Source organism: Saccopteryx leptura, chromosome 5 (genome assembly GCF_036850995.1).
Source record: "Saccopteryx leptura isolate mSacLep1 chromosome 5, mSacLep1_pri_phased_curated, whole genome shotgun sequence".
NCBI lineage: Eukaryota > Metazoa > Chordata > Mammalia > Chiroptera > Emballonuridae > Saccopteryx > Saccopteryx leptura.
This window is the reverse complement of record NC_089507.1, coordinates 145,367,669-145,501,596: the sequence shown is the minus strand read 5'-3', so window position 1 is coordinate 145,501,596 and position 133,928 is coordinate 145,367,669. Positions and strand designations below refer to the sequence as shown.

The following is a 133,928-nucleotide window of genomic DNA, read 5'->3' as shown; positions in this document are numbered from 1 at the left end:
AACAAGGGGAAGGTGTAGGAGGGTATGGGGCGGGGGGGGGGGGGGGGGGGAATACATGTTGATGGACAGACACTTGACTAGAGGGAGGTGAACACACAGTACAGTGTGCAGATGACGTGCTGTAGAATTGTGCATCTGAAACCTGGATAATTTTGTGCACCAGTGACACCCCAGTAAACTAAACTAAAAAAAAAAAGGCTAACAGAGCCCTGGCTGGGTAGCTCGGTTGGTTAGACTGTCCTCCCAATACGCCAAGGTTGCGGGTACCATCATGGTCAGGCGCATACAAGAAACAAAGAATGAATGCATGAATAAACCCCATAACAAATTGATGTCTCCCTCTCTCTCTTTCTCCCCTTTCCTTCCTTTCTAAAATCAATCAATAATATATTTTTACATATAAAAGTGACACTATTTTTCCATTACTATTCATGGAACATGTCCAGGATGAAAAGGATGAGTGTGAGAGTGAGGGCACACTTGTGTATCAGACCACAGGAAGTCCATCTTCATAGCCACCAGGCAGAGCACCATCAGCTCTATTATTCAAAGGACGTAAGAGACTTGAAGCAACTCACCGTATTTACACAGGTAGGAAGCCGTAGCTGGAACTTGAAGCCAGCATATGTGCACTTCACAGCTCAGGGACAGGAGAGTAGTAGAGCATTGTGGGACATGGAGGATTCGTACACACATGTCTGCACGTGTGTTCACAAGGAGCTCTCCTTAGACCTCCTTGATAATCCGGATGTCACACCAGTGAGTTCATCCCCATTTGCCAGTGAGGAAACGGAGGTCCAGAAAGTATCACATTTTGCTAGCATTGTTCTTGTTAACAGGTCACCTTAGGTGGACCTGTAGGGCTGTTACTTAAATCTGTTACACAAATAACTGAAAGATTGCAGTTAAAATGCTTGTAGCTCAGTAATTTACCTATGTTCCTTACAGTACCAAAGGGCATTTTCTACTGCTATTAAGGCTGGGGACAGACTAGTAAGACCACCCACAACTAGCAGAAATTTAGGAGTGCACGTGGAAGGAGAGGGGCAGGAACGTCCATGTGTATATGTCCACCTGTACTTGATACCCAGAGTAGATTATTTGGTTAACACCCTTCTCCTTTCAAGGCGTCTTCTCATTTATAACTATGTAATAATCCGTTGTAATCATTTTCTCAATTCATTCTTTTAAAGCTAATAATTTTAATTTTGAAGACATTATTCAAATTCAGTCAAACATTTCATGCACAAACTAAAGCCCATACTTTAACAAAACTATTTCCCTGATAGTTCTCCCTGCCCTGTTTCACTGTTTTACATTTTAAACACAGTGATCCCTGAGATAAAAAAAACCATAGCTAGCCAATTTACATGGAAAGACAAGTCCTAAGTAGGTCTGGCCCCAAGATCACTCTGGGGGGCGGGGAAAGGGCAGCTGTCAGGCAGCACTTCCCCCTGAGCCGGGTGGTAGGTACACCCTCTTTTCCAAGTACCAACCCCACGGTTCTTCGGGCCCACTAGAGCGCTAGGCCCCGCCCAGAACCTCAGGCCCCGCCCACGCAGGGGCGGTCCACCTCCGCTCCAACCAGCCTCCGGCTCCGCCCACAGCGCCCTAGGCCCCGCCCCGCCCCCGGGTCGCTTCAGGCCCACTGCGCCCTCGCCCGCCTTAAACCCTGCCCTTCTCAGGCCACGCCCCTCCCGGGGACCTCCACTCAAGTCGCACTTTCTCACTGACATCCCGGAAATGGACGAGTCCGCGGCGCTCCCAGCTCTAAATTCCGCCCTCTAGTCATGCGTCATCTCCCTGCACCACCGCCGGAAGTTTGGTCCCTGTGATGGCGGCGTCGACACCGGGAGTCAGGATGCTGGTTGGTGGCGAACAGTGAGCGATGACCAGGCTTCTGGACGTGGTGCACAGAGTCGCTGTGTCCGCCGTGCGCTGCAGGAGCAGCGGGCTCGGCATGTTCTACGCCGTGAGGAGGGGCCGCAAGGCCGGCGTCTTTCTGACCTGGTGAGGGGGCCGCCCCCCTCCAAACGACTACTGGGATTGCTGTCCTGAAGTCGCCCAGGTTCTAGACTGCTCACAAAAATTAGGGGATGTTTCAGAATGAATATGAAGCAACAAAAGAAAAGGAACATTTGATTTATTTTTATTAAATAAGGACATCAGTAAAGCAAACAAGTCAAAGAAAGTTCAGTTATGCAAATGAGATACAAAACCAACTTTTATTTCATTGCTGAAAATGCACTAGACATAATGCTGAAAGTCCTGGACTATATTAGCACGTTTTCTGATCCTCTAATTTTTGTGAGCTCGGTCGGAGTCTGCGGGGCGCCTTGCGGGGCCGGCCTTGTAAAGCATGTAGACCGTGACTCAGCCTCGAGGAGCGGGCGGTCCCACCTAAAAACGGAGGAACGTGGAAGCCGCAGGGAGGAGGTAGTAACAGAGCCCCGTCTGTTCCAGGGACGACTGCAGGGCGCAGGTGGACCGGTTCCCCGCCGCCAGGTTCAAGAAGTTTGCCACCGAGGAGGAAGCCTGGGCCTTCGTCCGGAACCCTGGGAGCCCCCGTGGCCCGGAAGGTAGTCACCGCGTGGCGCTGTGCCCTTGCCACCTGCTCAAGAGAGAGCCCTTCCCATTCGTCCCAGGTGTCACTTTACTTAGAGAGCTCTCGGATGGGCAGGTAGAGGAGACGTGACGAATGCTGTCATTCTTTTGTTTCACAGACTAGCAAACAGCCCGAATGCAGGCTGGCTGTGGTTCCTGGCCAGTAACAGGGTCACAGACAAGCCAGGACTCTACTCTCTTGTCCCACTCTGCGCCCTCACTGTCGTTCCCCTTCACCAAATGCTTGCCCTTGGCGTTGGGTTGAATGGGCTGCATTGCGGGAGTGTAGAACATTGGTTGGTGCTTTTCACAGCCTGCACCTGGATGGGGGTCCTTTTAGACCAGGGGTCCCCAAACTTTTTACACAGGGGCCAGTTCACTGTCCCTCAGACCATTGGAGGGCCAGACTATAAAAAAAACTATGAACAAATCCCTATGCACACTGTGCATATCTTATTTTAAAGTAAAAAAACAAAATGGGAACAAATACAATATTTAAAATAAAGAACAAGTAAATTTAAATCAACAAACTGACCAGTATTTCAATGGGAACTATGCTCCTCTCACTGACCACCAATGAAAGAGGTGCCCCTACAGGAAGTGCGGCAGGGCCAGATAAATGGCCTCAGGGGGCCACATGCGGCAGTGGGCCGTAGTTTGGGGACCCGTGGTTTAGACAGTTTCCCAATTGAATTGCCTCCAGCTTCACGTGTTACAGAAAGTATAGTTGGTTGAAATTAAAACCTCCCTTGTGGATAAAGCGTCGACCTGGAAATGCTGAGGTCGCCGGTTCGAAACCCTGGGCTTGCCTGGTCAAGGCACATATGGGAGTTGATGCTTCCAGCTCCTCCCCCTTCTCTCTCTGTCTCTCTCTCCTCTCTCTCCCTCTTTGTCTCTCTCTCTCCTCTCTAAAAAAAATGAATAAATAAAAAAAAAATTAAAAAAAAAAAACCTCCCTTAAGGGACATCAGGTTTGCAGGACAAAGGGTGACTGCTTTGGAACACAGAGGCTTCATTGTTGTTTTGTTTTTGAGAGAGTAGGGAGGGGAGGTGGAGACAGAAGCATCAGTTTGTTTCTCCACTTTACTTAGAGCACAGAGTTTTTAAAAACAGATCGTAGCCTACCTAGAAGAAGTGATTTTTTCATGAACTTTACTTGCAAAGTTGTTTTTTACTCCAGTAGATTAAGACTGAGCAAAGGGTCGTTTGAGTCCTTTGTTTTGAAGATTCGCTAGCGCCCACTAGGTGCTCAAGCATGGAAGTGCTGCTCCTTTTAGATGACAATTTCGATGAAGCAGAATTCAGAGAGGCAGGTCGTGCTAGGTATTGGCCTCAAAAGGCTGCTTTCCCAGGCAGGGGAGAATGTGACTTGTACAATTGCTCCATCTCCATCTCCCCGGCACCTTATTTATTTATTGATTGATTTACAATTTTACTTACTTTTTAGAGAGAGGGAGAGAGAAACTGGGCGGGGGGTGGGGTTAAAGCTGGAAACATCAACTCGTAGTTGCTTCTCATATGTGCCTTGACTAGGCAAGCCCGGAGTTTCAAATTGGTGACCTCCGCATTCCAGGTTAACATTTTATCCACTGCGCCACCGTAAATCAGGCACTAGTTCTCTAATTTCTTGTATACAAAATGTTGTTCTTTGTGTGCTCTGCGGAAAGAGCCCCTCGGATTTTCAAACTCTGCACTCCGGAAGGGTTCATAACCCTTGGTGTCTTTGCGGTCTCTGTCAAGACAGATTTATTTTTTAAGAGAAGCTTTGGTCTTGTCTATACATTATCAAGGGGATGATGAGTCCTTATGAAGCTCATCCTGGAGAATTTAGAATTAATTTCCCAGGGCATCTGAGATGGTGTGGACTGTCTCACGGCATGCCCTCCTTATAGGGCCCATACAGAGAGTATTTCCTAAGTCTGATTTAGTGCCATAAATAACTCACTGAATTTCTGGATTCTTAGTGGTTTCACGTTGGGTTCATTGTTTCTGGCCACTGAGCAGACCCTGCCTTTCAGGGAAAGAAGATACACATGTACAAAAATCACAAGTGAAAGCCAGCAAGCGACTCCGTGAGCCCTGGGCTGGAGGTGAGGAGGAGAGCTCAGAGCCGTGTGCGAAGCATGTAAAACAGAACTTGGAGGCTGCCTCTCAGGTTGGCAAGGACACATTTTCTTATATGGGTATGTCTGACTTAGGTTGTTTTATTATTTTATTATTACTTTTTAAAGTATTTTGTTTATTTTTTAAATTTTACTTACTGATTTTAGAGAGAAAGGAAGGGAGAAAGAGAAACATTGATCTGTTCCGGTATATATTCTGACCATGAATTGCACCTGCAAGGTTTGCTTATCAGGATAACACTTTAGCCAACCGAGCTATCTGGCTAGGGTTTTTTTTCTCCATTGATTACAGAGAGAGAGAGAGGAAGGGGGAGAGAGGAGGCGGGGGTGGTAGAGAGAGAGAGAAGCATCACCTCAGTGCTCCACTCACTGGCTCCATTTAGTCATAAACTCATTGATTGTTTCTCATATGTATCTTGGCTGGGGATTGAACCCTCAACCTTGGTGCGTTGGGAGGGCGCCTATTCACTGAGCAACGTGGCCAGGGCAATTTTAAAGATATAATGAAGCCCTGGCTGGTTGGCTCAGTGGTAGAGTGTCGTCCCGGCTTGTGGATGTCCCAGGTTTGATTCCTGGCCAGGGTACACAGGAGAAGTGCTCATCTGCTTCTCCACCCTTCCCCCTCTCTATCTCTCTCTTCCCCTCCCACAGCCAAGGCTCCATGGAAGCAAAGTTGGCCCAGGCACTGTGGATGGGTCCGTGGCCTCTGCCTCAGGCGCTAGAATGGCTCTGGTTGCAACAGAGCAACGCCCCAGATGGGCAGAGCATCGCCCCCTGGTGGGCATGCCGGGTGGATCCCAGTTGGGTGCATGTGGGAGTCTGTCTCTCTGCTTCCCTGCTTCTCACTTGGGGGGGGGGGGGAGATATAATGAAATGACGTGTAAAGACTTTTCTTGCTTTTGTAGCGGGGAAGTTTGAGCTAATGTTTAGCATCCTCGTTCTTATCTGGAAAGGCATTTAATTTAAAAACCTCTAAGGCTACTATGTTGTCAGTCATATGGTACAGAATGATTATAATTTTGGACATTCATAGGAAAACTGTTATTCAGGCTTTGAGCAGAAAACACTACTGTTCTGAAACGCCAGTGTTCGCTGTGAACACAGCATTTCAGGTCACTATGAGAGAGTGCAGAACCTTGAGCTTCTTCACGTAAGAAAGGCCTTGGACAGAGCTCCTTTCTACAGTTGGTCTGCATCAGTGTCTCAACCTTGCAGAGTCTGTCTTTGCTAAGCATACTGGTTTTTTAGACAGGAAGCTCCTACAGGATTGTAACATATCCTCTCAGTTTAAAATGCCAGTTCAGCCATTGTACGTTTTTAGGTGAATTTTACTTTGTAGTGATGTTGGACCAGAAGTGCTCACTGAGCTTCCTTCTTACAGGAGAACATGTCGTTGTCTACACTGACGGCTGCTGCTCCAGCAACGGGCGGAGGAGGGCACGAGCGGGAATCGGTGTTTACTGGGGGCCGGCCCATCCTTTGTAAGTAAACTGAGAAGGCTTCAGGTTTTACTGGGTCCTGTTCCAAAGCTTAAGAAAGAATGAAGTTAAGATCTGCTCGCCATGTGACCATGTGATAAATGGCTCTGTGCCCGGGAGAGTAGAGCAGCTTTGGTCCGTGTCAGCACTGACAACTTTGTTCTTCAGGACAGGAAACACCTTAGTGTAGCCCTCTCAGCCAAAATCCTAACGAGTCTCTGTGTCTCGCTGATAATATGTTGGCCCCAAATGACCTAAAGGCCCCAAATGACCTAAAGGCCGCCCCAAATGACCTAAAGGCCCCAAATGACCTAAAGGCCGCCCTAAAGGTCTTCCTGGGAGATGGTTTGGACAAAGATGCAAAGGGACAGGTCACATGACTTGGCTCCCATCATATCACTGACGCTTCTGAAGATGTGAGCGACACAGAGTCAGTGTGTGAGTTGTGAATGGGAGGGAACTAGAGTAGTAATGAACAGCTTTAAAATTTCACGTAAAAGAGGGATTTGACTGTTTAAAGCACCCACAGGCTCAGAGCATTGTTCTAGGTGCCCACAGGTGCCCGCAGCTGTGTTGGGCATGTCTGATGTAGTCTGTTAAGAATTCCACTTCCCACGTCTCTTGAGCTGTGCAGTCTGTTAAATCTCTGGCTTTTCTGTGAGCCCTGTCCATGCTGTGAGCTGGGTGGCAGATTGGGTGCCTGCCCAGGGACACATGTTGTGCTCAGGGCCAGAAATTAAGACTTCCCTTGGACTTGGATCCCGTGTCCTTTCCACAATACCATACACGGCGCTTTTCAGCAAAATGCTGATGTTGGTTTGATTTCTAAATAGGCTGTTTTTATATGCTGCTTTCGTATCTGAAATAAAACATAAATTAACCTGTTATAATTTTATTTTCTTCTGTCCCATATTGAAACCAGAAATGTAGGCATTAGACTTCCTGGGCGACAAACCAACCAAAGAGCAGAAATTCATGTAAGTTATCAGAAATACTTTTCACTATCTTTAGCATTGACTGTGAACATGTTAATGAACTTTTTACTGTCTGCTCATCAGATACTCAGAGTCCAGAAGGAATTCAGTGTGGGGTTAGTAGCAATTATGAAGAATAGTTATTTTCCAGGAAAATTATGAAACATTTAAAATAAACATATGAATAGGATCATGTATGTAGCATGATTTCACACAGAGACTGTGACTATTCCAGTCAGTACAGAGAGAGGCGTGCTTACATTTTGAAGTAACTGGTGAGTGGACAGTGCTGCAAGTTGCCCGGGTTCTGTAGCGTGACGGCTGCCTTCTATCTTCAAGGCGGCCTGTGCAGCCATCCGACAAGCCAAGGCTCAGAACATTCGTAAGCTGGCTCTGTATACAGATAGCATGTTTACCATAAACGGTAAGCTCTGTGGGTTCTGGTCAATTGTCGGTGGGTGGGTATCTCCTTCCCCTGCAGGAGGTGCTGTGTGAGGGTGGGACTCGTGGATCAGTGAGGCCACAACTGGCCTGTCAGGTGTGAAGGAAATGGTGTGGACCTTGGAGTTCCAGGTTTGCTTCCCCAATTTTGCACAGAGGGATTTCTTTTCCAGGGACCAGAGACATGGCAGGAGGGTAGATGTGGCCCTGCTCTGGTGGCACTGTGTGTCTCGGTGTGTGTGAGTAATGAGGGTGGCGTGCTGAGGCTGGGAAAGGCTTCCTGGAGGAGGTGACATCTTAGATTGAAAGCTGGAGGTCTAGTACAATTAGAGTAAAGGGAGGAGAAAGGGAGAGTGGGAAGCCTGCCTGAGGCCCTAGCTTGGCCCAGGCAAGAGAGGAAAGTCCAGAGTGCTGCTCAGGATACAGGTGGGAGCGAGCAGAGGGAAGACTGGGGGAGAAGGCCGGAACTTCCAGGGTTGCAGTCTGGGCGTGCGTTCCTTCCAGGCATCACCAGCTGGGTGCAGGGCTGGAAGGAGAACGGGTGGAGGACGAGCACCGGGAAAGAGGTGATCAACAAGGAGGACTTCCTGGAGCTCGACAGGCTGGTCCAGGGCATGGACATTCAGTGGGTGAGTGTCTTCTCAGGGGTTCCATCTGTGGTGGTCAGGACCACACCGTCACAGCTAACGGAGAGGTGGACAGTGCTCTGCACGTGACCCAGTGACACAGAGTGACAGCTTCCGTGACACCAGTGTCACACAGTCACATTGTTATCGTGTAGGTAGCGCTGCTTTAACAGGAGGACATTGTGACAGCACACTGTTCTGTGTCCTTTATGTTGTCCCCGCTGGCTGCACCTCAGAGTGACTTGGACAGTCAGCCTATGGGTTTCTTTGGGGGCAGCCGTCACATTCAAGCCAACTTACAGTGTGTTTTGTTAAAGGTAACGTTGGGTGATAGGACCCTAGTAACATGACTATTTTTCCAAAATGGAAGTATTTTTCTTATAACAGGCAGTTTTTGCTAAAACTGATTTTTCAAACAATCTGGAGTTAAATGGCGCCTGTTTTCCTGTCTCTGCTGTGCAGGCCGGGACTGCAGACAGGGCTGGGTGCACTGCCGTGGGAGCTAGCCGTTCAGCCCCGGGAACGGTGGGCCAGGCGGGCTGGGGCGGCCCTGTGTCACAGCAGTTCAGTCATGTGCTGTGTGCACACGCACCCGCTGGACACGCATGTGCTGTGCCGGGAAGGCTGGCTCCAGCTGTCCTAAGCGGGATAAAAGCAATAGGAGCAGTAAGGTCTGACCTGTGGAGGATAGACTGGGCTGTCCATCAGTGTGTGCGTGGCGCCATGCATCAGGAACAGTCACTGCATGGGGGGTGGGAGGTGTCACTGGGGGGTGCTGTGCGTGGGAGCTTCCTCTTCAGCCCACCAAGATGGAATTCTTCACCACGAGGATGCAAGAATAAATGGAAAACATCTGTCTAACAGATGCATGTTCCCGGCCACTCGGGCATTCTGGGCAACGAGGCAGCGGACAGGTTAGCGAGGGAAGGAGCAAGCAGTCAGACAGTGGACGAAGCTGGGGACGGTCCCAGGAAACCCTGAGCCAGTGGCTGTTTTGCTACTCACTGCTGTGAAAAATGAGGGCACAGGAGCCGGAGAAACACTTGCACCACAACTCAGGATGGCAGGATGGCGGTCTGTGGTTCTGTGTGACACGTGGTTCTGTGCAGAATAAACTGGACATCCTTTGAGTTGTGTTTGAGCCTTCAGCATGATGCTCCATTGGGCTTGATACAGTTCTCATTAATTTTACGCAGTCTGGACAAAAAATTTAGGACTTTAATTTCATAAGAATGTGTTAGCAAAACACTGGTTAATGAGTGCGGATAGGAAGTCTAGATGTCTCCTGAAAGTGTTCGTCTACCTTCCAGTGGGTGGGATTGCATCTTGGGATCATCGGGGCGGCTTGTTCCCCTGTGCTGATCAGAGAGGCAGTGATGCCGCGCTGAAGGTGGGGCCAGGCCCGCAGAGACAGAGAGGGCTGGTCTTCCTGGCGAGCCCCTGTGCACCCAGCACACCTACACGTAGGGAGCCCTGGCAGCTCACCGTTATAACCTATTTTTTACTTATTTAAGTAATTTTAGAGAGAGAGGAAGGGTGACAGAGAGACAGGGACATCTCTCTGTTCCTGTATGTGCCCTGACCGGGGATTGAACCGACAACCTCTGCACTTCAGGACAGAGCTCTAACCAATGGAACCATCCGGGCAGGTTGGAATAGTTACAGATTTTAAAGACCAAGATGCAGAATTAAATTTTTAAAATTTTTCTTTGGCGGCCCTGGCCGGTTGGCTCAGTGGTAGAGCGTCGGCCTGGTGTGCAGGAGTCCCGGGTTCGATTCCCGGCCAGGGCACACAGGAGAAGCGCCTATCTGCTTCTCCACCCCTCCCCCTCTCCTTCCTCTCTCTCTCTCTCTCTTCCCCGCCCGCAGCCAAGGCTCCATTGGAGCAAAGATGGCCCGGGCACTGGGGATGGCTCCTTGGCCTCTGCCCCAGGCGCTAGAGTGGCTCTGGTCGCGACATAGCGACGCCCTGGATGGGCAGAGCATCGCCCCCTGGTGGGCAGAGCGTCGGCCCCTGGTGGGCGTGCTGGGTGGATCCCTGTAGGGCACATGCGGGAGTCTGTCTGACTGTCTCTCCCCGTTTCCAGCTTCAGAAAAATGCAAAAAAAAAAAAAAAAATTTCTTTGGCTATTTTTGTTAAACACACTACGAGAGCTTAAAAACGTTATGCCATGATCATGTATTTATATCTTTATTACCCTTTTACCATAGAAACATACAGAACACACAAAACATATGTATGGCTTATTGAACTCTCATTATAAGGTGGATACCCCCGTAACCACCCAGGTCAAGAAGAACTCTGCTGGACCCCCCGAACTCCCAGGTGCCCCTCCCTCCCTGCAGACTGAACCCTGACTTTTACAGAAATGACTTCCTTGTGATTCTTTATGGCCGTTTCCTCGCCTCCTTTCTTAAAACTGTATCTGTTAAGTCTCTGATTAACAAGCCCCTCCATCCTGTTCCTGTACAGTTTTTCTAGTGAGGCACCCGGTCCATCTGTCCTTTCACATCCTCCCTTCCAGATCTTGTGTGTGTGCTCACAGTGTGTGTAGCGCTTTCTTCTGTCCTCGTATCCCCTGCAGATCGGCAGGGGGACCCAGAGGCCTGAGCAGCCAGGTCCGTCCTCTGGCGGGAGGATGGGCACAGAGTCCAGCTCTTCATTCTTATATGCATTTTGATTTGTTTATATTTTATTTTTTGGATGAGAGAGATGAGAAGCATCAAATCACAGTTGCTTCACTTTAGTAGTTTGTTCACTGCTTTTCATATGGGCCTTGACCAGCGGACTTAAAGCCGAGCCAGTGACCCCTTGCTCAAGCCAGTGACCTTGAGATCATGTGAAGCATCCCATGCCTGTCAGTGAGTCTGCACTTTAGCCAGAGACCTTGGGTTCCGAGCCTGGGATCTCGGGAGCCCGGGCCAAGGCTCCGTCCACTGTGCTACCGCCAGTCGGACAGATGCCCTGCTCCTTAGATGCCGGCAGCGCCTGCTGCTGCCTCGATCTGGTCATCACTGGGGTTGCAGAAGGGCCACACGCTGGCATTTTGCCTGCCTGGGCTGGCTGGGAATGCTTTAAGAGGGTGCTTTCCCACACTACTCTGGTTTCCCAGTGGGAGAGGTCACACAGAGGAAAGGCAGGGTCACTGTGAAGATAATGAACTGGCTGTCATCCCTAGAAGGTGACTGGTGAAGATTTTTTTCATAACGTGTGTTGTTGGCCTTCGTGCAAAATGTGCCCACAATCTATGTTCCCACCACGACCACACGAGGCTCTGCTCCCTGGGGCCATGGCCTGTCTCCCACGGGGTTTCCTGCCCTCACCTACCTCCACAGGCTGTCCTCAGTGCAGAAGCCCTACTGCCATCACAGCGTGTGGGGTCCAGTGCCCCTGCCCTGGGCGACAGGACCCCACTGCCTCAGGCCCTGCACTGGGCACTTGCCTACAGATGTGTTAGAGGTCCCTCCTTCCCATGTCTCCCCACATGTCACTCAGCATCCAGCTTTCCCGGCCACACCTGCAGGTGCCATTCTGCTATCCCGCCTCCTCTTATGTCTCCGTCCCTCCTTCCCCTCCCCCCCCCACACTCCCACACATTCACATGGCTGCCACTTACTCCACTTGCACCATCATTCCTATGTCTGTTACTTGTGTCTGTCTCCCCATAAGAATTTGAACTCTGAGGGCAGGGAGATTTTTCTCCCCTATCCGCTCACTGTTGTGTACGAGGGCCCGGCACAGAGCAGGTGCCCTGTCACTGCTGAATGAAGTGATGACTGGCATTAACCTGAAGGGTCTGAGATGGCGGAAACCAGGGGGTAGGGCTTGGCTGGCTGAGACCGGGTCCCCTCCCCCTTCAGGAGTGACTTTAAATAGTTGGAGCCCACGGTGCAATATTCATGGATGCAGAGGGCTCCAGTCATTGGACACTTCCGGCTGGTACCTGACTGGAGGGACTATCACGTTGGTGGAAATTAGCTTTTCATCAGAGTGATATTTGCTTCCTGAGAAACTATAGTTCAGATTATGCTGGCGGTGAGTCTGACATCACGGCTTCTGAACACACAGCTTCACAGACGCCTGTCCTCCCCAGCTACGAGAACGGCTGGGCTCTCATGCATGTGGCCCACACTGGCCTGCCCAGCGGGGGGTGGCGGGGAGCCACACACAGCAGTGCTCACTCTTGCTGCCGCATTGGGAGGTGCTCACAGACTGGGTGCCGGCCGTGTAGGAGTGCAGAGAAATGGAGTGAGGGCAGCACCCACGCAGCGTCCTGGAGCCCCCAGCCCGAGCCAACACTAGCCCGAAGGTCCCCCTTGGAGGGATGGTCTAGACCATGTCCATTCTCCTAATTCTTTTAAGATTGAATTGACCCATCCTTAGCCCTTCCCTCTGAACTTGGCTGTTCCCAGCCTCCGTCACCTGCAAAGGATGAGACCAGACTCCCAGGCACAGCCAGGATGTCCTAGTGGCCCTGGCACAGATCGTTGACCATAGTACCTAAGAGCAGTGTGGGTCCTAGAAGGCCCGGCTACCATGAGCACAGGTGGACATCCTAGTTCCTGTCTTGTGCGTTCTCTTATTTTATCCAGTTCACCAACTGTTCTGAGGTCTGCTTGGGGGTTGCTGTGTTGGTGTGTTCACTGTTACAAAGACGCTGTAACTGCTTTGCTTTGCTTTATACAACACACGTTTATGTCACAGTCTTTATGTATTTATGTGTTTATTTTGAGAGAGGCAGGGGAAGAGACAGAACATCGAGCTGCTCCTGTAGGTGCCCTGACTAGGGACTGAACCGAAAACCTATGCACTGGGACAGCGCTCCAACCAACCGAGCCATCTGGCCGTGGTTTTATTTCCTGATAGATTTTTAGAGACAGAGAGGGGAGAGGAAGGGAGGCATCCATTTGTTGTCCCGCTCAGTCATGCACTCTCTGGCTCTGATGGGGGATCAATCCTCAACCTTGTCGTTTCGGGATGATGCTTTTAACTCAGCACACTGGCCAGGGCTTTACCATAATCGTTAAAAATGCACTACGGCCTGACCAGGTGGTGGCGCAGCGGATAGAGCGTTGGACTGGGATGCCAAGGACTCGGGTTCGAGACCCCGAGGTCGCCAGCTTGAGTGCGGGCTCACCTGGTTTGAGCAAAAGCTCACCAGCTTGGACCCAAGGTCACTGGCTTGAGCAAGGGGTTACTCGGTCTGCTGTAGCCCCTTGGTCAAGACACACATGAGAAAGCAATCAATGTACAACTAAGGTGTTGTAGCGAGGAACTGATGATTGATGCTTCTCATCTCTCTGTTCCTGTCTGTCCCTGTCTATCCCTCTCTCTGACTCTGTCTCTGTAAAAAAAAAAAAAAAAAAAAAAAAAAGCACTATGAACGACAGCTCCTGAAAGGACCCTGGCCAGGGTTTTAGGAAAGCAGTTTTCGGGAACCAGGGGTCTGCAAGAACAGGCGTGTGGTGCTGATGCGCAGCCCGCCACCGGCCGGAGCACGTGGTTACACGCATGCGGGCTCCCTGCTTACCGGAGCCCTAAACACAGCCCCCGGCCCTGCCCTGTGACATGCAGAACACAGGAACAAAAGGCTCTGCCGGTCATCACCTGCACGTCCAGTGTCAGCACTGCGAGAGGAGTCGGAGTACACAGTGCGTTCAGTCTGGGCTATGGCAGGATGCAGAGGAGGCGACGTTCACAATCGCCGTCTAGCTCCTGTATTAATAAATGCTCCAGACGCTCAGGCAGAGTGAGAATAGTCCATGCTGCGTTCACAGCTTTTCTCTGACAGTCGGTAACAAACAAAAGGGCCCCAGTACTTCCTACAGATTTTCTGTCAGCACCGCCCTATGGGCACATTTGCCCCGTATTCACAGACCGTGCATAGCTGCAGGGTTGGGTGGCCTTGGCTCTGGCCTTGGAGACATGCTCCCAGGCTCCAGGGAACAGGTTGCCAGACCTGCCGGCACAGCAGCAAACTGGCTCCCTGCAGTTCCCAGGGGCAGTGCTTCTGGACCTGGGGGCCTAGGCCAGCTTGAGGCACTGTGTGTTGAAGCTGTCCCCTTCCCTGCTGGCGACGGCCTCTAGCAGGGCCTGCTTCTTCTGCATGCTGCGGGAGGACTCCAGCTCGTACATGGTGGTCAGGTTGAAGAGCACGCTCTCGTGCAGGGCGCGCCCAGGCTCCTGCTGCACCATGGCCTCCAGCTGCCGCAGGGAGTCCTTGAGTCGGCCCAGGTAGAGCAGGCACACGGCCGCATTGTTGTTGGCCTGAGGGGTGGGGGCGCAGGTCAGGACGGGCGCAGGCACTACTGTGGCTCTGCACAGGGGCCAGCGGGGCTGGAAACCTCCCCCAGCCCAGGCGCCGCCCAGGACATGGCTCAAGGCCGCAGGGGTGAGCTGACGTGTGCTGCAGCCTCTTACCACCGCGTTGGTCGGGTCGATCCTCAGAATCTCTGTGAAGAACCTGTGAGCTTCCGCGAAGTTGTTCTGACCGAGGTGAAGGAAGGCTCTGGAAGGTAAGGGGCAAGGAAACGGTGCTGGTGCGTGCCAGCAGGACTGGGAGGTGCTCCCAACCGCAGAGAGGACAGGATGTGTGCCCGATGTGACCCTAAGCGGCTGGGCAGTGCAGTTGGCTCACCACTGCTGGCGTCCTGGTTAGGAATTCCAGCATGCCTGACCTGGTCAATTCAGGTGTCAGAACTGCACCTGTCAGTTTCCTGCTGTACAACGGGCCCTGTCTCAGCCGCACTTTCTGTTCCTCAGTGCGCGTCACCAGGGTGCGGGCCTCCTCTCAGCAAATATGCTCTAAGTTCACGTCACTACCAAGCGTTTCAGCCATAAAAGCCCCTCCACACCCCCAGCACAGCTGGCTGGGGCACTAGTCCCGGTACATGCAGATGCCAATGTTGATGAGGGGGCAGTGTTAGTGCTTTGAAAACTGGGGGGACCTTAAAGTCAGTTTTGTGGCTAAAAAGAACAAGGCTGTGAGTCCAGAAAACACCGTGCCCTCCCTGGGTCTGATCTGCTGTTTCGGTTCTGAGACCCAGGACAGGAGGAGCCTGAGGCTGCACGCCATCTACAAGGCACACCTGTTCATCAGCACCACAGTCCTCCCCTGCGGTCCGTCCAGTCTCTGCACCACTGCCTCCACGTCCTGGAAGTACTTCTCAGCCGTTTTTATGTCTCCAATCTGCTTTGACAAAATTATTCAGTCAGTTCAGGGGACAAATCTATACCTGCACACAGTTCCCTAACCTCACATTATGAAGACATGTATGTATCAGGCAGGGGACGTGTTGTAACCACTTACTAATTACTACTTTTGTAAAATATGGGACACATTTAGGCTGTGGGAAGTGGACATCCCTGCCTCAAAAACTAACTCACATCATGTTATAAAGTCACACGTGTTACAGTCTGCCTACCGAGAGAAATCCTGGCACAGTATTAAATAGAATAAAAATAAAGGACTCAGAGCTGACAGAGGGCTGGCAGGGACACTGTGTTAGTGGGAAAGATAGAGAAATCTTGGAATAATACTCTTTGCTACTTACTGATTTTCCTGGTAATTAGAAACTTACATCCTCATAATTATTAAAACACTAGATTTAAAATCTGACTCTCTTAATTTTAAAGAGAAAGAGAAAGGGGGGCGAGGGGGAGATAAGAGAACATCTATTTGTTCTACTTATTTATGCATTCATTGGTTGATTCTTTTTTTCCCCCTCCTTACTGTTTATGTTATGATTTTAGAGGGGAAGAGAGAGAGAGAGAGAGAGACAGGAGCATCAATCTGTTCCTGTATATGCCCTGATGGGGGATCAAACCTGAAACCTTGGCGTATCGGGACGACAGTCTAACCAACTGAGCTACCCGGCCAGGGGCCCTGACTGATTGGCTAAGAGTTGGAGGCAGCTTAAAAACGGAAGCAATATAAAAAGGCAATTAAGCCCTGGTCGGGTAGCTCAGTTAGACTGCTCTCCCAATAGCCAAGGGTGTGGGTTTGATCCCCGATCAGGGCACATACGAGAATCAACCAATGAACATATAAATAAGTGGAGTAACAAGTGTTTCTCCCTCTCTCTCTAAAATCAATAAAAAGGGGGGGGGCAATTATAAGTAGTATATCTAATAGCGAATAAAACTAGTTAAAACAGAGAAGTGGATAAATACACAAAAAAAGTAAGCAAAATAAACCAAATCATAAATGTCAAAAGAGAGGCAGAAAGGAAATTGAAGTAATTATGAAGAGGACTATTTAACCGAACTCTGCAAATATATGTGAAAAATGGAGCAAAGAGGTCATTTTCTAGGCCACTCTGAAGTACCAAAGTCAATCCCAGAAGGGGATGGAGCTCCCTGTGGGAGAGAGCCCAGCAGGAAGTAATGACAAATGACCACTGCTGCTGCTGCTCGCAGACCCGGGAGCTCGGCCTGAGCATGTCTCAGGTTCCTGCCAGTAATGGCTCCTTCCAAACTTCCGGACATGGTGCAGAGCACAGAGACCCCTACCTCCTTCTGTGAGGACAGACAGAAAGCCAGCACCTGACCCTGCACACACACACACAAGCCCAGAGACCACCCCTTCAGTTCTACTTCAGAGAGGAGGGACACAGCCTACAGCTCTGCCTACTGGCTCTGCCCTGCAGGGACCAGGCACTCGGGACACTCATAGCTGCCAAGGCCCCTCCTTCCCAGAAGGACAGATTGGGCCCAGGGGAGCTGGTGAGCAGGGCACGCCCCTCCCTGGAGGGCACAGATCACAAGCTCCATCCACCATGTTCCCACATTCCCACACCGGGACCTTGACCATTTGCTCCTACCCAGTTCCTTGTCACAGCAGCTAAACTGAGTTCCACTGACTGTTGCTCCCGCCCCGTGTGGTAGTTCCTCCCCAACTGGGCTGCGCTGAGGTTGGCACAGACTGTCAGTGACCCAGTCCCTGTGCCCCATGGCTCCCAGGCAGGGCAGTGCTCACCTGGAGGAAAATGCGGCCAATGCCACTGAGCAGCTGCGGCTCCTGCTCAGGGTGGAACTGGATGACCGAGAGGTACGTGTCCACGGCCAGCACGTAGTCCTGCGGAGGGAAGCTGGAGATGTCAGCAGTGGGATGGTCGCTCTGCGCAGGTGCCCGCAGACACCTGTGCGAACAGAGGCCATGGCGACATGTGATTGGCAGGAAGCAGGAGACCCAGCAAGTGGCCCTGGCCCACCCTGGGAGCACATGCTGCCCACCTGCATGGCCAGAGGGGCCCGTCTGCCCCCTGTGGGGTCGCAGGCCATGCTCCCATCGCGGAGGCTCTGAGAGCCACTGGTGGTCACTAGGCCCGAGTCTCTGCTACCTTCTAGGGAGCTATGAGCAGTCCCCCTGGACTAACACTTCCGTTCCAAGAGAACGACTGGGCACCCTGGTGAGTCCATCCTGTCTCCACCGGCCACTTACAGACACCATTCTCACAGCTTCTCTAAAACATTTTCTATGCTAGAAAGGGAGTTACTGCCTCTAAACGTAAACACAATGCTCAGAAAGCAGCTGAGATCGTGAGGTTCTGCTCAGACCTACACGTCAGGTCTCTTGAATATCACATGGAATGCTCTTCCGTGAACGAGATGTTTATACAGGAGCAGTCAAAAAGGCCATGCAGACCACCATGCGTGGTGCCTGTCCGTGTGCACTCCCCTGTGCCCTCATGGACACCCTGGGTTCCCACTACGCCAGCCAACCTGGCTGCCCGCTGTGGGCACAGGGCTGATGCTGAGCAGGGACAGCAGTGCTCGCGCCCACAGGGAAAGGGCCCATGCTGGAGCCCTCCAGGGTGAGGAGGCAAGTCTCAGAGGAGGGGTCTCAGCAGTCCAGGTGCCTGGACCCACTGTTTCCCCTCACTTCACAAAACCCTCATCCTTCTGTTTCAACCTTGTCCAAACTGGGGCTGCAGGTATAGTCTGTTAACTGGGATGCTGTAACGACAGGTGGCAAGTGACATTCCCACTTGCAAAGGAAAATAAGAGCCTCTCCGGTCTGACACCTTCAAGTGTGGCTCGTTAAAGTGAGTTTTATTCCACACGCCATGCTCATGGGGGCTGGGAGCACCTGCCCTGTCCCCCATGGACTCCTGGCTGTCCATCCCACTGGCCGCCACGCTGCGCTGTGGTGGAAGCGTGGGCACGCATGGGTGCGGGCCTGTATGTATGTGTGCTGAGGGGTGCCTCTTGTGGAGTAGGCAGTTCCTTGCTGCCTGGCAGCCGGCGGGCCCCGGGGGAAACTGAGACCCATCTAGCCTCCCGGAGACGGTGGGACAGCTCAGCGCATGTCCACAGCAGAATCACTGCATAGTTTACATCCAGTGTCCTCTGATCCAGGTGGACAGAGGCAGCCCTGAGGCCCTGGGAGGGAGGGAGTGCTCAGGCGACAGGGGTCTTGCCAGAGGCTGTGCCCCAAGTCACGTTAGAACACGCCTCTCCCAGGGGACTACTTTGGGGCACCTCTACAGGTGTGGGGACCACCCATGAGGGCTGGACACTTAGGGACCCACGGTGATACAGGAAAATGAGAGGGGGACGCCCAGCCTGTGACAGGCAGCGTGGCCTGGGGGCGTACTGCCCGGACATTCAGGGCTGGAGCATACGGATAGGTTTCTCATCATTAGAAAGTTAATATTCATTTCACTCTAATAGAAATGTTACTCAGCATAATCAAATGGCTGACTAAAGAACTCACTGTTGCCTGGTACAAAGGATTCAGGCCACATGTGCCTGCAACGCTGAGCACGGCCACTAGATGGCAACAGAAAGCACAAGCTTGCATGGCCTGAAATACAAAATTTTCTTTTTTTTACCTCGTGGAAATGAAAGATTAATCTAAAATTTCAAATTCAAGTGCATTCATCGTGAAAGTATTTTTAAACACAGTGATGTGTTCTGTACTGACATTCTCTACATTCTACCAACAATGAAGGCACAAGACTTAGGTTAGGTGCCTGGTGGTATTATTACTGTGACATTACAACAAAAAAAAGCATTCTCATACCATAATTTTCTGTTGGTGTGTCTTAAAAATGCAGAAAACAAAATAAAGAACAACCAAACCAACACACAGTGGGACAGCTGAATGCCCCCGAGGAGTTTCAGCGCTGTGACCAATGGCACGCCAGCCCCGTGAGTTCACATCTGGCTCCTGTCCTGTGAGGCTGTGACTTCTGGGGAAGCTGACAGGCTGCAGGGCTGGAGGGGTCAGGACCCCAGCCTCGGGGAGCAGCAGGGTCACTGCGGAAGCTGCGGGCTCGGGCACAGCTGCCCTCCTGCCCACACGTGCCCAAGGGCAGGCTGAGGGGGCCAGAGGACCAGGAACAGGGTCGCCGGCGAGCAGCTGGCCTTGTATGAAACGCCAGACATGCAGACTGAAGGAAACCACTTGGAGCCAATGGGAGCTCTTACCCGCCTGCCCTTCCTGCTGAGCTGAGGGGCTGCTGGGACTGCAGACCGGAGGGCCCCGGGGCAAAGGGTGCTGCGCAGTCACTGCACCTGGGTCACATACCACAGGGCACAGTGCCAGCATGGGAACTGCTCAGCTCTGGCCCCTGGACAGCAGGTCCTGGCCACACATCACATGTCTTTGTGACTGAACAGATGAGCTGCTGGGGCTCTGAACTGACCGCTGCGCCCAGCTTCCCGCACCCTGCACAGCCTGTAGAGCGGCGAGGAGGCCACAGCAGGGCTGGATGGAGCTCTGCAGGCAGGTCTCCCGCTGGTAAATGGCTGTCCTGCTCAGCTCTGTGGAAAATCAGGCTTGGGAATGACCTTGGGGGACATGGGGGAGCTCCTGCCTCCTCTCACAACAGTCCCGAAGGCGCTGATGGCGCTGCTCCCGGCCTTGGTGCTGATTGATTGCTGTGGCAGCTTCACTCTCAGCACCTGCAACTGTGCAGCTCTGGTGCCGTCACAGCCAGGCCAGGAGTGGGCTGGGTGTGGGCTGGGTGCTGCCGGTTCCCAGCAAAGAATGAGCCACATGACAGGCTGCCGTGGTCTAGAGATGAGCCAGTCCGAGGGAGGGAGGAAAGGAGGGAGAGAGAGGACTGGGGAAGACAAAGGACCCGCCAGCCATCCAGCCTCTGCCATCTGGCTGGTAAGCTGTCCCTCCGGCTGCACGCTTGCTAGCTTGGGGCTGCGTCCTGTCTGAGGACGCAAGTCTCCTGGGGAAGCCCAGCTCCAGATGCCACAAGCATCTGTCACCCAGTCAAATCCAGACAAGAATACCCTCCCCTGATGCAGGGAGAACAAAAGCCACCTTTCTGGGGTGGAATTCAGAGGAAACGAGAGACAGAGAGGGTGTGGAGAATGAATGTAAATGCGATTGTAATGTCATCTTTGAGACTCCCGTTCAAAAACTTCAACTTGACAGTGAAAATACTCCATTCTGTGGACGTTTCTGTAGCAGTCACAGCGCTCAGCCCCAGAGAGCGCCCTTGAGCCCCATGGGGGAGCCTGCCCACATCCCCGCGCATGCACGCACCTTCATCAGGAGCAGGCAGTTGGCCATGGAGCATGTCACCCGGCCCAGGCGGGACTTCCACAGCTGCAAGGAGGCTGGAAGAGAGGAGCAGCGGTGAGCAAGTGGTCTGGAGAGGACTGAGGTCTCTGTCACCACCTGGGTGCTGGTGGGGGGCCAGCACACGTTACTGGCAGCGCTCTGGGCAGCAGTCAGCCGTGCAAGAGACGCAGCAACAACAGCACGGCAGAGCTCAGCCTCGGGAGAGATCACAGAGCCGGGGCCCACAGCACCCTGAGAACACCTGACCCTGTGGAAGTGAGTGGGTGGAGGTGCTCCCTGGGGCGTCCTCATGCAGGGCTCTGCCTCCTCCAGGCCTCTACTTCCCAACGATTCAAATGGAAACAAGGCTGCCCCTCCTGTCCTGACCAGGTAGCTCGGTCGGTTACAGCATCGTCCCAATACACCAAGGTGCAGAATCGATCCCCAGTCAGGGACACACAGGAATCAAGCACTGAGTGCATGAATGGGTGGAACAACAAACTGCTCTTTCTCTCTCTCAAATCAGTTTAAAGAAAAGTCCTTCCTGCCTGCTTCATGGAACTCTGTCACGATCAACATGACAAGGGCACAGACGGGCTGCCCGAAAGGTCATGAGCACTTGCTAATGTGAGGCAGAGCTGAAGCGGACCCCTGGGGCGTCTGCATGGGCTGTCACGCTGCCCCGCCCCAACCGGCTTTCTGCCCTCAGTAGTTGAGCCACTGGTCTACTGGCCCACATGGGCGTGAGCTTGGCCTGTGCTCTTGTCCCCTCCTCTGTCCTCAGCCATCTCTCCACTGATTCCAGCCCAAATGTCCCTGGAGTTGCCTGGGATGTGGAGCAGTGGCTCCCTGCCCGTCCCTGGCTGACCTTTATCTTTTTTTTTTTTTTGTATTTTTTTTCTTCTGAAGTTGGAAACGGGGAGGCAGTCAGACAGACTCCCGCATGCGCCCGACCAGGATCCACCCGGCATGCCCACCAGGGGGCGATGCCCTGCCCATCTGGGTCATTGCTTTGCTGAACCAGAGCCATTCTAGCACCTGAGGCAAAGGCCATGGAGCCATCCTCAGCGCCTGGGCCAACTTTGCTCCAATAGAACCTTGGCTGCGGGAGGGGAAGAGAGACAGAGAGGAAGGAGAGGGGGAGGGGTGGAGAAGCAGATGGGTGCTTCCCCTGTGTGCCCTGGCCGGGAATCAAACCTGGGACTCCTGCACACCAGGCCGATGCTCTACCACTGAGCCAACCGGCCAGGGCCATGGCTGACCTTTATCTGTGTGTATGTTAGGACTGTCAGGAATAAAGTCTGCTGTGAAGACCAAGCTGTGTTTTGTTGGCTAATAAGCGGAGGCCCAGCCAGGCCAGAGGGGAATGTCCATGCTGATCACAGTCCAGCACGCTCAGTCCTAGGTTCTGATCGTGACTCAGAATCCTGAGGACACGGGAGCCCCGAGAAATGGTGCAGAGACAGGGAGCGCTTGCACAGGCAGGGAGGCAGAGCGTGCCGCTTAGTACTGAGCATGTCCTGGATGCGTCTGAACAACCTGGGCGAGCCCAACCTCACCCGCCTGCTGCTCACTGATGCGACCTCCCGTCGCTGCCAGGACCCACGGTCCACTCTGGGATGCTCTCACCCAGAAATCACATTGATCCTTGGAGTGTGTGAGAACCCAAACGCCCTATCTGCCAGGATGGGGGATGTCATGGACCCGGCTGTCAGAAGTGACCTGTGAGGAGCCACTCACAGACCTGAGGGTGGACTGTCCCCGGAGACATGGACAATGGGCTCAGCCTCCCCCTGGATGGCCGGCCCCTCCTACCCTGACAGACCTGGTATCAGCTGGGACACCCTGAGACCTGGCGGCTCTCTGCTCATCTGCACTCACCCCGGCACCGCGGTGGGAGCACAGTGACTGGGGTGGGGCCAGACCACTCCCCTGGGAGTGACACTGCTGAAAAGATGTGCCCACAGTCCTGGCATCGCAGGGCTTCTCCAGCCAAGGAGCAAAAACACAGCCTGCTGCTGCTGGCCCCTGAGGACACACATCTCTGGCCACAGCACTCACTGTCACGCCCTTCCCAGGGCCACAGGCATGCGGTGCTCGCCTCTCTGGGCCATTTTGCTCACCCTGGCATATCACAGTGACCATCAAAAGCCCATGCCCAGCCAGTTCCCTGAACCAAGAAGGTGACACAGAGCAGGACAGATGCTGTGGGAAAAGGACACATCGGGCAGCCCAGGCCCACAAGCAGAGGTGCTGCCCTGGGGACTGAATGGTGGGCAAGGAGGAGCTTCTCAGGGAGGACATTTGAGGTGGAGTTTTGAAGCATGGCTAGAAGTTCATTTCTCTCAAGTTCTCAAGAAATCGCAGCCAGACTGATGGTATCAGAATGCTGATCCTCCTGCTGCCCAGCACCCAGGTCAGAGATCACTCATCAGCCTCTCGAGAAGCTGCCCACAGGGCCCACCTCCCTCTCCTGCTCCTCACAGCCATACACTCCCCCCACCACAGAGGCCGGCCCCTCCTCTGTGGCTCCTGGATTCCATGAGGCAGCGGGTCTGCTCCCACGGCTGCCCTGAGCTGGAGCGCACTGGGCTTCTACTCCAGTGTCAACAGCTCGGCGTGGCTTAGCTGCCCACAGGAAGAGGGTGGAGGGCGGGACAGGACCGGAGAGCAGCAGGCGACAAGGAGAGAGGGAACGAGACCACAGCCAGCCCGTGGGGTAGACATGCTGATGGCTGGATGGTGCCCACGGAGGGTGCAGGGCACTGACCTTGTCTGTTCTCTGGCGTGATGCTGCTTGTGCTGCCGTCCTCAGCCAGGCCTTGCTCCAGGTGCGCCAGGATCTGCAGGGGGCCAAGGAGGACAGGTCATCAGGAAAGGCTCTGCTGCCAGACGTCATCACTGCATGTTCTCTGTGTGAGAGCCCATCTGCCAGGAATGTCCCTCACGGACACGTTTCCTCCCTGGCGGCTGGAGGCAGCTGTGTGCAGACCGCAGGGCTGGGGGGTGGGGAGCTGGCCCTGATTCAAGAACCTGAGCATTTACTATATACTGCTTGAGGCCCGAGTGGGTGGCAGCAGGCCCGCCATGTGTCTGGATTTCTCTGCAAAGTCCTCGGAGCTCAGCGTCCCCAACAGTCCCCCGGGGGCTTTGGGAAAGAGGCTTCCTAAAGGGCAAGCGGGTCTCCTGGAGCCGTTTGAGCGGCTGGGAATATCAAACGGTCCCACCATGTCAGGCCTGGGCCGAGTTGTGTGACCGAATCCCCGACCTGCTCTGGAGGCTGGAGGGCGCTGGCCGTGCTCCTCGTCTAGAGTGGGGAGCTCAAGGCCGATCCAGGCCAGTCATTCCGCCAGGTCACCGGGGGTGGCCGGGCTGAGGAAAGGAGGTTGTCAGTAGGACACAGCCATGCGGGGGATGGCCATGCCAGCCATGACGTCAAGCTCACTTGACATCATCGTTCAAGGACAACACTGACTTAGGCAAACGGCTCTTAGAAATGTGCTCGCTCTTCCCCGGTGGTCTGCAGAGCCATCCTGGGACCCGGAGGTGGAGGAAGCCTCGGTACCCCCGGACCCTGGAGCTTGCATGAAGCCCCTCAGACGGCAATCCAGGCCAGGGACCAATCCGCAGCCACCAAGGACAGCCCCAGCGCGGGCCTGCTGTCTGTCCCAGTGCCCCCTGGACACTGAATACCCACAACTGAACGTCACCAAAGTTTCTAACAAAACTCCTCCCCATGAACTGACGGAAATACAAGAAAGCAAATATTTCCCTAAGTTACGACATAAAACAAGGGAAGCAGACAGAAAGCTCGGAAGGGAGGAGCCAGGACCGTCTATGCTACCGAGTGAGGTCCCCTCTGCACAGGGAGGGCTGCCCCTCCTGCGGGCTGCTGAAGGCACTATCCCAGAACACACAGAAGTGCCACCCAGAGCAGCTGGGACTGAGAGGAGGAACCTGACCAAGAGAAACCCATTGTTCAAAACTTGCAAGGAGCTGCCGCTCCCGCCTACCTGACATTCAGGCTGAGAGCACCTCACCCATGCCATTCCGCCTGTGCTGGGGGGTGGGGGACAGCACCGACACGACGGGGGTCTCCCTGCCGGGAAGTGGAGGCGCTCAGCCCACGTCTTCCTAATGCTACTGATGGAACGTCACCTCCTGTTGATGCAACCGTGTGGTCCCTTCCACAATATTGCTACTTCCCAACCAAGTTCAACTCAGGGAGTGCTCTGACCCTTATCTGTGTTCCTAGTCAGCGTGACGAGGGATGGCCATCATGATGCAGGTGCGCGCAGCACTTACAGGACACGTAGCCTGAGGGGCCTGGCATGGGTAGCTACTGCTCCGGCGAGTGGGGCAGGGTCACACATATGATTCCTACATACAAGGAAGCTCTCCTGCCTCATCAAAATCACACCACTAACAAAGGACTCCAGGGCCCAAGCTTCGCCAAAATCCATCCACAGCTCCCAAACTGATTTCAGCGAAAACAGTGAACCCCACGGTCACAGCAGACAGAGCGCTTTCTGAGCAGACGGCAGTTTGAAGGTGGCCACGAGCACGCCTCCTGTGCGGCAGGCCCCATGGCATGAGCCTTACCTTGCTGCAGATGGCTTTCACTCTATGCAGCCGGTCCAGCGACTCCTGGGGGTTCCCCAGGTACTGCTGTAGCTCCGCGTGCAGGATCCGCATGGAGAAGGGCACCATGGAGCCTGCAATCAAGGTCACTGCCGTCAGTGCTGCTGCCACCAGCACGCTCCCTGCTCTGGGGCGGGCGTGCAGCCCTCCCAGCAGCAGGGACGACAGGACCGCTCTATCTTGGTCACGTTCGTCATGGTGCCAGTTGTCAAGTGCATGTGGGGTTCCCCGTGAAGCCAAGTCATGGAAGGGAACAGGTGGGTGTCTGCTACCCCACAGCAGTGCTTCTGTCACACTGAATGCGACAGCAGGACCACCCTCCTCAACACAAGGCAACACACAACTCCCGTGGGTGGGTTCTTTAGGATGTTCAGACGCAAGGTCGCCTGAAAGGCTGCTCAGTGTTTGTCCCCAGGAGGTCCTGAAGGGAGGGTGTGTCAGTAGTAAGGACGTGGGGGGCGCAGAGCAAGGAGAGGGGCTGGGCAAGAACACGCCTGAGGCCCAGGTCCTGGTTCTGTGCTGTGTGTGAGTGTACACCCGTGTATACAGGTGCACGTGTGTGCCTGTGCCTCTGGAGCCAAAACTCCGCTTGAGGGCTGTCCAGCAGGAGGCACAGGAGCTGGACCTGAGAGCTCCAGCACGCAGGCTGCCCCGCAGAGGGTCGCAGGCACATCCAGCTCCATCTGTGTGCCGACGGGGTGTCTGAGCTGTCGCTCAGACACCGGAACCTTCTGTTCACATCAGGCTCCCTCCAACAGACTTGAAATCGGAGCTGCCTCCCCTGGCCCCACGGAAGAGGTCTTGTACAACGTAAAGATTGTTTATGGAAAACATCAAGAGGAAAGCAAGCATACACAGCATTAGGCAAAAGGAAATGTGGAACAAATTAAATCAGATGGAAAACGTCCCTTCCTGGAAAAGACACGTTGACCAGAGTCACACAGAAAAAGAGACAGCTGGAGAAACTGCGTGTGTCCATCCAGGCTGGACCTTGTCAGCTGAACAGCCCTCTCCACAGTAGGTTCCAGATGCCAACACCTGGTGAGACACTGAGGTGCAGACCGAAGAGGACATAACCACTGTCCCCAGTAAACTGCCAGTCTCTCCTGTAAGACACAGACAGTAACTGCTTCAGCGAAATTCAGGCTTCCCCTAACAGTACTACACATCATTACTTTTGTTTACTTGAAAGATACGCAGATAAAAGAACCGTTACATTGCCTGACCGGTGGTGGCGAGTGGATGAGTGTTGGCCCGGGGTGCCGAGGGCCCAGTTTGAAACCCAGGGTCTCCAGCTAGAGCGTGGGCTCGTCAGCTAGGACTCTGGCTTGCTGGTTTGATCGCAGGGTAGGCTCATCAACATGGTCCCCAAGGCTTGAGGAAGGGGTCACTGCTCAGTCTGATCCAACCCCCAGTAAAGTATGAGAAGCAATCAATAAACAACAAAAGTGAAGCAACTACGAATTGATGCTTCTGTCTCTCGCTAAAATAAACAAGTTAACAACTGTTAAATTGTTTCTTTCAGTCTGGCCAAACCCAGCCTGTGTCCCAGCCACCTCAGAGTCAGTGACGTACTTCCTGCCAGGCATCCCAGCAACAAGGAACATGTGCGGTTTTCTCAGCGCCCCGGGCCTCGCACTCCCCTCTCCAACAGGGACAGCGCCTTGACCGCAAGGGCTAGTCAGACTCTAAGAAAATAACTCGTGAACCTGTCTCTCCGGAAGACCCTGTGTATATTCAGGACCTGCCGAAATCCAGGCTGGTATAAATACTGCAGGGGTGTCCTCATCCATCAGTTAGGAAGCACTACATGAAAATACTCCTACAGAATTTATGTCCTACAGTCCCCTGCAGCACTGAGAACCCCCGCCACACCGTCACCTGTCAGAGAGGAGCCAGCCAGACTCAAGTCCAGGCTCCCCATGGCAACGAGAGAAGGGGCCTGTGCCACCTCCTCGCTGTATGTGCTGGGCAGGCGGCGTCCCCTTTGGGTCTCTGGGTCGCCAGGGGCGGGCGGCATCCAGCAACGAGCACAGGACAGCACTGCACGGACCCCTGCCCCACATCACTGGTCTGCTCCCCCACAGCCCACGTTCCAGGGCAGCTTGCTAGGCGTTTCCATTTCACTTTGTCTGCCGGGGGCCGGGCTTGCTCTTGTCCCCAACACCACCCTCTGCTGCGTCATCCATGTCCCTCCTTTCATGGCTGTCACTGGGACACAGGCTGGGGAAGTCTGCCCGACGAAGAGCACAGTCTCTTTTGTACAGCAGCCTACTCAGCTGCCCCTCCCCCCAGAGCCAAAACGGTAGCTCCATGGTGTTCCCAGAGCCATGGAGCGAGGAGGAATCTGAGAGCTGACAGAGGCCACCCCGCACCAGTGTGAGGCATGAGGGTGGGGCACAGGCGGGTGGCAGAGGCCATGCGGCTGCAGGGGTCTGTGTCAGATAGGCGGGGAGAGGCCTGCAGCCAGGGCTCCGAGGGCGGAAGAGGAACAGGCAGCTCCTCACCCTGAGGAGGATGTGCTTCCAACAACAAACGCTCCCTAGTTCCTGGCATACGACCCTAAGCCCCACACGTTCACTCTAAGAGGTAAACTAATTTGACTTGGAAAAAAAACAACTGAAATTGGAACACTTAGTTCTGAGCTATGTGTATTGTCACGTGTTGATACAATGTTTCCACAAACAGAAGCATGAACATCAGGACTTTTGAGGGAGGACAGGAAAGGACAGAAGGCCCTTTTCTCAACTGAAAAGGAGTGGAGCGCGTGGGAGGGCAGAGACCAAGCATGCGATGAACGTGCTTGTCTTGTCAATTTTGGTTTGACTTGTTAATCTGTGAGGATTAATTCTGAAATAAGATCCCAGATGAAATCATGACAGCTCTAATAACTTGAACTAAACACACAGAGACCTGAACCTAGCATTAGGAGGGCCCCTGCATTCCTTAAAAAACACTCTGAAGGCAATTAAACATGTTTACTCCCAGCAGGAAGAGCTCCAGCTCCCCGACTTCCCTCAGGTGGCAGAGGACGCTGACTGTCACCGTGCAGCAGCTCTGAGTCACACACTCTCTCATTGTCGCTTTGCTTCTGAACAATACACAGAGCTCCTAGGAAGACGGGACAAGAGCTGTGCAGGAGGTAGGACTCTGCCCTCCTCCCTACAGGAGGTGGAAATGGGGCATTCAAGTATGGACACATTGTATCTAGAAGGAGCATTTCATTTTTCTTGTTTTGTTTTGTTTTGAAGATAAAAATACAATGAATGTGAACAACAGAAAGAATGAATCCAAAAGTAAACTAGGAACATTTGTTAGCAATAATGTATCCACACTAGTCCCTCCACTGTAACAAAGGTGCCACACTAAGCAAATGCTAATGACTTCAGGGAAGCCTAGCTCTCCTGGAGGGAAACCACGTGGGGTTTGGGAAGGTATGTTAAAACCTTAAAACAGTGATTTTGAAGCTGTCAATAATAAAGATAAACAAAAACACTCCTAATTGTAGACCAGGCTGGTGCACGACTGCCTTGCGGTTCCCACCCCACCTGGGAGGCGGGTGGCAGGTGCTTCCAGAGAGCTGGACATTCCCTGGGCTAGACAACTGAGGTTTGGTCATCTTCACTTTGACCTCTTCTATCTGTGTGACCAGCACTGATCCCCTGAGATCCTGAACCATGTGACATTCAGAGGTGGGCACCTCAGCGGCCATGTGAATTAATGTGTCCGCAGGGAGGGCTTCAAGTTAATGAGGGAAGACTCAGGCATCTGCACACAAACCCTCCACCCACTCTTGGCTGGTTTCTAAACACAGAATCTGAGCCTCAAATGACCTCTCAATCCACTGAAGTCTAAGCACGAGCTGGATGGAGCAGCTGCTCACCCACCTCGGGGCCTCCGTTATAGGGATGCACACACAGCAGAGGGTGGACGAGGGCAGAGGCAGAGGAAGAAGAGGGGACAGACACACAGGGCTCTGCTGGCGACCTGACCTGCCCACCCCACACAGAGCTTAACAGCTGGCCTTCTCCCTGCACACCCCAGGGGACGTCCACACTGACCAGAAGACAGGGCTGCCTGCAGAAGCAAACACACTTGACCTGACCTCCAAGAGGCTGAGAGCAACTGTATCAAACTGCTAGAAATACCAGAGAAATACAGGAGACCACACACGGCTCCCTTCTGGATGACCAAACACAAAAACAAACATGATTTTCATTCACTACATGTCTCGCTATGAATATTCTGAATGGGTAAAATTATGCCCAATATTTAATAAAATATATTAAAGCTCATTTGTAACTTGTTTGCATCTTTATAACCTCCTTTTTAAAGAGCACGTTAAATGACTTGTTTGCTTGGATACACCAAAGAGCAAAGGACATGAATGAATCCAAATGTTACATTTTTGAGGAGCCATTAGTGATCATCCAGCATACCACTGTGGATGAATGTAAGCCCATGTAGATAAAATATATGGATGATTTATATCTATTTCATAATATAAATCAGCTGCTTAATGACACGTGGCCACTGTGCTCCCCTTAGCCAAATGCCGGTGCAATTTAATTTCGGGTAACACCAGAGGTGCGCTTTCTAGTATGCTCACCTCAGGGAAAGCGTCTCAGAGCCGAGCGGAGGGGGAGGGAAGGGTGCACTGGAACCCAGGACTTTATTCCTGTGTTACAGGAAGCTCAGCGTCACCCCCACCTGACCGCTGTCCTCATGGACGGGGGAACAGTGTGGCTCAGGTTACTGGACAGGACCCACCAGGTGGTGGGCAGTGCTCAGAACAGCGGGATCAGACACCACAAGCAGGTTGCCCCCCACCTCCACCATGGGGTGTCTGCAGGTGAGTCTCTTACTTAACCAGCTGTGTGGGATGAGTTTTTCTGAGCGTACACTTGTGGATGCGACAGGATAGGAACCCAGAACAGCTTCAGTGTCTCTCTGGTCCTTCAGAGACGGCCTGTGTGGTCAGAGCTCCGTGTTTCCCTCAGCAACAGACTAAACACCTGCCAAGGCCAGCTCCAGCCCCACCTGCCCGAGCAAGCACCATAGGGTGTGCGGCCAGGGCCGGCCGGGACACTCTGCGCTCAGCAGAGTGGGAGAAAGACACGGGAAGGTGGGAAAGGCCAGCTCTCAGCACGAGCTGCCCCGCTCCCAGTCTCCCACTTCACACCCACACCGGACGGGCTCTCCGCCAGAGACCCTCACTGCACCTCAGGACCACCGCTGCCCAAAGCCTCTTCATAACACGACCCCTCACTCTCATTTCTAACACTCCCCAACAACTACCCCACACTGTCCCCTGACCTGTTAGAGGACTGTACTGATTTGTTTTACTGATGGCTTTATAGAAAGACAGAGAGAGGAAAGGAGAGACAGAGAGGAAGGGAGACACAGAGAGGGGAGCATTTACTTGTTGTCCACTCAGTCCTGCACTCATTGGTCACTTCCCTGTGTGCCTGACCAGGGTTCAAACCCACAGCCTTGGTGTTTCAGGGTGACACCAACCAACCAAGCTTCCCAGCAGGGCCTAGATGTTTTATTAACATAAATCAGAAGAGTGGCTGGCAGGAGACGGCGCAGAATCAATACTGTCACACAAGTGCGTGTGCTCGTTCCTGTGCATACATGTTTGTACCTGGTTATGGTATCAGATCACCTTTCACTCGGGAGCAGAGCGCCTGGAAGGCACCCAGCCAGTCCCTATGCCGCTTCAGAGCAGCTGCCCGAGAGAGGTCAGTGCATTAACACCAGCGCCATCAGTCCGGGTGAGTGCGCAAGGGAGTGGGTGGGGAGGTCTGGCCCTCCAGGCTTGCTGCCAGGCTTCGCATTTGGTTCTTCAGGAAACCTGTGCAAAGCAAAGGAACCGCACCCCCTCCCCCCAGAGGCACGGGCACGGCAAGCGCCACCTTACCCCTGCGCCCCGGGTACACGTGTGGGTAGTACTCATAGTAGAGGTCTGGCTGGTCCAGGTTTCCAAAGGGCTCAAACTCCATCTCGGCGTTCTGGAAGAGGCCCAGCTTCACCAGCAGTGCCAGTCGCACAAACCAGAGCTAAAAACACAACCGAAACAACAGGTGAGCCCCGTACCTCACTGGGACAATCCTATTCTTTTGGTATCAGAGCTTGATTTCAAATTTATTAAAACAAAAGCTAAACCTTCTTTCTTTCTTCGCATGTTTGCATAATTACATGTTTATAACAATGTGAACAATTTTATTTGATTCAGTTTAGTTAGACAATACTTACGGAGCAGGGATGTGTGCAAAGAAGGAGGCTAGGTATTAGGAAGATAAAAAGAGCTGCCCCTCCCCAAAGGGGAACACAGCTCGAGGGGGTGGGGGAGGAGGAAGGACCGTGAGAGGGCAGGGGAGCCAGGCAGCGCAGGAGGCTGTGGCCCAGCTGTGTGTGGGGAGGGGTGGGACATGGGTTCAGTGGCCAGAGTGCTGCAAGCGGGACCTTCAATAACATGCTGGGACATCGAATGAAAGAGCTACAGAACCAGAGATGAGGACAGTCAGAATCCACCTTGGAAATGAGCCAACTCAACCTCATGTACCAATGACAGCGTGCAGCTCACAGACAAGCCACTGCTCCGGGTCACCCAGCAAGTGCCGGCATCTCACCAGGTGGGCCGTGGGAGCTGTGCATGGTGTTTGAGCGGGAAAGGAGAGGATGGAGACTGTCATTTAACAAGGTCACTTGGAGGGAGTTTATTAAAAGCACTGGAGGCTGGGTGGCATTGCAGTGAGGTGGGGGCTGGGCAGTGACGGGCTGAGGGACCCAGAAGAAAAGTCACTGCCGATGTGGACAGCTGAGGGCTGGAGGGTGAGGGACAGTCTGTGTACCACTCCCACCCCCTGGCCATCGTGGGGGCAGACTCACACCACCTGGTGCCCGTCACTCCCCTCAGACACTCTTTCTGCCGGAACACACATGAACAACTCCCAGGGAGGGGTGCAGATCTAGGACTCCTGCCGCTGCTACCTCACATTGGGCAGTTACTTCCTCACAATGCTCCTTTCTGCATTCTCTTTATTTGAGAACCAGTACTAGACTGGGAGCACAGCCCTGGGTAAGCACGCGTCCCTCCCTGTGGGTCACACCTGTCCCGTTTTCTTCTGGGCCCAGGCCCACCCAGAACCCTTCAGCCCAGTGTCCTCGTGGCCACAGGGCAGCCACGTGCCTGCTCTGGGAGACTGAGGGTGAGCCTCTGTGCTCGTGGCCTCGGGGCACAGTGCCCAGTCCTGCTGGCACTAGTGCAGGCACACAGGGGAAGACTACAGCAGTCTCACACCAAGACTGAATTCAGGACATGAAAAGTCCACTTCTGGTTTTCCAATTGTCCTTACTGGTACAAGAGGTCATAGTCCCTTCCATGCCCCCCTCTCTAGGATGATAAACCAGAGAACAGTCCAGGGGACTGTACGGGGCTGTACCTGCAGTGAGTCAGCCGTGTGGCTTGTGGGCAACCCGCTCTTGCCGTAGCCTTGGCCGTGGGCTGTGAGGAGGCGCCCGCACAGGTCCACTGCCGCCCTCCAGTTTTTGCAGCTCTGTAAGACACAGCAGGACCCATGACCAACACAGGCCGCTCCAACACGCACGACATCCACCCATAGCCCGCAATGTCAGAGGCCGCCGAGCAGAGGCCGACTGGCCGAGCCGCGTGTGCCATCAGGCAGGATGGGCACTGAGCACAAGCCATAGCTCAGGAGAAACCATAGGACGTTAGACTGAACAGCTGACCGAACACAGGGAGGAAGACGCTTTTTGGAAAGCTGCCCACTGCCCCAAAGCCGTCGGACTGCTGGCTCCTTCTTACTGGTGGCTATCTTGTGACTTCTCCCTAAAATCAGTGACTTAAGCGGGGGCTTGTGTTGGCTACATCTACATGTCTCTATATGGTCTGCAAGTGACTGTTCTACATGTTCAACGTGATTCTATTGTATCAACATAAAAACCTTGACCAACTACGCTTATGCAGCACGTCGCAGGCCAGTCTACGAACGCGGCAAACGTTCCCATCACTGCGTTCTAATGTGAACCAGAGAGACGCATTGGCTGAGGTGGCGCCCTGGCAGCCCTCGGACCTCCTGCTGTCTCTCTGCCCTGGCGCACTACACAGGGGACAGCTGCAGGCACAGGAACGGGATGTCATCAGAGAGATGCTCAAACCCTCCGGGGAGCTGAGCGCGGGTGATAAACGCGGATTTCTCAGGACGCTCTCCTCTGGCCACTGCACAGGTACTGTTCATGATGTCGGTCAGCAGGCGGGCTTGAAGTCACTCTTGCTTCGAGACCACGCCAGGTTCTGGGGCAGAGTGGTGACTAAGCACACAGCCCTGCGCCTACTTCATTAGAGTTAGGCAAGAAAGGCAGACATTCAAGTTTTTTTAAAGGATTTATTAGATAATTTTGCATGTACCATGCACTTCTGCAACAAAAACAAGTATAAGGGGCTGTGGGAATGTGTCAGCAGGTATCCTGACCTAACATGAGATCTGGGAATGGGGAATAGCTGGTCAGCAGAGGGGAAGGACTCCCAGGCCTGGGGGCGGCTGAGTGACCCCGGACAGGCCTCCAAGGACGAAGGTGAAATCCATCCAGCCCAGTTGGTAGGCGGGGCCCAGCACGAGAGGCCAGCCTCAGCCTCAGGGCATGGGAACTAGGTGGTCCTGACTTGGTCCTGTGGGAATGTCAGCCGTGTATGTCAGGCGTATTTCTGTGCGTCACACATTCATTAGCGTAGCTGTGCACCTTTCACAGCCTCACTCCCTCAGGCTGCGAGGACAGAAGGCCATGGGGCTTGTCAGCGACGGGGTCACGTGTGGTTACCACGGCGGTCCTGCAAGCCCTTCCTCCAGGGTGATAAGATATGGCCGGCGTAGGTGCTTTCAGTGCAGCAGACTGGGATCTGGACCACAGGCGAATCCTGGCTGCAAATGGGGCTTCCCAGTGACAAAGGGAGGGGCTTTCTGCAAAGCTGTGGCATGGCCAGGAGACAGCGACAGAGCCTGGCCTCCCAGGAGGCCTCTGCGCGGCCAGGCCGGAGGAGGCCAGCCTGCAGGAGGGCTATGGCCTCAGGGCTGCCGGGCCAGGGGCTGCTCGCACCACCCTCTGTCCCCACCAGCTCTGCTGCCCCTGCAGCGCTGGGTGCTGTGGCCCAGCATCCCTTCCTCCTAACAGGGTGCCACACACCTGTGCACAGGAGTGCATGACCGACCCCTGCCAGCATCTGAAGTGGCAGTCATGCTTCTCCAGGGTTTCTTGCTATTTTTATCTCATTGCTTCCTACCCACTCGTTTCCTTTCCTGGGGGTCCTCCCCATTTTCAAGACCAGATGTCATAAATGCTGGGGGGTAAACTCTTTTGTTTGTTTTTTTAAGAATTAAAATCTAAAGTGTATCATGTAAAACTTGAAGCTCTGTGGAGAAAATCTCATAATTACTGTATACAACATAAAGGACTCTGATAATGAAGTTATTAGTTTAATATGAGAAAAAGATCTAAATTTAAATAAATGTTACTTTTTAATACTAGGAAATTTTAAGATACAGATTCTATCTGAACAAATGAACATAGGCACTCAACAACCTTCGAAAGATGAGAAAAACAGTTCAATAAAACCACTCAAGAAATTAAAGGTATGCATGCCACTCTTCCCACCTACAAATCAAAGGGAATCGCTAACTCTACCACTGAAGTGATTAAAACGTCCTTCTCCACAGTCTAGACACTCACATCCCTGCAAATTACAATCGCAGAGCACTCTGACATTACCTCAGGAAATACATTCAGAACTCTTCCTAGTCTTAAGGACGGCAGGAATTATTTTAGGACAAAATTAAAATACCAGGGCAAGGTAACGATCTTTTTATAAATACATTTCCCACCTTAAACAGGCTTCCTGGTGAGGACTGTTGATAAAATCCCTACTGGCCTTAAGGACTTTCAATATGTGGGGGAAAAAAAAGAAAATCGAACCACCGTATATATTTAGTAACCCTAGGAACAGCCCAGGCAGAGAGGCAGCCTGGGAACATGTGGATGTGACTGTGTGCAGCCCTGTGTGCACTTTGTAAACCCCTCATTACAAAGCCACACTTCCACCACAGCCCACTGCTCATAACGGTGCTTCTCAGTGTTCCTCCAAGGCCAGAAGGAAAAGCTCCACGGCCCCCCACACAATGGAGGGAATTCATTTTAGCACTTTCTGCAGGGCCACAGAAATAGTTACCTTTTTTTTTTTTTTTTTTTGTATTTTTCCAAAGCTGGAAACAGGGAGGCAGTCAGGATCCACCCGGCATGCCCACCAGGGGGAGATGCTCTGCCCATCTGGGGTGCCGCTCTGCTGCAACCAGAGCCATTCTAGCGCCTGAGGCAAAGGCCATGGAGCCATCCTCAGCGCCCGGGCCAACTTTGCTCCAATGGAGCCTTGGTTGCGGGAGGGGAAGAGAGAGACAGAGAGGAAGGAGAGGGGGAGGGGTGAAGAAGCAGATGGACACCTCTCCTGTGTGCCCTGGCAGGGAATTGAACCCGGGACCCCCGCACGCCAGGCCAACACTCTACCACTGAGCCAACCGGCCAGGGCCAATAGTTACCTTTTTAAAATCTTTTTTTTAGATTTTTATTTATTCATTTTAGAGGAGAGAGAGAGAAAGAGAGAGACAGAGAGAAGGGAGGAAGGAGCAGGAAGCATCAACTCCCATATGTGCCTTGAGCAGGCAAGCCCAGGGTTTTGAAATGGCAACCACAGTGTTCCAGGCTTTATCCACTATGCCACCACAGGTCAGGCAATGGTTACCTTTTAAGACTGGTGGCTTCAGTGATAAATGATGAAGTATACAGATATTTTAAAATCAGTTGTTTTCCCTCCTTTTGAAAAACTGAAGATCTCCACCTTTCCTTTCGAAAGCCTCTTAATCACAGGTAATTCAAGACTCATTTCACTAAAAGAAACTCAACGATTTGCATTTATGAAAAATTAAACTTGAACCGGTTTACATGTAAAGTGTCCACTAAACACCAGAACAAGGGGTTCCTACTTACCTTCCTGAGGACATTTCTGGTAGATGATAAAAGATGCTGAGGGCCCTGGCCGGTTGGCTCAGTGGTAGAGTGTCGGCCTGGCGTGTGGAAGTCCCGGGTTCAATTCCCAGTCAGGGCACACAGAAGCTTCTGCACCCTTCCTTCTCTCCTTCCTCTCTATCTCTCTCTTCCCCTCCCACAGCCAAGGCTCCATCAGAGCAAGCTGGTCCCAGGCACTGAGGATGGCTCCATGGCCTCTGCCTCAGGCACTAAGAAGAGTTAAGTTGCTGAGCATCAGAGCATGCCCATCATGAAATGGGCAGAGCATTGCCCCTGGTGGGCATGCTGGGTGGATCCCGGTTGGGTGCATGCAGGAGTCTGTCTCTGCCTCCCCTCCTCTCACTGAATAAAAAAAAAATTAAGAAAAGATGCTGAGAACAAAGGCCATCGAGGGGCGCACAACCCGCATGGCCAAGAGACCAGCAGCAGCAGCTGCCCGCCAGCCCATGTTCCATGCTTCAGTCAGAGGGTGCGTGCGCGTGCTCCAAACACCCTCTGCCTAGGTGTCAGCAACTCCTCTGTTCATGAATAGAGAGCGTCATGTGCATTTCTGGTAAATCTACCCATAATGACAAGCCTTCTATACCAAGTGGAGAAAACAGTATTTAAAAAAAAAATCAACATAGAACTATTTATTTTTAGTTATTGTATTTACTGGAGCATATTTACCCGAAATATATGCTACCTCCAGTAATTTGATCATTTAAAATAGTGACTTTTAAACCAACTGGACCTAAAATTAAAAGTATGTTAATATGACGCTTTTTGCTACACAGGAATGGTACTTACTCTAACAAAACTCTGTGTGTGTGCAAAGGCATTGGATAATATATTCAAAGTAATCAGCTCTAGGGGAAATATTATGAAGGAAGGCAGGAACTGTAGAAGAACACCATCAGAAATCAAACATACGGTCACTTACAATCAGCTGCTTCAGTCCAACAAAAGACTGCTCTACTGAGCTGGCGGTGAGGACCTGCCTCTTGGCTGCGGCCTTCTCGCCCAGGAAGCGAAGCATCAAGTCTTTAACTGCATCCCCCTGGGCAGAAGATGCAAAAAATATGTCAGGACAACAAAATGCTACTTAAACTCAGCTGACTGGAACTTGTCACTCACTGAAGCTTCTTTTTTTCCATAGGCATGTGGAGGGTACAGTATCATCAGGGTCCAGCAAGCATCCACTTTTTGGAGGCTTCCAGGTTTAGACACAATGAATTGTAACACTCCAACCAACTGATTTATCTGGCCAAGGCCTTTCTTATTTTTCTTATCGAACCTATAAGGACGTTTTCTATAGCAAACATACTATATGTAATACAAATATCTGACCGCTTTGGTAAAGACCCACACCAGAGTTTTTGTGCAGAGGATCCAGGCTCCAGCTATCGCCACCACATAATTTTACACAGGAAAGATACTGTGAATTAAGCCTGTTTTTAATTTAAAAAGAATGGGAAATTGATCATTTACTAGAGCCCAGATGTCACAAATAAACCAGTCACACAGTCTGGAGCTACTTCAGAGAATTTCAGAGGAACTATCCACCCTCTTGGACTCACTTCTAAGACCATGACTAGGACCTGAAATACATGAGATTAGGGAAGCCAACTGGGTCCTAAGTTACTTGGTGACCTAACACAGACTCTCACAAGGAGCACCTGAGGAACTCTTGAAGAACAGGATTTTCTAATGCTTATCAGGAATTTTACGTATGTGTCATGCATGCAAATACGTAACAGAAACAGAGGAAAGGAATGAGATGTGGACACAGAACCGTCCACTTCACAGGGAGACGCCGCTGGTGAGCGTGGCTGTTGGAAACGCCCGGGCTCACCTGGATGTTGTCAAACTTGAGGCCCGGCATGGTGAGGTTGTCCTTGTCTACGAATACTGTGTTGTACTGTTGGGTCGCTACTGAAACCAAGACGTCCCTGGTCCCCTCCCCGGGCAGCCAGGCATCACTCCTGCGGTCCATCTCGCTCATGCTCAGGGCGGTGGCAAAGGGGTCCTCGCTCCCTGCGAACACAGCCTGGATCTGGGAAAACGGTTTTGGAGATGGAGGGATTTCTAGAGCCGCCGTGGAGATGGCCGATTCTGACCTGGTCACCCCTGGAGAGTATGGCTCAGGGGGGGCCGGGGCGCTCCCTCCTGAGGGTGACGGACACACCGTGAGTGAAGACAGTGGCTCTGGGGTGGTGGCGGCGCCCGCATGGGGGTTACTGACAGAAATGAATGTGGACATCGTGAATGAGTCAAAGAAGTCAGAGGCCAGGGAGTTAGTACTGGTTGTCTCGCCAAAAAACGTGCTCAGGCTGGGGCTGGGCTGGACCACCTGGGGGGGGGTCTTGGCGGCCGGCTGGCTGGCGCAGCTGAAACTGGGTGACTTCACCATCTGTGACTGGAAGCCGTCCTGTCCAAAGGGGGCGGGCGGGGTGGCTGCGGGCTGGGGCTGGCTGAAGATGGTGCACACGGGCACGGGCTGGTCCTCAGGAGCAGGCTGCCTGGAGGGCAGGCTGGGACCCTCGGGGACAGCGCCCTCGCGCCCACGGCCCAGGTCCCCTGAACTTGTGTTCTCAGAGGCGGGCAGGTCTTGGCCTTCCGGCTTGGGGTCTGCCTTCAAGGACGCTCTGCCATCAGGGCTCACGTCGGAGACGTCCTCAGTGGCCTCGTCTCCACTGCTCCCACTGTCATGCAGGGAACTGCCGCCCGCACCCTCATCTGGGACGCTGTCCAGCCTGAGAGCAGCACTGCCTCCCGCGAGCCCCACGGGGTCCTGCGCACCCCCGAGGTCACCCATGTCCTCCTCGCTGTTGTTAGGAGAGTCAGAAATGAGGACGCTCTCCATCATGTGCTCACTGAGCTTGTCCATGAAATTATTTGAGTCCTCGGACATGGTCTCATTCTCCTCTGACCCAAACTCGTCCTCCCCAAGGTCGATGGTTTCCTCCTGGTACAGCAGCCCTGGTTCTGGCTGCGGTGCCTGCGGGGTGATGGTCTCTGCTGGCCCCTCAGCCAGCTGGGGCTCCATGGTCAGGCTCTGGTTGGCACCTTGAGCGCCCTCCATGGTCTCTGAAACAAAGACACATGTAACCTACCTCATCGGCTTTCCGTCTCAGTCACTAGGAGGCTGACTTTATCCAACCGTTAAAATTGTTTTCAATTTATAGAAATGGTGAATACATGTCATTATACCTTTGTCTAAACCCTTAGAAAATACAACAGCAAGAGGGAGCCCTAATGTCCACCATGACCTCTGGGTGACGATGATGTGTCCCACGTCCCTTCTGGTGGGGTATGACAGTGGGGAGGCAGAGGTACTTGGGACATCCGGCACCTGCTGCTTAACTCCGCAGGAAAACTGAAATGGTTCCAAAAAAAATAAATGCCCATTTAACAAGAGTTTTTCTCAGTTATAGATGCATGTCAATATTCAAAAGACCCCAATTCTCAGCTGTTTATTTATTATTGTGGTAAAGGACATAGAACATGGTTAGCCCTCTTTTATCATCTCTAGGTATATAGTTCAGTGGCATTAAGGACATTCATGCTGTGTGTCCGGCTCCAGAACTCGTCTCATCTTGCAAAACTCAAATTCTGTCCTCGTTAAATGGCAGTTCCCCACTCCCACCTCCCCCCAGGCCCTGGCCACCACCATCTTACTTTCCATCTACGAATCTGATGACTCTAGTGACCTCATAGAAGGGGAATCACACAGCGTTTGTTTTTTTGTAACTGGCTTTATTCATTTAGCACAATGTCCTCAAAGTTTATTCATGGTGCAGCTTATATCAGAGTTTCCTTAATTTATAAGACAGAATAACGGTCCACTGTCTGGATGGACCACATTTGTTTATTCCTTTGTCCAATGATGGACACTTAGATTACACCCATCTTTTGACCACTGCTGAACTGACACTGCTTCTACAAACAGGGATGTACAAAACATCCCTCTGAGACCCTGCTTGCAATTCTTTTGGGGAGGGGGTGGGTACCCAGAGCTGGAATTGCTGGGTCACACTGTGATTCTATTCAGTTTTTGAGGAACTACCAACCTATCTTCCACAGTGGTCAGCACCATCTTACATCCCCACATGCGGGAACTCCTACTCCTCCACATACTCACCTACACTCATTCTGTCTCTTTGAATATAGCCGTCCCAGGGGTGTGGGGCCTTCAGCCTTTCAAACCATATTCACTCTTTAAGACTCAGAGGCAGCACAAGAGGCTGATGCGGATGGCAGGACAAGACCATACACTGGCGCCTGTGTGTAACTGTCCTGTTCTAAGAGCGTCACCCGCATTTTCCTACGACAACCCTATGGAATGGCTGCCATCCGTCCCTTCATTTGGGAGGAGGAAACTGCAGCTGAGAGGCAAGGCGACTTGCTCAGGCTCACACAGCGGGTAGGAGAAAAGCCACATCCAGCCCAGGAGAAACTGGGCCGATGGGGGCTGGTGGGGGGTGCATAAGGACACAGGAGTCTGCAATCTGAAAACATGATGGCTCCTTCTCTCCAAGAACTTTTTTTGAGCAAAAGTTACTGTACATAGTTCTACTCTCACAGTGAATAAATTCAAGGTAAGGGGGCCAAGACTATCATAAAAGATGGCTTTCCCAGAAAACAAACAAACAAACAAACATCTTTTTACTTATAGAAACTATACTCAGCTGACCGTAGATGACCTTTTCCTCATGGCCAACGCTTTTATCACAGTGCTCCAAACTAGCTGTCCTTCCCTTTTGGCTCACCCTGAGATCCAAAACCAAGATTAATTTAAAGTAGAAAATCAAAGTGAAACTTTCTGGAGAAGTTTCTTGTCCACCATAGTCAGTTACTAATTCCCCATTGAGTAACTGTTCATCTAATAACTATTAGCTCAAAATTTAAAAGGAACAATAGCCCCCTTTCTGGTTCTATTTCTCAGCAAGCCCAGACTAACGCTGCCTTGGGGACATCAAAGAGTGGGCGCACCCATGTGTAAGACGTTTCTCCCCTGGGTCTCTCAGGGGAGCAGGAAGACCAGGGAAACAAACACGCCTTCATTCTCCTCCACAATAGCTGTGCAGGATGGCCACCAGCTGCTTCACACACAGATGAGGACACTGGGAGTCAGAGTGACAGGACTCATCTGACGTCCCTGTCAGTGACACACCAGAAAGGGTGTCACTGACCCCCTTGACTAACCCTGTGAGGACTGAGGTGCCCTAGCCCAGAGTCTGGTGACAAGGAGATGCCAGAACAGCTGGTTCTGAGCCCTTTTCAGAAGACAGACTTTCCAGCCATCACCCCAGGTCCCCAAGCACTACATTAATCCACAACCGGGGGACCACAGAGGCGACAAGGTCCAAAACCCATGATCAGAAGAAAAGGGAAGGCGCATCAGAAGTGGCAAAAATCACAGTGTTTTCTTTCTTTCTATGCAGGAAAGAGTGGAGAATATTCTACCTTTAAAACAAGCAAAACTAACTGACCGCCGAGGCTAATTTGTATTATAAGAGATTCAGAGAAAGGCATGCTCCGATGGGTACCCAGGAACTGTCCAGGGATGACCAGAGCTACTGCCCACAGGACCCAAATACAGAAGGCTCAACACTATGCAAGACCCATTCAGTAGCCACTTGGATAACAGCTGCTCCCACAATAATTAAAGACACCCAGATTAAAACTATGATTTATGTATGTGTTTGTGTGTGTGTGTGTGTGTGTGTGTATGAGAGAGAGAGAGAGAGAGAGAGAGAGAGAGAGAGAGACAGGCAAAGATTTTTAGAAGTCATTTTGGGGAAATTTATTTCTTGACAGTCAGAATATAACCTTTCTGAAGGACAACAGCCAGGCAAAAGATAAAACTAACACAGCCGTTCTGTGCTTACCAATTTACCTTAAACACTTTAAATATGTTATCTTCTGAAAATAAGAAAACTGAGCAAAGAGGCAACAATCTTTCAAGTCAAAGCTTAAGTTTCTAACTACAGTAGGTTTCCATTCTCCTCGGAAACCTCACGTCTAATGCAATCCAATTTATCGAGTCAAATTCTTTGTTTCCTGGTGACAATGTTGACACCGAGGCTTCCCACTCCAGAGGGCAAATTAGATTGTTCATCTGGATTTCTCAATAAAAACCACTGCCAAAGGTCTGGACTGATATGCCCTGCCGATCAGGGACCATTACTCAAGAGTGCTGCTGTGTCGCCCTGGCCGGTTGGCTCAGCGGTAGAGCGTCGGCCTAGCGTGCGGAGGACCCGGGTTCGATTCCCGGCCAGGGCACACAGGAGAAGCGCCCATTTGCTTCTCCACCCCTCCGCCGCGCTTTCCTCTCTGTCTCTCTCTTCCCCTCCCGCAGCCAAGGCTCCATTGGAGCAAAGATGGCCCGGGCGCTGGGGATGGCTCTGTGGCCTCTGCCTCAGGCGCTAGAGTGGCTCTGGTCGCAACATGGCGACGCCCAGGATGGGCAGAGCATCGCCCCCTGGTGGGCAGAGCGTCGCCCTTGGTGGGCGTGCCGGGTGGATCCCGGTCGGGCGCATGCGGGAGTCTGTCTGACTATCTCTCCCCGTTTCCAGCTTCAGAAAAATGAAAAAAAAAAAAAAAAGAGTGCTGCTGTGTCTCAGACAGCGGGCAACACAGTATGACCCTGTTCTCAAGGAGCTACATCAGGGAATGGTGCGGAGTGGTTAAGGGAGCAGAAACCGGACACAGCTGATGGAAGAGCGAACTCGGATGGAAAGAGCTGCTGCTAAAGCCACAGATAAGTCCTCTTTTCTCAGTGCAAAACCTCAGGAAGTTCTTGCTATTCTTCCCTTCCTATCAAAGGTACGTTTTCTAGAAATGATTTTTCTGAAATACTGATTGGACGCAAAACAGCATTTCTAATCTGTGGCTAGGACAACATACCCTAGTCCCTTCAGAGGTCATGTTCTGACATTTATTATACTCTTGTTTTTCTGAAATTGTCCACATTTATTTCCCCAAACAACATGCTACTTAGCTTTTTCAGTTTCTGACTTCATTTCCTGCCCCCCACTTTTAACCTTGTACATGGAGTGAAGGTATATTTCATTCGTCTTCACTGGTGATAATGCTCTGCTCCGAGATGGTGTCACAACGCCTTGTCTATACCAGTGGTTTTCAACCGTCAGTCTGCTGACTGGCGCTGCTTGGGGTAAACACCCTGACAGTGTATGAAGATCTAGGTGAACTGTTTCGTGGACTGGCACAAAATTTCTGGCATGTGGGTGGTTGAAAAACACTGATCTATTCTACTCGTGAGAGATATTTGAGGTGCTTTTAGGTTTTTTATGCTACAGTTGGTTATGCACATTCTTGTACACGTCTCCTGGGGTACATGTGCAAAGTTCTTCATGATATTAAAAGTGTGTGCACGTGTTGAGTAGTACACTTCTTTATCTTCACTAGATAATGTCTGATTACTTAACTAAGGGGTTGTACCACTTTACACACATAGTAGCAGTGTGTAAGTATTGTTGTTCAACATGTTCTCCTACACTTTGTATTCTCAGACTTCTTAATTAGAATCAAGAATATATTTTAAAACGCCTACAAATCAACAGGACAATAAATGATCCAATAGGAAAATAGGTCAAAGATTTGAACAGGCTGAAAGGGATACACATTTCACAAGCATGCACCCTAGGACTTAAACAGCCATACTAATTGATTTTTCCAGCACAACTCCATTTTATACTCATGGTCTCAGTAAAAGTAAATACCTCTTTCACAGTCAAAAGAGTCCAAGTGGATAGAATATATGGTCTCACTCCCCATAATCTCACAATCCAACTGGTGGACGTGTATTACAGAGGAATTCCTGCACACAGCACTATAAGCTACAACCATGAATGTTTATGAATAGCAAATCCAAACAAAATAATTCTCCTTCCAAAGCCCCCCAAATAAAAAATAAAAAAAATCTGGAAACAACCAGTGCCCACAGACACACTAGTAAATAGTGGTACATTCAAAATTGGAATATTGAACAGCAGTGGAAATGAATGAACCATCCCATAGCTAATGCATCAATATTTGAATTTCCCAAATCTAATTTTGCCCAAAGTACAAGTAGAAAAGTAAACAGTATAATAATATAAAGTTAAAAACATGTAAATGAAATGATATACTGCCCTAGTAACACAAACACAAAAAAAGCAAAGGGGAGGCAGTTTGATGGGAGAGGGGCACATGGAGTTTCTAAGCCACTGGCAATGGTCCACTTCTCGTGCTGATGGTGAAAGGCTAGTCGGTTTTGCATTTGATATTTTTTCTATCTCCCAAGTTTATTACGTGCCGTCTTTATATTTCATCATTTCAAAGTGGAAAAGCACATGTACCTGTTTTTGGTTTGTGTGTGATATAGATCTTTACTCCTATTACTGGCTTAATAACTTTTCTTAAACCATACATGTGATTATAAGCTTATGTCGCCACTGAGAAAGGGAAGGGTGCCTAAGCTGCTACTCCCAACTTGATTGGTAACCAGGGATTGCAGTAAATTCCTAACCAAGGCCTTCTGTGGGGCTAGCCACAAACTTTCCAACAGTTGCCAATTCAAGAGAGGAATGGTTCTAGAAGGCAGTGACTGTTCTTTCTACATATCCTGATAAAAATGTGAAAATAACTGCTTCCAGAGGCTTTCCCAGAACTCCCAACTCCAGGTGATTGAGACCCTGCTTTACCTGTGTATTCTCTCCCTCTGATGTAAAACTGTCAATCCTTGAATGTATGAAATGATAACTGCTGGTGCATAGTGCATATTTCATCCTCCTTCACAAATATCCCCTTCCTGTCCTGAAGGCTGACACTGTTCCTAGGCTTGTTGGAGCCCTGCTCTCAGGTCAGCCCACATAAAATTCCTTCTTCAATCTACAAAGAGTCCAGGCTTCTTTATACTGACACCATCAAATTGCTGGCAAAGACATCTCTTCCTCTGGGCGAGTGCTTTGCACAGTGAGCTTAATTAACGCCTTAACATTTCTGAAGTACTAACTTTACGTCATTTAAACCCACTAACAATGAAAAGTACGGCTGTTCAGTTTCCCTTTCTGGAATCAGACTCTGAATTATAATTTTTTTTACCAGATGGCAATCATGCAAACCCTATTTCCATGAAAATTCTTTGCTGCATGGAAACTTAATTATTATATATTTATAAAATTTCCCCACGTAAAGAACACCCGCTGCCCATCAAGCATTTTACATGTATTATCTTTTTAATTCTCAGGGACAACCTATAACTCCTATGACCTATTATTACTTCCATGGTACAGCAGAGAAAGCCAAGTGATTGTCACAGCGCAGCGCCGGGTACTTGTGGACAGGATCCCAGGACGGGTCTTTCTGCCTCTGGTCCTTTGCAAGGCTGCTAGGAGGGATCGGAATTCAGAGCAGCTGGAGCGAGGCAGCAAGACCACCGAAGGCAGGCTTCTTAAATAGCCACCGATGCCCAGGCACCTGACAAACGGGGATGAGCTGCACGCAGGTAAGCGCAGCAGATGCAACTTGAGTGACAGAGCAGAGTGGTACCACCACGCCTGGGTCGGGGAGGCCCCTGCAGAGACCAAGGAACCGAGCTGAAGAAGCTGTAGCATCCCATCTGCATCCCTCTGCTGTCCCCTCCCCTCCCACGGGGAGGACTCACGTCTGCACCAAACACAGTATATGGAATGTATGGAGAAGGGGACAGGGACACACTATGAGTCAAGTATCCGAACCCCAAAGATACGGTGTCCTCCAGCGTCCAGAAAGAGAGGGAACGCGTCTTTGGGGTTGAAGCCTGGTGGTCGAGAGTGAGCAAGACACACATGTTAGAGCGCATCTCGGAACCTGGCGGTTCTTTCTAAACAGGTGTGCCTTCAGTCGCGACAGGTGTGTCCTGCAGTCTGGACCGGACCTGCCGGGGAGGCGCGCGACACGGGGGCTAGGACGCCCGTACACGGGCCCCTACCCTGCCTTCCCGACTCCGAGAGCGTGGCGGGCAGGTGCCCACGGGCGCCGGTCTGCACGCAGCGAACCGGGAACAAGACAAGGTACGGGGCCGCCGGTGCCGGAGCGGGCCTGAGCTCGGACCCCCTCTGCCCGGCCGCCCCGCCCCGCGATCGGCGCCCCGCAGACCCCGCTGCGCACCTGGGCGTTGGAGCCCCGGGGAGCCGCCCGGGGACGGGAGCCCCAGCAGCCGGGGTGGCCTGACCCCCTCTGTGGCCCGGGTCGGTCCTCACCTGCCTCCCGCCCGCAGCTTCTGGTAGGGGTCACCGCGGTCAAGACCAGAGTCCGAGAGAAAACGGAGGAAGCCCGGAAGGGGGAGTGAGCGCCGCGACTCCCACGGCGCCTGCGCGCGCCTCTGCTCACCTCTGCCCGCCGGCGGCTGGCGCGCATGCCCAGTGCTGGAGCCGGCGTCACCGTTTACCAGCCCGCCTCACGTGATCGTGGCCGGAACGTGGCGCGTTTCCGGTCCGCGCAGCAGAGGGCGGGGCCTAGGCCTCCAGCTGTGAACGCGGGCGAGGGCAATGGGCGGGGCAAGCGGCAGGTACCGGGGAGTGGGAGGGGGGAGTTATAATGACGTCAGAGCTACAGGCAAATATATAGCGAAGGGCAGTTGGATGAGCGCAGGTTAGGCTCATCTCCTTCCAGGCCAAAGCGTCCTCCTAAGACTTGATTTTCAGGTATTTTGTCTCTGTGCCTACCTGTATTTTCAACTTTTCCTGTCATGCATTTGTACTGCGGACAGAAAAGGGGCCACACACTAAACCCCAGAAGCTCAGGAAGGCCTGCCTGGTGTCCTCAGGAGCTCAGAGACTTCAAGTGACCAAGCAGGATGGTGTGAAATGAAAACTTTCTGACTAAAAGCCAGTTATGGAGTGTAGTCATGTCCTGGGCCCATATAGCCCTTGACAAACGTCAATCTTTACCTTAACTGAGCCTGTCTATAGTCTTTTTGCAACTCTGATGACACACCTCTGGAATGTCAGGGTACTTTCCTCTTCTCGAGACCCTTGGGGGCACAATCTCCTACCAGAGCCAGAGACACAGAAGCCCTCATTGTTATTATACCTGTTAACTGTTACCTAGCCTATACCACATATGTAAAAATGTGTCTATTCCCTTTACCTTTTATCTACCGCCAGAGATTTCCCCATTTCGCTTTTTCCCACTTCCCTAATCTATAACCAATGGATTACATCTTCCCCTTTGATTCTGATGTGTAAAATTAGTGGTAAAACCGCCCTTTTCCGGAACATTTTCTCAAGGCATTGATATTTGGCTTCCCAGCAATTGTCGACTGTTTGGCTCAAATAAACTCGTAAAATTCTTATATGTTTGGACGTTTCTTACGTTGACACTTGCTAAATGTTAACATGTAGAACAAGATTTTGCAGACACAGCTGTAACTAGATGAGATTGAACCCAATAGGATAGGTTTAGCCAACTTTCAAGAATAAATTAACATGTAGTTAAGCAAATGATGTATATTTAGCAATGGCTAAGCCTCCCTTCAGGGAGACAGGGCTATAGCTGGGAATTCCTTCCTTATTTGCTGCAAATAAATAAAACTACATGAATACTACTTCTCGTTCTTGAATAAAAGATCCCAAACTGCAAACTCCTTGTGTTCAGGTAACAAGAACATGGCCTAATAATGTCAAGGCAAGCACTTTGGGACAGTCCTGGAGATGGAGGAGTGCGGCAGGAACCTAGCGGTCATCCCAGGTGATTCCAATATGGTCAGATTCCGCCAGCACTGCTATGCCAGGCCTCCCTGTCACCCCAGCACTGGTAATGTGGTCCTTTTCCCAGGCTACCCTCATTGCTGGGCCCCCGACTTTAATTCTGGCCTAAATGGGAGTCTGATAGAGCAGCCACCCATCCTAGCTACACCACGCAGCGGCTGATCGTTAAACGCAAGTATGATTATTCCGTGTAAGGCTGGGAATAAGAACTTTATTTACAACAGTGGGTATAAAGCGTTTGTCCTCGCGCTCAGGAGAAAGTGCCAGTGTTAACAAAGGATAGTGTCACCATTGCAGGTGAGCGATCCCAGGATGGAGCTGGGGGGGAAGGGCTTGCAGCAGGAGACTCTCCGGCGGGGCGACTCTTAACGGCGAGGTGGGGGGAGCACCGTGCAGGTGGAACCCTGCGCCCGCCTGGCCCGCCGCCGCCGCCCACGCCCGCTCCCACAAACCAAGCCTCAGCCACCGCTCCAGCCCCTCCCCGCCAGCGGAGATGAGGGCCCGGATGGGAGCCCCAGTGGGCATGCGCACGGTCCGGGCGCCGCCGCCATGGGCCGTCGGTGAGGAGCGTCTTGATGACGCATCAGAAAAACACAGGAAGTGAGTCCGACGGAAGCCACGTTGGGCCGGAAAGCGTCTTGTTTCGCGTAGGCCGGACGCTGGGAATGAATGGGCGCTGAGCCAGGTGCGCGCCGGCTCTAAGCACCTGCCTGACGCGTGGGGGCGGCCGCAGCATGGAGGACGACTCGCCAGTGATCTATGGACTGGAGTTCCAGGTTGGTCACAGGACGGCCTCGCGGCGTCCCCGCTCCCCGTGCTGCGGATGCACCCCGAGGCTGCGGGGCCCGCGGGGCTCCGCGGGACAACCCCCGCCGCCTCCCTGCGTCGTCCCGGGCGTTATGGGGGCCGGACTGTCACTGCGCCCGGGTCGCTGGGTTCATGTGCATTTCCCCTCCAGCGCCGGGGCTCCGGGAGGCAGGAAGTCCGGTTTTCCTAGTTTGATTATGATACAGTTACATCTCCGACAGACATGCAGAGGGAGCCGGAAGGTTCTTGTCCCATGTCTCCAGGTTCTCCTGCTGATGGCACCTTACGTGACCCGGGCACAGTGGCCAAAGCGAGGAAAGGAGCGTTGGGACAGTCGGTGGCCGGAACCGCAAAGTTCGGATGTCACCTGCTTCCCCACTAATGAATGCCCTGTTTCTTTTTCATCCTGCGCGCTCCAGACCCTGGTCCCTGGGACGGGACCATCGTAGTGGGTGCTCAGCCAGTGGTTGTGGAATGAGTTTACCCCTCATGTAAGTGATGAAAAGGGGGGTGCACGTGGCAGTTTAGGAGTGTAGCAGGAGTCAAAAGAGGACAAATAACGCCCAGACAACTTGATGAAGGAAGTAGGATTTTTTTTTTTTTTTTTTTACAGGGACAGAGAGAGAGTCAGAGAGAGGGATAGTTAGGGACAGACAGACAGGAACGGAGAGAGATGAGAAGCATCAATCATCAGTTTTTCGTTGTGAGACCTTAGTTGTTCATTGATTGCTTTCTCATATGTGCTTTGACCACTGGCCTTCAGCAGACCCAGTAACCCCTTGCTGGAGCCAGCGACCTTGGGTCCAAGCTGGTGAGGTTTTGCTCAAACCAGATGAGCCGCACTCAAGCTGGCGACCTCTGGGTCTCGAACCTGGGTCCTCTGCATCCCAGTCCGACGCTCTATCCACTGCGCCACCGCCTGGTCAGGCGGAAGTAGAATTTTAATAGCTGGCGTGACCTCTAAAGAGGCAACCAAGCACGTGCTCCCCGAAGTTAGATTTCTTACACCTTATATACCTTGACAGCTTTAGCTTTCACGTGACGAATGCCTAATTTCTTTGTTTGTAGGCCTGACTTTCATTGTCTCTGGGAGGAGAGGGGGTATGAGAGGAGGCCCCAGGGTCTGTCTTTGACTTTTTACTTATATTATACTATTCTCTGGAGCAGTGAGTTCATTTTAAGGAACTGATAACAAGCAACGTCCACACCCCTGGTTTGTTATTTTTCAAACTTTACTGTCTTCCCTTGCTCCCTCAGTCCTGAACAGTGAGGTCACGGGCTGGAGTGTAAGATCCCAGACATTGCAGCCATCCCTTCTCTGCATTTTTCTGTTTTTTCCTCCTTCAGGAGGAGAGCAGGAAAGCCTGCGGCTAGAGAGCAGTGAGGGTGCCTTAGGGAATGAGGTGGATAGGCAGGTAGGTGAAGTTCTGTCTGGGCTGTTAGAGCCTTGAACTAGTTTTCTTTCTTTTTAAAATTTTTATTTTATTTTTTTGATTTAGAGAGAGGAAGAGGGAGAGAATTTGTTCTTGTATGTGCCCTGATGGGGGATCGAATCAGCAACCTCTGCACTTTGGGGCGATGCTTTAACCAATCGAGTCACCTAGCCAGGGCTGAACTGGTTTCTATGTATTCAGATAGCTTCACCACAGTGGGACAGATACAGAGAACTAACAACACAGTTCATTGCATTGTGAGGTACCCAGTGCATAACAGAGTGCAGCAATGTGTGTCAAAAACATAATTAATCTCTGTTTTCCAGAAGTTGACAGCATGTTCATAGCTGAAAGCCAGGACTTTACATGACTCCTGAAGCTTCAGTCCTGGCCCCAGCGCTAACTAGCTGTGTGACCCTGGGCTTCAGTTTCCTTCCCAACACAGTGGGAAAATGAGTGTCGACCCAGTGTGGCCCTTGTGGAAATTAAATGAGTCAACAGATTTAATCCAGGCACCTAGGACAGTGTCTGGCACATAATAAGAATCCAGTAAATGTTGTTCTAATTATTAAACGAGACAAAAATCCTTAATGAGAAATGCCTTGCCAGGCAGTATCTAAGTGACCTATGAATAATGAACTGGGTGGCAGGGTTTGACTCATAAGACCAGTGCCGCCCTGGACAGTTGTCTCAGTGGTGAAGTGTCCCCCCCGCACATGTATGTCCTGGGTTTTATTCCCTGTCAGGGCACACAGGAGAAGCAACCATCTGCTTCTCCACCCCTCCCCTTTTGCTTCCCCCCCACCTTTTTCCTTCTCTCCCCTCCAGCAGTCATGGCTCGATTGCAGTGAATTGCTCCCTGGCATTGAGGATGGCTCCATGGCCTTGGTTTCAGGCGCTAAAGATATCTTGGTTGCCTAGCAATGGTACAAGGCCCCAGATGTCAGAGCATTGCCCCCTAGTGGGCTTTCCGGGTGGATCCTGATCGGGTGCATGCTGGAGTCTGTCTTTGCCTCCCCTCCTCTCACATTAAAAAAAAAAAAAAAAAGACCAGTGTGAGGAGCACTCTGCTTAGTGCTGTGCAGACTTCAACTTAATTCTCTAAGCAGTCATTTTGGTGGATGTTACTTTTCTGTGGTCGGTAGGCTTTAAACCCAGTCCAACTTCAGAGCGCCTTAACCAGGAATTTAGACTGTTTTCTCCTTAATGAGGTATGCATAGGGGTACCTACAGAGGGTCCATCCAGGGAGATACAATCTGCCATGGTCTTACACTCCCTAACATGGGCATCTTCGACCAGTGCTGCTCAATAACTTCTCGGTCTTAAGAAATCTAAATAACCCAGAGATTTTGATCTTCGGTTTTGGGTCTTTGAGGTCATTAAAATGTTACTGCCCGGTCGGTTGGCTCAGTGGTAGAGCGTCGGCCTGGCGTGCAGGAGTCCTGGGTTCGATTCCCGGCTAGGGCACACAGGAGAGGCGCCCATCTGCTTCTCCACCCCTCCCCCTCTATTTCCTCTCTGTCTCTCTCTTCCCCTCCCACAGCCAAGGCTCCATTGGAGCAAAGTTGGCTTGGGCGCTGAGGATGGCTGCATGGCCTCTGCCTCAGGCACTAGAATGGCTCTGATTGCAACAGAGCGACGCCCCAGATGGGCAGAGCATCGCCCCCTGGTGGGCATGCCGGATGGATTCCGGTCAGGCACATGCGGGAGTCTGTCTGACTGCCTCTCCATTTCCAACTTCAGAAAAATACAAAAAAAAAAAATGTTACTGCCTTGGGTGTCAGCTATTTTATCTGAATTTCTTTTTTACCTTAAAAGCAGCAGCTGATGTTTGCACTTGTTTACTTTGGATAGCATCATGGGCCATGACTTTCTTGACCTGGAAGAAGCTTTACTGCAGAAGCATAAAAAGAACTGAAAGTTACAGTGGGAGTTTGTTTGCCAGTGAGGTTCAGATCGATGTGGGGAAGAGTTCACGCTAAAAGATGGGACTCGGTTACTGTCCGCTGGCTGAGGGTAGTGAGGTTTGCAGGATAAAGTGAGGCACTCCTAGGCAGAGCAGCGACATAGTGGAGGGAGAGTCATCAAAGTCAGAAAATGCTGAGCACATTAGTGTTTGTGGCACATTTTTGTTGGATAGGACAAGGGTGGCAAGGTCTGGGTGGTTCTTTGACCAGAATCCAGGTAAGTTTAGTCAAGGGCAAAGAGGAAATCAACATGTAATTAACCAAATAGTATATATCAGTGGTTTTCAACCTTTTTATACCTGACTCCTGGTGAAAATAGGAGAATTATTTTAGGTACCACTAAGGTAGAAATCACTTTGAGCATAAGTGAATTCGATTAAAATCTTTGGGTCTATAATCCTATACAACATCAGGGTGGTTAAGTCTTTCATGGGAACCAGCATGAAATTTCTGGTGGTGGACTGGTTCGTGGACCAGCAGTCAAAAAATACTGGTGTTGACAAGCGATGGCTAAGCCTTCCTTCCTGGAGACAGCTGTGGATGAGAATTCCGCTCTTCTTGACTTGCGGCAGTGAAATAAAGCTACCTAATGATAACCACGTCTCACTCTGGACTAGAGCACCCAAGTGGGGGACCTCTTGAGTTTGGTAACATTTTGGTATTGAAATAACTGGCATCTTTTAGCTCATGGGAGGGGAATTTTGACTTGTGCCCATGGACTGCAGTTTTCAGGCAGCACCTTGGAATCCAGATGTGGACTCATGCACATGAATCCAGCAGCAACAGAGGAATACACTCACAAGGAATATTGTACTTTGGCTTAAATAGTTAATGGGGATGTATGAAGATGTTTCCCTGGGACAGAGTGAGGCTCAGGAGAAGCCCGGAGAGTTCAGGTGAAGAACAAGTGAAGCTGCAGTGTGGAGAGTGTTTGTTACTATTATTTTGTGTACATTGTTTACATGTGCAGTTTGACACCTCAGTCATGTTTTGGGTTCCAGCTTACTCGCTTGCTTGCCTTTGCTTTTAAAATTTTTTCCTCCTTCAACAAATATGTTACCCAGGATAGATGGATATGCATGTGCATGTATATTTATATATACAGATACACATATATGTATACATACACATGCACATGTGTGTGATATGTGAGTGTATATGTGATTTGTGGAGTCTGTGTAACATACACATACACACATATATGCATACATGTATTTATATACACATTTTTGTCCCCAGGCAGGACCTGTGTTTTCATTCTGTTTTGAGTACTTAGGTGCACATCATCACTTTAAGAACCCTCCATATCTGAGGCAGCTGGTGTTTTCCTGGTGTGGAGGATGAGAAATAGACATTTAGCTAGCACAGAATGAAGACAGGTATACCTTCCTTCCTTTCTTTGGTCTTTCTAGAAAAGCTGTTAGAACCCCAAGGAGTTAATTGCGTTGTTGGGATGGTGCTCAGATAATCCTTCGCTCTCTGCTGTACCAGCCTAGTGATTTGGGGGTGGCTCTTGGCAAAGAGATCCTTTCTGGAGGGAGATGAGTCACTGCAGTGGGCTGAACTGCCCCCATTCTGTGTCTCAGTTGCTAGAGCAGAAGCTCTTCCATGCTTGCTTGTATCTGGAGTGTAGCTCTGGAAGGGGAAAGTCTCTGATTAAGAACGGTGACTGAGGTACAGCCCATGCCTGTTATCTAGGGTGATCATTCACTTGCTCAGTCTAGGAAGCGCATGAATACAGTTTTGAATTTCCCAAGGGAATTCTGTGTCCTCAGTTCGTAGCCGCAAGTTCTGTTTTCTATGCCCCCTGCGACTTAGTACACCTGGTCAGCACATTTTGATGGTTCTTCCCTGATGTTCTCCAGCTGCCTAAATGGTGATGGCAGGCTAGACTGCTCCATGAGGAAGTGGCCATGGCTTTCCTCCGAAAACTGTGCAAGACACATGCAATGAATGATAATAAAGTGACCCATGATCTGACGCCAACCAAATACATAAATATCCTACTTGTGTTACCAGTTTCCTGCTTCACCATACCAGAAGGAGAACTGACTTAGACTGGGAGTCCGGGTTGCTCTCCCACTTCTAGAAGCCGTGTGACTGTGGCTGGGTCCGCTACCCTCTCTGGTCCCTCAATGTCTTTATCTTCTGTGTGGGAATAACATTATCCATCCTGTCTTCCTATCTGCTTCATTGGCTTATAAGGATGAACCAAGATAAAATACATGGAAAATTTTTGTGATACTATATACTTTCAATCTTATGTGTGCATGTATATGTGATTTGTGGAGTCTGTGTAACTTATACACATACACACATATATGCATACATGTATTTATATACACATTTTTGTCCCCAGGCAGGACCTGTGTTTTCGTTCTGTTTTGAGTGCTTTGGTGCACATCCTTCTAAGAACCCCCAGGGTCACTGGAACACCTCAGAACCATCATTACAACTAGACTTAGAAAAGTCATGTTTACCTTCATTTGAAGAAGCAGAATTATAGACATGGATGTAGCTCTGTCACCAAAATGTCCGGTTAAATTATTTTTATAATTTTTACCTAGTAATGTACTAGAAAGATCTTAAATTTTTTTGAGATTTCACTGTTCTTTTTTTGTATTTTTCTGAAGTTAGAAGTGGGGAGGCAGAGAGACAGACTCCCATGTGCACCTGAGTGGGATCCACCCAGCATGCCCACCAGGGGGCGATACTCTGCCCATCTGGGGCATTGTTCCATTGCAACCAGAGCCATTCTAGCACCTGAGGCAGAGGCCATGGAGCCGTCCTCAGTGCCCAGGCCAACTTTGCTCCAATGGAGGCTTGGCTAAGGGAGGGAAAGAGAGAGATAGAGAGAAAGGGGAAGAGTGGAGAAGCAGATGGGGGCTTCTCCTGTGTGCCCTGGCCTGGAATCGAACCCGGGACTTCCACACGCTGGGCCAATGCTTACCACTGAGCCAACCGGCCAGGGCTTCAGTGTAATTTTTAAAGATGCCATTTAGATTTTTTTGTTGTTTTTGTTGGGATATTTTTCCTCTCTGATTAAGAAAGGCTTCTTCCATGTGAGAAAAAACAAGGTTGTCTGAGACTGCGGCAGCTTTCCCCGAGACACAGGATCCACTGAGGTCGGGGTCTTGCGTGCTGCCTGTTGCTCCTCTCCAGCTGTGTACTTCTTGGCTCTTCACGTGGCTTTAGAGTGAAGCAGGTCAAAAGCTGGCTTGTTACAGGCACCCAGGTGGCTTCTGCCTCGCCAAATTGCCCTCTTGTGTCCATCTGATGGCCACGACTGCAGTTCACTTCTTTCTGGGTCTCCTGTTCTCCAGGGGTGGCATTCAGTACCACTGTCTGAATGGTCCGTAGTGGAGTGGTTGGCAGTGGTTTTGTCTTTCGGGCATGGCCTGGACCCTTCCTCATGAGTTGTTTTTCCTCTAAGCCAGGGGCGTTTACATCTGATAGGGTTCAGAGCGTCGGTGAATTCGCTGATATAGACAAAATTCTGTGTATATGTATGCACATTTTTGGCAGGAAAATCTATAGATTCATAAGAATTCATTAGCTTTGCAAAAAGGTCCAAGACTCCAAAAATTATCCAGCCAGCTTTTGCCGAGGAGGGTATGGGCACACTGACAGTGGAACCTAAAAGTACTCTAAGTAGTCGAATTGGATGAAGTAGGTCTTTTTTTTTTTCCTCCCTCCACTTGTCTAATCTTGAATACTGCTTTAGACATACATCTAGTGGTTTTACTGAACTCTATTTTAGTAGTTGATGTTTTGTGCCGCTGGTTCTTCTGAGGAAGAGTGGGAACTTATGTGATGTGGTTGTATTTTCTGTTGTCTTCAGAGCGTTTATGGTAGACACCCAGAGGGCCGTTGGCACCAGATCAAGTGGTCAGGACAACTGTTAACCTGCCCTTCTTACCATTTTGAAAAGAATGAATCAGGGCAGTGAGACCACGTAGGAACTCGATGTGATGGAGGAAGTGGGGTGTCGGGCCTGTGTCTAGCTGCAGGCAGAGTGAGGGCGTGGACAGGGTTCCTTCAGTGAGCCGTGCTCGTCTCCTGGTGCTGTCGACAGCACCGATGCCATGGTTATGGAGAACCACACTTTGTTGCCCTACGGCTCTCTAGTCTGCCCTCGGTCTTCCGTCGCCCTCCACAGAAGACCTGGTTTGAAACAACTGCTGTGCCATTGCCAGGAGTCATCGGTTGCTGTATGGATGAAGGCTAGTGTGTCCACCAAGCTATCACTGCTGGAAATGATGGCTTTATTAAGACACAGTTTATGTCTTCACTGCTCAACTTTTGTGTCCACTTACAATGGTTTCTACAGACACATGTGAAGTGGGAGGTCAGTGACTGCCATGTCTGTCACTGTGTGACCCTGTCCAGTGTCGTTAACGTGTGCCCTGTCCTTTCTCCCACAGGCCCGGGCTCTCACCCCTCAAACTGCAGAAACAGATGCCATCCGCTTTTTGGTTGGGACGCAGTCTCTTAAATATGATAATCAGGTAACTATTTCTGACAAGTGCAAATGTGTTAATGACTAAATCTACTCTTGGTTTTGTGACCATTGCTCTGGATTTTTCAAGCAATGTTTGAGAAAATCAGGGCCACAGAAACGAAACAAAACTTCTGTTGAGATTTAAATATCCAGGTGTGGTCCTGGCTGAGTTCAGTCATTTAAACTTACCCTGTGTGGCGTCACATACGGGATTTACCGTGCAAGTGACTGAGGAGCAAGCAACCTGGGGGTGTCTGCTGTCAGCACTAACCCTTCCCCCAAGTAGTGCTGACTCCTCATTGCCCATAGCACGCTCCCCGCCTCAGCCTGAGTGAGGCCTCAGCCCTGCTCATCAGAGAGCTCCAGGCTGTCACCACCCGCTGAGCCAGGGAGACATACAGGCTGTGACCCATTACTTTTCTGGCCACTTTAAAAGAAAGAGTGCTAGATCCCAATAGATCAGGAGTCAGTCCACAGCTTGACGCTGGCCGTGTGACCTTGAGCACCTAGACGACCCTTGCTGGACTGCACTTTCCTCACCGTGCAACAGAGGGGGAGCCGTGGGTGCTCTGCGCCTCACAGTGCTGTGGTGCCACGAGGATGCACACATGGGCCGTGACAGATGGAGTAGGGCCCTGCCAGGCACCACTGTCACACAGGGACGTGGAACGTCAGGGAGTTCTTTGTTTAGCTCATGTTTTATGGTGAGAAGCAATAACTATTTGGAACCTCATGTTCTCCATCCTGTGGTGGCTCCCGGTTTGCTTTCTGCAGAGCTGCTGTCTCCTGCATCTCATTCACTCAGCCTTCCCCACGGCGTCGCTGAGTGAGGCGCCGGTGTGGCCTTCAGTGCCCATTCTCCGGCCAGGGTGGGAGGAAAGGACGGCCCCACGCGTTCCTTTCCACCTTCCTCCTGCAGAGGTCCCCTTATGTGGGTCCAGAGGGCAGGCAGGCGAGCAGGGTGTTTCTGATGTGTCGGTGTCCCATACTGCCTGCCCTGGGAGAGGCGTGTGGCATTGCCAGGACAGTCAGGCATCCGCTCGTGCCACAGGTGCTTGCCCTAGTGTGCTCACAGGGCTCCTACTCCTCTCGCGTGTCCTGCTGCCTGCTGGCTTTCCTGGGAAGCAGAAAGTTTGCATCGCATAATTATTCAAATATTGTTAGGATCTAAAATCTGACTTACTTTCTTTCTTGATGTTAAAGAGAAAGAGAGGAAGGGGGAGAGAGAGGGAGATGGAGAGAAACACCAGTTTGTTGTTTCACTTATTTATGTACTCACTTACTGGTGGGTTCTTGTCTGCTCTGACTGGGGATCAATCCCACAACCGTGGCATGTCAAGGTGATGCTCTAACCAACTGAGCTACGTAGCCAAGGTAAAAGTCATTTTAATTCCTCCTGATCTTAGAAAAGCATGGTAAGTTCAGGTTTAACTTGTCATTCAGTAGCTAGAATGCAGTCCTGTTAGAATGAATGTTAATGGACTTAGAGCACCGACAGTGGTCAGACTCAATTTTAAAAAGAAGTGTAAGGTGTGCTTGCTAGCATACAATCCCTGCTCAGTTCTTCCCACCTCACCCATTTGTGACATGTGTCGTGTCTGCCACCCATCGTGGGTGGATGGGGCAGAGCTGGTCAGCCCACGCCCGTGGAGGCAGCAGAACCTGCCCCTGACCCCTTCCCACGGCCATCCAGCAGGTCCCAAGGCTCTTGGTGGATTTGTCCAGCTCTGGACGACCTGCCCCAACACTACCTGGGAGCAGAGGCTGTGGTGTCTTCTCTCTTTAGACCAGATATGACGGGGCCATGTCAGGCACCTGTGTGTAACAGTGCAGGGTTTCACGCTTGTCTTTGGAGGGAATGCAGTGAGCTGACCATGCGGAGCCGTGTACTGTATGTAGCAGAGTGAGGCTGACGCTCAGAGATGCCTCCATTCTCTCTGCATCACTTTTATCAAGTAAGGTCCTGACATGTGCCTCCATTGTGTTTCTAGATCCACATCATAGATTTTGACGACGAAAATAACATCATAAACAAAAACGTCCTCCTCCACCAAGTGGGCGAAATATGGCACATCAGCACCAGCCCTGCCGACAAGGGCGTGTTGGCCACCTGCTACAACAAGAGTGAGTACCCAGCCCTCTGCACGCTCAGCCAGAGGGCCGCTGAGCTTGTGGTTGTGTCACTCATGGCTGGGCACATGATTTATAGCATCTGCGATCAATGAGGGTGCTGCGTTCACAGAGAACTTGCGTTGCTGTGGGGGGTGGTGTGGCGGGTAATGGAATCCCAAGTCCAAGACACGGCGGGAATCTTAGCTGTCCCCCGAAGTCTGCCCCATTGGGGTGGGGTGGGCAGTGTGCCGGAGCTCCTGGAATAATGGCCCTGGGCACCCTCCCACGTTACTTAGCTACACCGTCTCCAAGGCGGCTTGGCACCTGTCCGGTTGCCTGTGTGTATGTGCTGTAATAGTTACAAGGTGAGGACAGTGTGAGCTCAGTGCCCTGCGAGCCACTCCTCGCACACATGCGCACGTGTGTTTGTGCTGCCATGGGTTCCCCCAGCCCCGCTCGCCTTTAATTGCATCATTCTGTTGATTGAAAGCAGCATCCTGGGAACCCATTCAGGTTCCTCTCTGACCCTGTCAGTGTGGGGGGAGGGCCTCTCTCGGACTGTGTTCCTTTCTTCTGTTCCTTGTCTCTGAAGAAAGCCACCGTCCTACAGGACCTGTCGGCCTGCGACATCTGCCCTAAACCTTCCCACAGTGCTTTGGGATGGAAACATACTTTTATACTTGTGTGTAAAGAGTTACTGTGTCCGACAAGTAAGAATAAGCATGAATGGCTTTGTCCTATAAGTCCCCCCTACACTTGATCTGGGTGGTCTGCGGGTCTGCACCTCTGATGGCAGTGTATCCCATCCTGTGTGGAAGATTCACTGTCCCTGCATATGGGCTGGCCCATCTCCCTGCCTACCCTGGCCACTTTAGAAGAAAGAGTGCTGGATCCCCATGAGATCAGGGGTAAGTCCACGGCTGGTCTTCTGCCTCTGGGTGCTCTTGATCCTGTCCACCCCACCCCCTTTTAAGGGAGGGCGGCTGCCTTCCATGGTTGGAAGTAACCGGAAGTTTCTACACGTACACAGATAAAGAGGTGGTCCTCTTCCAGAAGAGTGACTTTCAGACTCTTTAGACCAATCTTCTTTTTGATTACTTCAAGGTCAGTCAACCCTGATTTCATCTCCAGAACACCTTCACCTTCGCTGTGTAGCACCTGGTCATGGTGTGATACCCATCACCTGCTCCCTGTTCTGTCAGTGAGAAGTGAGTCATAGGCCCTCCCTGTGCTCAGGGAGCGCAGCTTGCAAAAAAGTGTGACCGCTGGGGATGTTGTCTGAGCAGCACCTGTGCCCCTAGTGAGCCCTGGCCCCCATGAGTGCAGACATGTTGCTGTTGCTCCGGAGTCCTGGCCTTGCTCTCTCAGGCCTTTTAGTGAAGACCAGAATTGTCCCTGTCCTTCCTCACCTTCTGGTACTTGCTCCTTGTCTCATGCTCCCACGCGGGCTGATCGACGGCCGCATGCCAGTGTTGCCGTGGCCTGTGCTCATCCTGCAGAGCTTCCCTGTGTGCGCATCCCTGGTGTGCCACCGCGTATGCTGTGTCCCTGCTCTCCCGCACCCTCACTTCCTATTCCAGTCGGGCTGTGTGGTGTGCAGGACAACAGCAGTGCCTTCTCGTTAGAGACTGAGGGCTCTGAGCCGTGTCTCACAGCCTGCAGGGGTTTGGGGGGGCGCTGCCAAGGGCGAGAGGGGGGAGGGCGAGCAGGTCCCTTCCGTGAGCTTCCAGGAGGGACTGCGTCTAGCAGAGTCCTCTTTCACAGGTGTCCTGCAGTTCTTCATGGACCTCATGGCGGGGGCGGGGGGGGGGTGACAATGGAGAAAGGATGCACAGAATGGGGGTTCCGTGCAGAGTCTAGAACCAAGTCCATGTGTGCCCTGCTCTTGAGAAATCTTGGAATCATTATTTGTTATAAACAGCAGTGTTTAAACAGCTGTTTATGGCAACATGCCAAGAAGTACACAGTAGTAGAAGTATGCATTGTGGTAGAGCCCTTACACACGCACATGCACACACCCATGCTGGAATGTTACAGTGGCCTTGCGAATCAATATGGAGAACTGGATGAACTCACAACTGGATTTTAAAGATGCAGATGAGCAAACCTCCATCCATCCCTCCTCTTGTCTTCCTCGGGAGGGACATTAAACGGCCGCACTGAGCCTTGCACAGCCTGAGTGGTGGCTGCATGCAGAGTTCTGTCTCTTCACACTGCTCAGAAAATGGTGGCGAATTCACAGCAGGTTAGAGTAACCTAGAAACCACCTTTTTGTCGGGTCTCACTGTACACTGTCTGTCCTCACAGACATCTCTGTCTTGCGGGGAGTGAGTTATCGTGGGTTATTGACAGGGTTTCGTCCCTCCATCGATCTGTTTCCCCGTCACCTCTGATGATTGTGGAAAGGAGCTTCTCGGGGTTGGAGGCAGGGACAATGTACAGGAGGGCCCATAGGATGAGGCTGCCCCATGCCCCCACAGCCTGGAGCAGAGGGAGTCTGCCCAGTGTCCGAGCAGATGCTGGGGCAGGATGGTGACAGGTAATGGCCCTCGGGAGCCAGCCAAATGCCTGGCTGGTAGAGTGGACTTAGCCCTTGCTCCATGTCCACCCTAGAGGCCAGGTCTCTGAAGCCTGAAACATCCTGTCCCACAGGGAAACGGCACAGGATGGTGCTTCTCAGCGGCTCCTGCCTCTGCAGTCGCCGGATACTTCAGTGCCCCCACGTCAGCCCCTGCAGATGGGCTGATGTCAGCACACAGCCTGTGTTTGCCTGGTCCCCGTGGTCAGAACCCCCCCAGGTCCTCCGACATTCCACATGAGAAAAGCTCGTTTCAGACACACTTAAGGACCATGTTTACAAATTATGACTGCTTTAATTTCCTTTTCTTTCTCTTTTTATCTGAATTGGGTGTCCTTTCATATCATTGTGTATGTGTTGTGCCTTTTATGTATGTGTATCTGTTGTTTGCCATGTGTGTATCATGTGTCTGTCATATATATCTTGTGTGTGCTCCTGCCATGCATGCCTCTTGTGTGTCATGTGCATTTCATGTTGTGTGTCCTTTGTGGGTTTATAATGTGTGATGTGTGTGTTGTGTGTGCTTGTGTGTATCATCTGTTAACTGTGTTGTGTCTGCTGTGTGTTGCACATGTATGTAGTGTGTTGTGTGTACTTGTGTATGTGTGTCTGTTGTGTTTATTGTGTGTGTGACGTGTGTCATGCATGGATGTCTGTTGTGTGTGTGTGCATGTGGCTGACTGTACCCCGTGGCCCCTCTTGGGCAGCAGGGGGCAGCAGCGTCCTCTCTGTGCTCCTCACTCCGACCCTCTCACCGTCCTGTCCTCCCAGCCTGGCCCCCATTGGTTGTGCCTTTGGCCTGACGTGTTTGAGAAGCTTTCTTGCATATTTCAGACATTCCTCTAAATACTGTCCCCAACATGAAGACCTTGCTTGATAAGCATTTGGCACAACAAGGCTCACTGCTGGCCTCACGCTTAGGCGACTTGAGGATGGACTTGCCAATGCCCCTCCCCCATGGTCTGGGTGTCAGTTCCCTAACCCTCCCCCCCCAGGCACCAGGGGACCTGCTCAGCCCTAGACCTGATGTGGTGGGAGCACATTGGACCCCCAGGTGGTGGGCGAGGCGTGGCTGCCTGCCTGGCTCTCTGGGCATCTCCCACATGGGGATGGGACTCGCCACCACTTCCTTGGCGTTCGGGGGTTTGGGTCATGGACAGCAGTCCCGTGAGGACACAGTTACTGAGAGGAGCCAGTGCCCTTGGGGCGGTGTGATGACTGCAGATTGGGGCCAGACTGACTGCTGGGGTTGCAGAGACTTCCCCTCCTGAGATGGAAATAAATGCGTGGGGCTTGTTCTTCCTCTTCTTGGGCCACTGTCGTCACCAGGAACTCCCTGGCTCGAGGTGCCCCCTTTGCGTTCTCTCAGACTTCGTGTGTCACCACGGTTCCTGAGACTCCTGAGAGCTCTTGGCCAGTGCCCCCGAAGCGGTCAGAGCGTAGCTTGTTGTTTAAAGTGGCAGTTTCCTGTTTACCTCTGCGCTAAATCAAAAGAAAATACACTTTTGAGTTTAAATGGTTGAGTTAAATAAGCCAAGGGAAGAAGTGGGTTTCCCTGGAAAGGAATTGTTTTAGGGCCTTTCTCGTTGGAACCACTGTTCTGAGCTAAAATGATTGAGGTTGCTTTGGTGAATGAAGGCTTGAGTGGCAGGAGAGAGATCAGAATCCATGCAAACATTGTCCCATGTACGCTAATGACAGGTGGGAGTGGCTCCACAGGCTTGGCTCCACATGAGTCCTGCGATTTCTGAGGCACACGGGCCACCTTCTCTGGTTGAGACCTCCTCCGTGTTTTCTGTGTGGATGTGGGAAGGTGGAACCTTCTCTTTTTTTCAGGGCATGAGTGCTAAGCTAGGAGTGAGTTGAGTGCCAGGAAATAACACCTTGTAAAGAAAGAAGGGGGAAATTATAGCGAGAGAACCATCCCTTTGGAGAAAGGACCTGCAGGAACTCCCCTGGAGGGCATGTGTCGGTGGCAGTGCCACTCTGAGCAGCGGTGGTCAGACCTGTCCTGTTCCTCATTTCCTCTCATTCCAAGAAAAATGTATTCTGAAATGTAAACGTTTTCCATTTTAGCACTTAACTATCTCGTGGACTCTCAGTTTCTGTGACTAACAAAAACATAGCGTCAATGGGCTCCTCACTGAAGTAGCTGTACGCTAAGTCAAGTGTTGGCTGAGGTTGGTTCATGGGACCAAAGCCCAGGGGGCCTGCAGGCTGTGTGTGCAGTGTGTGTCCTGTGTGTGTTGCATGTGCCATGTGTGTCCTGTGTGTGCCATGTGTCCTGCGGTGTTGTGTGTGCCATGTGTCTTGTGTCTGCCCTGTGTCCTGTGTGTTGTGTGTGCTATGTGTGCTGTGTGTGCCGAGTGAGCCGTGTGTGTTGTGCATGCTGTGTGTGTTGTGTGTGCCATGTGTGCTGTGTGTGCCTTGTGTACTGTGTGTGCCGTGCGTCCTGTGTGTGCTGTGTGTGTGCTGTGTGCTTTCTTTATCCAGTTGCCCATTGGTGGACACTTAGGATGTTTCTGTGGTTTTTAAATTTTCATTTTTTGTTTAGAGGAAGGTAGAGAGAGAGAAACGTGGATTTGTTGTTCAACTTATTTATACATGCATTGGTTGAGTCTTTTCTGTGCCCTGACTGGGGATCGAACATGTAACCTTGGTATATCAGGATGACGCTAACCAATTGAGCTACCTGGTGAGGGTTTTCTATATTTTGACTGTTGTGCATAATGCTGCAGACACAAATATTTCATTGCTTGGGTGCATCTTGAGTGTCCTAATTTCGTTGGCATTTTTCTTTTAGGCACAGAGTTCCATGATTGTCTTTGTAAACGTGTTGCACCAGGACTTGCTACATTTCTGCGTTAGGGTGTGTAGGTTGCTGGCAAACTCAAACATGTGCATCTCTACAAGCCCCTTCCTGAGTTTGGGAGTCCCAGTCAAGGGACTGAGGTGCACCAGGTTCCCAGAATCTGTTCTGGCTTATGTGTTTTGAGTGTCAAGTGAGGAGAATTCTGATTGCTGGTGGTTCACCTGGGCTGGCTCCTTTCAGTTCCTGATTTTGAATACTGAGTGCTTCAATAGTGAGAGTTCAGACAACAAGGGACACTTGCATTGTCTTATACCATCATCTGGTAGAAATTAAGAGTTCCAGAATATAGGAAAGATTTTAATTAGCTTTTATGTATGTATGTATGTATATATATATATATATATATATATATATACACACACACACACACACACACGTACACACACACACACACACACACACATTCCTAACTAACCTCTTTGGATCCCATCTGCATCGTTTCTCTGTCCTCATTGACTTTCTCTGGCACCTCCAAATTTAGTGTCATCTGGAAATTTAATTAATGTGCTGTTTACTGCTCCTTCCAGATCACTAATGAAGATGTTAAATAAGACGTGATCCCCAGAGCACCCCACCGGACACCTCCTCCCAGCTTAATATTCGTCACTTATCAAGTGCACTTTGTTTATGGTTCTTCCTCCGGGTTTCCAGCCACAAGGGGGTGCTTAGACAAAACCCAATTTGAATTAATTTTTCCAGTAAGACTCTAAAAAACATTGCCGAGTTCTTCCCGCAACCCCAGATGTGTTGTTTGCTGTGCTCTTGCATGGCCTGGTGCCTCCCTCTCCGCCCTTGGCCTCACACGCCCCCCCCCCTCCCGCCCCGTGCCCAGGAGTTCTTTTCTTGGAGAGGCAGAGAGGGGCACTGAGTCGCCATGGCTTTTGAGGCCGGGAGCCGCCTCAAGGTGATCCTTGCCTGCGGCACTGGGTACCTTACACAGAGGTACCTCCCTGTTGTCTTAGTCTACTCAAGTCGCAGTGACAAATGCCACAGACTGGGGCTTAGCAAGAGGCATGTTTTCTCACAGCCCCGCAGGCTGAGGTCTGAGACCTGGTGTCCCTGGGGTTGGTGTCTCTGAGCGCCTTTGTGGGGCATGTGGATGTCTGTCTTCTCCGTGTCCTCACGCAGTTTTCTCTCTACGTCTGTCTGAGTCCTCGTCTCCTGACCCATGAGGACATCAGTCACCCAGCCTAGCAATCTCATTTTAACTTAATCACCCCTTTAAAGGCCCCATCCCCAAATATGGTCACACCCTGAGGTGCTGGGGGTTAGCACTTCAACCTGTGATTTTGAGGGTACATTTCAGCCACCAGAACTGTGGATTCTCTGACTTTTACTTTGGCAACTGTTTACTGTTGCCAAAGGTTTGGGGAGGGATGCTATCTTGACTAGGAGAAGACCAAATGTTAGGTGACTTGCCTGCCGGTCACATGAGTTGTTCCATGATTTGGTCCATGTGGAAGGCAGCACAGTAGGCCCTCAGCTGGCACACACACTTTGCTTATGTGTTTCTGGCTACAGGTGAGACCTTGATTGCATTTGGGGAGGCGTGGCTGGAAGGGCATGGCTGGCTGGGGGCGGGGCCAGGGTTGCTTCCTGACAGGAAAATGGACTGGGCGTGACTGAATGGGCGTGGCTGCCTAGGGGCGGGGTCAGGGCTGTGCTTTCTGACAGGGAGGTGGACTGGGTGTGACAGGTATGAAAGACAAGGAAGGAGGGGTTGTGGGTGTATGGGGGCGGGACCAGGGCAAGGCTGTCTGACAGGTAGTTGGAAAGAGGGGCGTGGCTTCCTGACAGGTACCTGCCTGGCCCATAAGGAAGACTAGGAAGCAACTGGGGTGTGGCCTGGAGCTGTGGGCTGAAAGCCTGAGCAGGGAGGTGTAGCTGCTGGGACCCATGCCCGCCCCTGGCGGTGTCAGAGCAGCTACTGAGGCTCCGGGATAAAGCACGCCATGCTGGTGGGGCACGACCTGGCACGGCACAGTGCCGCACAGAGGCAGGCGCTGTGCAAGCAGCTGCCGACCAGCTGTGCCCGGCCGCAACCCTGCGGTGCCCTGTGTCCTCACCAAGAGCAGGGCTTTCCTAGTGGAGGGCATTTCTGAGCCCCCAAGTCTGAGCCCAGCGGGCTGGTCAGAGTGATGCATCTGAGCCCTTGGGCCAGGTTCAATCCCCAGTGAGGGCACATGCAAGACTCAACCCATGAGTACGTGAATGAATGGAACAGATATCCCATGCTTCTCTCTCTCTCTCTCTTCCCCCCTCCCTCTCACCCTTCCTCCCTCTCTAAAATCAATAAATTAAAAAATCAATTTAATTTGCAAGAACTCTAAAAATGAGAAACACCTTCTCAATATGCTGGTAAATAAAATTTTGGGAAGACAAAAGAGGGTCTTTAGAATAGAAAATACTCTACCCGAGAGGAAAGGTAAAAAGATGTGGTGGAATGATTTCTAAATTAGGAATTCTGGAAGCCTTCCCTCTAATTGGAGACGGGCTTTACTCATCCCGTGACCCCACAGAAGGGAGGGTGAGTGAGTGGCAGCTGGTATTACCAGCAGCCGGAATCAATCTTGTGCCCCTGCATTCAGAGAGCACTTCCCACACTAGGACTGGGATGAATTTTTCAGCAGAGGAAGGTGAAATGTCAGGAAGACTGTAGATCATGCTGGTGTGGGGTCCTCGGGAAATGAGAACAATGAAGGGCTGGCGGAATGGCAGGCCGGTGACATAATGCTGGCTCGTCCACCCCGCACTCCGCGTCCTCTAGCTCCTGGGCAGCCTGCCTGCTCTGCTCCCAGGGAGAGGGCAGAGGACGGATTGGTCACAGACCCAGGCCCGCAGTGTGGAGACAGGCCATGCTGTCACTGTGACTGTGTGGGGGTGGGGATGGAGGCAGGTGGAAGGGCTCCGTGGCCTGCTGATGAAGGCCTGGGGTGAGAGAGGTGGGGTGGGGTCAGAGGCCTTGACCGCCCCCCTCCCCACTCCCACGGGGAGCCCATTTCCTCCTTTTCTGCCCAGGCTCCTGCTTGGGCTTCAGTTTCTCACCTCAGCGATTGCAATTCGGCTTCTACAATTAATTTCCCTAAACCGTGGACCCAGGCCTTCGGTCTGCTCTTGGGAGCTGGCACTGCTTCCCTGTGACTGTGTAACAAGCCCCAGAGCAATGGGCTCTTGTCCTGGCCCTGACATTGGTCAGCTCTGTGGCCCTGAGCAATTCCGGTCACTGTGAGCCTCAGTGTGTCTGTGAGCCTGGCAGGGTTGTTAGAGGACAGCGTGTAAATGCTGGCACTGTGCCCTTCATTCACCTTCCCACTGCGTCCCCACTATCCTGGGGCCCCAGCTACACCCCGAGCTCTTCTGTGGTTCTCCAGCTGCTTTTTTTTGCTGATCTCCTTGCTTCCAACATCCTTTCTCCAAATATCTGCCTGTCACATCCTTCAGAGGCCAGTCCATCACCCATCTCGTCATCCCTGTCAGCTCTAACTCTCTTCCCCTCCAGCGTGGACCAGACTCTGTGTGTGTGTGTGTGTGGGGGGGTGTATGGAGGTGGTGGGGGAAGGGCCACTCGTCTCTGTAATTGCGGACTGGCCACCCAGCCTTACTGGGTGACTTGGGTCCCCACGGGGTGGATAAGTAATATGTTCGCCTTACTCACCAGTTTGCTGTGAAGCTAAGATGAGGTGTATGTTGGAGAAAATACCCAGCCATCCTATTAAACTTAAATTTCAGATGCACAAGGAATAACCTTTAGTACAAGTGTGTCCTGTGAAAAATATTTTAAATTTCAATCTGGCAACCCTAGTCAGAGGGCAGCCCCAGTGGAAGGCTTGGGTGCCATCCATGGTAGAGTGAGCCAGTCGGTGTGGTTCACTCCTGCTGATCGATAGAGACAGGGAAAGTGCTGTGGCCATCAGGGACTTCCCACAGCCTGGGCACCAGGGAGGGGGCTGAATAACTGGGTGGAAGTTCTTTCCGCCTCCCCGTGCTCCCAGAGCCCAGGTGTGGCAGGGTTCTGGGGCCTCTCCCCAGTCAGTGAGATGGCACCTCTTCCAGGACACCACATCCCAAGGCCGGGCTGGTGCTTCTCTCCTCTGCACCCTTTAATTGGCGCCTTTTACAGCCTCTCACTCTAACTGGGATGTGGAGGCCAGCTTACCTGGTTGCCATGTCCTGGAAGAGCTTGATGGACATGTCACATCTCAGTGCTGTGTCTCCACTGATGGACGGTAGGGACCGAGTGGGCATGGTCCCATCTACGCCAGCCTCCATTTGACTGGGCTGTGCTGGCACTCACCTCGGAAGGGCTCTGAGAGGCCCCAGTATCTAGATTTCATTTTACTTATTTTTTACATAAAAGCATATTTTTGTAAAGGTGATCGTGAATCTGCTTGACAGTTCAAACCACACAGTAAAACTTAAATCTCCACTTTACCCCTGACCACTGTCCATGTATTGTCCTTCCTGGGGGCAGCCAGTTACCCCAGGGGCTTTCATAAACCAGAGTTAACAGTTAGAGTTGCTCTAGAGGGAGCAACTTCAAACCGTGTGCCAGTGTTCAGAAAGGACACAGAGTCTACTGCCATACCACCCTGAATGCACCTGGTCTTGTCAGAAAGGACACAGAGCCTACTGCCATACCACCCTGAATGCACCTGGTCTTGTCAGAAAGGACACAGAGCCTACTGCCATACCACCCTGAATGCACCTGGTCTTGTCAGAAAGGACACAGAGCCATGCACAAGAGCCTGTACATTTTTGTTAAAACAAATGTGCTTTGTTACACCAGGAGATGAACATGTAGATAAGTGAGTCACCCTGCTTCTGGAATGACACCAGCCTCATTCCATCTGGGACTCTAAGTTGGGTGTGCATTGTTGGGTCTGAGGACGCAGGCAAAACAAACCCAGCCAGCCCCACGCCTGTCTGGTGCCACCACAGCTGGGTGATGAGGCCGGGAAGGTTTGCGTTGGGGTGCTACCCAAGCCCTTCCTGTCTCTCTGTTTTTTCAGCAGCAACTCCTCGGGGCCCGTTTCTTTAGCACAGTTCACAGTTCTGGCAGTGTGTTGTGAAGGTGAATTGACGTGGACCGGCCTTCCAGGACTGACTGTTGATGAAGGCAACGCCACTGGCCGTACCCAGAGTATGAGGAAAAGTGATGATGGTGGTGGGCATCAGGCTGTGATGGGCACTGTTCCTGGTGTTTCTGTGTGCTCTGCCCTCTGTCAGGGCCCGGGAGGAATCAGCCCTGACACCTTCCTCCAGTGGGCTCTGCGTGGTGGCTCAGCAGGGCCTGAGTGCGCTTCTGGAGTCGGGCTGACCTGAGTCTGTGGAGATTGCTGCTCACCTCCCCTGGATGGTCACATGCGTTAACCACCCCAGCCGGTCCTGTGTGAATGGGGGAGCCGTGCTTCTCTGAGAGCGCTCTCTGCCCTCTGACATGAGGCTGCATGGTTCCTGTCTGGTTCCCGGCCTTGGCGTTTGGACTGGGTTAGCTCTGACTCTTCTGCCTGTGGTCCTGCGGTCCTCTTACCTATAACCTGGGGTCGAAGCCTCGGACTCTGGTGTGCGAACAGTGTGCACGGAGTTGGTATGGGGGTGTCTGAGAAAACTGGAGTTGGAACGACAGTACACTTTGGAGGGGATTACTAAGAGGTCCGGGGTTTGGGTGGGAGCTGAGCTTCCAGACCTCAGCAGTGTGGCTGAGCAAGGGTCTCCTTCTCCTGGGAAGTCACCTGTGTGCCTCAGCCACCCACGCACCCTGCACACAGCCTCCCCACTCAGGATGCGGCTGCTGGGATGACAGTGACCGCTCTGCTCACCTGCCCGCCCGCTGGCCAGCGCACACCCGAGATGTCATCCTGCACTACCCCCTCGCAGACAAGGGGCTGAGGGGCCTCAGTTCATTTTATGGAGAGAACTGGGAGGTCACAGGACTGTCTGTCTTCAGACGAGAGCTGCCCTAGGCCCAGAGATGACATGAACTGCCGCTGAAGAAGCCGGGTCTCCATCCCTCCCGAGAGTTGCCCCGCAGACTGCTGACCGCTCACACCGATGCTGCAGGGTCTCCCGTGTCTACTGGGTGACTGGACTATGTGGACCTTCAGGTCCTGTCCAGCCCCGTGTCTTGGCAGTCCCATGCTGTGTCCTTTGTGCACTTCACGGGTGGGGCTGGTGAAGCGCGAGCAGGAGGCCGCCTGCCTGGCCACCCTGCGCCCGGTCTTGCTGAGTGAAGCGAAGGGAAGAAAGGGAAAGCCCCTGAATGGAACCAAGTCCCCGACCTCATGAGGCTTGTTTGTAGTTTACGCCCCGCCAAGCCATGTGGTTCATAATTAGTTTTTGAAAATGCTTTTTAAAGTGTGAAAACAAATCATTTACAGAATCCCAACACTGTTGCAAATGTGTCGAGCCTGACCAGGCGGTGGCGTAGCGGATAGAACGTTGGACTGGGATGTGGAGGACCCAGGTTTGAGACCCTGAGGTCGCCAGCTTGAACGTGGGCTCATCTGGTTTGAGCAAAGCTCACCAGCCTGGACCCAAGGTCGCTGGCTTGATCAAGGGGTCACTCAGTCTGCTGTAGCCCCCCGTCAAGGCACATATGAGAAAGCAATCAATGAACAACTAAGGAGCCGCAACAAAGAATTGACGCTTCTCATCTCTCTCTCTTCTTGTCTGTCTGTCCCTATCTGTTCCTCTGTCTGACTCTTTCACACACACACAAAAAAGTGTCAAATGGGCTCCGTATGAAACTGATGACACTGAAAACTTGGGAATCTGGGGTCTCGGCTGAATTCTCCCTTTGATGTGGAAGGAGGAGTCAATCAGGAGTTTAGCTTGTATGTTTGTTTGTTTCTAGAGAGAGAGGGACAGACATGCAGGAAGGGAGAGAGATGAGAAGAATCAGTTCTTTGTTGTGGCACCTTAGTTGTTCATTGATTGCTTTCTCATATGTGCCTTGACCGGGGGGGCTACAGCAGACCGAGTAACCCCTTGCTCAAGCCAGCAGTCTTGGACTTCAATCCAGCGACCTTGGGCTTTCAGGCCAGTGACCTTTTGGGCTCAAGCCAGTGACCATGGGGTCATGTCTATGATCCCATACTCAGGCCGATGACCCTGTGCTCAAGCTGGTGCTCAAGTTCAGATTAACTTATTATTTTTAAATTATCAAGCTGCACTCAAGCTGGCGACCTTAGGGTTTCAAATCTGGATCCTCATTGTCCCAGGTTTACGCTCTATCCACAGCATCATTGCATGGTCAGGCTAAAGAGTCTTGCTTTGAAATCTTAGTTATGATGAACACCTGGCTGCTGACGGGACCTGATCTCAGGTAGAATGGCTCCATGACAAGATCTACGTAGACCCCAGACCCCCAGACCTGTGTAACCAACAGCACCCAAATCAGCCAGCCAGTGACTCAGTCGGCTGCGTGCGGGGAAGAGCTGCTAGAAGGTATAGACGTAGTAATCCGTGTGTTTTGGGAAATCCTCTATTGTTTCTGGAAATCAGGTTGATTTGAGGGTGTATAATACAAGACCAAGGACCATAATACCCTGGGTGCTTTTCTGGTCTCAGATGTTAAAGTGTGAGTAGACACTTCTGTTGGCAGAGACCCTCCGGCCTGCACAGACGGGGGCCTGGTGGTGTTGGCACAGTGCTTTACAGCGTTCACAGCTGTTCCCGAACTCTTCCCGTTTGCTCTCTGGTCATCTCCTGAGCGCAGGCATCCTGCATGTCCTATTTTATAGACAAGAAAGAACGGGGTTGGAGGAACACATCTGCTCAAGGTCTCACAGGCTGTGTACCAGAACCGAGCTTCCAAAACAAATCTGCTTTCCCCTCCGGCAACAGGGTCCCCTTGTGTATGGGAGAGTAGGCTGATTTGTCTGTTCGGGAAAAAATCAGATGCTTTGTGGGGAAAGAATCATAAAAAATTTAATAGTGTACCAAAATGTAATAGATAAAAATAATTTTTAGGCATCTGTATACCTATGAGATATGTCAGATCCAGAGACAGGTGTATCCTACAGATTTTTTACGTGTTCTGTGTGATACAATACAAGCCTACTCTGAAGTTCAGATTAACTTATTATTTTTAAATTATCAAAACTTTTAAAAGCCTTTGAGGATGCACTGGTATTTCTCCTCTTTGTAACAAACACATTAAAAAGGGAAGATCGGGCCCTGGCCGGTTGGCTCAGCGGTAGAGCGTCGGCCTGGCGTGCGGGGGGACCCGGGTTCGATTCCCGGCCAGGGCACATTGGAGAAACACCCATTTGCTTCTCCACCACCCCCCTCCTTCCTCTCTGTCTCTCTCTTCCCCTCCCGCAGCCAAGGCTCCATTGGAGCAAGGATGGCCCGGGCGCTGGGGATGGCTCCTTGGCCTCTGCCCCAGGCGCTAGAGTGGCTCTGGTCACGGCAGAGTGACGCCCCAGAGGGGCAGAGCATCGCCCCCTGGTGGGCAGAGCGTCGCCCCTGGTGGGCGTGCCGGGTGGATCCTGGTCAGGCACATGCGGGAGTCTGTCTGACTGTCTCTCCCCGTTTCCAGCTTCAGAAAAATACACACACACAAAAAAAATACCCTAAAAAAAAAAAGGGAAGATCTTTACAGTCCTATCTTCTACATATTCTTTGGAAACAACTTGTGTTCTTGGGGTTCTAGGGAAGAAATGTAACCAACACCTATTTGCTGTAGTCAATCTTCAGAGACCCCCGAAGTGCTGCTTTCTGAACTTGGTTCTGAGCTAGGAATGACTACTGATATCTGAATGACTCCACGTCTGCTCTCTGACAGTGGTGAGCTCTGGTTGACGCCTGCCATCAGTGGACCCTGTGACGTGCTCAGGGTGGTTGCTGGGTCTTCCTGTCCCCAGGGAGGCTGTGCTAAAGACAAGATTTTCTAGCTGGGGGAATCACAGGGAGCTCCCCGACCTCCTAGTGCTACAGTCAGGGGACCTGCAGTCACACCCAGGTCCAGTTCAAGAGAGAGAACTTGCCTGAGGACCTGTATGTACTGGAGCTTTTCTTGCCTTCCTGGCCTTTCCTGGTGTGCCCCCACCGTCTCCATCAGGGTTCGCCTCCTGTGGAAAGCTCTAGAAGAGAAGGGAGGTATGAGCCCTGTGTGTCGTCTTCACCCTGGATGGAGGCTGTCCTCGGGAATCTATTCTGTCCTGGGCGGGCACCACCAGCCCTGTGGCAGCCCTGCCCAGCTCCCTGAGCTGGGGCGCTCTGGCTCTTCAGAAGTGGGGTTTTTGGCGTGCAGTATATACAGTGTGTCCGTAACGTCATGGTGCTCTTTTGACCAGTCACAGGAAAGCAACAAAAGACGATAGAAATGTGAAATCTGCACCAAATAAAAGGAAAACCCTCCCAGTTTCTGTAGGATGATGTGGCAGCATGTGCGCGTGCACAGATGATGATGTAACACCGTGTATACAGTGGAGCAGCCCACGGCCATGCCAGTCGAGATGTGGACAGTACAGAGGAAAGTTCAGTGTTTTCTGTGGCTCGCTAAATTCGAATCCGTGACCAAAGTGCAACGTGAATATCGGTGTGTTTATAATGAAGCGCCACCACATAGGAATAACATTACTCGATGGGATAAGCAGTTGAAGGATACCTGGCAGTTTGGTGGAGAAACCCCGTTCTGGTAGGCCATCACTCAGTGACAAGTCTGTAGAGGCTATACGGGATAGCTACCTAAGGAGCCCTAAAAAATCTGTGCATGAGCCCACATTGAACTGCACTGAATAGGTATGAAACTGGGAGAGTTTTCCTTTTATTTGGTACAGATTTCACATTTCTATCATCTTTTGTTGCTTTCCTGTGACCGGCCAAAAGTGCACCATGACTTTACAGACACACTGTATTTGGGTTGTATGTTTTCAAATTCACTTTACCAATCGCTGTCTATTAATCGATGTATTTAGACTATTTACATTTAAATCATTGATACGTTGGATGGAAGTATGCCATTTTATTATTTGTTTTTTCTTGCTTTTCTTGCTTAAACATTCTGGAAAATTCCATCTTGATTTATTTAGTGTTTTTGAATATGCTCTTTGTATACTTAACATTAATTCTGGATGTTATAACATACACACGTCACTTATCAACTCTGAGAGAAGTATAGAAACCTTGTTTCTATTTAGGTCCCTTTGCCCTCCTCACTTTTAAAATAGAATTATCTTACTTTTTTCCTCTATGTACATTGAGCATCAGCTATCAGATGAGTGTGTGTGCACGCGTGTGCGTGCATGTTTCTTTTTTTTTGTATTTTTCTGAAGTTGGAAATGGGGAGGCAGTCAGACAGACTCCCGCATGCGCCTGACCCAGATCCACCTGGCACGCCCACCAGGGGGCGATGCTCTGCTCATCTGGGGTGTCGCTCTATTGCAACCAGAACCATTCTAGTGCCTGAGGCAGAGGCCACAGAGTCATCCTCAGCACCCGGGCCAACTTTGCTCCAATGGAGCCTTGGCTGCGGGAGGGGAGAGAGAGACAGAGAGGAAGGAGAGGGGGAGGGGTGGAGAAGCAGATGGGCGCCTCTCCTGTGTGCCCTGGCTGGGAATCGAACCCAGGACTTCCACACGCCTGGCCAATGCTCTACCACTGAGCCAACCGGCCAGGGCCGTGCATGTTTCTTAAACAATGGAAATGATCATCCCACATCAAGGTGTCAGCAGGTTGACTTCTCCTGAGATGTCTCTCCCATCCTGTGAACACTGTCCTCTCTCTCCCCATGTCCTCATGTGTCTCCTTCTGTCCGGGGTGATGTCTCCTTCTGTCCAGGGTGATGTCTTTCTCACCAGCCATCACGTGTGCTCTAGAACCACGAGGAGGAGGCGGCCCATTCTGGTGCTCTGATTTCCTCTCTCGGTTCCGTCACTAACCTGCTCTGTGTCGTTAGCTCCTCTCCAAGGGCGGGCCTTCTGGTGGCAAATTCTTGGTTTTCTTTTTGATGCTATCTTTATCTTCCCCTCATTCATGAAGGGTGTTTTCACTAAATGTGGAATTCTCAGTTGAGTTCCTTTCTGTCATTGTTTGAACAGTTTTGTGCCACTCTGTGGTCCAGATGAGAAGCTGGCTGGGATTGGTACTGGTGGTTTTGTAAGGAGCATACCGTGTCTACCTGCTTTCACCGTGTCCTTTGTCTTTCATTGTCACAGGTCAGGTTACGATGGGTCTTGGGGTAGGTTTCTCTGGATTGTCCTGTTGGGGATTTTCTCAGTTTCCTGGATCTGGGCATCTCCAGTAATTGTTCCCTCAGATGCCCTTCCAGTGCTGTCCCCAGCCCATCCTGGCACAAGTGTTTGTCGGCTCATTGGCCGTTGTCCCACAGACAGGCTCCTAAGACTATTCATTTTATTGTTCAGTACATTTTCTCTCTGGTGTTTAGATTGAGTATTTCCTATCGTGTCTTCAAATTCATTGATTCTTTCTTTAGTTCTTTTATTTATTTTTTTATGTCTTCTGTCTCTTTGGTGAGATTTCCTGGGTTTTTTTGTTTGTTTGTTTGTTTGTTTTTTGTATTTTTCTGAAGCTGGAAACGGGGAGAGACAGTCAGACAGACTCCTGCATGCGCCCGACCGGGATCCACCCGGCACGCCCACCAGGGGCGAAGCTCTGCCCACCAGAGGGCGATGCTCTGCCCCTCCGGGGTGTCGCTCTGCCGCGACCAGAGCCAGTCTAGCGCCTGGGGCAGAGGCCAAGGAGCCATCCCCAGCGCCTGGGCCATCTTTGCTCCAATGGAGCCTCGGCTGCGGGAGGGGAAGAGAGAGACAGAGAGGAAGGAGGGGGGGAGGTGGATAAACAGATGGGCGCTTCTCCTGTGTGCCCTGGCCGGGAATCGAACCCGGGTCCCCCGCACGCCAGGCCGACGCTCTACCACTGAGCCAACCTGCCAGGGCCATTTCCTGGGTTTTGTTGTTTTTTTTGTTTCGACAGCACTTGAATCTGCTCACTGAAGCATCTTTGTGACAGCTGCTTTGAAGCCCCGCCTAAGCATCCCAGCATCCTGGTGCTGGCCAGACTGACTTCCCTGGGTCCTGGGAAACTGGGCCGTGTTTTGGGCAGATGCTCACTGTTTGGGTCCAGTGAGCTGGATATGCTCCCATGGGCTGTGGTTCCAGTGACTGCTGTGGGGGCCCTCACACGGCTGTGTGGTCAGTTTCACCCTCAAGGCACCTCTGGAGCTCACGCCTGTCCTGTGTGCCGACCGTGGTGGGACGCTCTTCCTGAGGCCGGTGGGTTTGTGTGGAGGCCTGGGAGCACCTCTCCGGCCTGCATCCCGGGCTGCGCATTCAGGCAGCATCTTCCTCCCAGGGAGGAAGTGTCTCCTCAGGCTGCCCTCTGCTGTGGTGTGGGGGCCGAAAGGTTCTGGGGACCACACGTGTATCTGCAGGTCTGATTCCTAGCGTTTGGCTCAGAGTTCCCACATTCTGCTATCAAGGGACAGGGCAGTGGAGACTGTGCCCTTTGTTAAATCCTGACTATCAGACATGGGAAGCGTAGAGCCTCCTCCTTTTGACTTTCTAACTAGAGTGATCTCCAAAGGAAAATGAAACTTCTGATGACAAAAAGGAACACATTATGCCTCTGGGTAGCAGTAGCCGTGGCCCAGGTGGAGACTGGAGATGGCGTTCAGCACGAAACCCCTGCTGGGGGAACGGATGGGAGAAGGAAAGCCAGTCGGGAGCGTCACAGTCAGAAGCCGCTGTGCAGGGGCCCAGGGGGCACCAGGCAGTGGGGGGCTTCACGCCCATGCTGTTCTTCCTGCTGATGACAAGGACCTCTGTCCCTCGAGCTGGGTCCATCTGAGCTGGGTGCTGGCACTGCTCACCCCAGCTCCCCTTCTGGTCCTTCGATGAGTTCAGCGTAACTTGGTCTATGAAAGGCCCACTTGCTTGCTAACCGTTCTTAGATCGAGACCTGCGGGCAGCCTCCAGTCCTTTAAAACAATACTAAATGAAATGAAATGAAATGCCCTCTTGGCCCCTGTGGCTGCACAGACTCCATCTGCAGTCTGGAGGACCGTGGAGTCTCCCAATTGTGCAGTCGGCCCGAGGGCAGTACTGTGTAAGGCAGAGCCGTCCAGCAGGGGTCACAGCACAGTTGGAGAAGAGGCTGGATGGGCAGTGCATGTGACAGACACTTGGGAGACAGTCTGGAGGCAGGCAGAGACGTGGAGACGGGTCAGACTCCCGGATCGTGTTCAGCCGGCTGTTGGAAGATGGTGTCAGTGTTCTGATGGTGGAGTCTGCTCTGAGGGTGGGAGAAAGGAGAGGTGACTTTCCCTTCGTCTGTGGTCACCCCGTCCCCGGGGTCCTGGCCTGAGGCTGGGCCCCGGTTATTATGTGGATGAGGGTAGGCTGGCAATGGAGCGCTGAGTTGCAGGTGTGAGAATCACTTGGGCTGGTGGGCAGGTGACCCTCACAGACGTTGGGCATCCGTGGACACGGTCCTTCTGTCCATCTCATTGCGTTTTGTCCAGACCAGGCCCTGTGTGCAGCAGGCTCTCACCTGGGTCTCTGTAGTGTTGCGTGGGCTCCGTGACCTTTATGAAAGTCATACTATTGCCCTTCAGTGCCACCTGTCTCGTGCTCTGTGCCTTCTTCAGCCATTTACCTGAGCACCTGGGGACAGCATGCTTCCCTGTGGTAGAATTAGGGGGCCATGGTTGGAAGGACGGCCATTCACTAAGTCTTCACAACCATTTCTGCAAATCCGTTTTTGAAGGATGGAGTTTTGTGATAATTAATCTCCATTATCCACTCCAGTGTAATTATATAAGACTTTATAAAACCTCACATTTTAAAGACAAGCAGTAACTATATATTGTAGTGTTACTGTTATCTGTTGTTACTGTAGCTGTGTTTCTGTCCTGGCGAATGTCCCCTGCTCTGAACCGTCAAAGCCGTGATGGCTCGTGTGACGGATGGTGCACTCAGCCTGCCGAGGGCGCAGCTGTTCCAGGGCTTCGTGGCCATGATACTCCTCTCGTGTCTCACACATTTTCCCTGTGCCTCGGGGACACTCGAAAGTCAGGTCATGGACATCCATGATATATTTGTGGCTGCTTATCTTTTGAATAACCTTCTTACATTGGGGGAAATTCTTGGGTTATTAGTTTTATTTTCCATTATGGAAATAAATTGAGTTTCCAGTTTCCCTGAGGACCTAGCGTGTAACCTAGGCTCTACCAGTCAGGGCTGTCCCTGGTCAGAGGCAGCAAGGAACACTGGCCATGGGGTAGCCCCGTGCGGCTTGGGGACCACAAGTTTCCAGGAGCCGGGGCCTGTGTGGTCTCCACATCCAGCATGGCTGCAGATGCTGAGCCTGGGTCTCCACGCTGACCGCCCGGTCCTACCCACGTCCTAGAACCGCCTTATAACCCACAGGCCAGCGCTACAGATGGCAGCAGGGTATGAGAGTCTGCTGTATTGGGTGTGGGAGTCCCCACTGTGTGGTAGGAACAGCAGCCCACACTGACCGTGTTGGAGCTGGTGCTGCACTCCTTGCCACGAACCGTGTGGTCATCCTGTCATAATCCAGCTCAGCACATGAAGAAACTTAGGCCCCAGAGTCCACCTCCTCACCATGGCCATCTGTGCCCCGTCCCGCTGACCTCCATTCCTGCAGGTGGTCTTCTCTGTTGTTTCTCCCATGTTACTGGTCCTTAGTCCACTGCACGTCACGCACCGTGCTGGCGTCCAGAGGCGACCTGACCTTCCCGAGGCTCGCACGTGGGTCGGGAGGACTGACACTGGCTGATAGCCACCCTGACGACACTACCAGGGCCTGGGGACCAGCACCGAGCTCCCTGACAGCGACCTCCTGCACAAGGCCCAGCTTGTCCGTTTACTGATGTTTTCTTGTTATTGCCGGTTTCCACGGAGCACTTCGCAGACTTGGCCTGGGATCAGCTTCCTCATGCTGATCAGCGCAACAAAGAGAAGTCCACGCAGGAAGAAGTCAGACACAGAATGAACGGCGGAGGGCCAGGAGGCGCATGAGGGTCTGACAGAGAAGAGGTTGGCCTTCAAGTCTAGAAACATGGACGGCAGCGTTCCAGGGGCAGCACGCCGACTCGTAATGAGGTCCTTCTAGAGAAAACCAAGAAGGAAATCCCTGAGTTTTCATTTTAACTTTCCTCTCTGCCTTTAAAGCCAGCTGTCTGTCTGCTTCAGGAGGGCCTCCAGGGCCAGGCTGCGGCCCCTCGGACCTGGAGCCTACTGTGGGCGGGGATTGGGCTCCTTCGCTGAGTGCCGAGGGCTCTCAGACGGCTGGGTCTAGACTCCTCCTCATGCCACGTGGGTTTTCTGAGTCCCTTTCCGCTCTGGAGATTTTGTGCACTCCGGAGCCCTATTAGAACGTGCTGTTGGGTTCTGCTGCATGACAGCTGGTGGTGCCTCCCCCTCTGAGCCGGGGTATCCCGCTGTGTCCCCTGGGTGTGTGATCCACCTCCCAGCTCTTCTCCCGCACTTCAGAGTGAGAGGCCCGGCCGTGTGTCCCCAGGTTTGTTTCTATTCCCTTGTGTTCTGAGAGGTTTGAATTCCCAAACTTATAAAAACAACCAGAAATACTTATTTTGCCATTAAACTAGCCCTGTTCAGGAATGTGAGAGCATGGGGCATGTACATCCAGGAAGTTATGGACTCCTCGGGGATTAGCCTAGCCTTCCCAAGAGGACAGGCACACTTAGTGACACAGCAGCCTGCTTCGGAGGGCCCTGGTGTTCGGGGCGCCCTGGCCAGCGCATGGTAAGACCACAGGGAAGATCAGCACGGCTGGAAGCCAGAGAGTCTTCAGGTTAATTTTATGTCCCGCGGCACAATGATAGGCCTGACAGACAGATCCAGGGGAAGCGATAGATGAGCTCCGACATCGCTGGACTTTGGGTTCTGTCCCCAGATCCAGCCATCAATAAAGCATTAATACCTCATGCAGACCCCTGGGTTTTAAGCCCCCCTTTTTTTTTTAAGCACAGAACCCATTTTTCATGTGTTGCAAGGGATCCTGTTTCTACAGTGGCTGAGTCCAGAGCTGTGACCTCGTGGAATGAGAGGGCTGCATGAGGTCTCATCTTGTGCCCTCTGCCAACAGCGCCAAGGAGGGCGAGGGGAGTGGCAGCAACTGGAATGTCATCTGTGAGATTTAAAACAGTGGATGATTCAGCGTTGGGCGGGCACCACGCATTCTAAAGGGCCTGGCACACAGGAGGCACGGAACAAAGTGTCAAGAGTGATGTGTTTGCCCTGGGTCTGCTTGGAAACGAAGCAAAGCCTCTTCCTTGTCATGGTCCAGGACAATAGCAAACCACCCATCAGCTGAGCCGGCCCACTGCCTGGCTGGTCAGCCAGGCTTTATTGGCAAAAAGCCACATTCATTTACCTGGTGTCATGGCGGCTTTTGTGCTACAGGAGAGTTGAGTCTTTGGGACAGGGACCCGATCGCCCACAGAGCCAAGACTGTTTAGTGTGTGGCCCTGCAGGGAGCGTCGGCTGCCCCTGGACCCAACCACAGGAGTCTGGTAGTTCTCATGTGCACATGGCTGAGTGGGGAGACCGATTCCAGCGACTTAGCAACAAAAATCCCAGAACACAGTCGTGGACGGTCAGATACAGAGGGGACATTCGTTACCAGCATGTCCAAATCTCTGTGTTTTTTTTCTGGGGGGGGGGGGGAACGCAGATACCATTTATTAAACACCTGCTGTTCGACAGTCTCTATGCTCAACCTTCCATCCCACAGTAAGCACGTGGGGAGGACAGCGAGGGTGAGTGACAGTCGGGGCCCAAATCCTAATGTGTCTGCCTTGCAAGCCTGTGGGCTATTCTGTGTGCCATTCCCTGCCTTTCTAACACCATCCTTCTCCTGTCCCCTCCCCTTTATTTGGTTATCAGATTCCTCCCTCTCTGTCACCAATTAGATGTTGAGCTCCTGGTGTTGCCACCCTGACCCAATGCTGGGGCCACAAGGCGCAAATGAGATCCCCTGACCCCCACCATCCAGGGTCGCAAAGAGGTCACCATGCGACACGGTGACCGCCCCCACCTGCGTGCCGTGGATGCTGGGAGAAGCCGACAGCGTTTGTCTGGTAGGAGACAAAGTTGGCTCCCGCTCTGGAAGTCCCCAGGATGGGAAGTCAGAGACTGAGAGGCTTGGACCAGCCAGCTGAGATGGCAGAAAGCTCAGAACCTCGGGGCTCGTGCAAAGGGCAGGCAGCCCGATGGGCTGCGGGGTGGTGACAGTGTGCTCAGGAAAAGGCCACCAGTCAAATCAGGGTCTCTGCCAAACCCCGGTCCACAAAGGCTGCAGAGCTAGTTGAAAGCCATCACACGGTTGTTATGCCCCTTGTGCTTGGTGCTAGACCCGTGAAGACAGTCATTGTTATACAATAAACCGATGTTTATTTGTGCTTTTAAGAATATTTGTTGAGTGTTTATTATACATAATTATTGCTCACTGATTTATTTAAAGTGGACAAGTGAAAACAGCATGTGCACGTTGGGTATCATCAAAAAATCATTACGGCTGATATTTGTTCAAGAGTTTAGAGTCTGTGATGTTCATATAACTGCTGTTTTATTTGATTCAATTCAAAGGAAAGACTTCTTACTAAGCCCTCGGTGTGGTTCCTGTCGACTGGACACCACCTCACAGGGGATCTTGAGGCAGCCAACAATGGCATTCTAGAAAGTCAGAGTTGAAGATGACGTGTTCTCTACCTCAGAGGAAAAGTGGGCCTCTCACTTGTGTGTGTAGGGCTGGCTCACCCAACATGTATTGAGAGAGTTTGCTCTCTGCCTGACGACACCTGCCGCTAACACCTGTGAGGACTGTTACATACCTGCAAAGCCCAGGAGGACGTCAGAGCACGTGGGGTGAGCTAGGGCTGAGGAGAGGTGATGGAGCTGAGGTGGCGAGGCAGCCGGCCCCTAGCTGCTGACTGACCAGGCTTTGTAGCAGGCTCTGCATGCTGTTCTCTGGGCCTCAGGGCCACAGAGGCTGCAGTCCCCTGCAGAGCACGCAGTCTTGTCATGATATGGAAGGCCAGGTTACCATGCCCACCTGACCAGGGCACCTTCGTCAGATGTGGCCCCAGTGGCAGGACCCTCAGTCTGGCCACCGCCAGGTGCCTGGGTCTCCCTGAGGTGGAAGCCACTGACCAGGTCATTGTGCCCTTCCTGGGTGTCCACCAAACTGTCCTGGAAGCCCCGTGACAGCAGGCCAGTGGTGAGGCTCCTGTGTGTACTAGAATGTTGAGCTCAGTCATTCAGCAGAGTACATCCCCAGCTGGAAGCGCTGTGATGTGGTGATGTCTGAGTGTTTCTGGGACAGGCAGAAGGAATCCAGTGAAGCCCTTAGCGAGGAGGGCGGGACTCGGGGGGGGGGGGCAGCTGGGGACCGCTGTGTCATCAGCTGGGAAGCCTGCATTTGAGCCGTTAGGTGTATATTACTGGCCTAGAATGGCTTCTCTTGTGCTGTGTGAAAACACTCATTTCATAAAATTTTTGTTTCTTTTCCTACTAATGGCGATTTTTTTCTATAGATCTAGCCACTTAAGTTTGTATTTTGTAGATAGAGCGCAGAACACATTCCTAGCAGCTGTGGCTGATACAGTGCTGTGAGAACACTCCAGCTCCCAGAACCCTCCTAGGCACACCTAGGAGGGAGCTCACCCGCTGTAAGGAAGTGACTCAGCGCCAACCAGGCAGCTCCCTGATCTTTTCAGCCATTGGCTATGAAGGACATGCTGTAACACCCTATAGGCTGAACCTGTGTATGTAAACTAGCTTACTTCCTGATTAAATCAGATCTGCGTCACTGAACCTGGTCTCCGGAGCTGGGTCTCTGTGTCTCCGTCGTCCTCACCCCCGGTGGGCCTTGTCCACATATTTAATTCTAGGTTTTGGTTTTTTGGGTTTTTTTTGGCAAAATGTTCTCCTTCTGTGTCCTATTTTGTTTTTGTTTAAGAGTCGAATCCATGTCTTAACCCCGTTTGGGCTGCTGGGGCAAAGCACTGTAGACTGGGTGACATGGACCTCAGATGCTGGTTTCTCATGGTTCTGGGGGCTGGAAGGTGCGTTCACTGTCTGATGAGGACCCTCTTCCACGTGTGCAGGGCCAGGAGCTCCACGGGCCCCTCTGTCAGGGCCTGGCCTCCCCTGGAGGGTCCACTTTCCTGAGCTGACTGCCCCAGGCCCCTCTGTCAGGACCTGGTCACCCCGGAGGGTCCACCTTCCTGAGCTGACCGCACCTCTGGCCCCTGCCTCCTCACGCCGTCACGATGGAGGTTAGGGTTTCAGTGTGTGAATTTGGAGGGGGGAACACACGTTTCGTCTATAAAATCTGTTTTAGAGAAGTGGGCACTGTATCATCTTGGCAAACGCTGCTGTTTGCTCAGGGCCTTTTGGGAGCCTGCTGTCTGTCCATCAGCGGAGGCTGGTGGTGTCCACGGCAGCACAGAGATGAGAGTCAGAGGCGCTGGGGTTTGCATTCAGCTCCTCGGAGGCTATGAGACCCCAGGGAAGTTTCCGAGTTCTCTGAGACTGAGGCTCACTGCTGAGGTGGGGGGATGGTAGCACCTACTTGGAGAGATTGTCAGGGGACCCCAGAGGTGCTCATGTTAGGTCCACACAGCAGCCGGCTCTGGACAGAAGCAGGCCACCTTCATCCCCATTGTGAACGTGAAGGCACTGGCCTTCCCTGGGTGCGCAGCCTGTGCATGCTTGGATGTGGCAGATGCTGACATCACATGACCCTGGCTGCACAGCCACTCACGTTCCTCGTGTAGGTCCTGGTCCCGGGCCTCACCGTGATTCAGGATATTTTGCAGAAGTGCCCTGGTATTAGGTGTTTTAAATGGACCCAAGTGGTTAGAGCCTGTTGCCAGAATTGAACCTGGTGACTGAAGACCTTTGTCCATTAGCGGGTGCCCAGGGGTGGTGCCCAGATGGTGTTCCGGGACATCCGTAGTGCTTGGGTGCAGACAGGACTGGAGTCGGGCAGAGACCTGAATCCTGACTGGGTCGCCCGCACCCGTGTCTCCCCAGTCACGTGCTCCCCAGGGAGGCCCGGAGCTGGCAGGGCGGCAGGACTGGAGCACTTGGGTGTTACTGTTTATAAAATGATGCTAACACTGTGATGAGAAGCAATGCGTCCTAAAGAGAGGACAGCTCCTCATCCCCTCCCTCCAGTGTCACCCGTGCTGCGACACTACCTGCCCAGTGTGTGTCCCAGTCACTGTAGGAACCATTGTCTTACTTAGGAAGCATGCACTCAGGTAACATCCTTTTTAAAAGTAGGACATTTCTTATTTTTTATAATTTCCATCTAAATCACAGTGCATTTAGCAAGTAGCCTGCTGCTCTCTCCCAGTCCGCTTCTGAGACAGAGAGGTTATGAATTATAAATATTCAGTGCCTCACGGAACCCGATACAGAGAAAGCACTCGAGTATGTAATGAACTGTGTACTTTTCACATAGGACGGCACCGCATTCTGCATTGATGTGGATCCTAATTACAAAAAAAAAATTGAATTCTTGACCTCTAGACGTCTGTGAAGTAATGCTGGGTGTGACTGTCATTCCACTCTGAGCAATCCCCCCCTCCCTCCCGGCTGTCCCCACTGCCATGGGCATGGGTGTGCAGACTCTCAGCTGGAGAACGGGCCTCGGGTCCTCCAAGAGTCCCTGTCAGCCCCACAGCTCGGTGGCCCCAGGAACTTGGGCTTGTTTGGCTTCCCGACCACAACCTGCAGGTGGGCTCCTGGCATGTGGAGGAGCCCTAGGAGACACAGGCAGACACAGGAGCACATCTGTCCTTGCGACACCTGTGATCTGGATGACAGCCTGCTGTGCAGACAGACCCCAGTGACCCATGTGCATTTACCCCGCCTCTCTGTCCCAGCAAATCGGCTCAGTTGCTCCCGAGGGGACGTCAGCTCCGCGGCCTGCACGTCTGCCCTGTCTCTGCTTCCTCCTTCCCTCTGCCCTGCTGTGCCCCCACCCTCCCTTGAGGAGGCACAGGTGCCTGGGAGTCAGTGCACGTGTCCAGACGCTGAGCCCTCGTCAAGACCAAGTCGGACTAAATGACCTTCAGGGAAACTCCAGGAGTGTGGGCCATGGCTGATGGCTGTGTGCGTCGTGGGGGCAAGGTCTCCTCATGGCTGTGGCCTCGGTTCCCTGGGACACGAGAACACAGCGACCCTCTCATCCAGCCCCGTCACGTTAGTGGTAGTGTAGCCTCTTTCCTGGGGTCCTCATTTTGATCCTTTGACCTCTAAAGCATTCTGCATCCGTCCTGTGTGTTCTATGTGGTATGTCGTTGTTCTTGGCATCTATTACTAAGCACGTGCTACATGCCAGGCACCGTGTAGACCTGGGACTGTGCCATCATATCGGACAGACGCTGTCATGGGTGCATGCAAGGGAGTCCAGCAAGCCGTGTCCGGGGTCAGGGTGGCCCCCAGTGGAGAAGTGTGCACGGGGAGACACGAGAGCCGGTTAGGGGCTGGAAAGTTCAGAGGGCGGGTGCTGTTCTGGTCGGGTCGGCTCTGCGTCCCTGTAGACCAGGGGAAGAGAGTGTTGGTATGTGTGTGTGCGTGTCTAGAAGACACAGCTGACGGGGCTGTGCGGGGCTGTCCTATGAGAAGCGGGTACTGGCCCGGTGGCAGTGGAAACATGATTCTGGATGTGCGTGAACATCCGTGTGAGAGGAGGGCCATCACGGTCACCCTGTGCTGTCTGTGGAGTTGGGGCGCTCAGGAGGACCAGCAGGAGAGGTCAGGTCAGAGTTGGGCACACGGATGTGAGTGGATGTCCTGCACGTGTAGGCGGGGCTGCAGGAGCCTGGTGGTAGGGGGCAGGAGCACTGTGGAGGAAACATGGGGTACAGTGGGCTTGTCTGTGGGGTTCAGCGCTGAGGGACACGCCTTGGGACTCAGGCTGCGTAGAGAGCAAAGGTCACAGATCAGCCCTGAGTGCACGGTGCCTGAGGTCAGGGGAAATTGAGGCAGCCAGTGCAGTTGGGGAGCAGAACACATTGGTCCTCATGGAAAGGTGTCCGCTGTGCTGTGGAGAGGGAAGACTTACAGTCCCTTGCCCCTCTTTGCGGTGTCTGGGGCACATCCCCCCCTGCACAGAGAGAACAGCTGAGGCTGGCGGTCTCTGTTTCAGAACTGGACTCGGGAGCTGACGGGGATGGAGGAAGGGCGACCACTGCCTGAGCAGGAGGGAGCAGATGCCTGTCACCGGAGGGGCCTGCCGATGAGCACGGCCAGTGTTCCTGTCACCCCTCCCGAGGCCAGTGGGAGGCATTGGGAGAGCAGTTCTGTGGCCTGGGAGGAAAGCGAAGTGGGCAGTTAAGCTCCGGGAAGGTGAGTGGGGAGTGAGCATCGTGGATTGAAAGCCTGCCCGTTAGTCACAGGTGTGATGGATGTGGAGGCCCTGGACAGGCATCGGCACCATGGCGTGACACATGTTAGGCATGTGGCTTAGTGGGGTCGGCCGGGGTGGGCCAGGCACCCAGGCTCCACCGAGGACAGGGCCCTGTGTACACCGCGTGTGGACCCCGGCAGGCAGGCCCTGTGTCCCTCGTCCTGGGCCACAGTCACTGGCTGAGTGGAGCTTCGTTTTAACAGCCCCCTCCCTGTAGACCTTCAAAGGGTCACGTCCCCATACCGCGTGTTTTGAATAAGACCCATCTGCAGCCAGAGGTTGGCTGGTTGCAGTGAATGTGTGACTCGTGGTGCCGCAGGGTCTCTGGCCTGGTTTTTCGAAGGGACGCCTGTCTGCCACCCAGAAGGTTGGCCTTGCCCACTGGGATCTGCATGTTTGAACGCCAGTCAAGTGGCTGCCGCCCCCCCGCACTGGCTGACAGGTGGGCCAGGGAGACCTGCTGGAGGGACCTGGAGCAGGGAGGCGACCCTGTTGCTAAGCAACCAGTCCCAGTCTGCAGCTTCTGGTCCAGGGTCTCAAGGATGGCCTGGCCTTGCACTGAAGGGCTTTCTGCGCTTTGTGTTGCATCCCTCCCTCACCAGTAACTGTCACTGTCCACCAGGAGCCGGAGGACCTGCCCAGGACCCTGGCAGACGGAATGACCGAGGACCCTTTTGAACTGTGACATTTGGCTCTTCATAGTCCTCTGTCTGCCTGCCCTGTGCTTTTAAAAGACTTGGGTGATTTTAATCACAATTTCCAAAACTACTGAATGGTTCCAAATGCCTTTCAAATTCAGTTTGGATTTTTTTGTTCTGCGGTGACATTGTCCTATACTGGAAGGACCTCGGCACCCTGTTAGGGGAAGCGGGTGGTTGAAAACTAATACCCTGTTTCCTGTTTCCTCCCTGGAAGGAGCGTCTCAAGAAGAGGTCAGGGCCTCTTCTTCTGCTTGTGTGGCATTCCCCCCGCCCCATGCCTCACTGTCTGGCTGTGATTCCAGAGTTTCTCTAATCCTATCAATCCCATGCCAGGCTGGGGAGAAAGCGTCACGCTCCGCAGGAAGCCCCAGGGAGGGGTTCAAGCAGAGGACCTGCAAGGGGCCCACACCCACCGATCACACAGTCAGCGCAGAGCACCCCCAGACACCTCAGTCTGCTCACGGGCTTGCTTTTCAGAGAATGGAGGGAGGTGCTGTGAGTGGCTGTGACAACGTTGGCGTGCTTGGGCCTTGGGAGCCCGAGTGAGAAGGGCCACAGAGGAGCGAGGTGCTCACTCTTCCTAGGGAGACGAGAGCCCGGCTGCCCGTGGGCCTCCGTGAACGTGTGGGGGAGCCCGTGCCCATGGGGACAGGACGTGTGCTCACTGGCCATCTACCCGGCCTTCCCCATCCGCCCAGCATGCCCAGTGAGTCTCTGGATGCTGGAACACAGGATGTGCCTGGACCCTGCCTCTCCGTGGCCCAATCGCAACCCTCTTGCTGTCCCTCACTGCTGTCCCCTGTGTTCCGGCTGGCTGGCAGGGCCTCGCTGTGTCCCCGTACTGCTGCCCTGGCCCAGCGAAGCCACCTGGGGTCTCTCCTGCAGGATAGGTGACAGCACTCTTGCCAGAGAGGACACATGTCACCTTCATCACACACTGGCCAATGGTGTCCTGTGGTCCGCCAGCCCTAAGAGATGCTGGCAGGCAGAAAGTGATTCCTGTGTGCAGCGCTCATGAAAGAGAACGCCGAGGGGCGCTGTGCTGAAGGCCTGCAGATGGCAGACCTGCACAGGGCAAGAGAAGGGGGAGCATGGGCCAGTACCCCAGAGCAGAGGCTGGCGGTGGAGGGAAGCGTGGCCCCATCCAGACCCACCGTAGACAGCGGCGCCATCTGAGTGGAGGAGCCCGGACTTCTCACTCCCGGATTCCTGCGCGGTGGCCACACCCCATTGCGGTGCTCAGCCCACGCAGCGCCCGTCTGTGAAGGAACCGCTGCTCCCAACCTGTTGAGGAAAAACACCCTCCCGGAATCCTGGAGCGACTACTCGGGACCTGGGACTCCAAAGTCGTTTTCCCGTTTCAGTTCCATTCGCAGAGTCCCTCCTGTGACTGATCAGCTGGCCTGTGGCCAGGGGCAGAGGAAGGAGTGCTACTTTGGGGTCTGCTGCCCCTTGGACACCAGCTCCCCCACCATGTCCAGACGCTCCTCCTGAGCGGTTCAGCCAGCCTGCCGAGGAAGACCGCACAGTGACCAGCTTCAGCCGACTCTGGGGTCTGCAATGCCCCGAACACAAGGTGGCTATCAGGTGGGAAGGGCTAATAAACATATAAGCTGTTATTAAGCCCCCCAACTCACTTTCATTTTGCCTCTGTTTTGTGGGGAGATCCAGAATTTCACAACAGTTGCCATGTGTCTTTAAAGAAAGACGGTGAGTAAGGACGAGTGTTTGAAATGAGTGTTTTCCATTTGCACGTTCAGATCCACCCCTGGCCCCCACCCCACTGCGTTCTGGGCCACTTTAAGAGCAATAGGGAGAGAGGGTGGGGAGGGGTGTGCAGCACGTGAAGGACGGCATGTCCAGCAGGCTGTGGGCTGCCGTGCTCACCTGTGCCAGCAGGTCTCGTGTAATAAGTGTGCCCTGCCCGCCGTCTGGTGTTGAGGCGCCTGTTCATGAGTGAGGTGGGGGATGAGCCTGCTTGTTGGGGGAGGAAGAAAGCCTCTGGAAGTGGCTCCTCGACCCGCCATACCTAGAGTGTTAATGGGTGCCTGTGGGGCTGCCCTGCGCACAGTGTGGCCTGGCGGGCGTGGAGGGCCCATGCGGACTCTCCCTCACACACTCCTGTGGCCATCCCCCAGGCAACGGCGTCACACAGCCAGCTGGCCCTGCCCCCAAGTCCATCGAGGCACACACCCGCCAGGAGCCAGCACTGCGGCCCTCTGCCACGACCCTGTGAGCTCTGATGTGGGAGCGTTGGCAGGCGGGTTTTGAGAATAAACACGAGGGGATGGATGAGACCACCGGATAGACAGGGACCACATCCTGGGTACGTCAGCTACACACAGAGTATAGGGAGGCAGGGGCTGCCTCGCATGTTGGAGCCTGCCAGGTTTGTGTTTGCTCCTGACAGAAGGTAGAACCACTCCCTCCCCTCGTCAGAGGTGAGGGTGTGCTCAGTCCAGAGCAGCCCTTGTCTGGGCCCAGCGCTGTGAGCGGCTACACTGGCCACACCAGGGCTGTGCAAGGAGGAGGATGATGGGTCCTCACAGAAAGGACCACAGGATTTGTGGGGCTGTCCCGGAATTCCCACAAACCCCCTGAACTGACTTGTCTGGGATGTCCACCTTCAATGACGCGGTACCAACTGGTGCTCACTGGTGATCTTTCTTGTACTGTTAATGTAGAATTTGAATTTCCAAGCAGTTCACCTTTTTAAAGCATTCTGGTATGGAACTTGGACTTTCCATCTGACCCTAACCCCACTGAATTCCAGCAAATCACATGGCGTATGATGTCACATGAACCTTGGCTCTGTGAAGTGGTGTCACCCTGACTGACCTCACAGCCTGGGCAGCAGCACCCCAGCCCACTGCTGTCTCTCGGTGGGGTGTAGTGTGTGGGCTGTGCGGTACGGGCCTCTCCCTGGTTCGTCTGGTCTCCACCCCAGAGTGGGTTCCTGTCTGCATGCCCAGCCGGGGCTTCCCCTCTGCTGCCTCCTGCGCTCCAAAGCTGAAGATCTTTTCACATCTCCTACTAAAAAGTGGGTGTTTCATCTATAAATTTTGTTGATTGGCTATTTTTGTAGGAGGGTGTTTTTGATACCTGAGCCTAAAGTATTAAACACAGCCATCAGCAAATCATTGGATTATCCAAGAATTATAGTTCCAGTCCTCTGCCTTCTCCGGACCTAACGCTTACTTTCCTGTTCTGTATACAGGCAGTCGGGTTGGGGGGGGCCTGCAGAAGGAACCGGAACATAGGCCGGGTTCGAGGCCTTCTGGAGCTGGAGTGGCAGGAAGCCTGGGCACCGGGTCCCTGGAGCCATGGAGAGTGATCGCCAGGCTGAGGCAGCCTGGTCACAGCAGGACGAGGGTTCTAGAGACCCACACCTGTACCACACAAGGACTCATTCCAGGAGGCCCTGCAGAGCCCTGGACATAGCTGACCAACACCAGGAGACATGCTCCAGGAGCTGAGACAGGAAGGGCAGACAGTGGCCTCTGTGAAGGACCGGTTTGGGACTATTTCTGGCTCCGCTCCGTGTGCCAGACGGCCTGTCCCGTGTTCGTCCTTGTTTGCTTTCGTTCCTCTTTAAAATGCAAAGACTCTTAGCTCGCAGGCCTTCCAGAGCCAGGCAGTAGGCCAGCTGTGGCCAGCGGGCATGGCACGCCCACCTGGATGCAACTTGGGGGTGGGGGGGCACTGTAGTGGGCTGGCCAGGGCTGTGAAGTCCGTCCCTGCTGCTGATGGCGCCTGGCTGCGGGGTACCGTTCTGAATTGGCATCGTGATCAAAAACACTGGCATGGCATCTGGGTCCCTGCAGACAGGGGCCGTGTTGTTCTGCCTCTGTGACCAGCACATTGGAAAGAGCAGCTGTAGTTGGCGTCACCTGACTGTGAAGTGTGTGACAATCTGCTGTCATTCTCCAGAACATCCTGCCGGCAGCCCAGACCCCACTGGTGCAGTCAGTGGGGTGCTGATGAGGACCAGCATCTTCCAAGGCTCTGCCAGCGACCTGAGTGAGCCCCCACATCCCCAGGGGGCTGTGCTGCCTTCCCCCACTGCTTTAATGGGAAGGGGACTGCGGGGGCTTCTGTCAGTCTTTCCTGTCACGGTCAGCTCTGCTGCACGGAGACCTCAGTGTCAAGAGTGGTTCTTCCTGTGGACAGGGGAGCTGGGGAGAGAGCTGCATGCTGCCCCGCCCCCCGTGAGCTGGACCGGAGGACATGTTGAGTCTTCGTCAGCCTGGGCTCTGCAGGTGTGGACCCTGCCCTCCCCGTGGCACAGGGATCTCCTGAGGTAGGCTTTGTGGGAATCTGGTTGCAGGCCTCCCCAGGGGGGCTCTGCCTCTGAGCTGCCCAGGACAAGAGCTGCCGGAGAGTTCCTGACTTTCCATTCTGGGGGCTCGCAGCTTTCCACCCAGCCTGTTGTGTGGGCGATTGAGTGTCTGTCCTGGCCTCTCCTCTTGTGTCCGCTTTGTCTCTGGGGGTCATGGCCAGCACCCCATCTTCCCTCTGCCCAGCTTGTGCAGGGACAGCACCTCCCCTGCCCCCACCCAGGACCCCTTGGGCCGCACACACGGGCTGGGCTGGGCTGGGCTGGGAAACTCCCTGAGGCCTCTCCTTTGTTCCCCTCCATGGCCTCTGCTCCCCAAAACCAGGCTGTGGCTCACACAGATGCTGCACTCCAGCACGGGAAAGGCCGGCGTGGGGAGTCGCGTCCGGTCGGCATGGGGGTGGATGTAAAGCTGGATTCGCCTCATCTCCCCACTGAGCCTGCGCCAGACTCAGATGACTGAAGCTTCTAAAAATAGCCTCGGCTTCCGCAGACCTCTTGATCTGCTCTCTACCTGCAGAGCCCCCCCCCCGTGGGAACCAGCCCCCCAGCCAGGACACCACCAGCCCTTGAGCAGTTTGAGCGGCTGTGCAGGCTCCGGGGCGCTAATCCCCACAGCAGGTCTGTAAACCTGGTGGTAATCTCCAACCGCCAGCCCCAGCCTGGCTCTCCCGTGCCTGTCATCTTATTATCCCATTAAGTGCCCGGAGCGCGCCGTCCATGGGAAGAACAGACGGTGGTTCCAGGCGGCCTTGGAGACACCAGGCAGTGTCTCCTCTTTGAAAGCAGTGGGAGAGTTCCTTCCCTGCCCACCCTGGTGCCCACGTTCCCTGGATGCTGGGGAGGCAGTCCTACACTGGGCCTCAGCTTCCCATCTGCGCACTGAGGGGGCGTGATGCCTGGTTCAGCCTCGGGCTGGGCTCACACCCGAGCAGCCCTGCCCTCTGGGGACTCCGGGTCATTACAGTGGGAAATCAGGAATTCAAGACCGACTTTGGGAGAGAACTTTGAAAATAGACATGAAAGAGGCATGCCTCGCTGGTGATTACAGTGATTTCCTCCCAAAGATCAGGTTTTCCTCCATAAAAACACCTCCATTTCTTTGATTGCTGCGGGGTGTGAGCGGAAGGTTCTGCGGAGATCCACATGAACATGGAGACTCGGAGAGTTCAGGCTGATTTGCATGTCTCCGTGGGTGCACCTCCAGCCTGCTTTTCCGTGCTGTTTACCTTGGAATTAATCTACTTCAGAGGGCTGGAGAGTTTCTGGCAAAGCCTGCCGTATTCCTCACACCTACAGCGCACTCTTGAGTTCAGCGGGGTGTGCAATGTGCACGTGTCCAGGGTCTGCAGTGTCGGCAGCGCCTGTGTTCAGAGAGAGGGACTTTGGACTCAACCTTCTACCCACCGAATCTAATTTCTTTTGTAGAAATTTCTAGAGGGGCGGAGACCTAGGGCCCAGGACATTTCCAGGAGACTTTCTTCTCTGAGTTTAGTCTCTTTATTCCTGGAGCACCTAAAAATTAGGAGTGTCAGGATCCTGGGTGGGGGAGGGGGTTCTAAGCAGCTGCCCACGGGAGGTGAAAGGATGCTGTGGTTTGTAGGTGCTGTGCCCACGTGGCCGGTGGTACAGTGGGCGTCAGCGCTGGGCACTGGGCCAATGTGCCCAGGGGCTAGGGCTCAGCAGAGAGTGCCATGCAGGCTCCTGTGCACCCCCAGCCCCACACTCACCACCTAGCAGATGGGGGTCTTGGCACCAACGACACTGTTTACAAGCAGAGGCCTTCTGGGTGCTTAGTGCCTAGTGAGGTGCTCTCGGGAAGCTGCCGGAAAAAACTTACTTACTGCCCATCTCAGAGTGGAGCCCCATCCACGGTGACTATGTCCCCCCAACCCTCATTTTTTTCTACTTTTTGTAGAACTGTTGAGGAAGAAAGGAAAGGAATTGATTTTGAGAAAAGTAATTTTTTTCTAACCAGAATGATGATTTTCAAGTGAGGAAGACACGGAGCTGGGCGGAGCGTGGTCCCAGTTGGGGTGTATGGCTCTGGGCGTCTGTCTGCAGGCATGGGGCATCTGTCTGCAGCTGCAGCACACCATAGTGACACCCCTTCTGTTGCGCAGCTGCAGACAGCAGAGTCCTGACCTGCGCGGCGGTGTGGCGGATGCCTGAGGAGTCAGAGCCAGGCAGCCACGAGTCCCCCGACGAGTCCTCGAGCACGGCGCATGCCCTGGAGCTGCTCTGCGACCTGGACCATGCGGCACACGGCAGCACAGCCTGGTAGGTTCTGGGTCCTTTTGCCCGAGTGGCCCAGGGTGGGGGGTGTTAGTAGACGCACAGTGGTGCAAACCCAGTGCAGAGCCATTTGTGCACCAGCCTCCTTTTTTTGAAAAGGTGCTCTGAGTTGCTCTCTCTTTTTCAATCCCAGTTGTTTTCTGGATTGGACACATTACAGCCCCCCCCCCCACGGTGACGCTACGTGTGGGGTTGTGTGATCGCAGACCCTGCCAGAGTGTGGGGATGGGGGGGCCCTACGCAGCACTTGACTGCATCTCTCTCTAACTCAACAGACACACCAAGTCCAGCAACCTTATGCTTTAATTATTTGTTATTTCAGGGTGAAGGAGTATAATCTTTGGGGCTGGGGGTGTGAACATGGGTCCTCTGTGTGTATGTCACCTGACCCTGGGCCTTCCGGTTATCACCTGTTGTGTATTCCACCACATGTGTCACCTGCAAGATCAGGGGACCGTTCCTTAGGACTCTCTGGCCCTCGCTGCCCCACCGTGATCCCAGGGACCCCTTCGGGAACTCACAGCTCTCTGTGAAGTCGTGGGAGCCTCAGCACGCTCAAGTAGCTGTGCTTTCTAGACGGGACTGCAGGAGCATAGCGTTGTTATGGGTGTGCACGCTTGCACAGTAATTATTGATTTAGTACGGTAACACTTCGTGTATGTGTGCATGTGTTTGTGTGTGTGTGTTTGTGAGAGAGAGCCACCTCCTCTGCATAGCCAGTTGTCTTAGTCAACTCTACCAACTAAATAAGTTTAACTCAGCAGATATTAATTACTCACTTGCACGTGTCTGCCAGGCTTCAGAGGCCAAAGTGACGGGTCAGGGGACCTGGCCTGAAGGAGTCATGATTTCTCTGGGACAGCTAACCAGACCGCAGGGCAGGCTGTGACCTCCACTGAAGTCATTAGGACTTGTGTGCATGAGCCCTGAGGAAGGAGGGAGTTACAGAGGGTGTCACTTAGGAGGTGACACTTGGAGCTGGGCCTGGCCCAGTTTTCACCATCAGTGTGTATAGGTCTGTGGGTTCCAGCCGGTGCCTCTCACAGATGAGACAGAGCCAGCCTGCAGACACAGCAGAGTGAGGGGACGCGGAGGGGCAGTGCTGCAGCCCAGGAGGACTCCCCCGGCAGGCTGAGCGCAGCATGTCAGTGCTGTTGGGAGTTTCCCGTTCAAACATCAGCCATGTTTCCCCACCAGCCCTTTGCACATGCGTGTGCACCTATGTGCATGTGTGTGTATGTGTGTGCGTGCACGTGTTCCAGGAGGCGCCCGGCAATGGGGCAGATGAGTAAGACACGGTGCAGGTCACAGTCACCTGGGGAGGTCGATGTATGCGGACAGTATTCGTGAGCTCAGGGAGAGAACTTGCCTGCGTGGGGACCGAGGGCTGCAGACAGGGCTGGAGGTCATTCTCCCCGGCTGCCCACTGAGGCTCAGCTGCTGCAGCAGAGTTGCCGTCAGAAAGGCCTGTCCATGTGTGTGTCACTGGGAATGACCCTTGGGACGAGCGCCCAGTCTGGGCCACACGCCTGTGGCCGCACAGCTGATCTGCATACCCCTGGCTCCCGTGTTCAGACCCGCCCTGGAAGCCATCCAGAGGTGCTGCCACTGTTCGCTGGTTCTCGGAGTCTTCTCGTTCCCGGGACGTGGGCTTTCTGAGCGTGCTGTCAGGTGACTGCAGACCCACGTGCCTTTGTCGGGACAGCAGAGAGCCCAGGTGCCTACCCCTGGCCCCCCGTGGCTGGTCCAGAGGCCCATGTTGCACAGGTGTTCATGGTGCACGTTGAGTTCACTGCATTTGCATCGCTGTGTCTTTTCTTGCGGCTGCCGCCGTAGTTGTGATCCAGAGCCAGGGTCCCCACGGAGCCTCTGACAGCCACAGGCGGTGAACTTGGCAATTCCTGAATGTTCTATAAATGGAATCCTACACAACATAACTGGCCACAGTAGCTTTTCTCACTCATCATCGTTCCTGGAGGCTCATCCTGGACCAGTGGCTTTGCCCTACTCATTCTGTGTAATATCCTTGTTAGGATGGACCACAGGGCATGTGACCTTCAGCTGCGGGGAACCCCTGGGGGCCCAGTGTTTGGCTGTTATGAATAGAGCTGCTCTGAACAGGGATGTGCAGGTGTCTGTGTGAACCCAGTGCCCCTACTCTGGCTGCACTCTTGTGCCGTGTGGTAGTGTGCACAGCTCGTAGCAGCCTCTGCCCCCCCCACCCAGTGGCTATGCTTGGCGGTCCCACCAACCATGTGGTGAGCCAGTGTCCTGCTGCATTCATGGTGTGCATGAGCTTCTGAGTGTCTTCAGTGCATCACAGTTTTATTATTAGACAAGACCCTTGAGTTTGGAAATTTAAATGTGTGAAGCATGCTGGGGTCAAACAATGCAGTCTGTGTGCATATGTGTGTGTCTGTGTGTGTTTGCTTTTCTTGTTGGCTTATGAACTGGTGCTGAGTCAGTTCCAGGAGCGGGGCTCCCAGACGTGTCCTTGACACCAGCCGCTGCCAGCCGAGGGACACAGCCAGGAATGTCACACAATTCCTACGACTTCAGACTCACTGCTGCAGGCAGCGGTGGGTGGGGCCTGTCCAGGTCCACCAGGCATGTTCTGGAGCAGCCCGGAGCCCAGTGTGGATGGCCCCAGTGTCCATCCCAGCCTCCAGCAAGGAGGGCCTGGCGGTGTGCAGCGGGCCGGGCTGGCATAACACCAGCTCTTGGGGTGGAGCAGCAAATGTGGAAGCAGGTTGTATGGGGCCCTAGATGAGTGAATGGGTTTCAGGGCTGAGCAAGCCAATGGGGCGCTGTCCCAGGAGCACCGGCCCGGGAGCACCACGCTCGCTCTCTCCTGTTCTCCTGCCCTCGGTGTCTGCAGCGTCCCTGGGAAGTCACCCGTTTCCCTAGATTGTGTCCTCCTTCCAGGAAAGGAGAGACCGTTTCAGCTCTGATGGTGGCCCTGGTGGCAGGCTCTTTGTGGCACGTGCTGCACATCAGAGTTATTAGGATGCATCGTAAGTCAGGCAGAGGAGGGGCGGGTAGGACGTGCCCCCAGATTCTTTTTCAGCCAGTGTTCTCATTCCTGCCCTGGGTACGTGAGTCCCGAACTGAGCCTTGGGGGGCCGCCTTCTGACCTGCAGCACTTAGCTCGTTGTCAATTAAAGAGCACTCTGCTGCCTGGCTTAGCGTCCCCTCTACAGAGATGACCTCTGACCATCTCTCCCAGTTAACCACTGCTCCACCCCACCCATGCCTGTCATTTTGCCCAGTTTTATGTCTCAGAACGGTGCTCATCATCATCTGACCCTCTGCTCTCTGCATCCATGCTGTTGTCTTTCCCTGTCCTCCGGGCTTCCTCCACGGGAGCCTCATCATCACAGGCGTAAGTTTCAGAACCAGGGACAGCGCCCAGCGCAGGGCAGGCGCTTAGGCTTCCTCTGCGAGGACCCGCTATATCCCGAGCTGAGGTTTCAGCACCACCGACAGTGCCCAGCTGAAGGCCAGTGCCCAGCCCTTGGCGTGAGCCCTATCTTCCTCAGCAGGGGCTTCATTAGATCCCTGGCAGAGGCTTCAGCACCACGGTCAGTGCCCAGCGTAGCAGCCCACCTGCTTTAGAGGAAAGGAGGTGATTGCGGCTTGTCTTTGGGGGTGCAGTGGACAGAACGCTGACCGGAGCCCATTCTAGACCCTGGCCTTGCCCAGTCAAGGCTCGTACAAGCATTCCACAAGCAACTTAAGTGAAGCAGCTATGAGACACTCTCACTCCCCCTTCTCTCTTCTCTGTAAAATCAATAAATAAAATTAAGAAAAAAGGAACAGGTTGTAGCCGTGACTGTGGGCTGGGCCGTCCTGAAGGTTCGCGTACACCCTGCCATTTATGACCCATTGAGGAGTTCCTCACCCTGCACACATGAGCCACCTTCTGTCCCTGTGGGGTACTGTGCAGGCAGTGTGTGATGGCGAAGAACACGGGACCGAGCTTTGTGTGCAGGTCTGAGCTCACGCACGTGTCCCTGCAGGCAGGTTGTCCCGCGTGTGTGCTGTGGGTTATGGCAGGGCTTCTGCTGGTTCTTTCAGCTCTGGACCACAGGGTGCAGCGGCCCCTCCCACACCTTGTTTTCTAGTAAAATTGGCAGTAGCTCCTGGCCCTCTTCCCTGCGGTCACACTGAAGCAGGTGTCACCTGCTGCTCCGCCCGGCAGCCCCTCACTAGAGACGCAGATGCAGGGACGCCTCCAGGTGAAGACCCTGCTGGGATGAAGTCACTCAGCTTGGTAGCTGGATATCTGGGGTGGTGGCAGTGAGCCGCTGGGGGTGCTTTTTTTTTTTACCAGTTGTACTGTTTTAGCTGTCTTCAGTGTCTCATCCCATCACAGTCCGTGTTGTGTGCTCGCTGCCTAAGTTCTTTCTGGAACAAGACAGGGTTAGGTAAGTAAGTAAAATCGACAGAAGTCGGCTTATTGTGTCAAAGAAGCTGAGGGAAAGGGCTAATCTCAGTGCACACGCTGGTCATACTTCTCTGCTCTGGGGAGTAGACACGGGGGACTCTTGAGACCTCCGTGTGTGTGTTGTGTGTGGTCACCCTCCTGTAATGAGCGAGATGGTGAGCAGAGCAGTCATCAGCCCCAAGTGCCCACGGTGGCTGCAGCCCACCTGCCTGAGGCACCTGGCCCCAGCCTGCTGGCCCCCGTCTGCACCGGCGCCTCGCCGAGCCCCTGCAAGAGGTTGCCGGTGGTGACACTAGGACAGGCCCTGCTTGCTGCATCAGCATGACCTTGTGTGTGCTGAGGCTGCCTCCCATGGGTCACTGCTGCTCGGGGTCCGATCCTCCACACAGGGTAAGGGAACGGTTCTGCGTCTCCCTCTGATGATGAAGAGGCTCTCACCGTCAGCAAGGCCGCAGCGCAGCTGCAGGTTAATGCTCCCTGCCGGCGAGGGGGAGGAAAGTCAAAGTGATCGAAGCTCTGGGACATTCTGGTGCATTTCATGTCCCAGGTTGTATGTCAGGAGGCATCAGACAAATCACCATGGTTCGTGGGTGAGGAAAATCTCCTTTAAAGAAGAAGGTACTAAAACAAGGAACCAGAGGCTCTGCAGGGACTGAACAAAATGAGTGACAGCTGCCTCCTTCCACCCCCACCACTCTGTCCCAGAGAGCAGAGGCCTCACTACATTGGGTACGCCTAGCATTTCTGTTGCAATCCCGAACATTCATGGCACTCGGACAGTGATCAGCTGACCTCTGCTTCCTGAGCAGCTTTTACGGGGTGGGGGGAAGATGGAGGTGGAGGTCCATGTCACACAGAAGTGCCAGTCAGGCTGAGCGATCAGGAAACCTGGGAGGTGTGCCTGTTAGACCTCTAGGAGAGAGAAGGGGCGTGCACAGTGGAGGGGAGAGTGGTGTGGACAGTGAGGAGGACAGTGGTGTAGACAGTGGTGTGGAAAGTGGAGAGGACAGAGGTGTGGACAGGTGTGGATGGTAGAGGGGACAGTAGGGAGGACTGTGGAGGGGAGAGTGGTGTGGACAGTGAGGAGGACAGTGGTGTGGAAAGTGGAGAGGACAGAGGTGTGGACAGGTGTGGACTGTAGTGTGGACAGTGGAGGGGACAGTGGTATGGACAGTGATGTGGACAGTGGAGAGGACAGCGGACAGGAAGCAAAGGCAATAGCCTAAGTGTGGGTCCCCAGACACCTGAGGTGCTTGGCCCCGAAAAAGATTTGGCCTCACTTTCTTATTTTGACCTTTTAGTTCAGTAGGCTAGAACAGGGAAGTTCTCTCAGGTGAATGTTACAAAGAGTAAATTTAAAGTTATGCTCAACACCATGCAATAGTTGTCTGTAAGGACAATTAAGCATACATGCTGGAATGTTCAGAGGCCCTGGGACACATGACAGTAGAGACCCCAGTGGTGATGACAGCCCCTTGTTAGAGATTTACCAGATTTCATGCGACTCATACCGGTGCTTCTGTTGCACGAAGAAGGTGCCCCGGCCATGGCTCCTGCAGAAGTGGCCAGTCAGCGTCCCAGGAGCCGGTGCTGCGGCCCCGCAGCCCGTGCAGGAGTGCAGCCCCCATTACAGGACAGTGCCACCCCTGCCAGCCTGTTGGGGTGTCCCCTGTGATGAAGCATGGCTGTCACAGCCTCCGTGGTTTGTGGGAATGCTGTTAGAACTTGGTGTGAGAAGGGGAGGATGATGATGAGAAAATGGTAGAGTGCAGTGTACAGACAGTGCTTCTCCTGGGAAGGGTCAGAACACCAGAATCAGGGCACCCAGTGCAGACAGTTAGACAGTCATTTGTGTTCAAGGTAAATCCATGTCCCTTCTAGGATTTTAGTTCACGTTTCCGCTGCTCATAGATTCAGTCGGTCCTCTCACGACCTGACGTGCGGGTGCTTTCAGATGCATGAGACAGACGCACCTGCCCGTCCAGCGGGGTGCTTTAGAGCAGTGTTTTCAGCCACTGGTCCATGGACCAGTGCCGGTCCGCGCAACAGTTAACCACCCCGCCTTTGCCTCCTGTCCAGCCTCATTTGTCCTTTGCTCTTAGTTAGAATGGAATGGAGTAACTTGGTGGACGGAGCTGTGAGCTTGTCCTGGAGGGTGAAGTCAGACGTTTACTAACAAAGTCATCCAGGGCAAAACTTCCAGACTCGTCTGTCAGCAGAGGCAGCAGGCTGTGCCTGAACGTGATTCTGTGACTACAAGTGGCCCCGTGTCGCAGCCACCAAAGCTTTTACACCCACGGTCGTGCTCAGAACCTGACTTGACGTCATTGTCCCTTGTTTACCCATTGCAGCACCTGGGCAAAGCTGGCCTATGTTCCACTGGGGACCTTTGGGGACAGAGAAGTTAACCAGGTTGCAAAACCCATATGTTGTCAGAAAGATACTTACACGCTGGGGAGCTCCTTTGCTACATTCATTTAAAATGGGTTTTTGAAAATTTGGTAGCCATTGATGTAATTAGATAGGATTCTTTCTTAAGGTCCCTTGTGAGTCCAGTAATAAACCGGGTGAGATTTTGAGTGCAGTTGGTACAAATGGTCAGCACAGCCGCATTGCTTGTGCATTGGAACCTGGTTCCAGGGGTTTGTGGCTCCGCCTCCTGTGTGTTTTAGGGTAGGGGTCCGTCCTGGGTCAGGGTGGCACCACCTGCTGGTGGGACTCAGGGCACCCCCACTTCCCACCTTGGAAGGCTGTGAGGCATGACTGAGCTCTGTCAGTGACAGGAATTTAAATTTTGTGCGGAGGTTAGTTTAAGAATTTCCAGGGTCTTTGGAGCTGTCCTCACCCCAGGTGCCAGACCCAGAGTGTGGACCACTCGTTTTGGAGTCACTTATCTGAAGAAGAGAAGTTTGCATTTTGTCTGATCAGCATGAGATCTGACAAATGAGAACCCCGTTCCTGCCGTGACAGACCTTGTTAGACATTCAGGGCTCTCATTTGGGTTTATTTGCAGCAGCAGCTGCCCCTCCCTACCTGTCCCTGGGTGGAAAGGATGGGAGGGAGCATGCCTGCATCAGGCATCTGCTACTTTGTTCCCATGTGTATGTATAACTTGTGGATACAATGTTACGTCTTCCATATTCACTGGCAGAGTGTGATAAATCAGCCAAGAGGGTGATTTTTATGAACAGAGAAATAAACAGTTTAGAGGAGCAAGTATGGCAGGCGTTCTTGGTCATTCCCTTATGTTTATAGCAGGAGTTCCATGGCGGTGATCCATGGCAAAATGGAATTTTGTCTTTTTGCACTCCGCACACTGCGATTGTTCCGAGGAATGCCACAGACACTGATGATCAGCTGACCATGGCTGTTCTGATGCGTCAGCCGTGGGCAGATAAGGGTATACAAGGTGACGGTGCTCGCGGTGGGCCGGGCCAGGTGTGACTCCATGTGAGCGCCGCAGGAATGCTCTTCAGGAGGCGGGATCAGTAGTGTGTTCAGATGTTACATGCTCCAGGGAGGAAGATCTACCTGCACGGGAGTTACAGCACCAAAGGGAAGGGGGACAGAGGGGAGGGATGGGTGAGTGGCTTAGCCAGGAAGCCCGGTGCAGTGAGCTGACACTCAGGAAGGCCAGTCCAGGCTCACGCAGTGAGGAGGGCTGGTGCCAACAGCCAGGGGCCAGGAGTGTGATCAGGTGTGCAGTCACCACTTACGGCCAGGAGGGGGCTTGGGTTGTCCGGGTCCGGGTCCCCTCAGCAGTTTCTGCGTGCGTGGCAGCATTTGTTTGCCCCCTCTGTGTGTAGGTGGGGTCTGCTTGTTTCCCCTCATAGCGCTAGCGGTGAGCCAGCCCAAATGCACCTGTGGGGTTGGGTTCAGGGGACGCCCGTGCTGATTGGAACCTCCACCAGATGTGTCCACGTGCTGGTCCCATGCCGAAAGACACCGCACATGCAGGCTAGTGTGCAGGCCTCCTCAGCATTAGGCCCTGATGCGGACATTAGCTCTGCTTACCTGGTACAGGTGTGTGTGTGTGTGTGTGTGTGTGTGTGTGTGTGTGTGTGTGTGTGAAAGAGAGAGAGAGAGACTCAGAGACAGTGAGACAGCGCGGAGTATACCTGAGCATCTTTCTCATGTGTCTTTTCCTGGGGCTGGGGGCCCAAGCTGCACGGCTCAGCTATGGCTTCATGGGCATGGCTGGCTCTGTGGGATTTGCTGCCTGGAGATAGGGCAGGTGGATTTCGGCAGGGAGTCAAGAGGGACAGTGGCAGAGGGCAACTGTGCGTCCCCAGTGCTGCCTGGTCACGTCTTCAGCAGCCTTCCCGGGAATGGTTAGCAAGCCAGACCACTTCATAATGAGGTCCTTTGGATGCCAAGGAGCAGACCCCTTGGGTGGGCACTGAGGGGGCCAGTCTTCACGGGCCATACTTGATCAGCAGTCCTCTCATTTTATTCTCATGCACAGTAACATGCCCTGGGCACACACTGAGAGGGACTGTAATTAATTCTTCCCTCATGCTCCTTTCAGCACCTGCTTATTAAGTGCCTGTCACATGCAGGTCACCTTCTGTGCTGGCGCCCGGCACAGAATGGTGGGGAGTTCAAGCTCACAAGAACTTGCCGCCTTGCAAGGAGGCCAGAGATAAGTGGCAGCCAGTGTGCAGCGTGTGTGAGGGCAGCAGGCTCCTGCTGAGGTGGGCCAGGGGCAGTCCCCACGGTCTGGGGGCCAAGACAGCCCCCGAGAGGGGGAGGTCTTTCAGCCAAACCCAACAGTGTGCTGGGTTGAAGAAGTAGGGGCTGCCTTCCGGAAAGACGCCTTTACCCTAATCCAGGAAGGAGCCGTTTTCTTGATGTGACTTGTCTGCGCAGCTCCAACCCTGGTCTTGTGGAGGGACAGCCTTCCTCCCCCCACATGGGCTCCCTGGAATGTATAGGGCCCCGATGTTCTCATATTCAGAGCCTTGTGATTTTCTCTGGACCCCTCACCCCTTTGCCTCGACATCTGACCGAGAACTCTGTGCCATTGCAGACCGACCGGGGACTGCTGAAGGTTGGCCTGGTGTCATTCTTTTTTTTTTTTTTTTTTTTTTTTCATTTTTCTGAAGCTGGAAACAGGGAGAGACAGTCAGACAGACTCCCGCATGCGCCCGACCGGGATCCACCCGGCACGCCCACCATGGGGCGGCGCTCTGCCCACCAGGGGGCGATGCTCTGCCCATCCTGGGCGTCGCCATATTGCGACCAGAGCCACTCTAGCGCCTGGGGCAGAGGCCGAGGAGCCATCCCCAGCGCCCGGGCCATCTTTGCTCCAATGGAGCCTTGGCTGCGGGAGGGGAAGAGAGAGACAGAGAGGAAAGCGCGGCGGAGGGGTGGAGAAGCAAATGGGCGCTTCTCCTGTGTGCCCTGGCCGGGAATCGAACCCGGGTCCTCCGCACGCTAGGCCGACGCTCTACCGCTGAGCCAACCGGCCAGGGCCGGCCTGGTGTCATTCTAAAAGCATAACCAACCCTGACTGTTCTCTAGAAACTCAGCAAGCCTTTTTTGGGCAGTTAGCTTCCTAGATCGCCGCAAGAACAAGTCGTGCTCGGTCTCTCCAAAGGCTTGTCACGATCCACAGCACACGACACCAGCCTGGGTCCTGAGTTCCAGTCCGTGAATGATCAGGGGCCTTTGTGTCTGTGTGGCCACTCATGGACGCGACTCAGAAGGCTCCTCAAAACCTTACTTTCTCCCATTGTCCTTATTTTTTACTGTTGTTGTTACAACAGTTTAATATTTACTATGACATTCAGAAGCGGCAAGAGACATTGTTCCCCAAGAACCATCAAGAAGCATTTCTTAAAACCTTTGCCTTCAAGAACTCAAAGCCAAGTTATTTTCCAAAGCAAGTCAGCATTATCTTCTGTATTCTTTAGGCTTTTCTTGCTTCTTTTCAATTATTGTATAATTTTCCTTTTTAGATATAAAAAGTTACTTCTGCAGCCACTGGAAATTCATTTGATTGTTTCCTCTGATAATATTACTGAAAAGCATCAGCTCTCTCTCGGAAAAATGTGTCCCTTGGCCTATACAAAACAAATAAAAAATCTGTTGAATGAGGAGAAAATGAGAAGCATCGTGAGCCACAGGTTCCTGAAGGAAACCCTGTACCCCTCTCCACGTCTTCCCGTCACGCCTGGAGCAAAACTAGACCAAGGTGACCCATCTGCTTTAAGCTGTGTGTGTGGGGGGGTAATTGCCCTGGTTAGGTCTGAGGGTGGATGTTCTTTGAAGCGTGCTGCTTCCTCATAACATCTTATTGCTGTTTGATTTGGTTTCTAGAGTGAGTGTGTGATTCGGTGTGGATTGTCTACAACTTTGGAATTGATACTTAGACAAATGTGCGTGCCCACCTCTTGCTAAGCAGGCAGAAGTGAGGGGAATCGGGAAACAAGATGTCACGGGCAGCTGGCATTTATGAGCCTCTCCCCAGTCCATGTCAGAGATGTTCTGGAATGGACTGAGGCTGCCGTGTGCATGCACACCCCATGCTGTAGATGCCCCGGAGCCGGCTAGGGCCGCCGTTTGCGTGTAGTTTGGACTTTCTGTGAGTGCTCTAGTGTACCCGGGCCATCGTGCTCTCCTAATACTGTTGACATAGCCTTCCCACTGCCTGGGAGTGGGGGCAAAGAGTCTCTCAGCTGGGGGCATCTGCTCCCCACGAGGCTATCCTGAGGCCCTGGGGCCTGTGAGGTTGGGGGGCTGGCGGCTGTGCCACCTGCTTTCGTGTGTGGGGCGGTGGCCTCAGCGTCAGAGGGTCGGTCTTGGAGTACCTGCAACTCACAGTGTTTGTGCCTGCCTGTTACCACGGGCTGTTGCATGGGGAGGATGTGACTGCACCGCATCTGTCTGCCGGAGGACATAGTGCAGGTGCATCTGTCCACTCCTTTCTCATGAGCCTAACTCAACTTTGGATTTTTGAGTTTTGACTATATTTAGAACTTAGCTACCTGAAATCTTAAGGATTACCCTTTCGAATAATTTGAGTTTTCCCCATCCATTAAATTTTGTTGAAGCTAAACATCAAAACTTAAAAAAAAATATTTGGTAAGTTTTCTAAAACATGTTTGAATATTTTGTTAATTTTTTTTAAATCTTATTTTTATTAATTTTAATGCAGTGGCATTGATAAATCAGGGTACATATGTTCCGAGAAGACATCTCCAGATTATTTTGACCTTCGATTATGCTGCATACCCCTCACCCAAAGTCAAATCGTCCTCCGTCACCTTCTATCTGGTTTTCTCTGTGCACCTACTCTCCCCCCACTCCCTCCCTCTCCTTCCATGCCCCCTCCCTACCCCTCCACCCCACTCCCTGTTACCATCACATTCTTGTCCATGTCTCTGAGTCTCATTTTTATGTCCCATCTATGCATGGGTTCATATAGTTCTTAGTTTTTTCTGATTTACTTATTTCACTCCGTATAATGTTATCAAGGTCCATCCATGTTATTGTAAATGATCCGATGTCATCATTTCTTATGGCTGAGTAGTATTCCATAGTATATATGTACCAAAGCTTTTTAATCCACTCGTCCTCTGACGGACACTTGGGCTGTTTCCAGATCTTCGCTATTTTGAACAATGCTGCTATAAACATGGGGGTGCATTTCTCCTTCTGGAACCGTTCTGTGGTGTCCTTGGGGTATATTCCTAAAAGTAGGATGGCTGAGTCAAAAGGCAGTTCAATTTTCAATTTTTTGAGGAATCTCCATACGGTTTTCCACAGATGCTGCACCAGTCTGCATTCCCACTAGCAATGTAAGAGGGTTCCCTTTGCTCCACATCCTCGCCAGCACTTATTCTGTGTTGTTTTGTTGATGAGCGCCATTCTGACTGGTGTGAGGTGATATCTCATTGTGGTTTTAATTTGCATTTCTGTAATGATTAGTGATGTTGAGCATTTTTTCATATGCCTATTGGTCATGTGTATGTCCTCTTTGGAGAAGTGTCTATTCATTTCTTTTGCCCATTTTTTGATTGAATTGTTTGTCTTTCTGGTGCTGAGATTTACAAGTTCTTTATAAATTTTGGTTATTAACCCCTTATCAGACGTACTGTCAAATATGTTCTCCCATTGTGTAGTTTGTCTTTTTATTCTGTTCTTATTGTCTTTGGCTGTGCAAAAGCTTTTTAGTTTGATATAGTCCCATTTGTTTATCCTGTCTTTTATTTCACTTGCCCGTGGAGATAAATCAGCAAATATATCGCTGCGAGAGATGTCGGAGAGCTTACTGCCTATGTTTTCTTCTAAGATTCTTATGGTTTTATGCCTTACATTTAAGTCTTATTCATTTTGAGTTTATTTTTCTGAATGGTGTAAGTTGGTGGTCTAGTTTCATTTTTTGCAGGTAGCTGTCCAATTTTCCCAACACCATTTGTTGAAGAGGCTGTCTTTACTCCATTGTATTTCCTTACCTCCTTTGTCAAATATCAGTTGTCCATAGAGCTGTGGGTTTATTTCTGGGTTCTCTGTTCTGTTCTATTGATCTATGTGCCTGTTCTTATGCCAGTACCAGGCTGTTTTGAGTAAAATAACCTTATAGTATAACTTGATATTAGGAAGTGTGATACTTCCCCCTTTATTCTTCTTTTTTAAGATTGCTGAGGCTATTTGTGTTCTCTTTGGGTCCATATAAATTTTTGGAATATGTGATCTATATCTTTAAAGTATGTCATTGGTATTTTAATTGGTATTTCATTGAATTTATAAATTACTTTGGGTAATATAGACATTTTAATGATGTTTATTCTCCCTAACCATGAGCATGGTATATGCTTCCACTTGTTTGTATCTTCCTTGATTTCTTTTATCAATGTTTTATAATTTTCCGAGTACAAGTCTTTAGTCTCCTTGGTTAAATGTACTCCTAGGTACTTTATTTTTTTGGTTGTAATAGTGAAGGGGATTGTTTCCTTAATTTCTCTTTCTGACTGTTCATTGTTGGTGTATAAAAATGCCTCTGATTTCTGAGTATTAATTTTATATCCTGCCACCTTGATGAATTCATTTATCAGGTCCAGTAGTTTTTTGACTGAGACTTTAGGATTTTCTATATACAATATCATATCATCTGCAAATAATGATAGCTTTCCTTATTCTTTTCCAATTTGAATGCCTTTTATTTCTTCTTCTTGTCTGATTGCTGTGGCTAGGACTTCCAGGACTATGTTGAATAAGAGTAGTGAAAGGGGGCACCTCTGCCTTGTTCCTGATCTTAAGGGGATTGCTTTTAATTTTTGCCCATTGAGTATGATGTTGGCTGTGGGTTTGTCATAGATGGCTTTTTATCATGTTGAGGTATGTTCCCTGTATTCCCACTTTGCTGAGAGTTTTGATCATAAATGTGTGCTGGATTTTAGCAAATGCTTTTTCTGCATCTATTGAAATTATGTGGTTTTTTTCCTTCCTTTTGTTTATGTGTGAATAACATTGATAGATTTGCGAATATTGTACCAGCCTTGCCTCCCCAGAATAAATCCCACTTGATCATGGTGTATGATTTTTTCCATATATTGTTGGATCCGGTTTGCTAATATTTTGTTGAGGATTTTAGCATCTATATTCATCAGGGATGTTGGCCTATAATTTTCTTTCTTTGTGTTGTCTTTGCCTGGTTTTGGAATCAGAATTATGCTCGCCTCATAAAAGGAGCTTGAAAGTCTTCCTTCCTCTTGAATTTTTTGAAATAGCTTGAGAAGGATAGGAGTTAGTTCTTCTTTGAATAGTTGGTAGAATTCACTTGTGAAGCCATCAGGCCCAGGACTTTTCTTTGTTGGGAGTTTTTTGATAACTATTTTGATCTCATTTGGTGTAATCGGTCTGTTTAGGTTTTCTGCTTCTTCCAAATTGATTTTTGGAAGATTGTATGTTTCAAGGAATTTGTCCATTTCATCAAGGTTGTCTAGTTTTTTGGCATACAGTTCTTCATAGTATTTTCTTACAATCCTTTGTATTTCTGTTGAGTCAGTTGTTATTTCTCCCCTCTCATTTTTAATTTTATTTATTTGAGTCCTCTCTCTCTTTCTCTTGGTGAGTCTAGTTAAAGGTTCATCAATCTTGTTTACCTCTTCAAAAAACCAGCTCCTAGTTTCATTGATCCTCTGTATTGTTTCTTTAGTCTCTATGTCATTTATTTCTGCTCTGATCTTTATTATTTCCTTCCTTCTACTACATTTAGGCTTTACTTGCTGTTCTTTTTCTAGTTCTTTTAGATGCAGGGATAAGTTGTTTATTTGAGCTTTTTCTAGCTTCTTAAAGTGTGCCTGTAGTGCTATGAACTTCCCTCTCAGTACTGCTTTTGCTGTGTCCCATAAATTTTGAGTTGTTGTATGCTCATTATCATTTGTTTCTAGGAATTTTTTTTATTTCTTCTTTGATCTCATTCTTAATCCATTCGTTATTTAACACCCTGCTATTTAGTTTCCATGTGTTTGATAATTTTTGAGCTTTTCTGTTGTGGTTGATTTCTAGTTTCATGCCATTGTGATCAGAGAAAGTGTTTGATATGATTTCAATCTTCTTAAATTTGTTGAGACCACTTTTGTACCTTAACATGTGGTCTATCCTAGAGAATGGACCATGAGCACTTGAAAAGAATGTATATTCTGCTGCTTTAGGGTGAAAGGTTCTGTACATATCTATTAAATCGAGTTGATCTAGTGTGTCCTTTAAGTCTGCTGTTTCTTTGTTAATTTTCTTTCTTGAGCATCTATCTAGTGATGTTAGTGGGGTATTAAAATCCCCTACTATTATACTGTTGCTGTTGATCTCGCTCTTTATATCCATCAAAGTCTGCTTTATATATTTAGGTGCTCCTATATTAGGCGTGTAGATATTTATAATAGTTATATCTTCCTGCTGGATTGCTCCCTTTATCATTATGTAGTGGCCTTCTCTATCTCTAACTATATTCTTTGTTTTAAAGTCCATTTTGTTTGATATAAGTATTGCTACCCCAGCTTTTTTTTCATTTCCATTTGCGTGAAATGTTTTTTTCCATACTTTTACCTTCAACATATGTGCATCTTTTGTTTTACGGTGTGTCTCTTGTAGACAGCATATATACGGGTCCTGTTTTCTTATCCATGCAGCTACCCTATATCTTTTGATTGGATCATTTAATCCATTTACATTTAAGTTTATTATTGACATGTAGTTGTTTATTGCCATTTTATTCTTTAAAGCTGAATTCCTCTTTTGCTATATTCTTTTCCCACTTTGATCTGTTTACACCATGCCCCTTAACATTTCCTGCAGCATTGGTTTGGTTGTAATGAATTCCTTGAGGTTTTTTTTTGTCTGTGAAACTTTTTATTTCTCCTTCAATTTTAAATGATAGCCTTGCTGGATAAAGTAGTCTTGGTTGTAGGTTCTTGTTCTGCATTACTTTGAATATTTCTTGCCATTCCTTTATGGCTTCAAGTGTTTCTGTTGAGAAGTCTGATGTCATCCTTATGGGATGACATTTGTAGGTGATAGCCTTTTTTTCTCTCACGGCTTTTAATATTTTCTCTTTATCACTTAGCTTTGGTATTTTAATTATGATGTGTCTTGGTGTAGATTTCCTTTTAGTGGAGTTCTCTGTGCTTCTTGAATTTGTGAGAGTTTCTCCTGCATTAATTTAGGGAAGTTTTCAGCTATGATATGATTGAACAAAGTCTCTATTCCTTGTTCTTTTTCTTCTTCAGGAACCCCTATGATGCGGATGTTATTTCTCTTTATGTTGTCACAGAGCTCTCTAAGAGTTTCCTCAGACTTTTTGAGTCTCTTTTATTTTTTCTTCTCTGTTTTCAGTTGTCCTCCAGCTCACTGATTGGATCCTCATCTCTATCCATCCTGTTTTTAATTCCTTCCATTGTGGTCTTCATTTCTGATATTGTATTTGTCATCTCCGACTGATTCTTTTTTAATATTTCAATATCCTTTTTTATACTTGCTATTTCTTTATTTAGGTGTTCGTGATGACCATCCATTGTTGTTCTAAGATCCCTAAGCATCCTTCCAATCATTATTTTAAACTCCACATCCGGAAGTTTGATTATTTCCATATCACTCAGTTCATCTCCTGAAGGTCTCTCTTGTGGTTTCATTTGGATTGCACTTCTTTGTCTTCTCATTGTGCCTGGGTGTTTTCTTTGTAGAGCTGGTTGAGTCTAGGTTTAGTGTTATCTGCCTCCAGTTTTTACTTTTGTTGTTTCTAGGCCTTCTTGGGTTGGCATCAGCAATTATTTGTAATCCACTTTAGGATTTGGGCAGCTTTGAAGTCTTGATTTGTTTGTTTTCTTAACAGGTGATTGTCTTGTTTGCTGATCTCAGCAGGGAGCTTATTTGAAACTGTATCCAGGAATGTGGTGGGTGTGACCTGAGGCTCTGAAGTCCTTCTTCTTCTGCCAGTTAATCTCTCTGGAGGCAGGTTGCTTTCTCAGCTTCAGTAGGGGGAGGTGTATCTCAGATCTCCATGGAGACCTGAGTTACAGCCCCTCCTCCCCACTTCTTGTTTTCAGCTGTGTCTTGTTGTGCTGATTGGAGCTGGAGAGATGTCTGTACCTCTGTGACCTGGAGGTACTTTTGTATTTTGCTTTGTGGAAGGATCAGCCCCTCCCCCAGTTATGGCCGCCTCCAGCACTGAATGAGTCAGCTTTTCATGTCATCACCTATATTCCTCTCCCCCTCACCATCCGTCTCTCTCTCTCTCTCTCCTTTCTTTTTGGAAGACAAGTATGCCCTTTCAACACACCTCAATCCCTGGTCGCCAGGCAAGTGGCTGTGAGCAGTATTTACTGCTCTTTTCCTTGGAGTGAGAGCCCAGCCTCACCCCTCACCTCTGTTACTGTAAGCAGGGGAAATTCAGGCACTCCCTACCAGGTTTGTTGTGGCTTCTTCTTTGCTCCTTGGTTTTTGAGAGCTGTTCTTGTAGTCCAGATTTGATTTTTCACGCTGGTTGTTCATAAATTAGTTTATAATCCAGTTCGATGGTGTGAGCTGGGAGTCTGTGCATCTGCCTACTCCGCTGCCATCTTCAGGTCTCCGATATTTTGTTAAATTTTTAAAAAGATTTTAATTATTGAATTTACGAAGAGAAGAGGGGGTGGGGAAGTAGTTGCTTTACTCTAGCTGTTCATTGGTTGCTTATTAAATGTGTCTTGACCAGGTGAACTCAGGGTTTCAAACCAGGGACCTCAGTGTTCCAGGTCAGCGCTCTATACACTGCGCCACCACAGGCCAGGCAGGATATTTGCTCATTTTTAATTAGCGCTCACTGAACATGAACCACAGCGTGTCCAGGTCCTGCTTGCGAACGGAAACCCAACACAGGCCATCGCAGACTCCCTTCTGCCAGAAACCCCAGACCAGGAACCCGAACCCACCCTCCCTCCATCCTTCCCTCCCTTTCTCTCTCCCTCTCTCCCTCCTTTTCTCTGTTTCTCCCTCCCTCCCTCCCTCCCTCCTTCCCTCCCTCTTTCCCTCCTTCTCTCCCACTTCCCTCCCTCCCTCTCTCTCTCCCTCCCTCTCTTCAGCCCTTGTGTGACCAGTCTGCACAGCTCACCCCATCCCCAGTCCCCATGTCCCTGCATGAAGCAGCCTCTCTCATAACCCACAGTCGTTTCTCTGGTAGACAAGGAGTCAGGTGACCAAACGAGTTAGACTGTGAGCACATCGGAAGGAAAGGACACTTGTGAGCGAGGGCTTGCGAGACAGACACGGGTTTAGAATGGAAAGAGAGCGTGTGCTTTAGGGCATGGATTTGCTTGTTCTGAGGCCTTTCAGGCTTTTTCTCACATAGAGGCTGTTGGCCGTTTTCCAAACTCTCATGTACGAACAGTTAACTGAATGTACTTTAAGATGGTCTCTTTTTTAACGTGTGTCTCCACTCTCATGTGGAGTTCCTCACTCCTTCAAATTCATGAGCAAGGGTTCCTTAAGTGCCGTGTACCGCAAATGTCGCCAGTCACTGTGGGGACTAAAAGCATTTTAATAATTTGGGTCTGCCCTCCATATCCTTGAGCCCGGCTGGGTGGGAGAACCGTAGTCCAGTGTTCATGGCTCCAGAGAAGGTATCCAAGATCCATGTTTGGGTGTCATTAAATATGGAAAGATGTGGGTGACCTGCAAGCTGTCAACTTTGCTTTGTAATTACGTAACAGGCTTTGGCATCCATCTGGCTAATTGGCCGAGGGGACTGTTACGGAAGGTGTGGCATCCTGTCCTAAACCGACATCTGTCTGTGCCTTCGTCCGACCAGCCCCAGGCCCCTTCCCATCTCATTGGCCAGAAGAGCTCAGCTCTCGGTCCAGTCAGCCACTGGGAGGACACGTCGGTGAGGGTCTCAGCCAGCTCGGCGGGCACAGCACACGCCTCGGCTGGGCTCGGGACCCAAGTAGCAGAAACAGTTATTTCACAGTTCCGGCCAGCACGGGCACACGTCCTCTGCCGCGGGCATGCCCTGGTGGACAGATGGTGCCTGTGGCTATGTGATCACATGGTGGGAGCGGAACGAGGACTCTCATGGGCGGCCCGTCCTCACAAGGCTCCTGTCCGGTCATGGGCCACACCTCCTCTCACCTGACCCCCCTAAGACCTTTGTCCTGACAGCAAGTGAACCAGCAAAGGACACAGACATCTCTCCCCAGCACAGAGACCACAGGTGCCGACGCACTGAGCCGTCTGTTCTGGGTCAGCCCTGCCCACGTGACGGCGAGGACGAGGCCTGCTGGCCCACTGCGCATGCTGACATTTGTCCCTCCTCTCTGCAGTGTCGTGTGGGAGCCCACAGGCGACGGGAGGAGAGTTGTCTCACTGGCGGACAACCACCTGCTGCTGTGGGACCTGCAGCCTAGCGGCAGCCGGGCCGTGGTAAGTAACGGGCTCTTTTCCACCTTTGTACTCTTCTAATTGGACCTTGTGGCTGAATTAATGATACATGTCTTGATTCCTGTGTGTTTGGAATTTTGACCTTAATTATGAAATGATTAATGAACGGATTGAAAAATCAATCAAAGAATTGAGTGATCAGCTGCACCGCGTGAAAGCCACAAGGCACTGGGCCTCAGGCCACAGGGAAGACAGGACACAGCCCCGAACAGTGGCTGAGCTCCCCTTGTCATCAGTTACCCACAGGAGGCAGGGGGACGTCCACAGTCGCTCTGGCCCAAGTGCGTAGTCAGGTGGCATGATCGGCACCGTCGGGTGCTGGGTGCTGACTCCTGACTCCCCGGTGTGGACCGCTTCGCTTGTGGCTCTGTGTGCGCTGTGACAGGGACACTCGACCCGCCCCGGCCTCTCAGCTGGCCTTCCTGTCCTTCCCACATGTGCACAGTCCCCATGTCAGCTGTCCCTGTGCATGTGCCGTGGGGCCTCTGGATGTGCTGGGGCCGCTTCAACCTCCCATTAGCCAGGTACCCACACGTCACCTTCAGTCTCCCATCGGCAAGGACGAGGTGGCTGGTCCTCACTCCCCTGACCAGAGGGTGATGTCATCTGTGACAGGGCCTGCTCCACAGACCTTCACCGTCAGGACCCACTGCCCTTGGGACCAGTTTTTTTTTTTTCTTCTTTTTTCTTTAGTGAGACAGGGACAGACAGACAGGAAAGGAGAGAGATAAGAAGCATCAATTCTCTGTTGCGGCACCTTAGTTGTTCATTGACTGCTTTATCATATATGCCTTGACCGGGGGTACAGCAGACCGAGTGACCACTTACTCAAACCAGCGACCTTGGGGTCATGTCTATGATCCCACGCTGAAGCTGGTGATCCTGTGCTCAAGCTGGCAACCTCAGGGGACTAATTTTCTTTCCAGGAGTCATTGCTTCAAATACTTCATCTTCTGTAGAGGGAACATTCTACCGCTTGATATGTGTGTGTGTGTGTGTGTGTGTGTGTATTTTTTTTTTCGCATTTTATTTCTTAAAATTTCCTCTTGTAAAATGTGATTTTTATATGAATTCATAATTTTTCTGCATTTGTTTGTGTCAAAATAATAACTTTAGAGAGAAAACTCAAGGAATTTGAGAAGACAACTGTTATCACTCTCCTGGCCTTGGAGGGTCAGGCAGCTGCAGGAAGTCAGGGGACGAGGGTGGCAGCCCCCCACGGGGCATGTCCCCTGTGTGTCTAAGCTGTGATGCTTAGTGACTCTGCCCTCAGTAGTCTCACAGTGTTGATAAACCCTTTCTTCACCCCCGGGCTGAGAGGCCGCCTCAGGAATGACTCACCCTTCGCAATATATGACAGCACATCAGACTTTCTAAAATACAAAGGGTCGATCAAGTTTTAAAATCCTCATGGTCAGAAGGGAGTCTTGCAGCGTTGGGTGTGAAATTAACAGTCGTCCTGCGTATGTACGTGTAAATAGTATTTGGGGGAGAACCTGCTAATTTTATTACAATCTTTAAAAAAACACATCTCTGTCTTTTTTTATATGCCTTGACCGGGGGTACAGCAGACCGAGACATCTCTGTCTATCGTGGGGTACGAGACAAATTTCACCCTCAGTTTAGGATGATGACACCTGAAGGAAACCCAGGGCCTCCGCTTGTTCCTGTGGCCCCACAGGCCTGGGGCAGAAACATGCCCAATGCCCTGCCTCCCAGGGGGCTTGCTTGCAGGGGAGTCTAGGTCAGAGTTGGAGTCAAGGAGCTTAGGGCCTGTCCGTCGCCCCCTATTGCGCTGTCTCAGTCGGGCTCCCAGGAAGGGCAGCTGGGAGACAGACAGCAGGGGCATCCCAGCTGCAGAGCTGGCGGGTGTGAGTGCAGCCCTGAGCTGAGCACTCCTAGCCCGAGGCGGTCCAGGAGCAGGTGACCCCCAGCCTCACGGGGCTGAGGCTCAGCGGCCACCCCCACACTAGCTCTGCAGCCGCCCTGGAATCCAGCCGTGCACACAGTCAGGCCCCCGTCCTCAGGCACGCTGTTCTACACTGGGTAGGTTAGCCTATAACTCCCTTTCTGCAGAGACACGTCCTGTGACCATGGCCCCTCTGTCATCTGCTGTCAGCGCTCTTTCAGTATCACTGCGACCCTCGGCTGCGGTGTTTAATACCCAGACCCTCTGGTCGATCTGGCCGCCTTCACACGTAGCTCCTCAATTTTGTTTCATTGTTTGCGGATATTGCCCTGTGTGGTGAATCTAATCTCAGGCTTGCTGCATGATTACCCTTCGCAATTAAACCAGGGCTTCTTTGCCATTTATAATCATTAGCGAGCGCCCAGGGGAGGCCTGAGGGTGGCATCCGCGGGGTCCGGGCCCCAGTGAAGGCCGGGGGGTGCCCCCCACCCCCCGTTTTTGATTGGTGCTCATTCATCTGGGCCCTGACAGCGTTCACTGGTTGTGGAAGTAAACAGCTCCTTTCCAGGTGTGACGAGCAGTGGAACCACAGGGAGCCAGGTGGCCATGGGGCCTGCTCCCCTCCCTGCCCACGCATCAGCATGGGAGCTTCCCAAGGCAACTCCTGCGTGTCACTTGCTTGATGTCACGGGAGGCCGTTACATGCAGGGATGCTCCTTTGAAGGGAGAGAATGGACTTCAAGGGCACATGTGCTTTTAGATTTTTTTTTTTTTTTTTTTTTTTTGAGAGAGACACAGACAGGAAGGGAGAGAGACGAGAAGCATCAATTCTTCGTTGCGGCACCTCAGTTGTTCACTGATCATATGTGCCTTGACGGGGGGGGGGGGGGAGGCACTACAGCAGAGTGGGTAAGCCCTTGCTCAAGCCAGCGACCTTGGGCTCATGATCAGTGTCCCAAGTTGACACTCTATCCACTGCACCACCACCAATCAGGCGTTTTACCAATTTTCTAACCCGGATTTAGATGGCACCACAGGAGGATGACAGGCACGTGCGTGGGGTGGAGGGCAGCGCCCTTACCTGCTGCTGGGCCTAATGGGAGCCGTGCTTGCTGTGCGGGCTGGAAGCCAACCTGCCTTCAGGGGGCCTTTGGGGCATGGCTCAGAGGAGGGAGAGGCTCGAGAGGCTTCGTGTCCAGAACCTACAGCCCGAGCCTGGCAGGCTGGGTCGCATGTGGCCTGCTCTTTGCCGGCGGTCCTGGTGCAGCGCATGGGCTCACCTGGTGCCATTCTCTTGTCTGCCTCCTGCATTGTCCTCATCATCTCAGGGACATGCCGGCCCTTCTGTGTGATGACACTACCTGGCTTCCCTCACACGTGGTGGAGCCAGATGAGAGGACATGGTGCAAGTCGTGCCCCCAAAGAGGGGACACCCCGTTCCTGTGTCCCTGCTCCTGGGCGTGCAGTAGTGTGCTGACCCCTTCGCCCTTCCTCTTGTCTGTCAGTTCTCTCAGCAGGGCCCTTTGCAGAGCAAAAGGTTTTTCGTTTCTTAGTAAACTTTATTTTTTGGAGCAGTTTTCAGCTTGTTGCTGAGCGGAAGGGAAGTTATGGCGAATCCCATACCCCTCCTGCCCTGGTGACCAATGTCCCCTATGGGGCGGGACATGTCACATCTGTGGACCTGAGTGGACGTGAGTGTCCCTGTCTCCCGCTGCACCGTGTCTGAGGATCCTGGAGAACGTGACCAGCCTCTCACTGTCTAATTTGAGAGCAGAGTCCTATCACTCCAGGGCTGGTCCCGAATGTGTCGTCACTCAGTGCAGGGCACCAGTGCTGACGAGGACAGTCACAGGGCTCCCCACAACATCCACAGCGTGCCCTGTACACGTGTAACTGGCTCACGGTGGAGTCAGCCAGTCGGCCCTCCTCACTGGTTTGGAACTTGTCCCTGTAAAGAATGACGCAGGCACTGGATCATGTGAACAGTGACGCTCAGGAAAGCCAGGGATTCTCTGAAGGTGACATGGTTCCATCCCACCCGCCCCCCATGGAGGCGTCGCTGAGGCCCTGCACCCCCAGGTCCCGGAGCTTGTGGGTCAGCATTTCAGAACCTCGATTGGTCACTGACGTTTTGTCCTTTGAGGGCAGGTTTGATTTCTGGAAATAGCCAAGGTGACCTGGAGGAAATGTAGGGAGTAGGCGCAGTCACCAGCTTCATGAAACCAGCTCCTGGGGACACCGTCAGAGCTCCATGGAGACTGGTTTCCTGTGAGACTCGCAGGAAGACCTCCTAGAACGTCTGAGCAGCCTCTCCGTCACTCGGATCATAGGACACTTAGGACCGCGGCTTTTGGGGAACAGCCATTTCAGATTATGTCTCAGGATGTTTGTGTTTTCAAAATAAGCCATGATTTTAAAGGCAGTATGGAATTAGTAATTATATACATTTAAAATCTTAGTTTCGTGGCATAATAACTATACATAGCTTTTGGTTTTATAAATACTAAAGACAACTAGTATTTCTTAATCTCCTGGTTAGATCTTGGAAAAAATGATCAACACTTACAGGGGGTGTCTAGCCAGTGCGTGCTGTTTCCCAAGCTCTCAGAAAGACTGAAGAAAAGATTTTGCATTTTAAAAACTAAGCTATGTGTGGGTTGGGCTGCTGGGGCCACAGCCGGGGCACCAGGGTGAGTGGCTGCCATGCAGAAGGCTGAGGAGGGGACCTGTGGTGGCGCTTTGAGCACCGATATAGCCTCAGCTCTTTGTGGGTCATTACCCAGCAAGGGCAACAGTACACAGGCGTGTCTTTAATGTACATTTTCAGGTTCTGCTGGCACAGGCTGGGGCAGGCGTGTGTCTGTGGCCGAGGCAAAGGGGGCACCAAGGACATGAGACACGGGAGGGAGACACTGAGTCCACTTATCTTCTGGGGCTTGGAACAGCACCCGAGCTTCAGAACCGCATCCTGTTTCTGCTGCCCTCTCACAGTGTGATTTTGGGCAAGCTTCTTCACCTGCCCAAGCCTCAGTGTCTACATCTGTAAAGTGGTTGTTACATGAGGACAACGTTCCCCCGTAGTGCAGTGCATGGCAAGTGCTAGATAGATGCTGGTGAGTGGACAGGTAGAGGGAGGGGTGGGTGGTTGGGTGGATGGGTGGATGGATGATGGATGGATGGATGGATGGATGGATGATGGGTGGATGGATGGATGGATGGATGGATGATGGGTGGATGGATGGATGGATGGATGGATGGCGGGGTGGGTGGATGGGTGGGTGGATGGATGGATGGATGGATGATGGGTGGATGGATGGATGGATGGATGGAGGGGTGGGTGAATGGGTGGGTGGATGGAGGGGTGGGTGGATGGGTGGGTGGATGATGGATGATAGATGGATGGGTGGATGGAGGGGTGGGTGAATGGGTGGGTGGATGGAGGGGTGGGTGGATGGGTGGGTGGATGATGGATGATGGATGGATGGGTGGATGGATGGATGATGGATGGATGGGTGATGGTGGATGGATGGATGGATGGATGGATTGGTGATGGGTGGATGGATGGATGGATGGATGGATGGGTGGGTGGATGGGTAGATGATGGATGGATAAATGGATGATGGATGGATAGATGGATGGGTGGATAGATGGATGGATGGATGATGGATGGATGGATGATGGGTGGGTGGGTGGATGGATGGATGATGGATGGATGGATGGATGATGGATGGATGGATGGGTGGATGGATGATGGATGGATGGATGGATGAATGGATGGATGATGGATGGATGGATGATGGATGGAGGGGTGGGTGGATGGATGGATGATGGGTGGATGGATGGATGGATGGATGGAGGAGTGGGTGAATGGGTGGGTGGATGGAGGGGTGGGTGGATGGAGGGGTGGGTGGATGGGTGGGTGGATGATGGATGATGGGTGGATGGATGGATGATGGATGGATGGGTGGATGGATGGATGGATGGGTGATGGTGGATGGATGGATGGATGGATGGATGGATTGGTGATGGGTGGATGGATGGATGGATGGATGGGTGGGTGGATGGGTAGATGATGGATGGATAAATGGATGATGGATGGATGGATAGATGGATGGATGGATGATGGGTGGGTGGGTGGATGGATGGATGATGGATGGATGGATGGATGATGGATGGATGGATGGGTGGATGGATGATGGATGGATGGATGGATGAATGGATGGATGATGGATGGATGGATGATGGATGGAGGGGTGGGTGGATGGATGGATGATGGGTGGATGGATGGATGGATGGATGGAGGAGTGGGTGAATGGGTGGGTGGATGGAGGGGTGGGTGGATGGAGGGGTGGGTGGATGGGTAGATGATGGATGGATAAATGGATGATGGATGGATGGATAGATGGATGGGTGGATAGATGGATGGATGGATGACGGATGGATGGATGATGGGTGGGTGGGTGGATGGATGGATGATGGATGGATGGATGGATGATAGATGGATGGATGGGTGGATGGATGATGGATGGATGGATGGATGATGGATGGATGGATGATGGATGGATGGGTGGGTGGATAGATGGATGATGGATGGGTGGATGGATGGATGGATGGGTGATGGTGGATGGATGGATGGATGGATTGGTGATGGGTGGATGGATGGATGGGTGGGTGGATGGGTAGATGATGGATGGATAAATGGATGGAGGGGTGGGTGGATGGGTGGGTGGATGGAGGGGTGGGTGGATGATGGATGGATGGATGGATGGATGGTGGATGGATGGATGGGTGGGTAGGTGATGGATGATGGGTGGGTGGATGGGTGGATGGAGGGGTGGAGGGGTGGGTGGAGGGGTGGATGGATGATGGATGGATGGATGGATGATGGATGGATGGATGGATGGGTGATGGGTGGATGGATGGATGGATGGATGGATGGGTGGGTGGGTGGATGGGTGGGTGGATGGATGGAGGGGTGGGTGGATGGGTGGATGGATGGATGGGTGGATGGATGGATGGATGGGTGATGGTGGATGGATAAATGGATGATGGATGGATGGATAGATGGATGGATGGATGATGGATGGATGGATGATGGGTGGGTGGGTGATGGATGATGGATGGATGGATGGATGGATGGATGGATGATGGTTGGATAGATGGATGGATGGATGGATGATGGGTGGATGGATGGATGGATGGATGGAGGGGTGGGTGGATGGGTGGGTGGATGGATGGATGGATGGATGGATGATGGGTGGATGGATGGATGGATGGAGGGGTGGGTGAATGGGTGGGTGGATGGAGGGGTGGGTGGATGGGTGGGTGGATGATGGATGATAGATGGATGGGTGGATGGAGGGGTGGGTGAATGGGTGGGTGGATGGAGGGGTGGGTGGATGGGTGGGTGGATGATGGATGATGGATGGATGGGTGGATGATGGATGATGGATGGATGGGTGATGGTGGATGGATGGATGGATGGATGGATTGGTGATGGGTGGATGGATGGATGGATGGATGGGTGGGTGGATGGGTAGATGATGGATGAATAAATGGATGATGGATGGATGGATAGATGGATGGGTGGATAGATGGATGGATGGATGATGGATGGATGGATGATGGGTGGGTGGGTGGATGGATGGATGATGGATGGATGGATGGATGATGGATGGATGGATGGGTGGATGGATGATGGATGGATGGATGGATGGATGGATGAATGGATGGATGATGGATGGATGGATGATGGATGGAGGGGTGGGTGGATGGATGGATGATGGGTGGATGGATGGATGGATGGATGGAGGAGTGGGTGAATGGGTGGGTGGATGGAGGGGTGGGTGGATGATGGATGATGGGTGGATGGATGGATGATGGATGGATGGGTGGATGGATGGATGGATGGGTGATGGTGGATGGATGGATGGATGGATGGATGGATGGATTGGTGATGGGTGGATGGATGGATGGATGGATGGGTGGGTGGATGGGTAGATGATGGATGGATAAATGGATGATGGATGGATGGATAGATGGATGGGTGGATAGATGGATGGATGGATGACGGATGGATGGATGATGGGTGGGTGGGTGGATGGATGGATGATGGATGGATGGATGGATGATAGATGGATGGATGGGTGGATGGATGATGGATGGATGGATGGATGGATGATGGATGGATGGATGATGGATGGATGGGTGGGTGGATAGATGGATGATGGATGGGTGGATGGATGGATGGATGGGTGATGGTGGATGGATGGATGGATGGATTGGTGATGGGTGGATGGATGGATGGGTGGGTGGATGGGTAGATGATGGATGGATAAATGGATGGAGGGGTGGGTGGGTGGGTGGGTGGATGGAGGGGTGGGTGGATGATGGATGGATGGATGGATGGATGGTGGATGGATGGATGGGTGGGTAGGTGATGGATGATGGGTGGGTGGATGGGTGGATGGAGGGGTGGAGGGGTGGGTGGAGGGGTGGATGGATGATGGATGGATGGATGGATGATGGATGGATGGATGGATGGGTGATGGGTGGATGGATGGATGGATGGATGGGTGGGTGGGTGGATGGGTGGGTGGATGGATGGAGGGGTGGGTGTATGGGTGGATGGATGGATGGGTGGATGGATGGATGGATGGGTGATGGTGGATGGATAAATGGATGATGGATGGATGGATAGATGGATGGATGGATGGATGATGGTTGGGTGGGTGATGGATGATGGATGGATGGATGGATGGATGGATGGATGGATGATGGGTGGATGGATGGATGGATGGATGATGGGTGGATGGATGGATGGATGGATGGAGGGGTGGGTGGATGGGTGGGTGGATGGATGGATGGATGGATGATGGGTGGATGGATGGATGGATGGAGGGGTGGGTGAATGGGTGGGTGGATGGAGGGGTGGGTGGATGGGTGGGTGGATGATGGATGATAGATGGATGGGTGGATGGAGGGGTGGGTGAATGGGTGGGTGGATGGAGGGGTGGGTGGATGGGTGGGTGGATGATGGATGATGGATGGATGGGTGGATGATGGATGATGGATGGATGGGTGATGGTGGATGGATGGATGGATGGATGGATTGGTGATGGGTGGATGGATGGATGGATGGATGGGTGGGTGGATGGGTAGATGATGGATGAATAAATGGATGATGGATGGATGGATAGATGGATGGGTGGATAGATGGATGGATGGATGATGGATGGATGGATGATGGGTGGGTGGGTGGATGGATGGATGATGGATGGATGGATGGATGATGGATGGATGGATGGGTGGATGGATGATGGATGGATGGATGGATGGATGGATGAATGGATGGATGATGGATGGATGGATGATGGATGGAGGGGTGGGTGGATGGATGGATGATGGGTTGATGGATGGATGGATGGATGGAGGAGTGGGTGGAGGGGTGGGTGGATGGAGGGGTGGGTGGATGGGTGGGTGGATGATGGATGATGGGTGGATGGATGGATGATGGATGGATGGGTGGATGGATGGATGGATGGGTGATGGTGGATGGATGGATGGATTGGTGATGGGTGGATGGATGGATGGATGGATGGGTGGGTGGATGGGTAGATGATGGATGGATAAATGGATGATGGATGGATGGATAGATGGATGGGTGGATAGATGGATGGATGGATGACGGATGGATGGATGATGGGTGGGTGGGTGGATGGATGGATGATGGATGGATGGATGGATGGATGATAGATGGATGGATGGGTGGATGGATGATGGATGGATGGATGGATGATGGATGGATGGATGATGGATGGATGGGTGGGTGGATAGTTGGATGATGGATGGGTGGATGGATGGATGGATGGGTGATGGATGGATGGATGGATGGATTGGTGATGGGTGGATGGATGGATGGGTGAGTGGATGGGTAGATGATGGATGGATAAATGGATGGAGGGGTGGGTGGATGGGTGGGTGGATGGAGGGGTGGGTGGATGATGGATGGATGGATGGATGGATGGTGGATGGATGGATGGGTGGGTAGGTGATGGATGATGGGTGGATGGAGGGGTGGAGGGGTGGGTGGAGGGGTGGATGGATGATGGATGGATGGATGGATGATGGATGGATGGATGGATGGGTGATGGGTGGATGGATGGATGGATTGATGGGTGGGTGGGTGGATGGGTGGGTGGATGGATGGAGGGGTGGGTGTATGGGTGGATGGATGGATGGGTGGATGGATGGATGGGTGATGGTGGATGGATGGATGGGTGGATGGATGGATGGATGGGTGGATGGGTAGATGATGGATGGATAAATGGATGATGGATGGATGGATAGATGGATGAATGGATGATGGATGGATGGATGATGGGTGGGTGGGTGATGGATGATGGATGGATGATGGATGGGTGGGTGGATGGATGATGGATGGATGATGGGTGGGTGGGTGGATGGATGATGGGTGGGTGGGTGGATGAATGGATGGATGGATGGATGGGTGGGTGGATGGATGGATGGATGGGTGATGGTGGATGGATGGATGGATGGGTGGATGGGTGATGGGTGGATGATGGATGGATAAATGGATGATGGATGGATGGATGGATGATGATGGATGGTTGGATGATGATGGATGGTTGGATGGATGGATAGTTGGATGGGTGGATGATGGATGGATGAGTGGATGATGTTGGATGAGAAAGATTTTCTGAGACAAGTTCAGAAAGACGAGAGTTTTCTCCGCTGGACTGGTCAGTGTGTTCTGCGTGGGTGGCTTCTGCTGCCATGGCTGTGTCACCCCTATTATGTTTCTTAACGGGGCCAGCCTCCTAAGGAGGAGGTGGGTGTTTCCCCATTGGTGGTCAAATCCCCTTATGCTGACCACTTGCTCCTGTGCCATCTCAGCCTACCCGTCTCACGTCTGAACACTTGCACTGCACCAAGCTGCGGTCCCTGATGACGCACTGAGGTGAGGCTGTGGCACCCAGTAGTCGGGGATGCACAGTGCCCCGGTTACAACTGCCGGCCCCCCTGGGTCTCTCTCCAGATGTGGGGGGCCTGCCTCCAGGTCTACTCAGGTGTTCTCAGAGCAAGGCTAGTGTTCAGTGAGGAAGTGACAGTGTGCCCTGGGGATATGTGGCACAGGGCGTGCTCGAGACGCTGGCCCACGTGCACTCTTGCTTTTAGAAGTCACTGTGTGCACAGGCATTCAGTTCCAAATTGCAGAGACGATGTAGCCAGTGTGATACTTCCGTGCAGAAGGGCAGGTGGGAGGGGAGAGATGTGTGAGGGAGAGCCCTCCCCTGGCTCCAACCTGGCCCCTTGCCTTCAGATGGTGGGCGTTTCAGCCCAATGGCAGCCGCGGTGGGTGTCTCTCGGAGGCCAGAGGCTGTTATCATTACCTGCCTAGGTGTAACTCACCTCTGCGTTACAGCTTTAGGGACCCTTACTGCGGAGGGGGAGGGGCACGCACTCCACATGTGATGAGGCCGCAGCTGGTGTCCTTCTGCATCTGGCCTTGGCCGCGTGGATGGCACTGGCTTCGCATCTGTCTATGGGGCAGCCAGATGTTTATTCTGCATTGTTCCTGCATGTTGGTGCCGATTATCTCTAATCACACTCTGCGCATCCTGTTTAATGGCGGGTCTATTAATATGCTTTCTATTTTTTGCAGTGCTTAGTTTTACAGTTTTTCCCAAATAAAGTCGAAGCATTCTTGCCTTTTAAGGGAAGGAGACAAAGACAGGGCTCCCCAATTGTTCTTAGTGGTTATTTTCCCTGTGGTCCTGTGGGCACAGGGCGGCCTCTGGCGTTTTCTGCGAAGACCTCACATCCCTGTCCTGTCTTCTTCCCTTGGCAGCTGGCCAGCTCGGTGTCGCTGGAGGGGAAGGGGCAGCTGCGTTTCACCGTGGGGCGCTGGAGTCCACACCACAGCTGCACCCAGGTAGCCACAGCCAACGACAGCACCGTCCGTGGCTGGGACACACGGAGCATGAGGTCAGTGATGGGCATGCCCAGGGTGCCCCGGGTGCCTCATCCTCCCTCTGCCCTCCCCACCGCGAGGGCCGCCTGAGCCGGGTGTATCTGGGAGCACGTGGCCGGCCCGGTGGCCTGTGTTGTTTGTGCTCGTGCACGTGTACCAGCCTGTTCGTGGCCGAGGACCCTCCGTGCCCGCCATCAGAGCTGTCCATCTGTGAGGAGAGTGAAGTCGGGCTCTAGCTGCACCCACACGTTGTTGGTCGTGGTCCCTGGTTCAGGGTGTGGAGCTGTCTGCAGCCACATCTGTGCCCGTTGGGGAGCCAGAGCCTGTCGTTTCTGTCACCCCGCGCAGCGGTGGCGATGCCGATGGAGCAGATCGCAGCACTTTCTGTTCCGGCTGTGGTTCCACGGGTTAGAGGTGTTGGTGTGCTTGTCTGCTGTCATGGCAACGGGGCTGCGCCAGCCTCTGTGAGCTGCAGTCATCCCTTAGCACCCCGTAATCCATCACTGAGCGGCTAAGACAGTATCACAGAGTGACTTGTGTGGCCGTCCAGGGTACGGACACAGCTTTGAGTTCCACGACCCCTCTGCTAACTCAGGCCGGTGACCAGTCAGTGCCCCCTGCAGGCTGTGCACGTCTGTCCACAGGCGTCGGCTTCTGGAGTGGGAGCCGTGGCTTAGGCCATGGAGAGCGCCTGGTGCCCACATCTCCAGGCCGGGAGTCTCCTCAGTGGGCGTCCTTTGAAGGAGGTGCAGACTGTTGGTGTCTGAGGCCTGAAGCTTGTAGAGCGACATTACAGACCCTAGCTAACCCGACAGGCCTGGCTTTGGGGTGACCTCCCACGGCTCTTGCTCTACCCCATTAGCTCTTTGGGATGATGAGCAGTGAAGGGGACACCTGGCTTCTCTCCTGGACCGTTGCTTCTGCAATCCGATTTGGTTCTTCCTGAGCCAGGGGCTCCCTGTGCTGCTTGTACACGTGTTGAGCTTTGTGCTAAAACCAGTGTCACCACAGCATGCAGGAAACCCCAGTAAATGTCGTGCACCTATAACTGTCCACCCAGCCCCAGGTTTTTAATTTTAGACATTTCCTGTCCTTCTTTTAATTTTTTTATTTTTTCTAAGAGTGAGAGAAACAGGAAGGGAGAAAGATGAGAAGCATCAATTCTTTGTTGTGGCACCTTAGTTGTTTATTGATTGCTTTCTCATATGTGCCTTGACCTGGGGGCTACAGCAGACCGAGTAACCCCTTGCTCAAGCCAGCGACCATGGGGTTATGTCTATGATCCCATGCTCAAGCTGGTGACCTCGGGGTTTCAAACCTGGGTGCTCAGTGTCTCAGGTCAATGCTCTATCTACTGCGCCACCACCAGTCAGGCTAGGGTGTCTTATTTTAGGAAAGAATATCAGCATATTGGGAAGGTGCAGGACACAGAGTGGCTTAGGGTTGGAAACCTTCCCTGGAGGACAAGGTGAAAGGGGTGGAGCTCGCTGCCCTGAAGAAGAGGCGGACATGATGCCTCCAGAGGTAGTCGGCAGCTGCGCAGAAGACGGCAGCCAGGAGGGAGCTCCCTGGTGTACCCTCCTTCACAGAAGCCGGGAATGAAGGAATGCATGATGTCCGACAGAGGAGGCTACTGCTGGGGTTGGAGGTGGAGCAGGTGGTGTGGACAGGAGTAATGTGCAGGACAGGCCTGGCCGCAGGCCCAGCAAAGACCTCGCCCCGTGCTGACTGGGCACGGGAGGTGCCCCACTTCACCCACCAGCTGGTCCGCTGTTTGGGGTTGTGACGTCAGAGGCCCTGCGAAGAGCAGCCTGGAGCAGTGGGAGTCAGGGATTCAGGCATGTGCAAGCGTGTGTGCCTGTGTGCCCGTGTGTGTGCGCACATGCGTGTCCCCGCCATGGCTCCTGGGTGTAGAGCTGTGACAGCACTGGCCCTGTTGCGGGCGCCTGCAGCATTGGAGCCTGGGGTATGAGTGGGGACGGGCAGCCCTGCTGCAGCCTGTGGGGACCTCGCGTCTGTGACCCTCCCTCGCTCATCCTCTCTCTCTCCCAACACAACAGTGGTTTGTCTGCTCCGCCTGCCTGTCCCTTCCTGACTCCTTTTCTTGCGCTACCCTTCTTGAGGTGTCCGTTCCCCCGGAGCCCGTCTGCGCCTCTCTGCTGCCGTCGCAGGCCCCTGGCCACTCTCACTCTGAGGGGACAGTGTCATGTCAATAGCCTGTGTCACCGTGCGGGGGCGGTGAGGTGGCTGCCAGGCTCCCTGCTGTCCGCAGCCTCGTGGGGTGTGGCCAGCCTCATGGAGCAGGAGCCCCAGGCCGACAGCCTGGGGGTGCTGGAGGGGAGGACAGGGCGGTGCGGGTCAGGGGCCCCCACCCACGTGACACCCTGCTTCTTGCCCCCTCAGTCAGATCTACTGCATCGAGAACGCCCACGGGCAGCTGGTGCGTGACCTAGACTTCAACCCCAACAAGCAGTACTACCTGGCGAGCTGCGGGGATGACTGCAAGGTTAAGTTCTGGGACACCCGCAACGTCACTGAGCCCGTGAAGACCCTGGAGGAGCACTCCCACTGGTAGAGGCTTGTGCTGGCCCAGATGGGAGGGGGGCCTGTATCGTCATTTTCCCTGATGACTTCCCCATTGGGAATGGCACCAGCCAGCCCGGCTTGTGCGCTGTGAATCAATCAGCCCAATTTTATTTTTTCTAAAGGAATGCTAATTCCAAATTGGAATGTTTCTGATTTACATGTGTGGGGAGGACAAGGAACACTAGTCTCTGTATTCTATGGAAATGGTGCTGGTTCCAGTGTGCGGGAACGACGTGCACAGGTGTTCATGTGCACTGTTTGCATCTGGAGGGGGCCCGTGCAGGGAGATGGTCCGTGTGATGGGGTGGGTGGGGTGTGCACGGCATGTAGCGTGCCTGGGCTCTCTCCTCTGAAGCTGTCAGGACCTAGACCACAGGGCGCTCCGGCTGAGCAGAGAAAGTAGGTGTCGAGTGGTGTGTGCATGTGTATACATGCTGTGTGTGCACAGCTCAGGAAGTGGCTGTCGTTACAGCTGTGTAAGCAGAGATGCCTCTTGTGTGCGGGCTGTTGGGTGCTCTCCACTGCCCATCTGGGCCAGCAGCAGCCTGGCATGGTGGACGCTCAGCTCCCTGAGCTCCTGGGTGTGTGTCCGGGAAACTGAGTCGTGACCCGAACTGGGTTACTGTCCTGGGCTGCTGCCTAGGGTTTCCTCAGGGTCTCAGAGGCCCGTCTGCAGTCCTGGGCCGTCAGCCTCCTGCCCTGGGGCTCATCTCGCTATTGGGATTTAAGAGACGATTTTAGATAAGCCTTCCCCTCTGGTGGACAGTGCCCGTCGCCAGGATGGGCAGTTTGGGATGGTGGCCTGGTGACCCCTGACCCCCGTCTAGTCAGGAGCTGGCTCTGAGAGTACCGTCCCCCTCTCCGCAGGGTGTGGAACGTCCGCTACAACCACTCGCATGACCAGCTTGTCCTCACAGGCAGCAGCGACAGCCGGGTCATCCTCTCCAACATGCTATCCATCTCCTCTGAGCCCTTTGGACACCTGGTGGACGACGACGACCTGAGTGACCCGGAGGAACGCCGTCCAGAGGACAAGTGAGAGTTCTGGGCTGGCGGGGGTGATCCTCGCGTGGCACCGGCACATGGGTAGGGCCCCCACGGTGGGCCTGGGGGTGTGATGCTGGAGATGAGAGCACCGACGGGTGCGGAGCTGGCGCAGGCTGGCTGGCACCATCTGGTGGGGCGCAGACATGTGTGTGTTGCCGTGTTTTTGTTCTCATGTGGTAGTAACTGTCACTGATCTTGACCCGTAACTGTGGTGATGATGCAAACTGTTCCTCACCCATTGTTCTGAGGGTCCTCCCTTGCTGCCGCGTGTCCTCGAGAGTCGTGGATGGTTGGCCTCAGCAGCCGGGGCAGGTGGAGGCTGCCACTGATCCTCCCACCCCCACCGAGGCCGGGCTGTCCACGTCCTCACCCCGGGACACTATGCCCAGTGTGACCTCAGCGCTTGTTGTCAGCCTCTCTGTCTTAGTCGTGTATTTTTCCCAAACTCTTTCCTACGCGCTACTCCCCAGCCCGAGCACATCTGCTCAGGGCCGTCTGCTCACATGGGGGCCACGCCCCAGAGACAGCGAGCCTGGCATCCAGGCGCCTGCTGGCCACACTGCTTGTGCGTGGAGCGTGCCGTCTCTGCCGGGGCTGCAGCCTCTGTGCGGAGCCGTGGAGCCGCTGTCCCGTGCAGCCGTGTGCGTGTGGGGGGTGCCTCTTGTGGACCGTGCTTCTCGCGTTGTGAGTGAGCAGGACCAGACGCACCACAGAGGCTCCCGGCTCCCAGGGCCGCAGGGGCAGGTGCTGGCGTAAATCCCACCCGAGCTGAAGTTTGAGCCTGGAAGTTCAGTGATGGGTTTATTGCTCAGGTTTGAGACTCTTCAGGCTGTCTGTCCGAGGCCCCCGCCCCCAACCTGCCTGAGCAGGAGCCGACTCTGCGTCTGGCCCCTTTCTTCACTTGGAAGCACAGTCTCGAGACACGATCGCCCTGGTATCGCCCCGTGATCACTGTTGGGCGGCTGCTCCTAATGCTCGTGGCCGTGCCCTCTCCTCACGGCCACGCTGGCATCTGCATCTCATCTCGGCCAAGAGACGGCTCTTGGCCCCTCACTGGCCCCTGTGGGAGTGACGAGCACCCTTCCGTCCACACGGTGGCTGAGGAGAGGCTTGTTGGGAAGGAAGGGGCTCTTGTGGCCTGCAGCCCGCTCAGGAGCTATGACACCAGTCCATGCTGTCCCCCCAATGTCCTGTGGTCCTGCTAGCATGGACTTTCCCTGGTGTCAGTAAAAAGACCAGGTGACCACTGGTGGGTCCGCTTCCTGGGAGGCCGGGCTGTGGCCCTGGGTTAGGGCAGTGGCTTTCAGCTGCTGGTCTGCCGGAAATTTTGTGCTGCTCCCTGATGTTTATGGGGATCATAGACCAGAGGATTACAGGCTCTACGATCTTAACACAACGTCAGCGTGGTTCACTCTTTTGTGGAGTGGCAGTAAATTTCTGGGGGACCGGCAGTGGACCGTGGGCATGTTTTTGAAAACCACTGTATCAGGGCTTGTGGGAGGCGAGCTGAAGACCAGGCAGAGAGCAGCGCGTCTGGGGAGGCACCTTCCCACAGAGGACCCCGGGTGCCAGGGCCGTGTGGACGCTCAGTGGAAGTCTTTCTCAAGAGGGGAAGACACCACCCAGATGTCCCTGCCGGGCTGAGAGTGGTCTGGCCCTGGGGACAGCTGGGTTTAGGGTATGACCTCCATCAGCGCAGATCTGCGAGGCTGCGCCCTTCTTGTTTACGTGGTGTCACAGTGTCATCTGGTCCTGTTTCCCAGAGGAGGAAAGTCCTAAAGGGTGGTGTCCTAACTGAGGGCATCTCACAACCAGGTCCGGACTACAGACTCATGCCCGCCACTCCTCCGCTTGGTGGGAGCTGCGCTGGACGGTCCCCAAGGTCCCATCTGCTCAGATGTCACAAGCAAGGTTTTCTCATCATTTTGACATCACTGGTTCCGTCCCCTGTGGGTGTTTTTCCTGTCACCCCAACCCCGGAGTCCCCATAGATCAGTGTCAGCACCTGCCGCCTTGGCCCAGAGGAAACAAGGTGTTGCTGGGGGCCGGCGTGGGCTCCGTTTGTTCCCGCGTCCTCTGTGAGGGTTCTCGAGCTGCAGGAGTGGCCCCGTCAGCACGCAGAGGAGAAGCCGGGGCCCCCGCCTCTCTCACGCCCGTCTCTGGTCCTTGCAGGAGTCAGGAGCCCCCCCAGGACGGCGTCATCGCCACATACGAGGAGCATGAGGACAGCGTGTACGCCGTGGACTGGTCCTCGGCCGACCCCTGGCTTTTCGCCTCCCTGAGTTACGACGGGAGGCTGGTGATCAACAGGGTGCCCCGGGCCCTCAAGTACCACATCCTGCTCTGAAACGTGCAGTCTGAAGTTGGTCACCTCCCAGGAGACCCTCTCTGTGAGGACCTGTGGCACCTTCTCTGACACGAGTGTTTCTAAGCAATGCTGGCGCTTGGTGGTGGCACCACGACCTAGGAATTGAGCGCCCTTCGCTGAGCAAGGAAACGGCCCCAATTCGTGCAGCTGTCCCTCTGCTGCGAGCCATCTGTCTGGCCTCTGCTCACTTTCTCCTTCCTTCCTCTTTTCAGGACATTCAGGGTTTGTTTCACTTTTAAAAAATTATCTTTGTTTCCATAATATGAACTCATCCTTCTCTTGAGATTAAAGAAATAAATACGTGAGCCGTCACGCAGCCCCCTACGGCCTCAGTGCCTGGTCTCTGTTTGTGTCATGGCCCCACGGGAGGCAGGGACGTGGGCCCCACCTCGCTGCTCTGGCGCGGAGCTCTCGGGAGCCCCCCGCATCCAGGCTGGGCCTGTCTGCCTGGGCCCTGGCAGGTCTGGAGAGCCCTGCCCGCGTTTGTGCCCAAGTGTCTCCTGTCGGCCTCAGCACCCCCCACCCTAGCGCCCTTCTCTGCTGGGTCTCCTCCCACAATGCTGGTGGCCGGACCTGCAGCTCAGACAACAGGTCTGTGTTCCAGTCTGCGCGTCTGAGCTCGGGGTGCCTACTGGGGACGGGGTCCGAAGCCCTGTCCTCACAGGGAGGGGAGCAAGCTCCCGTGGTCGCCCTTCCTGCCGGGCACTAGTCTCACCATGCGGCCCCACCCTGTGCCCTCAGCACTGGACATCATCACCCCACATGGGAGCTGGCGTGGCTGGGGCACAGTTCACCTCAGCACCTCGGCCGATGGCCTGTGGTGGTGAGAGGACTGAGGGGAAGCCTGAGAGCCCGGCTCCCAAACCCGTTTCCTCAGACAGAGCCCCAAGGCTCTGACCTGGCGGCACTTTGGAGGCAGAACCCACCTCCCAGACAGGCCCGGGGTTTCCTCAGAGATGCTCAGGTCTGCCTGGGAAATGGAGCCCTGATTCCCTCAGGATTAAAGGAGGAAGTGAGGGAAAGTGGCTGTCATCCCCACCAAGGGGGTGGTGCCCTCCCGGCCAGCACAGTGTGGGACTCTGGACGAGTCAGCACACTGCTGGTTCCCAGCTGAGCCCTCAGGCAGGAGGGGGCAAAGGTGCCCAGCACCCCGACTCCAACACAATGCAACATGCCCGGCCCAGCGATGCTACAGTCGTCCAGGTTCATGGTCACTGTCCCCGGAGTGTCGTCCAGAAGGCGGGCTGCTCCTCGCTCGGCCGCCCCGCGGGCTGCCGGGGTCACAGCTTCCTCCTGGGTGAGGCTCAAATCACCACCAAGTGGCCCAGGCCATGCAGGAAGCTGCATGTGGCGGCGGAAGGGAGCGGTCCCTGCTCACTCCTGCAGGACGCCGCCACCCCCAGCGACTGAAGAGCAGGCCCAGCTGTCAGTCACCCGTCCTTCCTGGCCCGGCGGCTGTGGTCTCACAGCTGGCGAGGGACGTGGCCTGTGCTGCCAGTCCCAGCCCTCACGCAGGGCCGGTGCCTGCTACCCTGGCTGCCAGCGCCACCTGCTCTGTGCTACCCGGCACGGTGCCTGCAGGTGGAGGGCCTGGCTGCGGGGCTCCCTGTGATGCTGGTTCAGGAAACAGCTGAGACCCTCGAGGCCGCCGTGACCAGCTGTTGCTGGGAAACTGGGCCATTGTCGGGGAGCAGGGGCCACGCTACAGAGGCCACCATCCGGTGGAGGCTCAGCCACCGGTTCTGGGCAGGTGGCACCCAGAAGAGGGGGCAAGGAGCCCGCTGTCCTGGGGGGATTGTGAATAGAGCTGCAGAAACACCGTGTGCAGGTGTCCGTGTGGCCCTAGCATCTGCCTCCTCGGGGTGAACCCCTGGTTCCCTGCTGCCTGGGTGGCTGGCAGACCCGTGGGAGTGGACGCTTGCTATGCTCCTAGCACATGGACAGGACTCCAGTCACAGAGGGGGGCTCTATCTGCGTGGCTGAGCCCCAGACCCGGTGTCCATCTGGGCCCTCGGGCACCTGCTCTGAGCTCATGAAGGACGGATCCTCACCCCGGCTGAGCCCCCTCTCGTCCCCAACCTCCGTGTGTGTCACGGGCTAGGCCTGGGATGCCCTGACTGTCCACTCCTCACCAGGAGCCCAGCTCATTCCCGTCACCAACACCGCTGCTCCCCCCTCCCCACTCTGTCGGTCCCCCTGCCACTCAGAGCCTCCTGTCAGAATGCACGTCTGACCTTGAGACACTCAGTGCTCTCTCTTCATGTCACCAAGTCCCTTATCAGAGGCGGATATCAGGGTGGGTGCAGGGGCAGCTATGACTTTGTCAGAGGAGGGCCGGGCTCTCCTGCCTGGAGCGGGGGTGATGGTGCCAG

General features: G+C 52.7%; 3 protein-coding genes across 8 annotated transcripts; 2 read left to right on the top strand and 1 right to left on the bottom strand.

Annotated features, from left to right (window-relative positions):
• Window positions 1-1,675: 1,675 nt before the first annotated feature.
• Window positions 1,676-9,376, top strand: RNASEH1 (ribonuclease H1). The gene is made up of 8 exons (XM_066385826.1): window positions 1,676-2,010; window positions 2,464-2,579; window positions 4,623-4,787; window positions 6,109-6,208; window positions 7,128-7,182; window positions 7,519-7,603; window positions 8,125-8,249; window positions 9,111-9,376. The coding sequence occupies exons 1-8, from the start codon at window positions 1,889-1,891 to the stop codon at window positions 9,225-9,227; spliced, it is 885 nt and encodes a 294-aa protein (XP_066241923.1). The 5' UTR covers window positions 1,676-1,888; the 3' UTR covers window positions 9,228-9,376.
• A 3,577-nt stretch (window positions 9,377-12,953) lies between these two features.
• Window positions 12,954-46,892, bottom strand: TRAPPC12 (trafficking protein particle complex subunit 12). Of its 4 annotated transcripts, XM_066385822.1 has the most exons (14): window positions 46,741-46,863; window positions 46,164-46,298; window positions 45,780-46,073; window positions 38,346-39,580; window positions 37,434-37,550; window positions 32,863-32,976; window positions 31,338-31,476; window positions 25,376-25,488; window positions 23,544-23,616; window positions 20,756-20,829; window positions 17,225-17,323; window positions 15,336-15,436; window positions 14,668-14,755; window positions 12,954-14,514 (listed from the first exon to the last, which is right to left on the bottom strand). In XM_066385822.1, exons 4-14 carry the CDS (start codon window positions 39,573-39,575, stop codon window positions 14,272-14,274), a joined length of 2,391 nt encoding a protein of 796 aa, XP_066241919.1. In that variant the 5' UTR covers window positions 39,576-39,580; window positions 45,780-46,073; window positions 46,164-46,298; window positions 46,741-46,863; the 3' UTR covers window positions 12,954-14,271. The 4 variants fall into 4 exon arrangements, with proteins under 4 accessions (XP_066241919.1, XP_066241921.1, XP_066241922.1 ...); XM_066385824.1 differs by lacking the exon at window positions 46,164-46,298 and having other exon boundaries at window positions 46,741-46,857; XM_066385825.1 differs by lacking the exons at window positions 45,780-46,073; window positions 46,164-46,298; window positions 46,741-46,863 and adding an exon at window positions 46,871-46,892.
• Window positions 46,893-48,857: 1,965 nt separating this feature from the next.
• EIPR1 (EARP complex and GARP complex interacting protein 1) lies at window positions 48,858-131,879 on the top strand. Of its 3 annotated transcripts, XM_066385815.1 has the most exons (9): window positions 48,858-49,025; window positions 56,882-56,965; window positions 58,950-59,082; window positions 94,118-94,274; window positions 113,535-113,634; window positions 125,433-125,569; window positions 127,959-128,126; window positions 129,009-129,176; window positions 131,361-131,879. In XM_066385815.1, the coding sequence occupies exons 1-9, from the start codon at window positions 48,984-48,986 to the stop codon at window positions 131,533-131,535; spliced, it is 1,164 nt and encodes a 387-aa protein (XP_066241912.1). In that variant the 5' UTR covers window positions 48,858-48,983; the 3' UTR covers window positions 131,536-131,879. The 3 variants fall into 3 exon arrangements, with proteins under 3 accessions (XP_066241912.1, XP_066241913.1, XP_066241915.1); XM_066385816.1 differs by lacking the exons at window positions 56,882-56,965; window positions 58,950-59,082 and having other exon boundaries at window positions 48,871-49,025; XM_066385818.1 differs by lacking the exons at window positions 48,858-49,025; window positions 94,118-94,274.
• Window positions 131,880-133,928: the final 2,049 nt, after the last annotated feature.

Coding starts and splice junctions, on each gene's coding strand:
- RNASEH1 (XM_066385826.1), top strand. CDS start 1,889: ATGACCAGGCTTCTGGACGTGGTGCACAGAGTCGCTGTGTCCGCCGTG. Junction 6,209..7,127: donor TGGGGGCCGGCCCATCCTTT/GTAAGTAAACTG, acceptor TATTGAAACCAG/AAATGTAGGCATTAGACTTC. Junction 7,183..7,518: donor ACCAAAGAGCAGAAATTCAT/GTAAGTTATCAG, acceptor TCTATCTTCAAG/GCGGCCTGTGCAGCCATCCG.
- TRAPPC12 (XM_066385825.1), bottom strand. CDS start 39,575: ATGGAGGGCGCTCAAGGTGCCAACCAGAGCCTGACCATGGAGCCCCAG. Junction 20,830..23,543: donor CACGCCAGAGAACAGACAAG/GTCAGTGCCCTG, acceptor CCTCTCTTCCAG/CCTCCTTGCAGCTGTGGAAG. Junction 14,756..15,335: donor ACTGTGGTGCTGATGAACAG/GTGTGCCTTGTA, acceptor CTTACCTTCCAG/AGCCTTCCTTCACCTCGGTC.
- EIPR1 (XM_066385815.1), top strand. CDS start 48,984: ATGGAGGACGACTCGCCAGTGATCTATGGACTGGAGTTCCAG. Junction 56,966..58,949: donor CTCTTAAATATGATAATCAG/GTAACTATTTCT, acceptor TTGTGTTTCTAG/ATCCACATCATAGATTTTGA. Junction 113,635..125,432: donor CTAGCGGCAGCCGGGCCGTG/GTAAGTAACGGG, acceptor TTCCCTTGGCAG/CTGGCCAGCTCGGTGTCGCT.